The sequence below is a fragment of the Aplidium turbinatum genome, chromosome 5, assembly GCF_918807975.1.
Source record: "Aplidium turbinatum chromosome 5, kaAplTurb1.1, whole genome shotgun sequence".
NCBI lineage: Eukaryota > Metazoa > Chordata > Ascidiacea > Aplousobranchia > Polyclinidae > Aplidium > Aplidium turbinatum.
In genome coordinates this window covers 18,638,339-18,782,517 of record NC_137476.1, presented here as the reverse complement: position 1 = coordinate 18,782,517, position 144,179 = coordinate 18,638,339, and the positions used below count along the sequence as shown (strand labels likewise).

Below are 144,179 nucleotides of genomic sequence, written 5' to 3'. Positions count from 1 at the left end.
TACCCAGAACGAAAGACACACTCGGAACTCCGTTAACCAGTCTACGTAAGTAAACAACAGAAGAGAAAGCTTGATTCGAAGCATCACTAAACCCATGCAATTGATATGAAACAATATCATCCGGACTGCACACACCAGAGTTTGCAAAATACCATCTCGGTAACGAAAAATCCTTAAGCAGGTCCAAAGAGCGAAGCCACGACTCCCACTCTTTAACAAAGCTATCAGGGACCTCGGTGTCCCAATTAAACTTGTCTATCGCCAATTGCTGAAGTATAAGGCGTGCTTTTAGAAAAAATGGCGCTCCAAAGCCTAGCGGGTCAAAATTTTGTCCAAGCTGACTGAGCATACTTCGGCGCGTGTGTTTAGCTAAGGGCTTTAAGGAACATGCGATACGCATCTCGTCAGACTCGGTTTGCCACACACAACCCAATGTCTTCGCTGATGGCAAAGTCATATTTTCAGTCTGAAAGTCAAGGTCACGAATCAAAGGTGAAAGCATCTCATTATCCAAATTTGACAAGACAATCATAGCCTCCTTGTTAGCACTCCACTTAACAAGTTTAAACCCACGGCTATCAAACAAAGCAATTGATTCATGAGTGATTTGCTGAGCTTCCTCTAAGCTATCAGCCGAAAATATAAAATCATCCATGTACATATTATTTGCAATATTGCAGAGAGTCAATTCACCAGCACTGCTGGGATTCTGCTCGATCATTTTCTTTATGGCCAAGCAAGCGATATACGGGCTACTCTTTATTCCCCAAGGGTGTACACAAAAACGAAATGGTACCATCCTACCATTTTCAAGGTCATCATCTTCAAACCACAATATACGAAACAAATCCCTTTGCGACTCAGGTAACATTATTTGAAAGAAGCATTTACTCACATCAGCCATGAGACCAAATCTACCAAGCCGCAATCTAGCCAAGACATCTACCAGAGGGTTTAACAAGTCAGGACCCGAAAACATTACATCATTAACACAAGTTCCTCGAAATTCAGACTTGCCATCGTAAACAATGCGCTTTTTTAATTGTGACGTCACAAAGTATGGTGAATACCATTCAAATCCCTTGACATTTCCTGCTTCACCAGCACGCTCAATATAGCCATTAGATTTAAGATCTTTCATGGTGTCAGTAAGGAAATCACGAAGTTCAGGTTGTTTTAAAGCTTTTTTTCTTAAAGCAGCAGCTCTATCTGACGCCAACACAAAATTGTTAGGTAGATCAATATCTTCCTTCAACGGAACAGGTATCTCAAATCGACCATCTTTCAACTCAATATTCGGTTCGACAAGTTCTCTAGCCAAAATATCATTGCGAGACAATTCACAGGTTTCATTTTGCAAAGTCAAATCCTGAATGACTTTATTCAGGTCTGCTATTTCCATATCACGAGACTGAATTTTACGCTGAAAGCCAGAGATGACATCCGACTCTGAAGACGTTTGCACTCTGCACACTTTAGCAACGCTTTCAACTAAGGGTGACTTACCACCACAAGCCAACCAACCGAGAGGAGTGAGTAAAGCATGCGGTTCACTGCGATTTTCACCAACACGCTCTTCTTTAGCCCACATCAAATAAGCGTTGTCGTTGCCAATCAGTACATCTACAGTACTACAATCATTCAAATGAAACATATTCACGTCATGAAAATGACGGAAACCACTTAAATCTTGTTTATGGGGTAAGGTTTTAACATCGTCAGCCCAAGCTGGGTTAACCACCGAGGTTATATCACAAAACAGTTCATCAGTCTCTAACGACTGGATGTTGAGTTTAACAAGGTCAGCACAAGTAGGTTTCTGACCAGCCAGAGTATCCATTTTAAACGACGCTTTATCATACGGTTTAAGGCCAAGTTCGCACACCAAGTCACTCGAAACAAAGGTCAACTGCGAACCAGGATCATGCTGACAATACACCAACTTCGATTTGCCAGTCATTGGATTCAAAACACGAGCAGCAGTAATGCGGTTAAAGGCTGCTTTAACATTTCCAATCTTAACATTACGCACAGGAACTCTGGCACCAGCATCATCTTTACCGACCGAATCCAGAGAATCACGTGACGTCACATAAAAATCATGCAGAAGAAAATAGTGTTTCCTATCGTTGTTAGGCCCACACTGACGACAGTTGTTTGCATGATTACAGTCCTTAACCATATGCTGGCGCAAACAGTTCAAGCATTTTCCAGCTTTCACAATGACATCTCTCCGACCTTTAGGTGTCAAGCGCAAAAATTCTTTACAATTAGACAAAAAATGATATTCAACTTGACCACGTGACGAACAACAAATACATGCCGGCAGGTCTTTTCGTCTAGCCACACCACCGCGCGGTGCGCCAACAGCAGTCGAGTACTGCGAACTTCCTGAAATCACATTATCATGGGGTTTTACCGACGTCTGCCTAACCGGACATGAAGGCAATTTTCCTTTGCCAAACTCTTTAAAATGCTGCGACTCACCAGAATCGCCCATTAGCATAATGCTAAAATCAGTCGACTTGCGCGTTTCCTCCCGTACTACAAAATCAAACAAACTCTGAAAGGTAGGTTCCTCAGTGCTACCATACTGATCACCTAAAAAGTCAAGATAACGCTGCTTAGCGTCAAACGGGAGTCGCTTAGCCAAATCCAAAACAAAACGTCCTTCTAATTTATCACGCTGACCATAAGCTTTCGCGTAAAGCAAACACTGCGACAATTCATCTTTAAACTCTTTCAAATCACTGGAAGAGATAGAAGTCAATTTGCTACCATAGCGATACTTTCTAATTTCTGGTTCTGCGAAAAGACCTCCACGAACTCCAAAACGTTGGGACAAGCGAGCTAACGACATTTCTATCCTGTCTTCCTCTGACAAGCCAGGAGTGTCGGAAACCAAATTAGCAATCGTTTGTGCAGCTGTTCTAACACAAGCTGCTTGCAACAAAGTCAAACGAGTTCCCTTAAAGGGCGAAGCTGCCATCAAGGCCATAACACGATTTTTAAAGAAGACAAATGGCATATTATTACCATCGTAACCAATCAAGGCCGCCTTATCGAAGAACGTCCTACTATTTTGGTATTCAAAAAAGCAATCCTGCTGTTGAGAACTCGATTTAGCGGGAGAAGACAAGCTATATCCCTTAAGGGGGTGAGTGGGCTCAGTCACATGCACAGCCCGATCACGATCCTCAAACACGTTAAAATCAGGAGACACGATACGCCTCTCACAACCACCCAAATTACGTGTAGCTGGGCGATCAACAACTAGCGGCGCAGAAAACTTTGAAGGGGGCAAAGCATTACTGCTAATGGTGGCCCCTTGACCTGTACGCTCTGGGGGAGGAGTTCGGTTGTAATTTGCAGACCTTGGCTCTACAGACTTCGGAAGATCCTTAGCCGCGGCCCTGAGACCTCCTGAAACAGCTGGAAAACATGTGGATTGTACAGGTCCACTTACAGATTGAACAGGCGTCTGGAAAAGGTTATGTAAATTAAACTGCGATTGATGTTCACTTCTGGAATGCCTAGAAGAGCCCTTCCTAGAGCTACGCCGGGAGCCCAACTCAGAACGATATTCAGCTAAAACTACCTCTTTACGTTGTTCGGCCCTCAACTGAGCGTCTTTGAGTGCGTACTCAGCAGCTCTCGCTTCGGCTCTCGCGGCGGCCTCAGCAGCTCTCGCTTCGGCTTCAGCTCTCGCGGCAGCCTCTGCTCGTGCGGCCTCAGCAGCTCTCGCGTCGGCCTCAGCTCTCGCGGCAGCCTCTGCTCGTGCGGCCTCAGCTCTCGCGTCGGCCTCAGCTCTCGCGGCAGTCTCAGCTCGTATGGCCTCAGCTCGTATGGCCTCAGCTCTTGCGATGGCCTCAGCAGCTCTAGCTTCGGCCTCAGCTTGGATCTGGAGCTCCTCTCGTCTTAACTGTAGGTTAATTTGTGCAACTATCCGTGACGAGCTCTCAGACATCCTAGTGCTTACATTTGAGGCGCTATCCTCAGGATGTATGTCAGCATCCAACCTATCTGAGAACTTACTTTCTTTTTGTTCGAAGTTATTTTTTAGCGAGTTAAATTCGGGATCTACCCTATCACGAAGTTCTGCCAAGATTGCAGAGTTAAAAATTTTACTCAAGAGAGCATGGAAATGCCGTAATTCCTCTTCTAAAGTAGATAAGTTAGATCGAAAAATTAACAGTTCCTGCTTATCACTCAAAGAACCTAGGGCCACAGAAAGTTTCCCGATTTGAGTCAAAATATCCCGTCTAAGATGCCGGGCCTCTCGAACTGACTTAGCCTCATCGTTAATGGGTCCCTCCCCAGAATGGCCTGCCCGACCGCAAAGAACATCATCAGGCTTAAACTCAATCGAGTCGACGGCGGTCGAGTCCCTGTCACCACCGAGTGTAGACATATTAAATGTTGGGACTAAATTTTACAATTAAAAAATTAAGTTACACAAACACACAAAATTATTACAGTAGTTATAAAAAACTTAACTGCAAAGACCGTAAAAAATACAAAAATGAATTTAAATGCACGATACCGTAGCTGTACGAGTATGAAGTCCAAAAGTCCACAAAACTTGCTTGGATTCTTCCACTTGAATCTTCAAGCACAGATGGATTGCCTTTAATCTTCTTTCTTGCCAATGAATGTCAAAGTTATTTTTCTTCAGTACCAACCGAGAAGAAATGTCTCCAAGTTTCTTTGCTTCTGTAGACTACCAACTAACAAGATCTTCTTTTATTATTTCTTTGCTTTTGTAGCCTACCAACCAACAACTTCGTCTTTTTTTTTTTATGCTTCTAAGTGCTTCTTGGCCTACCAGTTAACAAAAACGTCTTTTATTTTTTTTGAGTGCTTCTAAGTGCTTCTGTGCCAAACACTAGACAGAGAATCGTCTTTTATTTTTTATGCTTCTAAGTGCTTCTGTGCCAAACACTAGACAGAGAATCGTCTTTTATTTTTTATGGTCACAGCGGTAAACCATAATCTCTTCTTGGGAAACTTTTAACATAAAGTTCCCGAATCCGTTCGTCTGTATATAATGACCGAAGAAACACACACTTGAACTTCTTTTCAAACAGTGTATTTCTGTAAAATTAGCCCGAGGCTATCGAAAACGAGGGGGGGTGCAACGCCGTACACCACTGAAAACTGTCACTACAGAACAGATTACTTGGATAAAAGACGGAACTTTTGTCCAGCTAGCAAGCACTAAGCCAACAGTTAAATGTGCGACTAACTCTCAAGCAACCATTTCACGAATGACCAGAATAGATATCAATATCTCAAATTCACGTAGAAAGTAACTGTGACGCAATAAATGAAGACATTGTCACGCAATTCAAAACAGGTGTCCAAAGCTAGTAATCCAATGTATTCATGTTTAAACAGGTTTCAAACCGAAACAGGCCCAAACAGGTCCAAACAGGTTTGACACAAGTCTTATTAACGATGGTGCAATTTTGGCACATTTTCTAGCAACTTCCATGACGTAATATTCAGTAGACTTGAACGGTTTTTATATGACGTTTGAATAGGTGAACCATTGTCTGGAACAGTATCCGCAAACAAACAAACTGAAAAGATCAAGAGAAAAAAATAGAACATTGCTGATCGCAGTTTCCTTTTTTTCCGCAGTTTCCGCAAACATTTTAAAATTTCCGGTAGTGCAAACATTTTAAAATTTCCGGTAATGATCCTAAGAGTTTGCCGAAGTCGCTGATTGCAGTTTCCGCAAACATTTTAAAAGGGTTAGGGTTGATCAAAATTTCCGCAAACATTTTAAAAGGGTTAAGGTTTAGGGGTAGGTTGTTTCTGCAAACAAACAAGCTGAAAAGATCAAGAGAAAAAAATAGAACAAAGCCGAAGTTGCTGATCGCAGTTTCCATTTTTTCCGCAGTTTCCAAAAACATTTTAAAATTTCTGGTAATGATCCCAAGAGTTTACCGAAGTCGCTGATTGCACTCACAGTTTCCGCAAACATTTAAAAGGGTTAGGGTTGATTGGAGTTTCCGCAAACATTTTAAAAGGGTTCGGGGTTAGCGTTGATCGGAGTTTCCACAAACATTTAAAAATTTCTTTAAATGATTTTTTTGTTTGTTTGCGGAAAAATTTTAAAATGTTTGCGGAAACTGTGATCAGCGACTTCGGCTTTTTTCAATTTTTTTTTCGAGTTTTCACAGTTTTCCAGAGGGAATGAGTTCGATACTACGCGGAAGCTTTTTTTTTTATTTTTTTTATTTTTAACTAAATTTTGACCCGAAGTGACTCAATCGTTAGGCTGCTGCATTTTTGTGGTCATTTTTAATTTGAGTAGCCTATGGCCCAATTTTTTATATTTTTTCAAATATGAGTAGGCTAATAAAGTTAGAGTTTGTTATATTTCTTGAATTTGAGAATTTCTCTGGATAATTTTCAGTTCGTCATAAGAGGATGTGACCGTGTTTGCTGAACGACGCAATTGACCGTGTTTGCCGAACGACGCAATGAGAATTGTCTAATGCGTTGGCAAACACGGTCACATCCTCTTATGACAAACTGAAAATTATCCAGAGAAATTCTCAAATTCAAGAAAAATAAAAAACTCTAACTTTATTACTCATATTTGAAAAGACATAAAAAATTGGGCTGTAGGCTACTCAAATTAAAAATTGACCACAAAAATGCAGCAGCCTAACGATTGAGTCACTTCGGGTCAAAATTTAGTTAAAAATTAAAAAAAAAGGAATGCTTCCGCGTAGTATCGAACTCATTCCTTCTGGAACATCAGCCGGTGACGTATCCTACGCGCCACCGAATCACTTGAACATACTCGTCCAATTTAGAACTTATATAAGCACTCTTCTCGTCTTTTGCTTTGAAAGAGAAAAAAGAAAAAAGTGCCGATATAGTGACATCATGACCGGTCAAATAGTGTTTCAGATTCAAAGACCGGCGCCGGTCAAATAGCCGCTGCCATTTTATTTATTTCGGTCATTTTTAGTCATTTTTGGTCTTATATATATTGACTATATATTTTTTCGGACATTTTGACCGAATTGACTACGGTATATTTTTTTCCGACATTTTGCTAAAAAATCGGTCAATGACCGATAAATGATCGAAAAAAAAACAGAATTCATGATGTGGGTACTGGGCAGTGCTCTCATAAATGAAAACCTGAAAGTCCCCAAAGCTACGTCTAAAAATTCCTAGATTACATCAAAATTCCCTAAATTATTATTACATTCAGTTTCACGTTCTGAAACAAAAAGCAAGAGTTAAGCGGTTTAAACAACAAAACATTCTACATGACTTTGTTGCATTAGTGGGCTAAGTCTCACAGCAAAAAGCAGTACGGTATGTTAAATTACAGTGATGCTTAACATTATAGGGATATAGTGAAGATTTACTAATGCTTATCACATGCTAAAAATGACATAAACTGTGCACGACTATCGACTTATTCATGAGAGTTAATTCGACTAGCAATTAGTTGATTAGTTCATGTGCTTCAGCATCTGTAGCTGAACTCTTCATGAGCCCTTGCCAACTTCAACAATTTAGCTCGATCCCTTAAACCCAGTTTGACAGCTGATAAGCCAGCTGACTTCATACCTTGGGTGTGTAGCTAACCAACTAAACTTTCTCACTTTAAACTGTTCCTGTAGTCAGTTTTAATGTTCTTCAAGCTACCCGTACTAAAAAGTCATTCCACTGGGGCATTTAAACATGGCAGGGACATTAGGCAAGTGACTACTTTGCTATAAACTCAAATACGGAAGAAAACTTGACAAATAAACTTCCATTCATTCTGTAAGCGAACAAGACAAAACTGCTAAAATCCCTAGATCATCAAATTCCCTAAACTTGTCCCTAAAAGTGGTCAAAAGTCCCGATTGAGGGACAAATTCCGGTAAAATGAGAGCACTGGATGTGGGCTACTTGCGTTTTCCTGCACTACGCTGCCGGCTATAAAGCTAATGCAAATGTCAGCAAATGCAAATGTCGTCCAACTCCATTTGGGTTTTTGCGCGTTTTTTACGATCCACGTCATAGACAATGTAGCTTCTAATTGACTCGAGGTTTTTAACAACTGGACTGCGCATGCGCATCGTCATCTCTCTTTAGCGATTTTTGAAGAAAGCACGTTCAGACGTCTGCCATTTTTATAGTGTACCAATTACTCGCGTTTGTCAATGCTTTAGATATGGCGTGCTGTGCATATGGATGTAGAAAACGAAGAAAATACAATTCAGATGATAAAAGGAGTAAATATTATTCCAAGATATTTGCTAATCTCTCGGATCACGTGTTTAAGGCACCGTTACCAATAATCATATTTTTACACTAGTCAAAACTGTGTCCAAATGTTATTTAAAAATTAGGTTTCACCGCATTGGTAAGAAAACCTGCAAGCAAATACAAACTAAATTGGTTCGTAAAACGCTTAACAAAAATTCTGTCTTAACAAACGTCTGTAACCGTTGAATCAGTGTAAAAATGACAGATTTTGTTGTATTGGTTGGCTGTAACAGCACAGCTTTCACGCAAATTTGAGACAGTAACAATGGCGAATGCCTTTTTTTAATTTCTTCAATCGAGATGCGAGAAGCGCTGTCTAGTTGTTATAAGATGTCTATGGTTAAAGTGCTTGCCTACGAACACATGGTACGGGAAACTGTGGTCCAATTATTCAGCTCAGTGTTGTCATATTTTTTTTCAAAAATAAAATGAAAACTTCGAAAACAAAAATGAACGGAGCACGTAAAAATTGCGAGATGAAACTACAGCCTTGATCAATTTTAAGAAGGCAGAGTATAGTTATATAAAGCCATAGTAGAACAGGGTGCAACCTAGTTCGTACCTTGAACCATTCGTACAATCAGTTCATACCCTGAAAAGATCGAGAGAAAAAATTAAAAAAAGCCGAAGTCGCTGATCGGAGTTTTCCCAAACAATTTGAAAGAAACTCGAGGGTTAGGGTTAGCGGAAACTGCGGAAAAATTTTAGCGGAAACTGCAATCAGCGAAGGTTAGAGTATAGATTACTCTATGGTTAGGGTAAAGGTTAGCGGAAACTACGGAAAAATTTTTGCGGAAACTGCGATCAGCGAGGGTTAGGGTTAGAGCATAGATTGCTCTATATGGTTAGAATTAGAGTAAGGGTTAACGGAAACTACGGAAAAAATTTTGCAAAAACTGCGATCAAGGAAGGTTAGAGCATAGATTACTCTATGGTTAGAGTTAGGGTTAGCGGAAACTACGGAAAAATGTTTGCGGAAACTGTGATCAGCGGACTTCGGTTTTGAGCTATTTTTTCTCTCGATCTTTTCAGAGAGAAAATTTTAAAATGATTGCGGAAACTGCGATCAGCAACTTCGGCTTTTTTTAATTTTTTCTCTCGATCTTTTCAAGGTACGAACTGACGGTCCGAACTGTTCATGGTACAAACTAGGTTGCATCCAGTAGAACACTAAAAAAACTAGCTGCTTCTAACAAACTTGAAAAACTGCAGCTAAATGTGGAAATTAGTGTTTTTTTTCTTCAGAATTAGTGCTCCTCATAGTGATGCATGATTTAGAAAAACATTTCAAATTTTTTTTTTACTTATAGCAATAACGTAAAACAATTGAGAGGTTACCGTAGTTCGCCCGCAAAAAATGATGTTGGCCCAACGTTCTGTACAACTGCACACCAACATTGGAAAGACCGACTTCCTAATTTTAAGTTTTTTTGCATTTTCATTGTCCCATTACAATTGTAAAGGGAATATCATGAAGCAAACTTAAACAATTCTTCAAAGGTATCTTCAATTAAAATATTTCAAAAGTTGGCAAAGTTGGCAAAACTACACTACCCTGAGCCAACCCGAACAACCGTCAGCCAACGTTGGGCCAAGGAAAAATGTTTACTGGGATAACGAAACTACATGGAGTAAAGGCCTCCAGATTTTCACGACACCAATAAGACATGGTAGGCACTTTAACATGCAGATATCCAATCCAGCACGAACCAATCAGAAGCTACGCTTTTCATGACGTCATCAAAATTGCGTTTGGGAAGAATAAAGGAAAAACGCAAATTCTAGCTAAATTAAATCATCGCTTTGCCATCGGTTGGCTTGGCGCATTGGGTTAGGGCGGTAGTGGTCATTACAATGACGTGGGTTTGATTCCCACCTCTGCTATAGCTCTTTGTTCTTCTGTAATTACCAAACAAAGTTCAAAGTAATTATTAATTCTCTGGCTGAATGCTGGAATGGTCACAATAGCAGATAACGTAGATAACGTACAGATAACGTAGCATCTCATTGGTTCGTGGTTGGATTGGACACGCGCGTGGATTATTAGAAATCTACTTGTTAAAGTGCCTACCATAAGACATAAGGGAAGACAATAATGCCGCAAAGAAAAAGCCAAAATCAATAAGTGCCTTTTCTTTTCTGTAGAAAAAATAAGCAAAAAAATTAAAAATGCAAAAAAGAGGATATTTGAGCATTTTAAAGTATCTTCAGAGGACAATTCGTTTTTCTTGAAAAAAGAGGACAAGTTCTCCTAACAGAGGACGAGGGGGGTTTAGGTGGTACTTTTGGATCCGGGCCCGAAATATTTAAGGGGTCCGGATTGAAAAGATTCCCGCGACTTCAAACATTATCAAGATCTTATAATATAATCAGATCTAAAGGAATTGCCATCAGAGGTTTAAACAGCTAACTTCAGCGTCATATGGTAAAGTACCGGGCCTTCTTCTGGGTAGCGGGCTCACTTCAGCTCTCTGGTGGTAAAATAGCCACTTTAGCCACCAAACAGTAAAATAAAAAATTAGTCTAGTAGCCTATAGTTATTTCCCTAACCACGTATATTTAGTGAAATAACCCGAAACACGAACGTCAAAATAAACAATCTGATACTTGTTTAAACTCAAAAACTGAAATGGCACGTAGGTAAGAAGATTGCTATCCCTATTTATGCACTAAAAATTAGACCTAAACCCTTTTTAGATTGCAGCAATCAGCAAATGTTTGACCTAGACCAAAAACCTCTCCCAAATCAAATCGAAAACTTTCTGACCGTCTGCACTAACTTTGCTGTGAATTCTCTTCTTGGTGAGCACAGAATGACCAGTGAAACATTAATGGAATCCGGAAGTAATACTTTAGTGCCATGTGACAAATAAAAGTTCAAAAAAGCAACCACTAGATAGAGATAGTAACTTTTGCGGTTCGGGAAATTTTAAGATTGAGCAAGATTTGTTAAACGACCATGCTTAAACTACATCAATAAAAAAATACATCAATAAAAGTTTGTACACAACCTTTATATTTATAACATTGTCGATGGAAGAGGCCCAAAAATAAATTGGTACCCGGCCCGAGAAATCCAGTCAACGGCCCTGGATAAAACACACACTAATCCAGAAAAGTTTAAAAAACGACTGAATTTAAAACAAAAAATTTTAGTACAAACTTTGAACCGATTTGATAATGGGCAGCAAACAAGATGTTACACAATAGAATGTAAAACAATTAATCCACATGGCTTACTAATCGTTGTTTGATAAATTGTCTACCGTAGCTTACTGTACTTCAATTGGTTCACTGGATAATAATTTACTTTCCTCATCCCAATTCTTTCAAAGCTGAGGCTGGCGAGTCAATTGCTTGTTTACCACATGTGGCAACCGCAGACTAGGATTCTTGATATGGGTTTCTTTGAATTGTTCTGTCTTTGCGAATTCTTTATCAATTTCGAAAATTTTTGGACTGAAATGACCACAATTCAATTCCTTTTTTACTTTGTCTAAAATTAGCTATTCTCCAGGCCTAATTTTTTGGATGCAACCGGGTCCCACGAATTACCCATAAGCCCCATAAGTACCCATAAGCACCATAAGTCGCGTCAAATTACCCAAAAGCCCCATAAGTCGCGTCGAATTACCCATAAGCACCATAAGTTGCGTCGAATTACCCATAAGCCCCATAAGTTGCGTCGAATTACCCATAAGCCCCATAAGTCGCGTCGAATTACCCATAAGCACCATAAGTCGCGTCGAATTAGCTACCCATAAGCCCCGTAAGTCGCGTCGAATTACCCATAAGCCCCATAAGTCGCGTCGAATTACCCATAGGCACCATAAGTAGCATTGAATTGTCTAGAAGTAACGTCGAATTACCCATAAGCCTGTATAGTGTAGAGCAGGGATGGCCAAATAATTTTGGCCATGATCCACTACCGGCAAATCTGAGAACTTAGTGATCCACAATGAGCTGAAGACGACACCCAGCGGCGGGGGGTCTGGGGGGCCCCCCCCAGAAAATTTTTAAAAATTACTTTGAATTCGGTGCATTCTGAGAGCATTTTCAACAAAAATGTGGGTATAAATATTCCTGTAACATAGTGCTGTCCGGTGGCATAGCAAAAGGATAAGATCATGTTTTCTTGGACATTTTTCGGTAATAAAGCTAAGTCTCTATGTTTTCTTGTTGCTAATTCCTGGCTGAGATATTCGAATGTTAGGTATTGGCAAAACTCGTTCTTTTAATGCAGTTTCGTTTAAAATTAGGCAAACTTTGTATTAGAGACATAGAAACTGAAAGCATCATTCTCAATATCGTGATTCGTGACGTCACACGCGTGCCAAAGGGGTGTTTGTAACCCCCAAAACTCCCCCTTGGCTACGCCACTGGCTGAAGATGTGCATTTTTCCTTTTGTATCATACAATAAACATGGAATTATTTGGGTACATCTAAAACAAGGCGTGAAGATACGATATATACATAATTTGATTAAAAATCAGTAAATGAGTGTGCTGTAATGAACAGGTCTGGTATTAGAGAGAAAAATGATGAGTGGGCTTTGATTTCACAATACTATCGAAACGTGGTTTCCTGTTACTCACAGCGATTTTTACGAGTTCATGAAGATGAATATTTAAAAAAAAGTAAAAAAAAATTAGCAATTTTTAAAATAAATACTTTGAAGTTTTTTTCAGAGCCAACTTGAAAGATCCACAAAAAAAGTTGAAAAGATCCGGAACCGGATCGCGATCCGCCATTTGGCCATGCCTGGTGTAGAGTGTAGTCTATAGCCGTCTAGAAGCCTAGTAGTCGGCTGCATAGCCGAGTGGTGAGGAGCACTGGCTGGGCGTTCCAAAATATAGTTCGACACCGCTCAAGAGCAGGACACTTGAAGGCATGCCTAAAGGTGGACACGAAGATTGGCTTCGTTGCCTTCCCGTCCGCTTATGTGTCTGCAGTTTGCTGCAGCAGATGGAGTGTTTTGTCCGATAAAACACTTTAACATTGGACAATTTTCCTCATGAACCAGGTGACTGCAGCATAACAATCGTTCTCGCACTCAGCTAGAGACCTAATTCTTGCTTTGAACTTGATAATTAAAGAAAAAAAGGATAATGGCAAGGGTGGGAATCAAACCCATGTCACCAAATTCAATAACCCTTTGGCTAAACCACTCCGCCACGCAAGCGCTCGTGAAATCTTCGCTTAATTTGGTTTAGATGGGTAATGTTTCGAGAACGCTCACAATATTATCAGTTTAGTTTGTTTTTATTTCTGACCATCACAACGAAGAAACAATATACGACAAACTTAGCAGAGGTCTATAAAAGGTAGAAGCGACAAAACGCGGACGTTATAACGTGCATGATACCAAAGCAGGACAATCAGTTTAAATGACACGATCGCAAGTCGCAACAGCGACTTGCAGATTAGGCCTACATATACGCTGACATGAAGGCGAATTACGGCTGACATGACGCTAGTCGAATTACCCATAAGCCTCATAAATTGCGTCGAATTACCCATAAGCCCCATAAGTCGCGTCGAATTACCCATAAGCCCCATAAGTCGCGTCGAATTACCCATAAGCCCCATAAGTCGCGTCGAATTACCCATAAGCTCCATAAGTCGCTTCGAATAACCCAAATGCCCCATAAGTCGCGTCGAATTACCCATAAGCAACGTGGAATTACTTACGCCTCATGTCAGCGTATATGTAATCTGCAGGTTGCTGTTGCGACTTGCGACCTTGTCATGTTAAACTGATTGTCCTGCTTTGGTATCATGCACGTTATAACGTCCGCGTTTTGTCGCTTCTACTTTTTATAGATCTGTGCTAAGTTTGTCGTATATTGTTTTTTCGTTGTGATGGTCAGAAATAAAAACAAACTAAACTGATAATATTGTGAGCGTTCTCGAAACATTACGCATATAAACCAAATTAAGCAAAGATTTCACCAGCGCTTGCGTGGCGGAGTGGTTTAGCCAAAGGCCTATTGAATTTGGTGACATGGGTTTGATTCCCACCCTTGCCATTATTATTTTTTTTCTTTAATTATCAAGTTCAAAGCAAGAATTAAGTCTCTAACTGAGTGCGAGAACGATTGCTATGCTGCAGTCACCTGGTTCATGAGGAAAATTGTCCAATGTTAAAGTGTTTTATCGGACAAAACACTCCATCTGCTGCAGCAAACTGCAGACACATAAGCGGACGGGAAGGCAACGAAGCCAATCTTCGTGTCCACCTTTAGGCATGCCTTCAAGTGTCCTGCTCTTGAGCGGTGTCGAACTATATTTTGGAACGCCCAGCCAGTGCTCCTCACCACTCGGCTATGCAGCCGACTACTAGGCTTCTAGACGGCTATAGACTACACTCTACAGGCTTATGGGTAATTCGACGTTACTTCTAGGTAATTCAATGCTACTTATGGTGCCTATGGGTAATTCGACGCGACTTATGGGGCTTATGTGTAATTCGACGAGCCTTACGGGGCTTATGGGTAGCTAATTCGACGCGACGTATGGGGCTTATGGGTAATTCGACGCGACTTATGGGGCTTATGGGTAATTCGACGCAACTTATGGGGCTTATGGGTAATTCGACGCGACTTATGGTGCTTGTGGGTACTTATGGTGCTTATGGGTACTTGTGGGTAATTCGTGGGACCGTAGCCAACCTAGTTCGTACCATGAACAGTTCGGATCGTCAGTTCGTACCTTGAAAAGATCGAGAAAAAAGATTAAAAAAGCCGAAGTTGCTGATCGCAGTTTCCGCAATCATTTTAAAATTTTCCCCCTGAAAAGATCGAGAAAAAAAATAGCTCAAAACCGAAGTCCGCTGATCGCAGTTTCCGCAAACATTTTTCCGCACTTTCCGCTAACTCTAACCATAGAGTAATCTATGCTCTAACCCTAACCCTCGCTGATCGCAGTTTTCGCAAAAAATTTTCCGCAGTTTCCGTTAAGCCTTACCCTAATTCTAACCATAGAGTAATCTATGCTCTAACTCTCACTGATCGCAGTTTCCTCAAACATTTTTCCGCAAACATTTTTCCGCAGTTTCCACTAACCTTTACCCTAACTATAGAGTAATCTATGCTCTAACACTCGTTGATCGCAGTTTCCGCAAACATTTTTCCGCAGTTTCTCCTACCCGCAGTTTCCGCTTACCCTAACTCTAACCATAGAGTAATCTATGCTCTAACCTTAACCCTCGCTGATCGCAGTTTCCGCAAACATTTTTCCGCAGTTTCCGCTAACCCTTACCCTCGAGTTTGTTTCAAATTGTTTGGGGAAACTCCGATCAGCGACTTTGGCTTTGTGCTATTAAACTGCGATCAGCGACTTCAGCTTTTTTTAAATTTTTTCTCTCGATCTTTTCGGGGTACGAACTGACTGTACGAATGGTTCAAGGTACGAACTAGGTTGCACCCCGGAGGGCCTACTATCTGACCAACTAAAGTTTGTTTTCTTATTTATTTTGTTCATAATAGGAGATAGTCTGGGAGTATGAAAATTGTGGTGGTAGAGCCTCCAAAGTTCTTTCCACCATCGCAGTATCTCGCTAACTGAGATTTTTGATCTTTGTTGTTGTCCACATGTAGGGATCTTCCGCCAAACATCTTATTCTGACCTCATCGTTGAACTCATCTTGGAGGACTTCCGGTGAGACAAGAAATCCATCACCCTGCTGCCAGCAATTTCGACAATTTTTTCGAGTTGACTTTTCTAGATCCGCCCAAATCAGCATAGCAGGCTCTCCTCGTGCAGGTTTTAGCTGGGACGGTCTTGCTACACAGACAGAGGCTGAAGTTCCTTTCAACATGTCCTTTCGCCTGGGTTGTGAGGATTAGTAACCGACGAGAGGCTGTGTATTGCGCATCAGTCAGTAAAAGGTTCTACCTCTCCATAGCCTTTGAGCCCAACAGAATTTTGAAGGCTAACAGCGCAGCTATTAAATAAAACTTTCTTCGTTTTCAAGTTGACGTTTGGATTGCTTGTGATGACGTCATATTCTCGTTCCGCATGGACTGCTTTATGGAGTTTCTGGCGATTGAAAACAAATTACGATAGGCACTTTAACATTACCCACTGGTCGAAAAGGTACGCAATCATGCGTGACATGTTCATTCGCGATTCAGCTGATTTCAGTCATGTGACTCGTGACGTGATATTCTGATCGAAAGATTTTGATACAAAGAAACTTAACTGAATGCTTCACCACAACCACCGTTGCCTAATGGTTAGGGCAGAGGAGTATAGTAATTTCGATTTCGTGGGTTCGATTCCCACCCTCTGCTAATACTATTTTTTCTTCTGCAACTGAACTGAGTGCAAGAAGGATCTTAATGGTAGCCACTTTAACAAGTCGAAATTGTGACTAAAACACAAATATTGATTGAACATGTCACGCATGATTGCGTACCTCTTTGACCAGTGGGTAATGTTAAAGTGCCTACCACAAATTACAGTCACAGACTAACTTTCACCATCATCATTCTGGCAGAATAGTTTTTCCGCTTTCCGCCTAAAAAAGTTATCCGTGAATAAGTGCGAGACATAAAATGCGACCTGACATACCTTCGAAAAACCTTAAATAAAACTGTAATCCGCAACACATGCCACATAAACTTTATATGCATCGGATTCAGTATTGAATTACTTTTCCAGGGATGTGCATCACTAGGTCGACATTTGGGAGGAACTCCCAGCAGAACGGTTCAAAGATGGAGAATTTATTTTCGACATTCAAGAAAATAATACGAGTTTTACATAAAAAACCTCTCCAAACATCTTCGAATAGAACTATAATCCGCAACACATGCCACTTAAATTTTATATGCATCGGATTCAATATTGAATTACCTTTCCAGGGATGTGCATCAATAGGTCGGCATTTGTAAGGAACTCCCAGCAGAACGGTTCAAAGATGGAGAATTTATTTTCGATAAATTTTATATGCATCGGATTCAGTATTGAATTACCTTTCCAAGGATGTGCATCAATAGGTCGGCATTTGGGAGGAACTCCCAGCAGAACGGTTCAAAGATGGAGAATTTATCTTCGATATTCAAGAAAATAATACGACTTTTGCATAAAACACCTCTCCAAACATCTTCGAATAGAACTGTAATCCGCAACACATGCCACATAAATTTTATATGCATCGGAGTCAGTATTGAATTACCTTTCCAGGGATGTGCATCAATAGGTCGGCATTTGGGAGGAAGTTTTAGCAGAACGGTTCAAAGATGGAGAATTTATTTTCGATATTCAAGAAAATAGTACCAATTTTGCATAAAAAACCCTCTCCAAACATCTTCAAATAGAACTGTAATCCGCAACACATACCACATAATTTTTATATGCATCGGATTCAGTATTGAATTATCTTTCCGGGGATGTGCATCAATACGTCGGCATTTGGAAGAAACATCCAGCAGAACGGTTCAAAGATGGAGAATTTATTTTCGATATTCAAGAAAGTAATACAATTTTTGCATAAAAAACCCTCTCCAAACATCTTCAACCAGAACTATAATCCGCAACACGTGCCACTTAAATTTTGTATGCATCGGATTCAGTATTGAATTACCTTTCCAAGGATGTGCATCAATAGGTCGGCATTTGGGAGGAACTCCCAGAAGAACGGTTCAAATACCGTATATAGTTTTACTCGAAGATGTTTGGAGAGGTGTTTTATGCAAAAATCGTATTATTTTCTTGAATTTCATAAAAGTATCCTCCATCTTTGAACCGTTCTGCTGGGAGTTCCTCTCAAATGCCGACCTATTGATGCACATCCCCCGACCTATTGATGCACATCCTTGGAAAGGTAATTCAATACTGAATCCGATGCATATAAAATTTATGTGGCATGTGTTGTGGATTACAATTCTATTCGAAGATGTTTGGAGAGGTGTTTTATGCAAAAATCGTATTATTTTCTTGAATGTCGAAAATAAATTCTCCATCTTTGAACCTTTCTGCTGAAAGTTCCTCCCAAATGTCGACCTATTGATGAACATCCTTCGAAAGGTAATTCAATACTGAATCCGATGCATATAAAATTTAAGTGGCACGTGTTGCGGATTATTATTCTATTTGAAGATGTTTGTAGAGGTGTTTCATGCAAAAATCGTATTATTGTCTTGAATATCGAAAATAAATTTTCCATATTTGAACCGTTCTGCTGGGAGTTCCTCCCAAATGCCGACCTATTGATGCACATCCCTGGAAAGGTAATTCAATACTAAATCTGATGCATGTAAAATTTAAGAGGCACTTGTTGCGGATTATAGTTCTATTCGAAGATGTATAGAGAGGTGTTTTGTGCAAAAATCGTGTTATTTTCTTGAATATCATAAAAATATCCTCTATCTTTGAACTGTTCTGCTGGGAGTTCCTCCCAAATGCTGATCTATTGATGCACATCCTTGGAAAGGTAATTCAATACTAAATTCGATGCATACAAAATTTATGTGGCATGTGTTGCGAATTATAGTTCTATTCGAAGATGTTTGGAGAGGTGTTTTATGCAAAAATCATATTATTTTCTTGAATATCGAAAATAAATTCTCCATCTTTGAACCGTTCTGCTGGGAGTTCCTCCCAAATGCCGACCTATTGATGCACGTCCCTGGAAAGTTAATGCAATACTGAATCCGATGCATATAAAATGTAAGTGGCACGTGTTGCGGATTATAGTTCTGTTCGAAGATGTTTGGAGAGGTGTTTTATGAAAAAATCGTATTATTTTCTTGAATATCATAAAAATATCCTCCATCTTTGAACCGTTCTGCTGGGAGTTCCTCCCAAATGCCGACCTATTGATGCACATCCCTGGAAAGGTAATTCAATACTAAATTCGATGCATATAAAATTTATGTGGCATGTGTTGCGGATTATAGTTCTATTTGAAGATGTTTGGAGAGGGTGTTTTATGCAAAAATCGTATTATTTTCTTGAATATCGAAAATAAATTCTCCATCTTTGAACCGTTATGCTGGGAGTGCTCCCAAATGCCGACCTATTGATGCACATCCCTGGAAAGGTAATTCAATACTGAATCCGATGCATATAAAATTCATGTGGCATGTGTTGCGGATTATAGTTCTATTCGAAGATGTTTGGAGAGGTGTTTTATGCAAAAATCGTATTATTTTCTTGAATATCGAAAATAAATTTTCCATCTTTGAACCGTTCTGCTGGGAGTGCTCCCAAATGCCGACCCATTGATGCATAGGTGTACGGGAAACATATTTTTTGGGGGTGCAAAAGAATTCTTGCCCAAATACAATCAACTGGCCTAAACAAAAGTACTACACATGTAAGAAAAAGCAATAATATAGCCTTAAAAAAAACAGCATGAGGCATCAACTGACAAGCCTTCTACAAAGCCACTGGTAGGCTATGATTAGGGGAAGGCGGGGCAAGTTGAGCAGGTCTTTTTCAAATCTATTTTTTTTTTTTTTTTACTATATTTTTCGAAGACTCAAGTACAGTAGGCTATTGCATTTCAAAAACATGCTAATAAGCCAAGTTTTTAGACAAAAACTGGTTGGTTTTATTTATTATTTTGCACTGTATTCAAGTTTAAGTAACGATTGAACAACTTGCCCGGGATCATTTTTCCGGGGCAAATTGTGCAGCACCATGGGGTAAGCTGTGCAGCACATGGGGTAAGTTGAGCAACAACAATCGTTCGTTTTGACTAGGGGCAAGTTGAGCAACATATTACGGCCAGCAAAAGTACAGACAATTTAACAAATCAGCTATTTTTACATTCATTCACTAGTCATTTTTTACATTCATTCACGTGGAAGACTTTGAAACTATGTAAAAATGGCTAATAGGCTAGAACATTTGTAAATTAACAAAGGCGGTTTACAGGAACAGTTGCACAACTTGCACAACACAACAAAAAATTTCAAGAAAACTAACAAATGTACGAAAAAATTTTACCTGCGAAAATACAATTACATCATATGTCTACTGAACCCTACTGCTAAAGTTTGACTAGTTCTACTGTGCATTCGAAAAATCAAAATTTCGTTTGCATCCAAATTTAGATCCTAAGACCTAAACACCTTATATCGTTGATCAAGCCTAACCTGCCCAAAAAACTGATAACTGTGATTCACGTGCTTCAAAGGCATTATAGGTAAAATATAATAATGGCGTTAAAGATTCATTAAGCTATTTATTTCCTTTCAAACGGGGACTTGCACAACTTGCCCCGGGCCCGTTGCACAACTTGCCCCGCCTTCCCCTACGGTATACCATTATGCAAATTTACAAAACAACAAATTCATCAAAAGACAATTGAAGGGAGTAGGCTAATTGACACTACACTAACGAACCAGTAGAATGCAGTACTACCGGTACATGGCTCTAAAACTGCAAAACTAAAACTGCAAACTGAACTAAAAAGTACTGATTAGTGGTAGTCTGGTGGTATAGGCTACACAAATTTAAAAGAAGCATTTGTTTTGCCCACTTCGTTGTCTAAATATATCTACAATGCGATTGACATCCACTTTAATTGTTGTTGGTCTTTCCAAGTGCAACAAAGCTAAGTTTGACAGTCGTGTTTGGCCCATTGTTGATCTCAGATATGTCTTCAATCGTCGTAATCCGGAAAAAGACCTCTCAGCTGAACATGAAGTTGCAGAAACTGTTGCTAGAATTTTTGCTGCTTTGGAAAAGTGGGGCATAGTTTTATCTAATCCATTTGAAATTAGGAATTTTGTACATTGTACAGCAGTTTTGATTTCTCTGTTGCGAGTGAGTTGGTGAAAAAGTTGATATTCCGATTCCAGGAAATCCTGTTCCAAGGTGTAGAATTCAGATATCAACTTCAAGCTTTGTTGGTTGGCATTATTTGTATCTTCGGAAAATTCTCCTTTTGAAGACTAAGGAGAGAATTTGGGCAATTTTTCATATTTGGGCAAGATTTCACATCTATCTATTCTCCTTTTAGGATAGATAGGTGTAAAATCTTTCCCAAATATAAAAAAATTGCCCAAATTCTCGACAGATTGGGGGTGCGATTGCACCCCCTGCACGTACACCTATGCATTGATGCACATCCCTGGAAAGGTAATTCAATACTGAATCCGATACATATAAAATTTATGTGGCATGTGTTGCGGATTACAGTTTTATTTAAGGTTTTTCGAAGGTTTGTCAGGTCGCATTTTATGTCTCGCACTTATTCACGGATAACTTTTTGGACGGAAAGCGGAAAACTTATTCTGCCAGAATGACGGTGGTTAACTTTGTGGCAGCTGCATCAAAATCAAGGCACAGCATCAAATTGTAGCATGGACTAGTAAACTACCGGTAGCGTACAGTTCGTTATAGTTAGGGCGTCAGGTTAAGGTTTCCAATAGGCTCGTCTAAGTTACAACCACTTGAGAAGTGTACTTTTTTGCAGTAGCTTGGTTGCTGTATTCCTGTATTCCTATGCCAAATTGCTGTATTCCTATGCCAAATTGCTCTGTTTCGGGTTATTTTACCAAAAATTCATGGTTAGGGGAATCACCATATACCTTATTTCAGATAGATAGATTCTACATAGAAAAGCAACCGTATATCTCATCCTAAAGTCGTTCCGGCCGCTCCTCTATCCCAGGTTTGTAAACTGCTTACACAACAAGCTTTAATGATAGTTCCAACGATCATGAAACAGAAGTTGCATAGCTTACGTGAAGAAAAATTATTGTCTTGATTTTTCATAGTAGGCTATTCTGTGAAAACTTGAAATACACGCCAAACAAAATATTCCAAAAGAGCTCAAAAGCCGCCACTAGCCTCGCCAAGCCCAAACCGTACAATAATAGCTTACCATAGATACGCTAGCCAAGCTGGCAACCTTGATTGTTGATTGTGTCCATAAAGTCAGTCGAGCGTGACGATAATTCCACGATTGCTGAGTTGCATATCTATAATGTAAGATATCTATCCTTTTAGTGCAATTTCTTTAATACTTTTAACAGGAAACCTGATGATGCATTGCATAAAACAGAAAAAGTTTTTCATTCCATCTGTTATTTTGCTGCAGGCTTTAATTTGGAACCAGGTGGAAAAGTAGGCTATATCTTGATGCAAAATTGGGCAAGTGTATCCAAATCTTTGGATGGTTTGGGAAGTGATGTGTATTATCTTAGTATACGGTAGGACATCCAAGGGTCAACCACCTTGCATGCGCAATTGATCCTATTTCCAAAAATTGTAAGTCTGCATCAGGGGCGGATCTACCGGGTGGGCCTGATTGGTACAGGCTCACCCAGATTGACAGTGGGCACACCCAAAATCAGATTCATGAAAAAAATAACATATTAATGTTTAACACCAGAACAACCAAGTGGCACTGAATTGTCTGTGGCATCACTATTTTACAGCATTTGTAAGAGATAATCGATAACACTAAATTTTTGTATGCTGGCCCGCCGTGGCATTACTATCCTATATCCTAGGCCCACCCATAAATTACGGTACGTTCTGAATCCGCCACTGGTCTGCATCCACTTTACCTAGAATTACTGCCAAACAGATATTATAAGCATAATATTGGTCAGTGCTTAGGTCATCAATGATCTCTTGAGTCAGTTCAGGAAAGCTGGTGCTTGGAATATTACGGAAATCTGCCACAGTCCAATCAGACACTGTCCATCCAGCATTTTACCAATTGGCCCAGAGAATGTATCTGGGCTTTGAGTCGAACCATCTAACTCTAAATAATCATGACGTACCGTAGTGGTAATTTCCACGCGTGCAACCATCCATTGCAATGGCCTGTTCAATAGCTCTTCTAAAGTTTGTGTACAGCCATTGTGTTGGCCTGTCATTGACACTGTACCCACGTCCCACAATTACAAGGTCATCTTCGAGTTCCTTGCCTTGAAATGATTTATAAAGCTCATTTGCAATTGTACGGCCCCTGCCGTCAGTCGGAGAAAGGTGAGTGTCGGGTAGTACTCCCCTAGAAAAGCAGACATTATCTTTGCATGGTAAACAAACCACTCTACAATGGCAGAATATTCCTTAATATCATAGGCTACGGTATTGTTTCGCATAATGGGACATTTTCGGTTTTTGTTCAATAACTTCATTATTTGTGAAAATACAACAAAAAATTCTTAGAAGTTGGATAGGAACATGGCAATTCCGCTTCTTTTAAATCCCAAACCATCTTCCTAGCATGTACACTTATATTATACAGTTTAAAATTTATGAAAATTTTCATGTTTAAGGGGTTAGCTGAGATACCTTTGGCTGGTTGCCTACAGGGAAATGGTGGCAAAAAATTCATTTTTTCTGCTGTTTTTGGCATATTTGTCAGGACTTGAAAACTACTGGTTTTAAATTATAAAAAAAAAATTCACTCCACCTTATTATACAATACCGGTACATTGTTTTGACAATTACATTTACTCTGCTTGTTGGTTAATATATGGCGCTGTTGAAACTACATAAATTGACTTAACTCTTGAAACTTTCTAGAAACCTAAGTTATGTTTAGAGAATGTTGTGAAAAATAAGCTTTTCATGAGCACCACAGCAAGTAATGGCAATGCCAAGGCAATCACGAGTGTATCATGATGTAAATACTCAACGACCACGCGAATATTGGGATTATGAGTCTCATGTCGTCAATTGGGGGCAAGTATTTGTAACTTGATGATTTCAATTATCAAGTTAACAATTTTTAGAATAAAATTTCATTTGTAAATGTATCATTTCAAGGGTGCAACCTAGTTCGTACCTTGAACCATTCGTACAGTCAGTTTGTACCCTGAAAAGATCAAAAGAAAAAAATTAAAAAAGCCGAAGTCGATGATTGTAGTTTAATAGCACAAAGCCGAAGTCGCTGATCAGAGTTTCCCCAAACAATTTGAAACAAACTCGAGGGTTAGGGTTAGCGGAAACTGCGGTTAGCGGAAACTGCGGAAAAATGTTTGCAAAAACTGCGATCAGCGAGGGTTAGGGTTAGAGCATAAATTACTCTATGGTTAGAGTTAGGGTAAGCGGAAACTGCGCTTAGCAAAAACTGCGAAAAAATTTTTGCGGAAACTGCGATCAGCGAGGGTTAGAGCATAGATTACTATAGTTAGGGTAAAGGTTAGTGGCAACTGCGGAAAAATGTTTGTGGAAACTGCGATCAGCGAGGGTTAGGGTTAGAGCATAGATTACTCTATGGTTAGAGTTAGCGGAAACTGCGGAAAAATGTTTGCGGAAACTGCGATCAGCGGACTTCGGTTTTGAGCTATTTTTTTTCTCGATCTTTTCAGGGGGAAAATTTTAAAATGATTGCGGAAACTGCGATCAGCGACTTTGGTTTTTTAATTTTTTCTCTCGATCTTTTCAAGGTACAAACTGACGGTCCGAACTGTTCATGGTACGAACTAGGTTGCATCCTCATTTCAATAGGTCTACCTTTTCAAAGAGCTGCATTACGCATGATTTTCATTCTTCAGGCTATTTTTCTTGTGATGTACTGATTCACAAACATTTTTATGCCTCCCTTTCATAAATCACTGTTCATTTCAACGGATGCAACCTAGCTCGTACCCTGAACAGTTCGTACCCTCAGTTTGTACCCTGAAAAGATCGAGAGAAAAAAATTAAAAAAAGCCGAAGTTGCTGATCGCAGTATCCGCAAACAAACAAAAACTCTTAGGATCATTTCCGGAAACTGTGGAAAATGGTTCTATTTTTTTCTCTTGATCTTTTCAGTTTGTTTGCGGAAACTCTGATTAGTGACTTCGGCTTTTTTTAATTTTTTTCTCTCGATTGTTTCCTAACCCTAACCCCTTTTAAAATGTTTGCGGAAACTGCAATCAGCGACTTCGGCAAACTCTTAAGATCATTACTCTTAGTTTTGCATTACCAGAAATTTTAAAATGTTTGCGGAAAAACGGAAACTGCGATCAGCGACTTCGGCTTTGTTCTATTTTTTTCTGTCAATCTTTTCAGTTTGTTTGTTTGCGGAAACTCTGATCAGCAACTTCGGCCATTTTTAATTTTTTCTTCTCGATCTTTTCCTAACCCTAACTCTTTTAAAATGTTTGCTAAAACTGCAATCAGCGACTTCGGCAAACTCTTAGGATCATTACCGGAAATTTTAAAATGTTTGCGGAAAAACGGAAACTCCAATCAGCGACTTCGGCTTTGTTCTATTTATTCTCTCGATCTTTTCAGTTTGTTTGTTTGCCGAAACTGCGTTTTTCTCTCAATCTTTTCAGGAGAAAATTTTAAAATGTTTCCGGAAACTGCTATCAGCAACTTCGGCTTTTTTTAATTTTTTCTCTCGATCTTTTCAAGGTACGAACTGAGGGTACGAACTGTTCAGGGTACGAACTAGGTTGCACCCCATTTCAACTCTTACATGTGTTTTGAACTTTCTTACAATATATACCAATCAAATGAACTGGACAAATGCAATTATAACATCATAATGGTAAACAGGGCTGAAAGTGGGTAATTTGCTAATTAAAACATAATATAGTAATTCCCCTAAACACAAAGTTTTGGTAAAATAACCCGAAACACAAATTTCAAATAAAACAGGCTAATAATAGAACAAAGGTCATTTCAACTAATCAAGCTGATAGAACCAGCCCACTAAAAACAATCAAATTACATATTTTTTCAACATCTTGCGATGTAGAAATAATGCAAAATTGTACATTTTGGTGCCTGGGTACTGGGTAGTCTTATCAAGCCTGGCAAAAGCTTCAAACAACAAGCTTCCTTATGTCGAACACTGCTTGTCAAATAGATTTTGTAGGATTACAAAAACCTTAATTATCATGTTTGTTTCTTCTCTTTATACCCCAGTCCCTTCTCCCCAATCATTAGCTTATGACCTTTAATAACTAAACACTACTATTTTAACACTACAATGCAGTTAAGATTGGATTGATTGAATCTTTAAAAAGGAATAATGCATCTTTACAAATAAATTATGCCGATTCAAAGCTTTTTTAAATAGTTTTATGCAGGGCCGCTGCGTAGATAATTTGGATGCAACCTAATTCGTACCATGAACAATTCGTACCATTGTAGTTATACCTATTTTACGCGTGAGAATGTTAAGCGATGGTTTAAAATGTTAATTTATTAGGTAACTGGCTGTCTAATGAAACTCTGTTTGTCTCAAGGATATTCACACTCATTTGTCTAATTTATATATCTGACTTCATTATCTAATTTCCACACAATTGTTATTCGAATTATAATTTTAAGTTATCAGAAGGTGTTCGTATAATGTTGTAGGTCTATAACACAATTTGAATTTAAACAGTGCAGAATAATGAAATTACAGGATAGTGAAACATTATCACGAGTTATTACATTTTAATTAAACAATCAATTTAATGTTTTTCTGAGAGCTGAACTGGTCTAACTGAGCTCTCGCCAAATGCGAACAAGTCATTTTATAATCATCAGTTCCCTTTTTCTTATTGACTTCGGGAGCAGATTAAATGGAAAATTACAATTCTTTAGTAAAAGGCAGGAAAACTTATATGTTGAAATAATGGATCGCTACAGAGGCCCCCCCAAATTTGGGCTAAATCCGAACCAAGGGTACCAAGTTTAGTTCAAATTTAAGGAGTTAAAAACGTTAACACAATTGTAACAGACATAGTATGAATTAAGTATGTTTAGTGTTTATGATAATAATGTGGTGTTGTGTTTGTGATATCGTGTCGCGAAGTGATTCTGCGTGATTCCACCGCCTTCCGCAAAGGAATGTCTGAGTTTGTGCCGTATAAGAAGAGTCCACCGCATAAAACAATTGGTTGTTTTGTTTGTGAGCGTCGTTGCAAACAGTAGCAGGCATTCATTGTTTGTCTGACTTTTTCTGTTGAAAAGCAGACCAGGGTTCGATCTTAGCGCTGGTCCTCTGGCCAATGTCTAGTGCGAGTTCCCCGCGGACCAGTACGAATCGTTTCGCACTGGTCCGACTGTCCAGTGCAAAAATATCATTGTGTTATGACTGTCGTTTGATCGTTTAGAGTGCGTGGTTTTCGTTTGCGCTTCTATTCAAACAGGAAAACACGTGATCCATGCCTGTTAAACCGTAAGAAAAAGGCAGCAACATCACGTGTTAAATCATAAAAAAAAGCAATCGCAACATCACGTGACGATGTTAAATCGGAAGAAAAAGGGGAATCGCAACAAAGCGTGAGCTCTGGTAGCCTAGTACAGTACTCTCAAGAGATTTGATGCATAAAAATGTTAAGATTGTGCTAGAGTTTAGAGAGCATTTGTTTGATGAGGCCATAGACGCCATGCAAACCGCAACAGCTTGGCGATAAATAATCACTAGAAGGAGTAGCGATGCTACAATCCCACCCCAGACAAAAAAAATCTGTCATTTTTACATCGATTTAACGTCTGCAGACGTTGAATCAATGTAAAAATGACTGATTTTGCTGCCTGAGAAATAGCAAAAATCTGCCCTTTTGCGTCGATTCAATGTCGTCAGATGTTGAATGCACCCAAAAACAACATAATTTGCTACGTTGACGCAGCGTGCGTTTAGCTTAATGTGCTTGCAAACAGACTCGATGTCGCTTTCGAAAGTCGAAACCTCTGCAGAGAGTTGTCGCGGCAGTGAATCCCTTGCTGTGAAAATGAACTTGACGTCTCGGCCCGAGGTAACCACTAACCAACGTAACAAGGGCTGGTGCAAACTGCATGGCGCACACACGGCATAATCAACACAACAACGGACTCGCGCAAACTGCATAGCGCACACACGACCGTTGCCATAGAAACCCGATCAAAGGCGGGGAATGTGCGCATCTTTTGTTTCATCTGCAACACGAAAACGGGCTTCACAGCGAATTGAAACTTGAAAGCTGGTCAGCGATAAGTTGCGATATTGTAGAGAAAAGGGAGCAATGTCAAGTCAAAAACTTAATCAAACGTCTCTCTGTAACTATTTTTCAAGGGCTGTTTACGGATGTCAGCAACTTTTAAATTTATTCAAGGTGACGTGATGTTGAATTGATGTAAACATGAATGATTTTGCTTTCAACAGGTATATTTTCAAGAATATGATCAAGTTAGTATTTTCATTCCATTTACAGTATACCTTTTCGTCTCTTGTTTCATGCTAATAAATCTAGATCGTTGCTAAACTTTATGTTGTGCTTAGCTTAAAAAGTCGCAGTCCATCAACCGCTAGCCAACGCAGACGCATGGCATGTGTTTTGGTCGAGTTTTTATAATAATTAACGGTAGGTCGAACGTAGTGATAACTCCGAGTGTGGCAATAAAAGCAATCCTAGTGTGACGACATAATCACGTCATCCATCTGCGTGACATTTCGCTGAATTTACGTTGCTGCTGATGAAACACACTTTCGCCCCCACGGCCAAAAAAATAGTTAGGCGCCTATGAGGCATCAAATTAACTTAATAAATAGGTTAAATTAATAATGATTGTTGACTGTTATTATTGAATTGGGTACTATTGAATAAGAATACCGTACTTAAGGTTTATGCAAGATTGCTTAAAGAATTCACGTTCTGTTCAATAAAGTTCTCTTTATTACAAAATTTATCAGTAAACGGACGGACCAGTGCGATCTCGTGCGGACCAGTGCAAATGGTGAGCCACTGGTCCGGTTGGCCAGTGCGAAAAAAAGTTAAGGTCGACCCCTGCAGACCATGCCGATTGACTTGATACAAATGAAGCCTTGTCTTGCTTTTTGCTTGCTAGAGATCATTGAGGTCGTCGTAGCATTTAATTGTTAGCATTTGGCTTTTTGTATTCTTTGAGAGGCGCTAGAGAGAGAGTCGAGTGCAGGTGGCTCTGGAGCAATTTTTTTGTTTCAGGCGGCAGTACGCATAATCACGTCCTTCTGTTGTTCATGAATATGATGCAAGATTTCTGAAAAAGGCAAAGCAAATTGATTACAAGTTCAACTTTGAAATATTTAGCGACTTGGATTATAAGTCGACCTGTACAAAATGTAAAGATACGATTTGAAAGGCAAACAAAACTAATTAAAACAAAAGAACATAGGCATCGACAGGTCTAAATACCATTCACAAAATCGTAAATGTTCATAAGTCTGAACAGTCGTTCAGCAACTGCAAACAAAACACAGAAATAAAAAAAGATACAGTACATGAGTCAAAACCATGCGGTAGTTTCATGCAGTATGAAGACTTGAAGAGTAATGTTTCGTGGGCATATGCAATATGCATGCTTGCCCAAATATAGGTTAAATAGGTTAGTAACATGCCGTGCCAACCATTAGATATGTGCATTTGCATGCCACACGCTCAGTTGCAGACTTGCAGTCATATTCAACCATAGCCTACACAATTAAACAAAAACGCTGAGCAGACAACCTATAAAGAGAGAAAGGTTGAAATTGAAAACCACTGGTTCTGCATTGGAAAGGATGCAGGCAGTGGAGAAAAAGACAACGAATTCGCATTAATGCGATATTTACATTTTTCCTGCGATGATTTTAAAAAACAGATGGGCCAGCTTGCAGCCTACAAGCAACTTGAAAAAGAATTGCCAATTGGCTGAGATGCATCTCGTTCCGAAGTAGGCCTACTTGAGATGGCTATACTGGAAGACGCTGTACTGTCCTGCAAAGAACTACATAGGATGATTAAACAGTCAAATGTATTTAGAACAAACAAAAATAACCTAAATTGCTGCGAGTCTGCAGACTTCAAAATAAACAAATGGACGAATGCTGGAGTGGACAATCCTTAAGACCATTCGTCTCAGCACAACAGCTTGGCGCTGTTAAAAATACACAAACACTACAGTAAAAAGTTACGTAATTACAATATTAAAATACAACGTAAACGCAAGGTTTTGCAGCTTTTAATCACATGAGCTGCCTGTCGACTGTTCGGCGGATGACGTCACTGATTGATTGTGTTGTTGTTTAGCAACATTTCCGGGGTTCGAAGGTCCATCATGTTGTTCACAGCATGTGACATCATTTGTGGGGATAATAGCACTGTTAAGAAAAAACGTTATACAGTAACACAATAAATCGAAAACTGTTCACCCAACGTGAACACTAAGATTTGCCACGTCAACCGTATGGGTTGTCTTGAAGATTTTCAGCGATATGCTACAAAACGGTTATCCAACGTTGATCAGCCATATTGCGATACAAAATTACAAATGGAAGAAATTATATAGTGTCAGTTAAGTCGATGCGAGTGATGTCATCAATGGATGGTTTTGCTGAGTAAAAGTTAAGTGTGATGGATAGTGCTGTTTTGTCGATCTCAGCACCAGCACACGTGACAGCGATTCTGCCTTCTCAAGAGACAAAAAGATATTGCTAAATGCCAAGCAAGCTTACACAAAAAGTTCCATTGTCAGGGTAAAAAAAAAACTGTGCATACACAGTAGTGCAATGCAAACAAAAAACAGAAACAACGTTTCTTAAATCATGTTAGCTCCTAGTAATATTAAAAAAGATTGGGGCACACGAAAACTACAACCTCTTTGGGTGGCTTCGCATAATTTCCCCTGTCTTTGCGCCACAGAGTTATACAAACTGATGCTTCAGCTGAGAACATAAGGGTGGCAAAGTTGTGAAGCAAAGTCTTCACAATGATTTCTCCTATTTGGAGATCTCCTTGTCGGAGTAAAAAGACGCACAAACTCACGGATGGTTGCTTGGAAGCGACACCATAACGCTTTGCAGAGCTGTGCCTGCACGGAATGGCCCGATTCGGTGAGTCCGATTCGGTGAGTTCCCTATTCGGTGAGTTCCCTATTCGGTGAGAGCCTTTTTCGGTGAGAGCCCTATTCGGTGAGTTTTTTTTTTAAATTACTGCGCGCCGTAGCCTAATTATCATTGCCGTTATAGGGGTTATGGATTAGGGATTAGGGGTTTGGGGGTTTTTGGGGTTTTGGGTTTTTGGGGGTTTGGGTTTTTGGGGGTTTTGGGTTTTTGGGGTTTTGGGTGGTTTGGGTTTTTTGGGGGGGTTTGGGTTTTTTGGGAGTTTTGGGGGTTTGGGTTTGGGGTTGGGGGTTTTAATTAGGCTACGGTACCCGATAATTTTCAAAAAAAAATTCAAAAAAATCACCGAATAGGGCTCTCACCGAATCGGACTCACCGAATAGTAGCAGACCCGTGCCTGCACGTGTACGTCTGTATAAAAAGTGAGATTGAGGCACGAACCTGGCAATCTCCCATGCTAGTTGCATGTTTAGGTTAAGGCAAAAATAAAAAAAATATATTAAAATGAGCTAAGGATTTAAGTAACATTTGACACTGCGATAAATCTACAAAAAATTACATAATTATGTTTCCCTGCAACGGCAACTTGTTGGCAATTAGTAGGCTTTATCTAAGCAACGTTTAAAAACATTACATTTGGCGAGTGGCGCTTCGGCATAAAATTAAATTGTCGACATCGGCTGCTGAAATGAGTAGTCTGCCGTTGAACGATTCGCTTTATTGAGCGAACAACAACAAAAATCAGTTACGTTTAACAAGCAATAAATTGCTGGCATGGTGCTTAATAAGTAGGCTACAATACGCTACAGAAAAATTGTTGGCAAACCAACGCGTGAAATGATAAAAGGTGACATGTTTTTAAAAGATAATTATGAGCTCGTGTTGTTTTTATTTTTGACATACAGTAGAAATAAAAAATTTGTATAATAATGCACTTACCAGATTCTTCATAGTTTGGTGATCTTGTTAAACTTACTTTTTGTTTTTAAAAACCTACTTACGTGCGGGGTAACCAATGTGGTAATATATTATTTAGGTTATTTAAATATGAGAATGGTTTGTTTATAAGTTGAGTTGAATTTTACGGCTGTCTGACTACCTGATGGAAGTTCTGTTTATCTAATTTACCTAGTTTGGCTATCTGACTCCATGAAATAATTTCCACACAATTGTTATTCGAATTATAATTTTAAGTTATCAGAAGGTGTTTGTATAATGTTGTAGGTCTATAACACAATTTGAATTTAAACAGTACAGAATAATGAAATTACAGGATAGTGAAACATTATCACGAGTTATTACATTTTAATGAAACAATCAATTTAATGTTTTTCTGAGAGCTGAACTGGTCTAACTGAGCTCTCGCCAAATGCGAACAAGTCATTTTATAATCATCAGTTCCCTTTTTCTTATTGACTTCGGGAGCAGATTAAATGGAAAATTACAATTCTTTAGTAAAAGTAGAGCTGGGCGATATTGGTAAAATAATTTCGATACGATATTACCAAAAATAAAACAATATTATCTAAGTTTCGATATTTTACGGCGAATCGCAAAGCACGGCTTTCTATAACTGCATGAAAAACATATTAAGCTCTGGTACTGAAATGAACAACATTTATTGCAAACAATGCTGCGATTTAACTGTGGCGAACTAAAGATTTTTGGACAAAAATGTCAGCATGTTGACATTGCAAGGTTTTAGGCACGATCACTTCTTGGAAACAATTGAGCCACTAAGTGAAAACACCCTTTTCCTACTAACACTGGTGGCTTGAATGCACAAACGTTTTTTAATGCAAAATAGAGATGCAGCTGTGAGTAGCAAAACAAAATAAAGAATCAATAAGCAGGATTGCGTAATCACAAAGACTGCTCGCAATGCGTAAATAATTAAATGCACACACACTGGGTTGTCTGCGCATGCGATGTCTGTGTCACTGCGCATGCGAAAATGTTGCTATAATTTCAGTACATTTATAAACGATAAAATCGGAGCTTTGTGAATAAATATCGCTGCCGAAAAAATATCGTATCCAGGCCTCGAAATTTGTACTTTTTTCCAGCGGTCAAGCATGTCCTACCGGACTGGCCCTTTCAGCGGACATTTAATATCTCAACCGGACATATTTTTTGCATGTAGATTTTGCACAAAATCACGCTACAGTATTGTGTAGTCGTGTTTGTAGAAAATTTTCAGCAACAGAATAACTCTGCAATGGTTCATGGCTTAATTAACCGACCCTGAAGTATACTGGAGCAGATTGCTTGCAAATAAATCAGTGCGTTAATGACAGTTGTGTAATGACGCAATAAACACAATTGAAAACAACAATCCAAATTTCCTTATTGCAAAAGCAACTACGATCACTTATTCCGTGGTTTTCGCGTTATAGAATCGTTGTGCCAAGCGATTATGGCCGGCGCGGGGTCGTAAATCTCCAGCTCAGGACCGTCCAGACAAATGCGCATTAGTAACTCAATAGTGTTAGCCCTCAATAGTGTTAGTGTTAACTAACTAACACAATAGTGTTAGTCTAACACCCTCCCTTCTGTGTAGAAATTCTATTTCTATCAGTATCAGCGTGAATAAGGTCGCCACATTCGCCTAAGCACGTGCGGAACCCAGCTGAGACTTGCTTCTCTGTGACGTTTCTTTTTAACAAACGATCAATGCAACGCAATAATCCTCATTGTTAAAATTAGAATACATATCCTGCCGAAAAGTTCAGACAACTTTATTTCAAGGCAACATTGCAAGGCGTTGAAATGATGTAAAAATGGCTACTTTTGCCATCAGCTCGATAACCACGCCACTCTAATGTGATCTTGATCTTTAAAGCAATTGCCTGCACTACTGTATTATTGCTTCAGCTCCGTATTTGTTCGCGTTAAACAAACAATTGTAACAATTCAAATTTAAAATATATTTTGCTGCATTAGCTCTATTTTTGTCAAGAATTTTGCGGCGGTCATTTATGACCGACCAATGAGTCGGCTTCGGCAGACATTCGAGGTCATTCCGGAGGTCATGTCTGCCATGACCGCCGGAATTTCGAGGCCTGGTATCGTATCGAAATATCGTAATATCGCCCAGCTCTAAGTAAAAGGCAGGAAAACTTATATGTTGAAATAATGGATCGCTACACCATCAATTCATACCTTGAAAGGATCAAGAGAAAAAATTAAAAAAGTTGCTGATCGCAGTTTCCGCAAACAAACAAAAACTCTTAGGATCATTACCAGAAATTTTAAAATGTTTACCGAAACTCCGATCGACCCTAACCCTTTTAAAATATTTGCGGAAACTCCGATCAACCCTAATGGAACAACCCTAACTAACATGTTTGCGAACACTGTGATCAGCAACTTTGGCAAACTCTTAGGATCATTAAAATGAAATTTTAAAATGTTTGCGAAAACTGCTGAAAAACGGAAACTGGGATCAGCAATGGGGGAATTCCACATCAAATCACCTAAAAAAAAATGAAATTTTTAACACCACCACTTCCGATTATCTTCAAATTTGGTTTGTGTGCGAGTTCTGGGTAAAAAAGGATAAATTTCAAATTTTATCAAAATCCGGCCAGTAGTTTTGGAGTTATGGGCCTGTGAAATTTCGTATTTTGGGGGAAAATGGGGGTACCTGGCTTATTTCAAAATGCCATTTTTTCGCAACCACTGGGTGTATTTTAATGAAATTGGTCAAGGATTTCATTTCTGTTAATTTTCAAAAATAAGCATGTTTGGGGGTAATGACCTTTTGATCTTTGCTTTGGCCTGGACTTTGACCCTGTGGATCACGTGATACAAAAAACTTGTCTACCTGAAAAATATTCTTTGACACTATCTTTATAACATATGAAAAAATGGGAGAGGTAATATTTCTATTTTAGACATAGTTTTCACTCAAAGTTTGCATGTCTCATGATTTTTCAACAAATTTTCTTAAAATCACTTTCAAAATAGTACTATGGTATGCATAGGCGCCGACTTTTATTTTTGCATGGGGTGGCAGATAGCACAATATGGCAACCTAAAAACTTTCAAACTGCATGTTTTTGTTTGATTTTTACTAAGCGTGTTTCGTAGATGCAATTGTTATTTCACACCTGATTTGTAGCTCGATAATTTACAAAGCAACTTTAAAACAAAGCACAGGAGGTATGTCGTGAATTTTATTGTTACATTGCTGCTCTGACACTTAACATTTGGCAAAAGTATTTTTGCGAACAGCAGCTCTGACAATCTAACTGTTAATCAACTGGTCAAGTTGTAACCGTGAAGCTTCAGCTTGATAAACATTTACAATTAGGACGTGGTTCAATCGCTGTTGCGTCATGGTAGATCGCAAGTAGGTTTTTAGGCTCCTGAGTGCACTAAACGATCGCCTCGCAGGTGGTGGAAGGCAACGATAAGTATATTTTCACAATGCAGACCACGTTTGGAAGCATTAATGAAATTGTTTCATTGCTTGCAAATAGATCAAGCAGTTGCAAATCGGACATCAAATAGTTGCAAATCGGACAGAATGCTCTATCTTTGCATCTATCGTATTCTAGCCACGGGAAGTCGCTCTCCCACGATTTTTGATAGCTCCTCCCTTCAACAGCGATTATCCTGCTCGTGCTCGGTTCTTTCACCTCCCTGATAATGCTAACGCCTTTTGGCAGTGGCACACTTTCGTTTCGTTCAGGCGTTTGGTCACTTTCATGCTGGCTGAAATCCTGACTAGACGGTAGACGCAACAAAAAATGACTCAATGGAGGGCTGCAATTTTGAACGCTTTTTCAGTGGCATCTTTAAGTTGAATAAAACTGGAATGTCGGCGAAAACTTTTACTGGTCGACTTTTCGTAATTTTTTCTATGATGTATGAAAGGGATAAAAACAATTGCTGCGCGGAAACAATCGGCCACCCCCACTAGTGGGAAACAAACCGACGATGGATTATGATGATGATGATGTAACAAGCAACTCCTGTGTCAGACCAATAAATTCCCGCCTCACAGTTTGTCACGCATTGACACAGTGACGCAATATTACTGCATGAAGTAGATAACAAAGTAGAAATTAAAGCATGAAGTAGATGACAGTACACTCCAATTGAAATCGGAAAATAATTCAAAATGCAAAATGTTGAGTAATTGAAAAAGGTTGCTTTTATTATTGGGAATTGGCAGGGGGTGTAGCTTTCCTCGAATAGAATCATGTAAACGTGTAAATTTACAGAACGTTAAAACTGCTACTTTACATACTATACTTTTTAAATAAAACTCAAAAAGTTTCAAAAATTGCATTTTTTTAATGAAATTTGAAAATTGATATTCATTTAGGGGGTGGAGCTATCAATCATCGAGATAATTTTATTTCCAAGTATTTTATAGCTGGCATAATTTATAGCGATATTATGAGCAGTTTAAAAATTTTCAAAAAAGATTTTTGAGGGAGGCAAGGGAAAGATCGTATTTTATTAATTAATAAATCCCATTGTAAACCTAACAAGTGTAACAATGACTTATGACAAGTAACAAATAAAACGATCGCAACAACAACAAGGAAAAAACTCGTAGCCACGTGTTGCATAATCTTCACGTAGCCTGCTTGATGTTACGTGAGTATTATGCTTGTGACAAAAACAATCATTTTCTTCGCAATACTGTATTGGTTCACCTCTTGCTTTACGTTGACTTGAAGCGAAAACCAATGATCAAAAAAAGATTTAAACGTCCGTTCAAATTACATTTATTTGCAGTAAGTAATGTAACCTAAATGGGGTGGCTGCCACCCCGCCACAGCGGTTACGGGGTGGCGTGGCCACCCCGTAAGTCGGCGCCAGTGATGGTATGTACAAATGGAACGATATGCACATTGCATCATCAGAAAGAATGGGTCCAAAATGATGATGAGGGGTGTTTGTTTTTTTTGTAAAATAAGCTTATAACATTTAGTCTGGGAGCCTACGACAGAAGATTTCACCCCATAAGGTACAAAAGGTTTGACCCCTTGAAGTTACTGGGGTCAACCATGTCACTCACAAAAAGTATGGAAGATTGACCGCGCCGGGTGGATCTGGTCCCTAGAGCCCCCTAAAAAGCCCAAAAAGGGGGTTAATTTCACCCCATAAGGTACATGGACCAAACTTGGTGAAAACGAAGTTCTATGTCGGGACATCACAAAAATATCAAATCTAACAATATTTTCGAGTGGAAAGGTGATGTAAGACCCCCCCGAAAGTGACCCCCCGGGGGGTTAATTTCACCCCATAAGGTACATGGACCAAACTTGGTCAAAACGAAGTCTTATGTCAGGACATCACAAAAATATCAAATCTAACAATATTTTTGGGTGGAAAGGTGATGTAAGATGCCTTCAAAGTGACTTCCCTTAATGTGACCCCCTCGGAACGTTTATTTCACCCCATAAGGTACATGGACCAAACTTGGTCAAAATGAAGTCTTATGTCAGGACATCACAAAAATATCAAATCTAACAATATTTTCGGGTGGAAAGGTGATGTAAGATGACTTCAAAGTGACTTCCCATAATGTGACCCCCTCGGAAGGTGTATTTCACCCCATAAAGTACATGGACCAAACTTGGTCAAAATGAAGTCTTATGTCAGGACATCACAAAAATATCAAATCTAACAATATTTTCGAGTGGAAAGGTGATGTAAGATGACTTCAAAGTGACTTCCCATAATGTGACCCCCTCGGAAGGTTTATTTCACCCCATAAAGTACATGGACCAAACTTGGTCAAAACAAAGTCTTGTCAGGACATCACAAAAATATGAAATCTAACAATAGTTTTGGGAGGAAAGATGATGTAAGACTCACCTAAAGTGACCCCCCAGGGGATTAATTGCACCCCATAAGGTAGGCTACATGGACTAAAGTAGGTTAAATCGAAGTCTTATTTCACGGCATAACAAAAATATCAAATCTAACAATATTTTCGGGTGAAAAGGTGATGTAAGATGTCATCAAAGTAACCCTAAGAGGGTTTATTTCATCATAGAGTACATGGACCAAACGTGGTCAAAACGAAGTCTTATAGGACACCACAAAATATCAAATCTAACAATACTCTCAGTTGGGAAGATGATAAAAGACCTACCCAAAAGTGAATCTCCTCCTATAATTTAATTTACTTCATCCCTTACTCGAACCAACCTTGGTGTAACGGAAGTGCTATGCCAGGACAGTACCAATGGATTAAATCTAAAAATATTTTTATTTAGGTTTTGGTGAAATACATTCACAAGCTGTCCCATGATGCATGAAGTGGAACTATAGCCTACTTTACAAAAAGTTTTTGTATAAATCATGTTCAGTCAATCGAAAAAAGGCAATAGGACATGACAATACATGGCTTTGTAACACCAAAAACAGAAAGTACATGAGAAGCATATAGGCTACAGTAGCCAGAAAATTGATCGAAGATCTTGATACGACCACTAAATGTTGAATTAATCGAACAACTGACTATCCAAATCAAAACGTTTCGAAGTGAATCATTTGGAACGTTAATTCAGGCAGTAATGAACATTTTCCAGCTGCTACAATAAATAACCCAATAAACCCAATGTAGTAAATTTTTGTTTAATGCCATTTGCTTCATGTCTCTAATCAGTTATTGTAACTGTTCATTCATAAACAGAGATTGTTTGTGTAAATGTAAACGGTCGTTTCTTTATTCTTCATTGTCACTGCTGTCGCTTTCACTTTTTTCGTCTTATTCTTCGTCTTATTTGGATAGTCAGTTGTTCTATTAAGTCAACATTTAGTGGTCGTATCAAGATCTTGGATCAATTTTCTGGCTACAGTATAGCCACGGCGCCGATCCCTATAGGACAGTGGGGACATGTCCCCACCATCTTTTTACATGTCCCCACCATCTTTTTACATGTCCCCATCATCTTTTTACATTATTTTTGTAACGTAAAAGGGAAAATATTACCCGAATGTCACAATTTTACCAGTTAAACGTTTAAAATATGTTGAAAGGAGGGGACAACATTTTTGTTTTATGCGAGGCAGCCCCAACCGTAGTAGAAATGTTTTATTAGGCAGAGAAACCCTAGTGTAACTCGCAAATTGTATTTAATTTGGTTACGCCAGGGCCACACAGTGCAGAGTTTTAGAATTACTTTGAAAGAGTCGTACCAGCGTGTAGTGCAGTAAGTGTAGCTTGTGTTACTTTTGTATAAGAAAAAAGCTATTTTTTCAGTTATTATTACATTGAGGTTAAGAGCTGCTGAAATATCTTTACCGGTTTGGCAAAAAATTGTATATAGGAAAATCAGCAGTTGGAAGGCTGACAGGCAGCTTTTTTTCAATTGAAAAAACTCTTACCCTACTCAATTTTTAAAAGACTTGTGACGTTCCAAATCGTCTTCAGTGTGGACATGGCCATGGTCAACCTCCTAAACTTCAAGATCGATCGGTCAGAGTATTTTGCAGTCATTGACAGCTCGCAGCAAAATCTTACTGACTATTTCAAGTCGACCGATCTTGAGCACTACAAAATTCTACAAGAATCACTCTTTAGTGGAAAGCTACAATCACATTTGGTAGACGATTATCATCAGTTCTTTGACACAGAGTCCCTTGCACAAGATTTTCGAATGATATTCAAGAAGATACAATCCGCTGTTCGGCAAATGTTTCCGCAAGTGGAACTTTTGCTCATATCACCAGCCCGCTCGTGTTCAGCTGAACGCTCATTTTCAACTTTGCGACGTATCAAAACTTTGTTACGATCTACCATGACACAGAAACGGCCAAATCATGCAATGGTCTGCTATGTGCACAATAAAGTTTTGAATTCGATCAACCTTCATTACAAGCCAAGGATCAACCAAGGACTTCGTTTTTAGTTCGCCGGAGACTCGTTGCCGAGTTGCAGTGTTTGGACTTCTGCTGTCCAATGCTGACACAGACAATTAAAATACATCGCATTAGACTTGTAGCCTATCTACTGTAGGCCTATTTGTTTGTTTGTTGAACAGACCCCAATCTTTCAGCTCGCTTCGCTCGTCTGCCCTTTCTTTCCTAGTAAATGTCCCCACCAATCTTAGAGAGCGATCGGCGCCCATGACTGTAGCCTATATGCTTCTTATGTACTTTCTGTTTTTGGTGTTACAAAGCCATGTATTGTTACGTCCTGTTGCCTTTTTTAGATTGACTGAATATGATTTATACAAAAACTGTTTGTAAAGTAGGCTATAATTCCATTTCATGCATCATGGGACAGCTTGTGAATGTATTTCACCAAAACCTATATAAAAATATTTTTCGATTTAATCCATTGGTACTGTCCTGGCATAGCACTTCCGTTACACCAAGGTTGGTTCGAGTAAGGAATGAAGTAAATTAAACTATAGGAGGAGATTCACTTTTGGGTAGGTCTTTTATCATCTTCCCAACTGAGAGTATTGTTAGATTTGATATTTTGTGGTGTCCTATAAGACTTCGTTTTGACCACGTTTGGTCCATGTACTCTATGATGAAATAAACCCTCTGGGGGTTACTTTGATGACATCTTACATCACCTTTCCACCCGAAAATATTGTTAGATTTGATATTTTTGTTATGCCGTGAAATAAGACTTCGATTTAACCTACTTTAGTCCATGTAGCCTACCTTATGGGGTGCAATTAACCCCCTGGGGGGTCACTTTGGGGGAGTCTTACATCATCTTTCCTCCCAAAACTATTGTTAGATTTGATATTTTTGTGATGTCCTGACATAAGACTTCGTTTTGACCAAGTTTGGTCCATGTACTTTATGGGGTGAAATAAACCTTCCGAGGGGGTCACATTATGGGAAGTCACTTTGAAGTCATCTTACATCACCTTTCCACTCGAAAATATTGTTAGATTTGATATTTTTGTGATGTCCAAACATAAGACTTCATTTTGACCAAGTTTGGTCCATGTACTTTATGGGGTGAAATAAACCTTCCGAGGGGGTCACATTATGGGAAGTCACTTTGAAGGCATCTTACATCACCTTTCCACCCAAAAATATTGTTAGATTTGATATTTTTGTGATGTCCTGACATAAGACTTCGTTTTGACCAAGTTTGGTCCATGTACCTTATGGGGTGAAATTAACCCCCCGGGGGGTCACTTTCGGGGGGGTCTTACATCACCTTTCCACTCGAAAATATTGTTAGATTTGATATTTTTGTGATGTCCTGACATAGAACTTCGTTTTCACCAAGTTTGGTCCATGTACCTTATGGGGTGAAATTAACCCCCTTTTTGGGCTTTTTAGGGGGCTCTAGGGACCAGATCCACTCGGCGCGGTCAATCTTCCATACTTTTTGTGAGTGACATGGTTGACCCTAGTAACTTCAAGGGGTCAAACCTTTTGTACCTTATGGGGTGAAATCTTCTGTCGTAGGCTCTCGGTCTAATTTGAAAATGATGGCAAATGGGGGAGGGGGTAAAATATCTCAAATTCTGATGATATAATACATAAACGCTCCCAATTAATACTGCATAAAAATGAGTTAAATGACACAGTTTAGTCAAGACACAACAGACAAAATGTTAGGTTCTGAAAGTTTTCCATAGATACTTAGATAGCAATCACTGAGCTGACCAGTTTTTACACAACCTGTAAAGTTTAATTGTATCGTTTTTGGAAATAGTGTAACGACATCTGCCAGATGCAATCATGGAAGGAGTTTCAATGATACAAACAATGTTATTAATATTGATCCAGCATTTATCAGCAGAGGAAGGCCAGTAGAAGATTCTGTAGAAAACCTATCCACGGTTCATAATCATATATACAGCTAGAGGTGGGCACCTGCTACTTTTAAAGTAGCGCGCTACCGCTATTTGGGCCAAAGCAGCGCGCTACCCGCTACCAATTTACAAAAGTAGCGCGCTACCCGCTACCCCTACTCGGACCAAAGTAACCCGCGCTACCGCTACTTCCACTACTTTTGTCTAAATGACACTAGGAAACACTCAAGTCCCTAGTGACGCAAAAATGACCTTGAAAACGAATGTAATTATTCGTTTACGCTGTCATTTTAACGTCGTTATAGAAAACACATTCTAAGGGAAATTTATTGTTAAGCATCTTTCAAAAACACGAGCATTTCAAAATGAGGGTCACTAAGTCCTGCTTGACCTGCCCGCTTTCGCTTAAGCACATCTTTTCCAACAGGGAAAAGTCTCTCCACCACAGCACTGGAAGGAATGGGGGTGTTGTATTTAATGAACAGATATGTTTTAACTTGGTATTCGAAAAGCTCAAGGACTTGCTCTTGCCTGAAAAAAAGGCGTCCACAATTGCTAATTCCTTCTGCAACGACGTTTTGTGGGATGGCGCAAACACTCCAAAAAATACATCCTCGGAGTCATGACTGGTGTTGGTGTCACTCTTCTCGGTATCAACCTGGCTTGATGTCTCCCGCAACAGTCGAATAACGTTTGTCTTGACTTTTTCTCGCAGTGCGTCAGCATCATCCGTGGAAACGTGGTGCAGAAATTGTAGCCACGACGTCTTGAAGGAGGGATGAAGATATTATGCCATAACGCACTTCATGTTGTTGAAGCACTTGTTGAATCGTTTCTTCACCCCTTCAAGGACTTTCACTCTCAACTCCTCACAAGTCACAAGATCACTGATCTCGGTCAACTTCTTCTCGCAAATTGTGATGGTTGGAAGCAAGACTCCATAAGCCTTGGACTCGCCCTGAAGAATGTCTAAAGCCTGGCAGATAGGCTTCATCACACGGAGATATTCGTCGAAGAAGTTGACATCAGCTAGAAAAGATCGAAACTTTGCAACCAAGCCGATTATATAGCTGCTTGACCACGCCAGTATTGCAAAAAAAAACAAGCATTTTTTTCAATTTAAATTAAAAAGTAGCGGGTAGCGGAAGTGCGACTGAAAAAAAGTAGCGCCTCTCCTGCTGCCGCTACTTTGGAAAAAAATAGCGCCGCTACAAAAGTAGCGCGCTACTGCTCAACTCTGTATACAGCGCACATATGTCTGTGTTGCGATGTTGATAGGTTCACTCAATTCTTCAAGTGCAAGGTCTTTATCTCTCCCTCCTGTCACTGACACTATTTCAGGCAGATTTTTTTGAGCACTGAGTTTGTATGCGAATAACTTTGTTTCAGAAATCGGAACAAATTTATGGAATTTTAGTGTTCCTTTTATTGTCTTTGCCAACGAGAATCTTTTTTTCAATTTTTCTTTGCAAGCTTCATACCAGTCAGGCTTGACATTGAAAAATTGAATTCCTTGTATGTTAGCTTTGCAAAATGTCATAATTGACTCGGTAGTAAGGATAGCGTCACTGTAAGGCCTTTGCAAACTTGCCTTGGTTAAGAGGCGCTTCACTGTCCCCCCTATACCATCACGTGCACTCTTTCCATGCGAAGCAGCAAAAAAGTGCCATTCTGCCCTGATGCCAAAATCTTTGACATGATTACATAAATTGATGAAATTTGACTTATTCTTGTATTGGCCAGCACAGTCGTCTGTAAAATAATAAATTTTTTCAAGTTTAGGAAATTCAGCTTTCAAATAATCAATAAATACTTGTAAAAAAGCATAAACTGTGTAGGTGTTGTGTTCCATGAAATCGCTTATGATGCATACATTTCTGTGTTCAAGTGGTTCATCTGCCAGTCGACGATATGCAATAAACGGATGTAAAGTGGCCCACCTATTATCCCAGTGGAAGCTTTGCACTTCATCTTGTACTACATATGAGTATTGAGTAATTGTCTGCAAAGTCACCTTGAACAATGATTTCAGTTTTCGGTTTTATGGTTGTCTTCAAATTGTTCATACTGTATATAATACTTATTAGGGTGGTCCAAAAAAAACTTTTTTTGTAAATGTTAATGTCTCACCCTAAAATATTGTTACCATTGATGAGAAAATGATATATGTGAATTTTCATAAAGATTGGTTGATATTTAGGGGTTGCTACCGGGGTTCAAAGTTTTGTCGTTTGCCCCCATTTTAACGTTTTAAGAGGATGTGATACAGATATGATATGATACGGTAGAGTAAAAAATATGGTACAGTGCCATGGCATATTGCAAGAAAAATACAGTTTAATAATTACTCTATATAGTCTGTTTATAAACTCATGTACGTCTGTATTACGAATTATACTAACTGGTCTACATATATATACAAAATGTGCGACTTTGTATACTTGTGTTTAAAGTTCAGAGACTAAATTTGACAATCAATAACAGCTTTAGAAGACAGTAAATAAACTACATGTACAAATGTACATGATGTAAACTAATATACATAGTACATACATAGTTATTACCCTCTAAACCAGGGGTTCTCAACCGTGGCCTTCGGCCCCCCAAGGGGACCACAGAGCGTTCTCAGGGGAGCCACGATAAAAATCTTCATTAATAAATTATAACATGTATTGATGAATTATAACAGAATTGTGACACAAAAAACACTCATGTAGGTTAGGGTGAGGCTGATGCCCCTATGACTCCCAATTTTTCTGGTCCTTTCAACAAATGTTCTATATCATACAAATAGTAAAAATCCAAAGTTTCAGAAAAATTGGTTGACCCCTTGGGGTGCCAGTTTCATGTTCAAATTCCTGCAGTGGTGTGCTGTGCAAGTGTGCATACCCTCCAGCTTCGTATAGCAAAATCTAAAGAAATTGCCATTTTTAGCAATTTTAAGTCAATTTTGGATCTACTCGACAGGCCATGAATATGATCAATTGATCAAGGTGAGGTAATGGTCATACCGCTTGTAAATACATGTGAATTGGAGGCATTGCTTTGAGGGAGGCTATCTGCCATCAGCATGGCAGAACAAGGCAGCAACATACGCTATATATAAGGCTTATGTACTAATGTGGTCAACGATTTGCTGTAGGTTCTCAATTCATTTCAGTTCAGCCTACAGGAACATGGAACTATGTAGCCTACTATGGTGATACTATGAACTATGTACAGAAGTGCATGCAGTGCAGTGGTGTATTGCTTTCACTGATGAAATACAAGCATTGCATCCAGGTGGAACATGAAATAAAAGAGAAGCTGCCAAAAAAGTTGCTAATCAAATGGTTAGATCATATTCACTTGCAAACATAAACGCAATTACCCAAAAGAAGATTGATGGAAAAATTGTTAATTTTTACGACAAAGATTTGAAAAAGTTGCAAAAGATAAATGCCACTGATCGTGATCACAATACAGCAATAATAAATTTTCAGAATGTTTTAAGCAAAACTTTGCCAATTTGGCTTAAAAACATATTCAAGTTGCTTAAGGAGGAAGAAGATGTCAAATTTTTAGAAAGTATGATGACAAACAGGATTGCCACATTTGCAGGTCGAGACATGGTAACAATAGAAAAAACAAAAATGGAACCGAGCAGCACTCTGTAGAATTAGCTAAAAAGGAAGAAAACTAGAAAAAGTTAGACAATTCATAGACCCAACACTTGATGAAACAGCAGACTTTTCATCTGATAATGACTCGGAAACTGAAGCTATTTTTCCAACATCTTACAAAAGGTGTCATCGTCAAAGATGGCACAACGATTCGGGTGCCTTATGATATCCTCAAATACCCTTCGATAGTTGGGTGTTGTTTGAGGAACAAAATTAGCCCTGTGGCCTCTTCTATAATGATAAGGGAATTTATCACTGCGTGTGGTGGAGATATGTCAAAGGTGAACCTTAATTATACACACTACATAGGCAGTGAGGTATCGCACCAAAACAGCTAAAGAAACTGCCAGTGCCATTAAAGAAAAGTGGCAACCTCCGTTACCTGGGACTAGATCCCTACATTGGGATAGAAAGCTGATGTCCAGCCTCAATTTAAAGGTCATTGATGAAAGGCTGCTACCTGTCCTTGTTTCTGGTCCGAGTGGCGTTAAACTACTAGGAATGCCTAAGTCGCCTGCTAGCTCATCAGAACCTATGGGAGAATTGATCAGTACTGCAACAGAAAAGCTACTTGATGATTGGAACTGCAAAGCATCGGTGGGAGCTATGGTGTTTGATACCACCAGCTCCAATACTGGCCACATCACAGCTAGCTGTATTGCCATCCAAAGTAAGTTAAATAAATCGTTATTTTGGCATGAATGCAGACATAACGCAGGTGAATAAATTGTCGGCCGGGTGTTTAATAACCTGCGAATAGAATCATCAAAATCTCCTGATGTTATGATATTTTAAAGATTCAAAGAAAACTTCAACAACTAGTCGTATAGTGGTTTAGACAAAATTTCATTTTCCTATATCGATGATGCTCAGTGCTCACCCTGAACTTGAAATATACATTAAAATAAGAGCTGATGATAGTAATGAAAGCTATCTCACATTCCAAGAAAACACCAAGAGATGATTACAAAGAGTTTATTGAGCTCACAGCCTTCTACCTACAAGCAGACATCTCCGATGTACACAAAAAGTCCCGGTTCTTGAGCTGTGGGGCAATGCATAAAGCCAGATGGATGGCAAAATTGATTTATGCTATTAAAATGCCACTTTTATCCGAAGAAATTCTTGCCTTTCCATAGAGTCCCACTATTTGTACCCCAAAACAACTGTAGAAAATTCAACGTTTTGTAAAATTTGTTGTGTTTTTTCATGTTAAAGAAATTGCAGAGTCAGCTTTATTTGCTTTCAAAACACATCTTTAGTATCTGACAGCAGAATCTTTCCTGTGATCTTGTTCAGTGATAAAGCAAATGAAAGTGACAAGCAAAGCTACACAACTGCTGTCTTTTGAAAAAGCATCAAAACCCTTAAAAAGATACAGCACTGGGTTTGGAAAACCACAGTTTCCTGATATTTGCACTTTCACCTACTCAATTACATGGGTCTGCTACTATTCGGTGAGTCCGATTCTGTGAGTCTGATTCGGTGAGTTCCTAACCTCTAACCCTAACTCCTAACCCCAAACCCTAAAACGGCAATGATAATTAGGCTACGGTACCCGATAATTTAAAAAAAAAATTGAAAAAATTCCCCGTTAAAGGATCGGACTCACCGAATCGGACTCACCGAATCAGACTCACCGAATCGGACTCACCGAAACGGGCCATTCCGCAATTACATACAAGGATTGGTTCGAACGAGACTCTTGGTCTTTCTTTGAATTGCTGAACATTAACACAGAGTTTTTGTATAAGCCTGTCTGCTCGTGGAAAACGGTCTTAAAACGGATATCAATTTTTTTTAATGCCAAATATGTTATCAAATCTCTGCTGGTTACCAACGATTGTTCAAAAAGAGGTGTTAAGCTCACAAGTGATTTTATCAGTGGATATAGGCTGGAAGAAAACTTTCAAAATGTGCTGCAAGTTGTGGAACATGAGCAGAACCAAATCTCTTTCTCTAACCAAAGAAAACGACTAAAATTGACTTCATAAATCATTCCTATTTTATCCTTGGGTCTTTTCAACAACATCAAACTGTGAAAAATGGTACTGACAATGAAGTTCCTTTTGGCAAAACAAATTTTTGATTGTATTAGAAACGCACTTTATGTGGGTTTTTTTAACAAAAATGACATTTTTTTCAAATTTTTAGATCAAAACTGGCACCCTTAAATGCTAATTTTTTACATCTTTTTTTTTAAATAGTGATTGTAGAGAGGCTGTAGAACATATATACAAAGGGCCGAATGACTAGCTCAAGTTTTTAATTTCTAAGGGGCACCAGCCTCACCCTAATGTAGGTGTTAGTATCGTAAAGCTAGCTAAAAGCATGTTTTTTCATCATATGTTCTATCTCACTGCATGTTGCATCATCTTTTGTGATTGTAACGTAACAATTAAGGATACCGTACGCTTGATTTACTAGCGTAGTCTATTACGAAAAAGAAAGCATTAAATCATTTAATCATTCGTTAACTGTTTTTATTGATTTTGTTTCATTGTTCTTTAAACAAATACATTTTTATTTTGCTCAAGGGGGCCATGGTCTTTTAGAGCCACAGTCTGGGGGGCCATGACTCAGAAAAGGTTGAGAACCACTGTCTAAACCCTTGACAGCCTGTTTCACCCTAAAAGGGTAATCATCAGAAAGTCCTCCTTTTAGGTTAAAACAGGCTGTCAAGGGTTTAGAGCAGTGGTTCCCAACCTTTTTGACCTTGCGGCACCCTATCGAAGAGATAAATAGTTTGCGGCATCCTGGCAAAACTGGGTCAATTTTATGAGATTTCTGTATTTCAAGTAACTGTATGAAATAGCACAGAATGAGTTGTACAGTATAGCGCGCATAAATAAATGTATTTATTCAAAATTTAGTGTGAAATTTGGGCTTGACTTCTTGCACAAGTCCCTTAATATCTCGAGGCACATTCGACAAAGCCACCCACATTTCTTCCTCGACTATAAGCAGTCGTTCTCGTTTTTTTAGTTTTAATGTTCGTTTGTACGAAAAATCCACTAATTTGGAGACCCAATTGTAATCGCAAAGCAATTCACAAAATATATTCATATAAGTATAAAGCAGTGCTCCGCAACCGGTGTGCCGCGGGATAACTATCATCAGAACATACTTTTTGAAAAGAAAGGAGTTTTTATGTTTTAAAAATTCTCGCTTTACCACTGCAAGACAACTCAAACTCTAGCTAGACTTCCCACAGTGCATTTATGATTTTTTTGCCTCACATTGAAGTTTTCACAATGGGAAGGCTGCCCTAGTTTTAAAAAAGGCTGGTTAACGTGGTAGTGCGTTTTTAGAAGTCAGGCTAGGTCATTTTGAATTGTCAGTTAGCAGTGTTTAATGAAAAATTTCGTAATATTGAAAGCACAGCTATTAAGTGTAGTAGCCAACGTTTTGTCAATGGCGAGTCCATAACAAACGAGTAGCCTAATTATTTTGCAAAGAACTTCCAGCCAGGAACGAACGACTGGCCAGGAAATTTTTAGAGTGACCAACGAGTTTTTCATAACCCATGGTATCCATTGGAATAACTGCATCAACGTTTGCACAGATGGTGCTTCAGCAATGGTGGGCGAAGGAAGAAGTTTAGCTGCATGGGTAAAACGTCAAAATCCAGCCATTCAACTTATGTATTGCTGCTTACACAGGGAAGCCTTGATGATCAAACATTTTACAAGGGAGCTGACAGAAACAATGAATGACTGTATCCAAATTGTTAACTTTATTAAAGCAAGAAACAAGCGCAAATATCTCATTTAAAAGATGATAGTTATTTTTTACATTTTGAAAATGTGTCGGCCGAATTGTGCGCAAAATTTTAAAGAGTTTTTAAGTGTGCCGTGAGTAAATAAAGGTTGCGGAGCACTGGTATAAAGAATAAATCAATTATAACTTAGCCTTTTCTCGATTAGCTATGTAGGCTATCGTGTTTGTATGCGCAGGTATGGTATCCCCCATGCAAAAGTTTCTATTTTATAGTGGTTCGCAAACAATCGTGCAATTTTATAATCGTGCTGGGTCACACAATCCGATAATCTATCACTGCAATTTGACTTTGTGCGCCGTGAAACGCAAAATAAAATCATGAAACCTGGCAATAATGATGCGTTTCAAACGTTTTTATGGAAAAAACAGCAACGATTCAAAATCTCTTTCACGCTGTTATTCCTGGGCGAGAAAACAAAGGCTTATTGTGGATTAGAGTTAAAATAAATAAATAAATTCCACACTTAACGGGTTAAAGTTAAAATATCTCGCGGCACCCTTGAGCATTGCAATTGGCACCCCGGTTGGGACATTGCCGAGCGTGGAGTGGCGTTGATCACGGAATACAACACATTACACACATGTGACGAAGAACAAAAACAGTATCTTTTGCGTGTCGTCTAGGCTGTACCAAATTTTGGTAACTTTGTCGGATTACTTAGCAAGTTTCCCAAAAGTTGTGGCTTAGGTACCTAATCAAAATGCCATATTTATTTTTTGAAAAAAAATTGGTCTTACGCCTCCTCAATGCTTGTTTCCATGACGACGGGCCCAAAATTGACGAAACAGCTATAACTCCGGAACCACTAAAGGTAGAACCAAAATTTTTTTTTCAAAAGATGCAGAATACCCAAGTTCCTATCTGTTGTCAATACATTTTGTAGGCCTATGTGCACCACTTTTCCCAAAATTTACAAAAAACGTGTTTTAGCCATGGCGATCTATACTACTGGCCATCCCAACGTGGCAACAGCCAAATAATGTGGGGGCCTATACGAAAATTCAATTTACCAACTGAGATAAGTGTTACAACATATAATCAGCAATTTTTATTGGTCAAGTAATGTTTTTGAGCCTAAAAATTGTAAATACAGTGCCAAAAGGTAATTAAGATGTAGAAATATTATTAAATAAGTGGCAAGAAAGCAGGACAATAGCTACATGTTAAGAATACAATGAGAATCAAGATATCAACAGAATCAAGGTACATGAAATCAAGAGTGACCAACTTTCAAAACACTCAGTATGTTAAAAACTTCATTTTCTAATCCAGAAGTATTTGTTTGTTAGTAATAAATCATGCAAAGACGCCTTTTTTACGCCTAATATCTGTTAGTTGCCAAAACTTAATAGGCCCCCACATTATTTGGCTGTTGCCACGTTGGGATGGCCAGTAGTATAGATCGCCATGGTTTTAGCCTATTTATCAGCAACAACTGCAAACACAAAGCAATGAAAATGAATAAGTATAATAGCTAAAATCCTATTTAAGCAAATCAACAAAGGTTAAATAGTTTCACACATCAGTTAGCAAATAACACTTCTCTAAACTTGCACATTTCAGCATGTCTACCTTGAATAAAACATAAAACATATACTGTACAAACAGTCAGCAATAACTAAACAACAATCGATTGGCAAAATTAAGCTGAAATCTCACATTGCAACCAAAAAAGTTTAGCTACAATTGATATTGACATTCCCAGGTAAAGAACATTACACAGTGCAATAATACCAAAATAGAATTGCTGAATATGTTTCAACAACAAACTAAAACAATTCATAGCAATAACTAGTTTATGCCAGAAAGCACAATGCAACACAACAGGCTGTGGTCCACAGTCAATTGATTGTTTAATCCATCACAAAACTCATTCTTGCAACTTCAACAATAGTTTAGGTGCTGGAGTGCTGGTGTTCATGGTCTTGAAAAGGCTTTTTTAGTCACTCTTTTACTAGATGTTGCTGCTCCAAGTTGAACATGTCGTAACTGAGAGACCATTTTTAACAATATTTGCTGTTGTTGCAATGAGGTGCTGCTGTTCGGACAGGATTTTCCTAAAAGAGGTCAAATTTCTGACCCAGTCAGAAAAGACCACAAAGAATTTCTGTGCTTAAGCTTGATCTATTTAGGAGGAGTCTTACCTGAAGACACAATTTTTTCAATAAATGCTCCTGGTGCCATTTCCCATGCCCGTTGAATGGCCAAAGTAATTTATACATTGAAAATTGCTTTGTTTTCGTCTTCCCTGCAGCGCAATGACTTACTGGATAAACAGTTACTGGAACAGATAAGATATTCGGCTTTGTTTCTTGTGATTTATGACTTGAAGCCTCAAGTGGTTAACTTTTACCAACCCAACTTTAGCGCCAGCTGCAGATTTGAAACTGCATCAAACCCTGAACACCGACTTAACATCCATGGAAAGAACCTCTTCAACCCATCAAGCTGCAAGGATGATGCCAATGCTTTCACCATACCTCAAAAAGCTGGACTGCCATTTACGCTATTTGTCAGAAAGACTAGTCGTTTTGGTCGTTTTTAGTAATGTCGTACCCATTGGTGACAACAAAGCTATGGTGAAATCTCGTTTAAAATGCAAGAAGAATAGCAAAACCAAACTTTCATTACAACAAATGCCGGTTCTTTATGACACTACAACATTGGCGGACTTGATTGGTCCTGATTCTTGGACACTGATTGATATTTTGAATGTTGACTGGTCTTTTCTAAAGACTGATCCAGGTTGTTGGAATGTTAATACATCATACAAACATGCTCAAGCCTTAGTGCAGTCACTCAATGTTGTGAATGATGCAGCAGAACGGGCATTGGGTCTGTTGACTGCCTTCTACACTGGTAAAGTAACTAAAAATCCAAAACAACAGCAAATATTGCTAAAAATGGTGTCTCAACACATGTTCAACTTGGAGCAGCAATATCTAGTGAAAGAGTGACTAAAAAAGTCTTTTCAAGACCATGAACACCAGCACTCCAGCACCTAAACTATTGTTGAAGTTGCAAGAATGAGTTTTGTGATGGATTAAACAATCAATTGACTGTGGACCACAGCCTGTTGTGCTGCATTGTGCTTTCTGGCATAAACTAGTTATTGCTATGAATTTTTTTAGTTTGTTGTTGAAACGTATTCTGCAATTCTATTCTATATTATAATGGTATTATTGCACTGTGTAATGTTCTTTACCTGGGAATGTCAATATCAATTGTACAAAGCTAAACTTTTTTGGTTGCAATGTGAGATTTCAGCTTAATTTTGCCAATCGATTGTTGTTTAGTTATTGCTGACTGTTTGTACAGTATATATTTTATGTTTTATTCAAGGTAGACATGCTGAAATGTGCAAATTTAAAGAAGTGTTATTTGCTAACTGATGTGTGAAACTATTTAACCTTTGTTGATTTGCTTAAATAGGATTTTAGCTATTATACTAATTCATTTTCATTGCTTTGTGTTTGCAGTTGTTGCTGATAAATAGGCTAAAACACGTTTTTTGTAAATTTTGGGAAAAGTGGTGCACATAGGCCTACAAAATGTATTGACAACAGATAGGAACTTGGGTATTCTGCATCTTTTGAAAAAAAAATTTTGGTTCTACCTCTAGTGGTTCCGGAGTTATAGCTGTTTCGTCAGTTTTGGGCCCGTCGTCATGGAAACAAGCATTGAGGAGGCGTAAGACCAATTTTTTTTCAAAAAATAAATATGGCATTTTGATTAGGTACGGTACCTAAGCCACAACTTTTGGGAAACTTGCTAAGTAATCCGACAAAGTTACCAAAATTTGGTACAGCCTAGTGTCGTCGCCGATCACCGTCAGCGATATCCAGACTGCAGTAGAAAGACCCTCGCGCAATAATTCCTGTATGTAGTTTATTTGTTGTATTCTAAAGCTGTTAATGAATGTCCAATTTAGTCTCTGAATTTTAAACACAAGTATACAAAGTCGCAGCGGTGACGCGCTCGCTTTCCAATTATGCAATCCTGGTTTGACTCCCGGCTTATACTGGTTGTTGACAAACACCGCCCACGCCCACCTCTACCCAGGGTATAATATATTGGGTGGGCGTAGTTGCTGAAGTAAAGGCGGCCGAGAGAAAGGAACTGGCCACCCTACTCTCGTTAGTGCCGAAGGCTTAGTATAATGAGAACCTCATCCCTCGATACTTGTATTCAAGTATGGGACTCACCTTTACCTTATACAAAGTCGCACATTTCGTACATGTACACCAGTTAGTATAATTCGTAATACAGACACATGAGTTTATAAACAGACCATAGAGTAATTATTAAACTGTATTTTTATTGCAATATACAATGGCACTGTACCGTATTTTTTACTGTACCGTATCATATCATATCCTCTCGAAACGTTAAAATGGGGGCAAACGACAAAACTTTGAACCCCGGTAGCAACCCCTAAATATCAACCAATCTTTATGAAAATTCACATATATCATTTTCTCATCAATGGTAACAATATTTTAGGGTGAGACATTAACATTTACAAAAAAATTTTTTTTTGGACCACCCTAATACTTATGTTGTGCCTTAGCAGTGTAACTATGTCTTGTCAATTTCATAATGTGATATGAAAGCTTTTCTGTGAATTCAGTTTTTGATTCAACTAATGTGATCAATTCAGCCCGATCTGTACTAATCCATTGCTGGTATGTTACATCTTCTGGTATTTCATCGCAGCTAAGAAGATGCTGCATAAGCACATTTTGTCCAGGACACTCTTTGCAACTTCCCATCATACATGCTTCATTCTCTGTTGAACACACACAAACTGCCATCAGGTCATCTAATGAACACATTTCAAACAAGATTCAACCATTAATTTAGGATTTTGGTGATACACACATACACATACTGAATGTGTACCAGTTGCACCGACAAGTACACACCATTGTGGTCTCAGTTTGGCAAAGGTAGAGAATCCAATTTTTTCTTCTGGATGCAACTCTTTCCATGAAGCATAGAGTTTCTTCAAATTTGATAGTACTAAACGCTTTTGGTGATTTTCCTTTAGACCATCTTTATTTCGGGTAGTTATTGTGTCTTTTATACCAGGGCACATACGACTATTATCATCATTTTGGTAGAACTCTGTAACATTCTGCATAACTTCTGCTTTCAAAGTTTTGCTCAAGTTTTTGCCACATGAACCAAGTATACCTTTTTTTTGTTTCACTGCTCGACTTTTCTTAACCATATAGTTTGTAGCTCCAAATTCTTTCATTGACCTTTCTATTGTATATGGGGACAACGTAAGAATTTGGATGCGTTCCTGATATGAATTAGATTGCTTGTACTTTGCTGTCAGTTCATTCATCATACCTTTATATAATTTCAAATCACTTTCACCATTATCTTCATTATTAGAGTCCAATGTCTCAAGTGAAACTTTGTATGATGACTCTAATTTTCTCTTCAATGCTTTTGTGGCATGTTTGAATTTTCTTTTTCCTTTCCACTTTTTACTGGAAGGTGGCAGTCCCCCTGTTTTTACTGGTGTTTTTCCCAGTGTTAACAAAGTAGCATTAATATCTAATAAAGAATGTTCTCTTTCTTCTTCAATATCAACGTCCTTAATCTTATTTCTGTCATCATTGGCAATCTGGCATCCTTCATTGCTATATCATGACCTGTTTAACTTACCACTATCATCAGCACTATTCAAAACTTTTTTAAATTGTTTATGCATGTCCATCCAACATTCACAGCACAGTTTTTACCAGGAGCTATCAAATTTACCTTATACTTTATCAGACTGACCATGCTATAACAGTATGGCGAAATCGATTTCTGATTATTAAAAATGAAGCTGGTACACTGTTATTGCAAGAGCAGCAAGGCTTATTCTACAATATATATAAGGTTTAAGCTAACCGGATTTTATGAAAATTTCACAGATATTGTCCTCTTTGAATGAAAATTATGGCTAAACTAATAATGTTACCTCTCCCATTTTTTCATATGTTATAAAGATGGTATCAAGGAATATTTTTTATGTAGACAAGTTTTTTGTATCACGTGATCCACAGGGTCAAGGTCAAAGCAAAGGTCAAAAGGTCATTACCCCCAAACATGCTTATTTTTGAAAATTAACCACAGAAATGAAATCCTTGACCAATTTTCTGCAAAATGAAACCAATTTCATTAAAATACACCATGTGATGAGGAGGATGGTAGTGCGCTCACCCACATGCTTTGAGGCCAAATTTATTGCTAAGACGGCGTTTTATGGTAGATGTACTTACATTTGTACCTTTACACAACAAAGCCGATCTAAATTTTTTACTGGAACACGTGGGTGAGCGCACTACCATCCTCCTCATCACATGATCATCTCTTGGACTGGTAACCCTGGGTCTACCACCCTTTTTCAAGTCCACTAAACTTCCCAATTGTTTAAGTTAAACTATTGCCTGATGGACTGCTGTCTTGCTGAACTTTAGTCTTTCGAATATTTTTCTTTCTGAGTACCCTTCTTCCCTTAATATAACAATTTTTGACCTCTCCACAGTTGAAAAGCTCCTTTTTTTGCTCATTTTTTTAGCAACAAATCTTGAAAAAGAGTTTAAATTTTTATTTCTGAAAGAAATAGCTCATTCATAAAGGCTCAAACAGAAGACTCTGTTACATAACACTGCAGTAACGGCATAAAACCAAATATGACATAACGTTTAAAATGATTTCCATAGATTTTTGTAAGAATCCAAAATTTTGACAGGTGGTCTTAAACTTTTGAGCGCGACTGTATAGTTCAGATTTAACTTGCTTGTCATAGCACTTGTATTTGTGTGGCAGAACAAAGGTATTCGACAGCAAGACAAGAGTCATTATGAGGGTCATTACATGCGAAATGAGCAAATGGGTTACACCACATGTCATAGATTTTATTGAAATTTGGCATACCGTACTTGTAGATGTCAAAGAAGTATAAAGATGCAAAAAAAAATTTTTGAAAATTTTAAATATTAGTTGAGTTATGGTCATTAGAAAAATCACCATTTTTGCCTGTTCCGCTTCAGTGATTTTGTCCAATTTCTTATTATATTTATAATTTCTTAAGCTATCATCAAACAAAATGGCTGAAAATTGCTAGACAGACATTTTAAGACCCAAGGAATCCAAAAATGTAAATTAAAAAGTGGACAGAGAACTTCTTAATATGATTATAAAGGTTTCAATTTGCTACATGCATTTTTCGGATGCCAAACTTTGGGGGCCTATAAAAAAAAATGGGTACAAAATTTAAGAACTGAAATTCACATGTTTTATACTTATACCTATACTCTTTCATGTCAAAATAATACTCTTTCATGTCAAATAAAAAATATGAATTAATTTTGATAACTACTATGATAAAAGCTAGATTTTCTGACTTGCAAATTTTGTACTTTTTTACACTCATTGTTCAAGATTTTTGTCTATGACATCACAATTTACATTATTGCTTGTTGATGACGTCACAATGTACATATTGTTTGTCATGATCTTATAACAAAGTTAATGTGCGTGATAATTTGATTATGGCAAATCGTAAAAGAACGTAGTTTGTCCAAAAATCCAAATGTTTAATTTTTGTCTGAAAAAGTCACTAATTTCTAAAATGCTAAAACAGGCCTTGAATTCAAACGATTTTTTAATTCTAAACTCAAGCTTTCTATGTTTTTGTGACTGTGCAGTCAGAACTCAGAATGTGCTGTACCGTAATGTAAATATGCAACAAGGCATATATTTTTTCTCTTTATTGACCTTGTGCACAACTCTGCTTGACCTGATCCAATTGGGTCAGTTTAAATTGAACAAAGCAAACAGAAGATTGTTGCCACAAAAAGCCTTTGCACTCAGTTGCCTACAGTACAGCTTCCAAAATGTCTGGATGTTTCATTTGTAAAAATCGACACATCAGATGGCCATTACCAAGGTTTGACTTTGAATGTTCGAGACCGAGACACTAAACTCAGTGTCTCCAGACGAGACACGTGTCGACACTGTATCACACTTTACCATATTGTAAAAACATGCTTGTCATCCAATCTGTATACTTTGATTTACAAATTTTTTTTTTTAGTAGGCTGTTTATGAAAATAATCTCAACTAGGCCTATTCCGATTGACGTTTGTAAATCCAACATTAGCTTATGATTAGTGACCTTGTTAATTGTCAATTGATCTATTATAAGTCGCTTTTTATTAAGAATGTTGTAATTTTCAGAAATCAAGATGATTATCAACTTGTGAGGAAATTGGGAAGGGGAAAATATAGTGAAGTTTTTGAAGCATTCAACGTCACTGAAAATAAAAAAGTTGTAATTAAAATTTTAAAGGTAGGCCTACTGGTAGTGGTGCCTTGGTTTTGTTATTATATTTGATGCATGTACATTGGCGTAATTTTTTTTAAAAATTTGACGAAATTAGGGGTGCTCTAAGTTATCTTATGAAAATTGTCAATATAGGCTAATCAATTGAAAACCTGACCGATGGAAAATGTTAAAGCAAATGACTCAATCTAATAGTAAATTCAACCATGTTTAGCCTACGTCATGAAACGTCGAATCAACATAAAAGAAGATAATTTTGTCGTATGTGTAATCGAATAGACTGCAGCGGTATGTCAAACGATCAGATAGAAATGAAAACAAGTATTACATGCGAGGCGAAAGTGATCTTACATTGAATATTGAAATATATTCGACTTTAATTTGTGCACGTCTGCCTTATAATGCGGCTTGCTATAAATGAATCACATCCAAATTTGTTTCTGCGGGTCGTTGTCTTGGAAACAAACTCCGTGACAAGTTCTTCCATGTTTAATTTCTCCGCCAATTCGCGATGACTACCTGTAACGGCCAAATTGTTCAGTCGTTGTTGCGTTTGAGTGCTGCAAAGGTAGGTCTTCAAGCGTCGTAATAACGAAAAGGAACGTTCGGCTTCACAGGAAGAAGTCGGCATAACAATGTAAGTTACCAAAGCTGCATATATATTTGGCATTATATCGACCATTGACGGCTGTGCAATGAATTTCTGACGTAGCGTATTCACTGTCACAACATCACCGTCACGTTTGCATCACAACAACAACCACTGTTTGCGTTCACGCAGCAAATCCTTGCGTTCCCAGTCACCATCATAAAATTTGCTTACTTTCGTAACATCGGCTTCTTTCATTGTGGGATTCTCTAGCAGCTCTAGTAGCAAGTCTGCCATTCGGTATGATGAAGAAGGGAAACGGCTAACGATTGCATCTGACGCCGTTTGCAGAATGTTTTTGTAGACGTTTGAGTAGAAAACAGCACTTCTTGACGCAGTGCGCGTGTTTGTGCTTAATTGTTACGCAATAGTACAATCATGTCTGCCTTTGATATGTGTGGCGCTGCGTACCACCCACAAATGTAAAACACTGAAAATATTGCGCTTTGGTGAAACGACTTTCAAGAAAGAAAAAAAAACGTTATTTAGCAATGCAAATTTCCATTTGAATCGGTGTATTTTGTATGCAAACCAGGGCCCAGGGGTGCTCTCGCATTTATGTTGTTACCTCAGATTTTCATTTTGGGGTGCTCAAGCACCCTTCGCACCCCTGAAATGACGCCTATGTGCATGTATAATATAGTATATAATTAAGGTGGCTCTTATTTGTCAAAAAATGAAAATTATTTGAATTTTGCTGAGAACACCCTTTTAAATGGTAAGGTTGTCAGAAAAAATAACTCCTACAAAAATGTTTTGAATTTGAAATTGATTTAGGGGTTGCCCTCTCCCCCTAAAGTTCTGCATCCCCCTCCAAAATACCAAACCTGCATAATGCATCTCAAAAACTGCTTGAGCTAGAGATACGGTTTTTGTGTCAAAAGATGCAGAAAGCATGATTTCCTATCTGCTTTCTGAACAGTGATTGTGCCTAATGCCTATCTTGAGTAGAAAAGCAGTCATTTAGAAAAAAAACTTTTTTAGGTATTCTAGCACAAAACAGCGCTGAACAAGTATTGTGGCCTAAGCTATTCAATAAACAAAGTTCATACACTAATCTGTAAAACTGGTAAAGCAATAAACGAAATAAGTGTTCCTAAATTTTTTTGCATTCATACATAGCTAAAATGCCCCTGTTTTTTGTCATATTTCTTGCAGAAATTTCTGAGCGTGCAATCCACTATCAAGCTCCAGGTGCCATGTATCGCGCTCATTGGATGGCGAAGGCGATTTATACCATCAATATTTGGATGTTTTGTCATCAATTCAATATGTTAAAGAAAGAAGCACAAGGTATTCGAGAATTAGACACCTGTTCTGTTGCGTTTCATCTGAAAGCATGGATAACATCACCCAATGTTATAGAAGAACCACTAAAGGATTTTGGACTTATGGATCAACTTCTTAATTATCCGCATACAAGTGTTTCTGCTGCAAATAGCAAAAAGCTTGGTCTGCATTAATGGCTGTTCGAAGAAATGGTTGGACTAGCCTGGTTTGACTCTGGATTGTCTGTGGAAAGTAAAAGGCTAATGATGGCAACCATGTTACTGTAGATCAGGGTTGACGAACCTTTTTGCGGCTGCGGGCCACTTTGTCAATTACACATGAGCTATCGGGCCACACAACTTTTTGATAGTAACCTATTATGAAATCTTTTAGAAGCGACTCAAGATATTATTCATGAAAAGTAACAAATGGCAGATGAAAGTAATAAAACCCACACAGTTGAAATTATCTTACGCAGAATCGTAGCACACAACAGTAGAAAACTAAAACAAATCAACTTGAGCAAAAAGGATAGAGCAACAGTACTTGCACTGATAATGACGACAGTTTAATTTTCAAATCGTTTGCTTTCATATGAGTATGATTTCTCCTTTTTGCTCAAGTTGACTAAATGTTTCGACCATTATGCTCCGAAACAACAAATCAGTTAATGAAATTTCTTTTTCAAACAACAAACAAAAGCCCATGCGAATCATACAGCTGAAGCTATCTAATGCAGCATTGAAGCATTAAATATTATAAAATAACATTGAAGCATTGAATTTTTTTGCTTAGTGGGATGTTTGGAAAGTTTTTTGCTCGACTAAGTCTTCAATATTAAGTCGAACAGACGATGTGGCAACTCTCATCTGCATACTAAGATTTTCATCTGTCAGCCTTGACCTGTAACAACTTTTTGTAAAGTTTATTTTAGAAAAGAACTGTTTGCATAGGTACGTAATGTCGAAAACAGATGACTATTTGAGAGCGTGAGCTTTCAAGTTTGGAAGTTCTTCCTTTGATAGACATACACGATAAAATTTAAGCAACGGCTTGTTCACATACATCGCTTTTAGCGTGTCATCACTCTGTAGTTTCATGAGTTCAAGTTGGAGCTCATAGGATGCAGAAGCATGTGTAACATTGAAGGAGATAGAAAATACATCAAGCTCCAGTTACTTGCTTTTGATATCCTGAAATCTAACATTACAACTTTCCAAAAAACTTAAACATTCCACAAAGAATTTTGTGCGGCCCGCAAAATGTGGCCGCACAAAATTCTCTGACGGGCTGCAGGTTTGTCACCTCTGCTGTAGATGAAACAGCAGAACGTCCACCAAGGAGACCAAGCGTCAAAGTAGATGCCTTTTTTGGCAATAAGGGTCTACAACAGTTTTGCACCTCTAATTCAAATCGGCTTCTTCAGCTGTAGGGTTATGATGAAGCAATGCTTATACTTTCAAAGGATCCTGCTCGTTGGACTGAAGACGGTGCATTTATTCAAGCTTTACACATTGAGAAGGGACTTTCAGCAGTCAATGACAGAGCAGTGAGAGGAGTTGATCTAATCTAGTATTTTACTAAACACAGGAAACTGTTTTGAAATTGCAACAAGAACAATATTGCCGATTCTTCTTCTTCGTTTGAACCTTCTTCGCCACTCCAGCTGTCGAGCAGCCCATGAATTGATTCGTCATCCAGTTCACGCACACCATTTGGCGCATGGTAGGTGGCACAGTAACAGATGGTGTGGTCTGCGGTTTGTTCCTCCTTGCCACGCTCACAGATTGCGGATGGAGCCATCCCCCCATTTTTGCATGTTGGAGCGGAATAGTCCGACGCCAGCGGATTGAGCCGCACCCAGGCCTGCCATGGCAATTGCATTCCGGTTGGGTGGGGACTGGTGTCGGAGATGAAACTTTGGAGTCTTGAGGAGTTCTTTTTCCACTCCGAGCTCCATTGGTGGTCCGCCCAAGCAGGGCTGCGATTTTTTCTTTCTTGTCGAACGGCCAAAAATTCTGCGTTTGTTTGTCGAATAGTAATATGACGTCACAGGAGTCAGATTATAAGCGTTTGGCCGCGAGTTACCGCACAAGTTGTGTGGTATCAGAGTCACTTACTTAAGCTTTTGATCGCACGCTAAGTTATGCACCTAAGCGCTAAGTTATGTACCTACCGGACATGTATACAGCCCTCGAAATTAGCCGCGCGACGGCAAAAACATTGCCGTCGCCAAATCAACAAACCTTGGATTACGGCGGCAATGGACCTTTTGCACATTCAAAATCACCAGAGCGTGACGTTTGAGTTACGCGGAGTGTGAGGGTTAAGAATCGCTTGTTTTCTACGGTTTATGAAGGCGTTTCTTATTATTGCAAGCAAGCGTGAGGTCGCTGGCAGGTGAAAGTAAATTTTTTGTGTTTATGAATTGTTGTAGGTTATCGGTACACTTCAGTTCTTGTTCGTTTTAATCATAATGTTGGCTAACAGACTAGGAAAGGCAATTTAGGACGGCCATTGTGGAGCGTGTGCATTTTGACCGGGAATTATGGATCACGTTAGTGGTAGCCTATTTTGTCTTGCAACATTTTCTTTTCATTCTGCATAACATATGCAACAAACCAACCACACTTCATTGGTGATGCCAAGCATAGTCACTGGGATTTTCCTGTCGAAGATGTGAAATTGACAAATTTTTTTTATGGCCCACTCTCTGCAATACATGAATGCGATGGCGTGCAATACTTCGTGTATTCAACACATCGTCTTCACTCATTTGAGGCCTACCTAGGAAAGGAGAGATATTCAAATGTAGACCAATACCATGTAGGCTAAATCTTTTTCTATAAGAAACCTTTTTTCGGCCATAACAGCATCATTGAAGTGCAGTGCATTAGCAGCTATTTTCTGCTTCAAAAGGTGAAACATCCACTCCTCTGACATATTTCTTTGTCACTCACATTACCAGTGTAGCCTACAACTGAGATGCAAACATAATAGCCCCATTTCTTGGATCAACTCCCACTAATCTAATGCCTTTGCAGTGTTCGTATTTTTATAGTTCGAGTACGTTTGCGACTGACGGTGAAGTAAGGATGGTGTTTCGAAACGTACTTCAGTGCAGTCGATGGTGATCATGGTGCTTGAGTAGGCTAGTCCTTTTTGAAGTCTAGCTTCATGGCTGCTATGATGACATCACGATGACGGAATATGTTCAAACTAATCAACCTTGAATTACATGAGATGAGACTGAGATGCATTCATGAATAAAAAATACGGTGTACAGTACGAATGCAGAAGTAATACCAAATCTTGTGCCTAAGTCTGTATAAAACAAACCCATGCGAAGCTTCACCAACACCAAGAAAAATTCATCTTCCACCGCTAGTCTATGTAGCCTAGATGCAGTGCTCCTCTCCTGTATCATTTTGAGGTATTTCGAAAGTAGCATCGTCATCAAGTTCTGCATCAACATTTTGATTTGCATGCTTAGCTTTTGAAGCTGTGTAATACAGGAAATTCTTCCTATCTTTGCCGGGCAAGATCGCTTCCAATGCAGTAAAGAACGGGTCGAAGGTTAACACTTCTGTAGCCTAAGTTTACAACTTAAAAGAGTTTTATTTTCTGGAAAATTATACTGAAACACTAATACACGCCTGTAAAGACCACAAAACAACAGCTTAAGCAAACGTTAAGCAATTTATTCGCCTGCAAACTACGCCACTCACTCTATTGCACAGCATTGCAAACAGCGGCTAGTCGTTCACGACTCCAACGTCATGCTCTGTTGGTTTGTTATGCAAAAGGTCTATTGCCGTATGCTTTAGTGTTTAATCAAACGAAATTTTATGCGTTTCTTCATCGCGTGTCACACGGCGGTAGCCCAGAGCATCACGCAAGCTATTTTATGCGCTGACAATGCTCTTGTGAACTGTAAAAAGTTTGCAACCTTATAAATACCGGCTTATTGTTACGCAAAAGTTATTTTTTCATCGAATGCTTATTGTTAACCGATGTCATTGCGAATATAAATTATAGTGAAAGAAGATACAGTTAAAAAGTAGAATTTACCTGCTATAGATTATCAAACAGAAGGAAAAGTTAGTGAGGTATTTTGCAAAATTTGTAAAGAATTTTATGACGGAAACAAATTGGAATTAGAAAAGCTAAGGGGTCAAGTTAAAAAAGTAGTACGAAATTCGATAAATGGTTCTTGGGCAGTAAAGCTCTGATAGATTGGTCTTCAGCGGTTTTCATCAGGAGTTGTGCGGCACGTACAAATGGGTGTCTCGATTTCAGTCACCAATGACGCTGTCGCTCGCTCACAGACTCCTAGAGACTTGAGTTGAGCAAGTGGTTGGGGTCCGTAGTGCGGTGAGAAAGAGATAGGATGGCTTCTTCCCTTCGCAAGATAGATGCATTCAATGTTCAGAAAGCAGATAGAAAACCATGTTTTCTGCACAAAAACCGTATCTTTAGCTCAAGTGATTTTCGAGATACGCAGGTTTGGTATTTCGAGGGAGGGCACCTGTTTTTTTTTTGGTTATTTGTTGGTCATTGACCGATTTTTTAGCAAAGTGTCCGAAAAAAAAATATATATGATATAGTTAATTCGGTAAAAATGTCAATTCGGTCAAAAAGGAACTGCTTTCATCAGAAAAAATGACCAAAATAAATAAAAAATGACTGAATTTTTTCAAGTCATTTTGGACAAATGAACGAAAAGTCTCAGCGAAAAAAAAAACCAGGAGGGCACAGAACTTTAGGGGAGGAGGGCCACCTCTGTATCAACTTCAAATTAGTTATTTTTTTTGACAACCTCACCATTTGAAAGGGTGTCCCAAGCAAAATTCAAAAACTCAATTTTAAGAGCCACTCTAATATAATATATTACTTAATAGAATATATATTTATACAATGTAGTATCAAGAACTTTTCATTAATTTAACTAGTCCAGCAAAGCACAAATATTGTGCTGTAGAATTCTGAACAGTGAATATTATAATGATTGAATATATTGGCTCACAAGAAAATTGTGAGAAAAAGGAATAAACTGCATTTACAATTAGTCATCATGTTCTTCGTGTGCATTTGCTTCGTTTAATCAACTAATGAGTATTCTTGAAGTTTTCCATTGTATGGTAATTTGGTATTTACCCACTATTAGGGGGGTATGTTAAAAGACGAATTTTGAGTACAAACTCTGAGTACCCCCCAAAATTATGCCACTGGTAGTAAAAAAACATATTATGAAAACAATTTGGGATTGCCCCTCCGGGAACTCCCCGCTACCGGGGGTTTTTATGAGCGATTGTCAAAATACATGTGATTTGATACCTAAAATTTGAACCGGTTGTCATGGAAGGCTGGCACCAGTCTCAAAAGTTTCGTTTTGAAAAGTTAAGATAGGAATGTAACTGTTTCAGAAGTGTCAGGTGTATGGACAGGCCCATTTTGGCCCAAAACGGCCTATTTGGCCTATCGCGATTGTATGAAATTCAAAATTTTACCTTACTAAGTTTGAAACCGGGCTAATTTTTTGTTTAAAACAATATGATTCAAATTAGTACTTTCAAATGAATCATATGCATGTCTAGTTGTAAAAAATTGATTGATTACCTATGACATCATTACGTTTAAAATCAGGGACGTTTTGGGTAATGTCGTAAAAATTGTAATATAGGCATACAGCCAGTCATTATAAAGCATTTTCAATTTTCTTGCCCATGTTTGCTCTTTTGGAATATAAATATATATAATATGTACGTGTCAGTTACCAATGTGACATATTATATATATTCAGTATTACTTGTGTCTATCTATATATTCAGTGTCTATCTGATAAAATAATAAGAACAGGATGCTATTAAATCATAGTTTGTTTGTGCATTTGTATTATTTCGTTGTGTATTATTTCGTTGTTTTGGATATGGACAGCTTTGTCTGACGCAAATAAATAATAATAATAGTTATGTTTCAAAGGTCCAATGTTATGGAAGTAATTGTGTAGTTCCAGATATCAAATTAGTGTTTTTTATCTTTTCATTAAGAGCTTCATTCAATAGTTGAACTGTTTCATTTGAAACACAGCATTTGATTCGGGCAGATCTGACATATGACACTAACAAGAAGTTCAGGATTTTCAGGAAAATCCATATTTCTTCATCTCTGCTGTTGCCAACCTTCTTGAAGTAAGTAAGTAGTAAGGCATCATCATTAAGGATAGACCCAAGATAAATATTAAGGATAGACCCATAAAAGGATAGACCCTCAGCCCCAGAAGCTCAGACGACGACGACGATTCACAACTTTAACAATGTTAGCAAAGTACCAGTGTTATTAGCTTCCTTCAATCCAGATGGCAGCTATGAACTCACCAACTTGATAGGCTGGTGCTGCAAAATCAGATTCCTGGTCGTTTGATGTGGAGCTTGAATCTGCCTCTGTAAGCAAATGCATAGCAGAAAGCACACTTTGGAGGTCTGACGTTGTTGTACATGAACGTGAATTATCTAACTAGCTGATAAGGTTGTTGGCATAGTCTTCAAATCTGGAATTTTTATAGTCTCGTTTCAGTCGGAATATTGAAGCACTTGATTTTAGGGAGAGGCATGTCTTCTTTGCATAGCGAACTTCAGTGCAAAGTCTTTTGTTCTTTATGTGATCTGTTACAGCATCACTTTGAAGGTAAGCACTCACTTCCTCAGAAGTGGTGAAAGGCCCTGGTGGATTTTGCGCTTTCAGGAAATCTAAATCAGCAAGTTTACTTTGCTCTGCTCTGATATTAAGAGCTTATTTTTTAGAGTAACCTTTTTCTTCATAAGCTTTTATCTTTTCATTCCATTGCAGTCTAATTTCTTTGCTGTCTTATTTCTGTACTGGTTTTTCCCATTTCTTTTCGTCAATCTTCTGAATATTTTCAAGTAAATCTGTGCTTTTATTGAGAACTACGCTTCTGGACACTGTATCAAGATTTCTTTTACCATAAACATATATCTTGTAGTTCGCTAATCCAACACTACGTTCTTCACCCAGGTTGTGGACTGGCAGATTATCCAGTTTCTGTAGGACATCATCACTTGCCCATCCAATTTTCAACAACGATCCTGTGTCCTCATTTGCAGCAGGACCAAAACCAAGTAGAGACCCTTTTTGAGTTGCCAAGCCTTTTGCAAAAGATTGAAGGAATAGAGCAAGCAAGCTCTTAACTTAGTTACAGTGTTCTTGCAAGCAAACATCGATCGAGCTGAGAATTGTTGGCTTTGGCAATGTCGATTTGAACATATCAATTGACGAAAAAGAAGTAACACACTCTGATGTTTGCAGGAAATGATGTGCCTGAAGCATATAGGCGAGTAAGAAGTGACATTGGACCCGGACATTTTTGATAACAACCATTTTTTAGTTACAGGAGGCTTGTCTGGTAGTCAAACCGACGATTCTAAAATTCGGCAAAAATCGGACCTAAGGAACTGCCCCAAACCGCATTTTAAATTTGCATAGCGCGCCATCTAGCGGTTGTAAATATCTGCTCTAAATAAAATGCAACAATGACGCATACATTCACGTAATTAACAATCACAAAAAGATAAGTGTATTAAAACTATTTAAAAAGGTTGTGATCATAGGTGTCGCAGTAAAGGAGCACTAAACCCTCACCCGGATTATGATTTTACAAGTAATTTGCTTGCAAGAGTGCAATTTTCCAAAATCGGATTCGCCTTCCAGGCAAATACTTTCCCATCAGGTTTTCAAGCAACCCTATTTTATTTTTTTGATTTCTCTAAAACAATTTCCGCCGTAGGCTCAACAACCACTTACACCAGACGTTAACAGTAGTTTTTTTCACAATTCTCGCACCTCAACACTCAAATGTTACTTTAAATTGAGAACTTTTCTTACCTATGTTGCAGCTTACAAGACGAATTTGGCTTTAAAAATTGTGTCTTTGCAACCCTCGCCTCTCCCCCACCCCTGCATTTTTTTATGACGACACCCATGTTTGTGACGTATTTGGTCATTTATTACAGTTTAATGATTTTCACGCAATTATAATCACCTACTTTAAATTGTAATTCAATGTAGGCTATATGACACTTCAACAACATTAGCAACTGAAACAAATGATGATACAACGTTGGCAGATGTAGAATCAACGTATAATAGGCTAATAAAACGATGAACATCAGCAATTTGAGCGATTAATGCTTCAAGAGAAAAGGCAATATTTAATATAATGCGTTCACTTTCATTAACAAATCATTCATTGCAAAAAATATTTTACTTGCAAAAACTACCACAGTAACAATTTGAGTTCCCGTTCTAGAGATACAACTATTTTTATTAAAGTAAATATACTTCTACACTTACAGCTCTTGGGTATCTAACACTCTAAAAGTGATGACTTTTCACACTGAGCTTCACAAGCACAGTAAATACTGCACTTAAAGCCTTTCTTGGAGCAACCACAAGATGTGCATAAACGTTTAGCGCTCCTGCGATTGCACCTAATTTCTTTCAGAAAGGTTTTGGGTGCACATTCATTATCTGTCATTATTGGGACCAGACCAGAAGTTGTTTCCTTGTAGCCATAGAAAGTAGGATTCAGCACAGTTTTTAAATGACGCCATGTTGACACTTGATGATACACACGAAGGCTGTGAAAGTAGCATGCTCTACTTGTTGGAGGCATTCTTTCAACTGATATATATTTGGGGAAAAAGCGTAATTGTAGCGCAATAAACTCAAAGTATCCATGGAAAACCCTTGCTTGTACAGAATTTTTGGCAAATTCTTTTTCAATTCTGGAAATGTCTTCTTTTAAAGCTTCCTTGTTTCCGAAGGCGGCACATTTACGTTGCACTTTGTTCAGACCTTTTAAGATTTTAAAAACTTTTACTTTTTCTATTCTGTAAAAGCAGGATGTTGTATCGCAGCCAGAGAACGCGTGGCAAATAACAACGTTCGGCACATATTTTCTCGGAGAGCAAGCTGCTGCAAGCAAGCTGCTCCGAGAAAAAACATCAGTTGATGAAAACCACCAAGTCGTAAGCAAACATTTTTGAAAATGCGAAAATTGTCCTGTTTAATTTTGAGTGCTCTGAAGTAGAGGGGTTGGTCAAACGTTAGTGGTGCACAACATATAGCCTACTCATTTTCCTCGCTTGGTCTTAAAGGAATATCATTGTACTGTGAACAGCTTCATCTGTTGCGGGATTAAGCGGTATCATAGGATTAAATGATACTGACGAAACTTGAAACTCACCTTTAACTACATTGGCCATGAACCCTTGCCATTTTACTGGCTTAGAATTGAATATATGTGAACACAGCCACAGAGTGTCAAGCAATTCATAGTGTGTAAATAACACAGCAGAGGCATTCAGCTGCTTGATTCGTACGCTTTCCAAGTAAGCTACCCATCTTTGCAGCAGTATACGGTTTGACTAAATTGCCAAAATTACCTAACTCCAGTAGTTCAGTTGCACTGACGTGTCGTTTTTCAATAACTAGTGGCCGAGTTGCCGTTTTTGGTGTTTGACAGTTTATAATGCTCATCACATGCGTTGTATCATGATTCATGACCTGTCAGAGTATCTTTGTTAAAATCGAAGTTATCTGCTACCCACTGACAGAAAGAACCGGGATGACTTGTAGAGTCTATTGTCTCATCCGTATTATCATTATTCGTTTGGCTTGCAGTAGCCTAGCTGATCGTTGAAACGCTATTACTTGACCATAACTTACACAAAAACCAAGGGATGATAGTACATCCAAGAGAATACGCGATCTTGTGACCTGATGTATAAAATGCCAATTGACAATAAAAGAGGGGAAATGTAAAATAGCCTGCTTGTTGACTGCAGAAATACATGGGACACCGATTTGTAGAAGCTTCTTCTGATTCCTTCCGCGATCGAGGCATTCAAGACTTTAAGCGACTTCGGTATTTCGGAAGCAAGATACTCCAGATTAATGTCTTCAGGAACAGGATAAGATGTTTGAGCTTTATCAATTTTTTTAATTTCTTTCTTTATAACACTTCCAGCTTGCTGTTCAGTGATGCTCAGTTGCTCATCAAAGTGCTCCAGCAAACGCCATTTTAGATGTTTGCTACTGTAAGTTTGAACATCGCTAGATGAAAATGTCGACATATGATCGCGTAGCTCTTGCAATGTACATTGCCTACCTACTCGATTAATATCATTCATCCACAAACAGAGCTTTTTGAATGCTTCTTCCTTCAACAAATCTGAGTTGCGAAAGTTGAGCATGCTTCCACCAATCGCGAAGCTGTAGATTGCGGTTTGTGTGCATCTGCTTGGTTTCGAACGAAAGTTTTCGATTCGTATAATTTCTGTAGCAAATATTGTGGACTGCAATTTCCCGTTGGTCGCCAATATTCTCATTTATTTGATCACGATACTTAACAGACCACTGGGTTAGTGTTGATACTGCTTTTGAACCCAGCGTTCTGCCAGTTTTTCCACAAACAACCACTTTCTGACAAATTTCGCAGATTTTACTTACATTGCTTTCCATATTGGCTCAAAAACTCAACGTTTTAAACTACTTGCTTGCACGCGTATTAGAAGTTAGAACTGAAGAATTGGTCATGTAACTTACTGTCCCATAGCTCCGGCCACGTGTCAATATGAAATCAAGTTGACAACCTGCTGAGAAAATTGCTCCATTTTACCTAAACTTCACGTTTGGTGACGTTGCATCGAAGTAAGAATGGCCACCTATGTAACGACCTATTTCTTCAGATAACCACTTTTGTGTTGCTTTGGCAATGGTGTTATTGATTTAATGACTTGGCTGGTCTGATGTCTAGTTCTGATGTCTAGTCTTGGCTGGTCTAGTTGTTATCCAACTCCTTAATTATGCAAGAACATTTGTTCGGAGCATTTTCTGAAATCTTTTCTTTGTAAAAGTTCAAGGTATAAATCATTACCAAATTTTATGTGCTCGTAGTTTTCATGTTCTTCAAATACGTTTTAACAAACGAAATTACGTTTTCCGAAATCAATCTTAGTTAATTAGTATTTTGCATAATTTTACAACCACTGCACTATCATTGCAGCCTAGTTTCTGTTACATGAGGCACTCAGTAAACAAAATATGTTATTTTACGTCGATTCAACGTCGCCAGACGTTGAATCAACGTAAAATAGCTAATTCTGCTGAAGGGTAATTCTAGACACTATGTTAATCATCTTTGTTTCACTTGAAATTTGCGAATTAGCACGACGGAAAATACTTATGTTTTTCTTCCGCTAGACGGCGCGCCGTTCAATAATTGCTTCCCTCAAAAAGGCCTTTCCTTATGTCCGAATTTTGCCGAATTTTAGATTTGGAGTCTCAAACAGGTAACCTATCTTTTTATGAAAAAAAATGGTTTGTTATCAAAAATGTCCGGGTCCGGCTATTTTTATGTCAATTCTTACTCGCCTAATAGTCAAGTCGGGCAAATATATGACTCAAAAATGTTACAACCCTATCATAGCTTATTAATCAAAAATTTAGGCCCATTGCCATCTCATTAAGGCCAATTATTGCCAAATTTTCGATTTTGTACCATCGCGGTAGGCTAAATGGGTCATTTTGGGCCAAATTTGGTTTGTACGGGCCAAACTATACACCTGACACTTCTGAAACTGTTACATTCTTATCTTAACTTTTCAAGATGAAACTTTTGAGACTAGTCTGAGCTTTCTATGACCACCGGTTTAAAAGTTAGGTGTCAAATCCCATGCATTTTGGAAATCGATCGTTAGACCCCCCGGTAGCGGGGAGTTCCCGGAGGAGCAACCCAAAAATTTTTTCATAACATATTTTTTTACACCCAGTGGCACAATTTTGGGGGGTACTGAGATTTTTTTAATTTTAACATACCCCCCTACCACTATGCAGTTGCTTTACGGTACTGAACTTTGTATTTGTAAGGTACTTTGCTGATTGCAATGTTCATGATGACCAACTTTATTTCTAAAAACTTTCCACAAGAACAATTGCCAACGTGGTCATTTGTAGCCTTCACACCCACTTTGCTAACAAAGCTTTTGATTGGAAGAACCATGTAGGCTAGGACTGTAGGTGTATGCACACTGCACAGATGGTGCTGCATCAATGCTTGATATTAATTGTAGAGTCGTTAAAAAAAAATCCAGCAGAGAGGAGAACAGAACAAGCCAAGTGGAATTACTCTCACTGCTTCTTAGGGAACCTCGCTGCAAGCCAGATATCACCAGACTGCACGAGTTTGTAGCTGTAGAGACTGAAGTATTTCAAGTGGAATGCACTGCTCAAGATGTTTTGCTGCTTCGTGCAACATCTTGATTAAGATCACTTGCCATTCTAGTATCACAGTGATGAAGAAAAGTATTGAGGGTGAAAGCCATAATCGCTAGTACTTTGTTGCATAACAGCTCAAAAATTTTTGAAAAATGCTGATTTATGTTATGACAATTTTTTAAATCTTTGATGATACCCGGTATACCATTACCAAAAACTATCATATTGGATTTCTGACTTACAATTAAACATGAAATCTTAATTTGTTTTTCTGCACGTTTATTATTTAACTAACAATCAATAAAATGGTTTGGTTTTGAATCTTTATCCTCGGACTGACAAAGTCTTGATAGGTTATTCCTGGTAGCATCGCATACTTGTAGACAGTGGTGCCACGGCTTGTGTTTTAGCACAAGATCTTGTGTTTTTAATTTTGATCTTGTGTTCTTGTGCTTTCCGATCGATTTTTGGCTAAATCTTGTGTTTTTTAATCAAAGTCAAATTATCCGTTGCTACCATGGTTTGAGTTTGGTAGAGAATTAAGGACTGGCACTAAAAGGTTTTGGTAACTAGGTTTCTGGTACCGTACTTAGGCATATTGACCAATTTTACACATTGAGTTATCAAGCCTGACAAGATTAGCTAAAAATTTGATCTGAAGAGAGTATGATATGATGTGTGCTCGTCGTCAGACTCAGATGTTGTGTTGCTAGATAACAAGAGCAGCGAAAAGAGTACATCACCAATCACCATTCTGCATCAAATAATGACAATCATTCACCAAGTCCCAAAACAAAAAAAGTGATATAAACAGCATTTTAATCGTCAATGGTTGAATGATCCTGATTTTAAAAGTTCGATACAAGAAGACAAAACTGATCGATATGTCGCCTTTTGTAAGATTTGTGATATTAAATTAAAGACCACGAATTAAAAGAGAACAGTGATTTAGTAAGCATGTATCTTCTCTAACTAAACTGTTGATTTCAGAGTCATATTATTCTTCAAATTGGCACAAAATGGGTCGCAAAGGACAAAGGTTCAATTTTGCAATCTTGCGCTTTTGTATCCAAACCTTGTGCTTTTTTTTCTTAAATCTTGTGCTTTTTCCAAATTTGCTGTGGCAGCATTGGTTGTAGAGGCTCTTTACACAGAGTCGGTTACCGAGATTGGCAGAGTGAAGTTTGTGATTGTTGAAATTTTGTTGCCGGGACTTATTACATCCATTAGGCGCCACTGAATGGAGATCAGTCCTTAAAATGCGTTGCTCAAGCACACACTCCGAGAGTCGAACCAGCTACTTGGAGCGAACAAATAAGCTTATCATTGCAATCTGCAGTATCATCCGTTTACCTCTAATATTGTGTTCAACCTATATTGGTGAGAAAACCTTTAACTTAAAAACTTTGGTTTCTTTTTAGCCAGTAAAGACAAAGAAAATAAAAAGAGAAATTAAGATCTTGCAAAACCTAAGAGGTGGCGGTCCAAACGTAATTACTCTCCTTGATATTGTAAAAGACCCTGTGGTAAGATACAATTAACCCATGTAAATTGCTGACATAGTGTACCTAGAGTTGTTATTTTAAAGTCATTGGATTATTTAAAGGTTTATGGTTAAGGTTTCAAGGCTTTTCATATGAATTGTCATTCTCTGTATTCTATTGTGCAGTGCAGTGAGTTCACCATATGCATTATCCATCTTTAGAAGCATGTATCTTTTAAAAAAACAGATTTATATACTATTTTGGCCATAGAATATTTACGTTATAGATTGACGGTACATGACTTAATACCGTGGTCCAAATGGCGCAAATACGAATTACGCGATCCCTAGGCTGCAAGGCACGAATGACGCAAGACAGGAATGATGCATGACCTGAATGATGCAATGCATGAATGACGCAAGGTCCGAATGCCGCAATGCATGAATAACGCGAGATGTGATTGTTTCGTACTAAAATTAATTGTTCTTTTAAATAGCCTATGGTACTATTTTCATTTGTCACGGTAGCAATTTCAATTTTTATACAAATAAAAATAGTGAAATTGATTTTTGCAGTTAACAAAATAAAGATGAGAATTGGTTAAATTTCTCCCTAAGAAACGAATAAAATTTTTGGATTCAGTATCGAAAAGTATATATATACACCTGGAACCGTCAACAGTTTAGAAACCTTGAAATTGATGCAGCACAATCTTATGTTTGTTCACATCGACGTCAAAGAAGACCTAAATTTTGTACTAATAATCAAAAATTATAATCAAGAAGTTTTCTGTGACGATTAAAAAACTGAAAAATATGTGTGATTGATATTGATGTGCATTGAATGCACACTGCACAGTATTTCACTTTTGTGACAATACTGCAGGAAATGCAGCCTACTTTCAATAATTAGTTTTCAAAACCTGTTTGCCAAATTTTAAAAAAATCAAGAGTCCTGGTCCCACTGAAGGCTAATCTGACAAAAGAATGAACCAAAATACCTCAAAGAGTTATTCGTGACTCTTGCAGGTCCTTTTCGAAGCGTCTCTGGCTTGTTATCGAGGAAAATGGCGGACACATTGAGTGAAACTTGGTTTTCCTAAATATTTATTTATCTGAGAATAATATTATATGTTTATTACTCAAAAGTTGTCTACCATTTGTTAAATACAGTTGTTTGAAGTTGTAACATTAATTATATTGATGGCCCTGTATATTGACGGTACACGTCATCCGGGTCTTGCCCAACAGAGGTAAGAGTGTAATGTAAAAAAAATGCCGCTCACACTGTTTGTTTGAAATCGCACAGTTTTTTTTTCAAGTCTTTTGCGCTATCTCGAAAGTGATTTTGCAATGATAAGTTTCTCATCTGTTTGCACTTCCAGTCACTTGTAGATTGTCATCTAGGTAAACAAACTCGGCATACGCTTCTTGTGTCAAAGCTAGGGGCACTTTGTCTGGTAAAAATCCCAAAAAAGGTTCATCCGAAACAACGGGAGTTAATCTGCAAAAAAAAACAATTTTGGATTGTACAGTAGGGAGGGCCGTCGGAAACAGATTGCTTAGCAAATCGAGTTTCTTAGGAGGTTTGTCGAGTAAATAGCAAAATCGAAAACAATTTTTTAATTGAATGCCAGGAAGACGGCGCACAACCAGGGGCTAGTTTAGCTGATAGAGGCTCGGGACACCCTTAGACCGGGGGGTCTGTGCAAAAAAATTTTGCGCCTAAGGCGCGAAAAACTTTACAAAATAACTTGAAAGTCACCCACACGGTTGCTAATGCCTTTACGCCAAGCTCAGTCGCCACCTTGTGACTAAAATTAACCTTGAAAAAGGAGGCATTTTGCAGAAACTTCAAAGGCTGAGAGAAAATAATGATAATAACACAAAATCACATTTTCCACGCCGAGAGGCCCTTCAAAAGGTTGTCTCAGGACAAATGCACCCTCTGCCCCCCTTAAATCCGGGCTTGTGTAGAACACGGTCCAAATAATCAGTAAATCACCCCATTTCATGGATATTACCCCCCACCAGTGGTGACGTTCTCTACAAAAGCGCCCTAGTGAAAAAAATAAAATCATGAAGAATAAGGACACCGGAGATTAAAAGAAGGAAATGGAGCTGCACGAATTGGCGGAAGCAGTGTCGACTAAAAAAGTATCTACGATTTCGCCATGTGCAGTGGCGATTATTACGTATGAGGGAGTGATCAAGAAGATCTTGAAGGAATGGGCCATGGTTAAGATGAAGAAAAAAATCCCCACGGCGAGAAAGAAGGCTGAATGGAAAACTTCATTGAATACCAGTCTTTGCTTCCACACGCTTTTCGAAGTCGTTGACGACAAATTGCTGTACTCACCCGACGTTGATTTCGTTATCGACCAACGTGGAGCACGCATTGGTTTCATTAGAAACGTCGATTGGGAGGCGCAAATCTGAAATGAAGAGGGACGAGGGAAGGAGCAACTGCTTTCGCTAGAAAACGAGTGAAAGAACGCGAAGAATGTACTCACGACTCGGATGACTACAATACAGAAGAAACTTCTAGAAAGCGCTTCCCTTTTAGAGTGCTCGATCGGCAGAGAAGAACTCGAAGAAGAGCAAGAGTGATGTACTTTCGATCTTCGTACAGTTGCGCGTGAGGTGGAAAGGTATGGAATGCTAAGTCGAGCAGCAGCTGCCCTCGCAACCGTAACATTACTGGACACAAAAGATGATTTCAATCCGACGATGATAGTCGACAAAAACAAGCTCGTTCGTGCACGAAAACTGCTCCGTTTAGAGACGAGTCACTTCGCTTCCAGTTCGCTCGACACAATAGTTGAAAGCCTTTACTTTGACGACAGAAAGGATAAAACCCTTAAATTGAATGGCATAACTAGCTATCGTCGAAAATAAATCGAAGCCCACTAGGCAACGAAATGCTGAAATATCCATGATCTGAATATATCGACCACGTTTCCACTGAAGGGTGTTCAACTGGGAAGACCATTGCCAAAACGATGTTGGCTGCTCTTGAAGTCAAGGGACTAACGTGAAAGGCATTCTGGTCGTTGGATGCGACGGAACTGCCCTCAATGCAGGTATGCACACAGGAGCCATCACCACCATTGAGCAACATATTGGAAGTACGGTGCAATGATCGATTTGCCAGTTTCACCTCAATGAACTCCTGCTTCGGCATCTCTTCGGTGAGCTGGAAGGGAAATCATCAGGACCGCAAACCTTCAAATGATTTATCGACCGTGTCGTCGTTAATGATAAGTGCAAAATAGGAGAATTTGCAGTCGTCGAGTTCGAGAAGATAAAATCCAATCTGACAGAAGTCGATGAGGTGATGGAATTAGTGGCGATCAAAAGTATCTGCTCGATGTGTTGGTCATCGAGGGAAGTCTGTCTCCAGGAAGCATTTGATTCCGTGATCCAGGAAAACAGGGTCATGCACGATGGCTTAATCTCGCTTCAAGGATATGCCGACTTTATATCTCGGAGCCAGAACCAACAGAGGCGCTGATAGAAATGACGACGTACATCGTTAAAGTTTACGCTCCCATCTGGTTTACTACCAAGCAAAACAAGAAGGTCACTTTGCTGCTCGGTCCTTCCTTCGGTTGGTTAAGCTCGTCGTCAGCGTATGCTCAAATTCTATGAATGGAGACAAAGGACCAGATGAACTTCAATTCGCTTTTAATTCCAATTCATACACAACATGAATTTGTTGTATATCCGGATTTCGAGCATTTAGCTCTCTTCAGTACAACTTTTGAATTGCGAATGAATAACACTACAAATGAACTGGTATTTATAGCGAAAAAGGTTCTACGTTGACAGCGATGGCATTGCAAAACCAACGTCAATCACTGCCAACGTGGAGCAAACAATTTGGACAGTGGCGAAACGGTTGAACGAACAATGGATAAAGGCCTACGAATAAAATTAACACGTGGAGAAACTTGCGTTAACAATATCGACGTGGAATTTCATTGCGCTAGTTAATTTCATTGCGCTTGGTTAAGCTGACTCGCTATCTGACAGGCCAATTAAAAAAGTCGTCGACAGTGGCCTACAACCAAATGCTTTCGCTGCGCATTCGAGAATGTAGTGTTGGCCCTTCTGCATGACGATTCTAAACCAATGCGTAGACTAAATCGGATCCAGAAAGCAAGGAACGAGTACACAGATTTGACAACAAACTCGTTGCTCCGGTGGAACGAGCGGAAACTCACTGAGCCACTAATTCTACACAATATCAGCATGGAACAGCTCACAGAGCTTTTTGTCGAGACCGATGCTCCTACATCGATTGACAGTTTTTCGTCCGGCACACAAGCAGTTGAGCGCGAAATCAAACTCGTCACCGAAGTAAGCGATGAAGCCATCGGCCATGACAACAGACATGAACTTGCTGACGCGAACTGCTGCTCGCTCACATTGTTCACGTTTTGAGTCAAAAAAAGATTACGTTCTGTGATTGTTTACGTCGTTTTGCATATTTTCTATTTTTAATTTTGTTTTGGAAAAAAAATGTTTTTTTTACTTTTATGGGTTAATATTGACTTTTTTGTGCGGCGTCTTCCCGCGCCCCAATCTAAAAATATTTACAGATTATTTGTTTGTGACCTAAGCCTCCTATCTGAGCCGAGTTGCTAAGTGATTTGACAAAAAAGTGCATTGACGGCCCTCCCTAATGTACAGTATGCTTTTATTTCATGTCAAGATTGTGCGTCTACGTCGTTCATATGAGATGTTATTACGGCGTAAATACAAAAGATTTTTGTGAAAAATGTTTGGTTATGTAGTTTAAACGTCTCAACCTCGGTGGTTACGAAAAAGTTAAGAGGCAGCATGGATGCAACAGATGTTACGTCACATGCTGGGAAAATGGAGATGTCCGGATTTAAATCATCCGGGACATTTTGCATATTTCAAACATGTACTATGTTCCTGTTACTGACAAATAAACCATTGATTGATTGACATTTGTAAATTTGCCTCCGGCTCTGAACACCCCCCCACTAGCCTGTATGATATACATGTTTAAATAAGTTTTTACATTCTCTAATGCATAATATCTGAATTGTATCTGCATCCTAGGCAAAGGCTACTCTTCATTACACTTCCTTACCTTTTTCATGACCCGATCAAAACGGATATAATAAAAGCATGGCCGCTCTTGCGCAATGATAAAATTGTTTGAAACGCGAAATTTACTATCGCCATCTAGCAGTTGCTGTTTTGAACTTTTATTTGCCACATGGCGCTAGAGTATTATATTCCGATTTTATTGATGTTTCAATGGCAATTCTAGGTTCACCAGGAAGAGATTTAACAGCAAAGTTAGTGCAGACGGTCAGAAAGTTTTCAATTTTATTAGGGACAGGGTTTTGGGCCTAGGTGAAATATTTGCTGAAATCTGAAAAGCGGTTTTGGTCTAATTGTTAGTGCAGAAATAGTGATAACAATCTTCTTACCTGTGCCATTTCAGTTTTTCAGTTTAAACAAACATTAGCTTGTTTTATTTGAAATTTGTGTTTCGGGTTATTTTACCAAAAATTTGTGTTTAGGGGTATCACTATATGCCTGCGGAGGTCTGCTACTATTCGGCTAGTCTAATTGGGCTAGTCCGATTCGGCTAGTCCTATTCGGCTATTACCCTATTCGGCTACAGCCCGATTCGACTAGTCCGATTGGGCTAGTTCCCTATTTGGCTACAGTCTTTATCAGTTAGTTCCCTATTCGGCAATTTTTTGAAAATCCTACGATAATCCTTCTGTAATCCAACAAAATCCTTCTGTAAATCCAACGACGCCTTCTGTTTATTTAGAGAATTTTGTATTTTATTCCACAATAGGCTATCGTTTCTTTTGCATTCTTGTATTTTATCCAGTGTTTACCTTTGAGTGCCTTCCCAGACGGCAAAATCAGTCATTTTTACATTGATTCAACGTCTGCAGAAGTTAAATCAATGTAAAAATGGCGGATTTTACTGTCTGAGTGAGCCGTGTGATAAATTAAAGCCTTCGGTTGTGTCATAATGAATTGCGTGTAATTACCATCGCTTGACGGAGGAGCAAGACTACGCGCGCCAGTATTTAAAAGAAAATAGCTGAGAAAAAAGTGGGAAGCGAGGTAAAGTTGTTTACCATAGAAATGCTTGTCACAAAGCAATAACGAAATTCTGGAAAACCTTCTCGAATGCGTTGATTAATGATTTTAATTGGGAAAGAAAGCCAGAAGTAGACATTTTTTTATTCAGGTTAAAGTGAAACCACTCTACGTTGGACTAAAGTTCAAAGTACAGTTATCTCCCGGTTAAGTACGCAACTTGATCCTGAGTAGTGTGTGCGAACTTATGTGGTAGGTGCGTACTTAGCAGTTATGCAGTCACCTAGTGAAGGTATGCGTGCAGCCATGCACCCTGCATGCGTGGCCAACGCGTGTGTGAATATGTGTACCCAATACACAAATGTCGCATTTATTATGTCATTGACGATGCGTTGCCCATGTTCAATTGTTCATTCATTCATAAAAAGTTTTCTGTTATGTTTTCTTGTTGTGTTTTCTGTGGTTTTGTATGCCATTCTTTTCAATACAATTTTCTCGTTTGCATGATGTCAGGTAAAGGTAAGCGCTTAAGTGAATCCCAAAGATTGGAAGTCATTGCCAACTTGTATGTACCGTCCGCTCCGAGTAAAAAAAGTCTCGCAAGAGAGTATGGCGTGAGTGAAGCTGATATCCGAAAGATTTAAAAAAACTGAGAAGTTATTCGAAAGCGTTCTGCTTTGATGTCTGAGGAGACAAAGACAAAAACGTTTCGAGCATCCGTTGGTCGGTTTTCTGAGCTTGAAGATATTCTATATCTTTGGATTGATAGCATGCGCCGTGCAAGTCTTCCCGTTCCCCCCTCACTGGTCATTGCAAAAGCAAAACAAATCGCTCAACAATTATCGATATCAGAAGATGAATTTAAAGCGTCGCGGCAGTGGCTTAGCCGGTTCAGAGCATGTCAAGGATTGCAGAAAGTTCTTCTTCATGGTGAAGGAGCTGATGTGGACAAGGAAGACCCAAAGCTTTTGGCTGCATTGAATGATTTACATGCTATAATTGCACGGTATGATCCTAAAAATGTGTATAACATGAATGAAACAGGGTTGTTTTTTCGTCTGCTACCTAGATATACCTTGCTTATACCTATACCTAAGCTAAAGACCGTGTGTCTCTGGTGACATAGGTATCATCGCCATGATTCCCATGTCACTTGGTAAACAGCCATGTGACATGGGAGTCATCGCGGTACTGAAGAAGAGGTACAAATATTCAAATCTCAGGGAGGTTCTGGATTTTTACGAGCTTAACGAGAACTTGAAGGCCCACAAAAAAGAGCAAGCTAAAAGATTACCCAGAGGGGCAGCAGGTGTTGCTTATGGGAACCCTTCTCATTTGCTGGATGCTGCTCACTATGTAAAGCAAGCATGAGATTTAATATCGGATGCGTCGGTAAGAAACTCGTTTAACAAGGCTCAACTACTAACTCCGTTGGATGGTGGCGTTGATGAGGAACCTAACTTCATGTCTGACATGTCTAAAATTTTGCGCTGTTTTAAGTCTATGGATATTTCGGTTGACAAAGACGAGCTAGACAGATTTATGCATGTTGATGACGAAGAATAATGAAGAGTATTCACAGGCGATTTTGGGTAACGTGAATGAGGTGTTGGAAACGATGCAGACTGAAAATGATGACACTGACGATGAGGCTGGCCCAAGCAACGATTGTGCACCTGTCGAAAACATCATCGTTTTTCATGGCTTTGAACAACTTTACAACAAAGTGCTTGAAGTTGAGCTTACGATAATCTCAAAAGCACTTTTGAATGCTTTCAGCGAAAACTGAGACAGGTGACGTTGGAAGCCAAGCAAAAAAGAATGCAAAATATGCATCAGATGACTTTGCACGACATGTTTAAGCAATGAACTATTGTTAAGTTGACGTTTAACTTTTCCTGACATTCAGTTAATGTGCTTGCTGTTTAAAATAAATAAATTGTTGAAAAAGTTGAACCCAGAATTTGTGAAGAATTTTTGCGTACTTATCTGGGATGCGAATTTAAACGGGTGCGTACTTAACCGGGAGATGACTGTAACTATCAAGTTGCCTTGCAAAGCGGCAGATCAAAGTTTGCAAAACCGGTCGTAAAGTTGATTTTGCCCAAAAATTAGGTCGTTGAAATCAATGCTTAATTACTCGTAACTTTCACGTGATATAGGCCTAATTTTTTTTTGTAGTCAGAGTGTAAAGATGGAGGTTTGATATTATCGAATTGAATCGCCGGTTAATACTTACCGTCGGTTAAATCTCTAAATTGATGGACCGTGCATTATCGTAAAAACTGTCCGTCCGCGCATTTGCCACTTTGACTATATATGATAATATATGACTTTGTTTTAGAGCATCAAATTTATGCTATCTCCGTAATTAATAACTCGTATCATGCAAGTTTTTACGTGTATTTTGAATATAGGCGCCTAAGCCATGGGGGCAACTTTTTATGCTGTATTGATACATAAAACAATAGATGAACTAGCGATCGGCAGCTGGAAAGCATTTTTTGAATGCAAACCGCAACAGCTTCGCAATAAATAACCACTAGAACGAGTAGCGATGCTACAATCCCACACCAGACAACAAAATCTGTCATTTTTACATTGATTTTGCTGCCTGGGACATAGCAAAAATCTACCATTTTGTGTCGATTCAATGTCATCAGATGTTGAATGCACCCAAAAAAAAACATAATTTGCTACGTAGACGGAGCGTGCGTTTAGCTTGATGAGCTTGCAAACAGACTTGATGTCGCTTTCGAAAGTCGAAACCTCTGCACTGCAGTGAATCGCTCGCTGTGAAAATGAACTTGAACTCTTGGCCCGCGTTAACCACTAACCAACGCAACAAAGGGCTAGTACAAACCGCATTACGCACACGCCGCATAATAATTGCAGTAACGGACTCACGCAAACTGAATGGCGCACACACGACCGTTGCCATAGAAACCCGATCAAAGGCGGAATATGCGCAATTGCGCATCTTTTGTTTCATCTGCAACGCGAAAACGGGCGTTTTACAGCGGTCAGTCATAAGTTGCGATATTGTAGTTAAAAGGGAGCAATGTTAAGTCGAAAACTTAATTAAACGTCTCTCCGTAACTATTTTTCAAGTGCTGCTTACGGATGTCAGCAACTTTTAAATTTATTCAAGGTGACGCGTTGCTGAATTGATGTAAACATGAATGATTTTACTTTCCACAGGTATATTTTCAAGCGTATGATCAAGTTAGTATTTGCATTCCATTTTCAAAACATAGTCATTCCATTTACAGTGTACCTTTTAATAAACCTTTTCGTCTCTTGTTTCGTGTTAATAAATCTAATTTGTTAAACTTGCTAAACTTAATGTTGTGCTTAGCTTAAAGAGTCGCAGTCCATCAACCGCTAGCTAACGCAGACACATGTCATGTGTTTGCTTAACCGATGTGGTCTAGTTTTGTTTATAATAATTAACGGGAGGTCGAACGTAGCGATAACTCTGAGTGTGGCAATAAAAGCAATCTTAGTGTGACAGCATAATTACGTCATCCATCTGTATGACATTTGCTGAATTTACATTGCTGCTGATGAAACACTCTTTCGCCCTCACTGCCAAAAAAATAGTAAGGCGCCTATGATTTTGAACAATAACACACTCGAACAACTAACAAAACACTTCTGTTTATCTCATTAACCTGTATTGTTAATCATGAAAAATGTTGTTTTGATGTAAAACACATATTTTGAACGAACCCAGACAACAAAAATGACGGATTTTGCCGTCTGGGAAGGCACTCAAAGGTAAACACTGGATAAAATGCAAGAATGCAAAAGAAACGCTAGCCTATTGTGAAGTAAAATACAAAATTCTCTAAATAAACAGAAGGCATCGTTGGATTTACAGAAGGATTTTGTTTAAATTGCCGAATAGGGAACTAACTGATAAAGACTGTAGCCAAATACGGAACTAGCCCAATCGGACTAGCCGAATCGGGCTGTAGCCGAATAGGGTAACAGCCGAATCGGACTAGCCCAATCGGACTAGCCCAATCGGACTAGCCGAAACAGGCCATTCCGTGCCTGCGGAATGCCTGGGCTATCTATCCGTTAAGCTTTTAAGCCTTGTTGTATTTTACTCCACAACCTTTGCCATTGAACTTTTTATCTTTACAACCATGGGCTATTTTTAGACTGTGTTACATAAATTTAGTCTAATTTGAGATGAATATATATTTAAATGTAATGAAGTATCGTAATCAATTCTGTTTCATGTGAAAACTATTAGGCTAATCACAGTTAGAGTTGCCAATCTTAAGCAGTCTCGGTTTTGATAAAGTATATAGCGAGGAGAACGTTTGTCATTGCTCGCTGCAATCGTTTTCGCCTGACACCTTAGGAGCTTGTCAGAATAATGTTGACCTAAGTCTGGTGAGGTATTTGTAGATAGAAGGAAAAAGTATGTTAATAATTTCTAGTTTGGAAAAATTGACCACCTAAAGATAAAATGAACTTGTACACGACATTTGAACACAAGTAGGAGGGAGTCCTAGATTTAAGCTGAAAATAATAGCCAACTTTGAACGTTTTATACCCCATAACAATATCCACGCTGAACTTCATTTTGATTAAACTTGACATATTAATTACAAATCTGGATTAATTAAGTGCCTGCTCAAGCGAGCACAAGATATTTGCTCTAATTTTGATAATTTTAATATTGAAGTCAATCGTTTACGGTCTTATTTTATTGCGAACAACTACCCCACATGGTTTTTCAATTAGGTGCTGAGGGGGTTTTTGGATTCACGTTCTACGCACTCTCCAGCGGACGAGCGTGAATGGAAAAACTGTCTTACAGTTTCCTTTGTGGGTAAAGCATCGAGACGCTTTGTCAGTAATATGTCAAGTTTAATCAAAATGAAGTTCAGCGTGGATATTGTTTCTGTGTATAAAACGGTCAAAGTTGGCTATTATTTTCAGCTTAAATCTAGGACTCCCTCCTACTTGTGTTCAAATGTCGTGTACAAGTTCACTTGTTCGCATGACGCGAATTGTACATACATCGGTATGTCTACGCGGCATTTGGCCACGAGAGTGAGGGAGCACTTAGATTTAACTAATTTGAACAAGCAAAGTGCCATTAAAGATCACATATTCGATTGTCAAACATGTTCTAATAACAAACCATCCTTGGAGTCGTTTAGAATTATGCGTAAATGTTCCACCGAATTCGACACTAAAATCCCGAGGCTTTGCTAATAAAATCATACAATCCTCGCCTCAATACACAGTTGTTTGCTTCAGGTGCTTCTTATTTACTCAACGTCTTTTCTTGATACGTCATATGATGCGTCTTTGCCTCACGTAATTTAAACGCCATGTGATGTGCCTTTCTCCTATGCTCTGCCGTTTCATTGTGCATTTCGTTTTTCCATTCAGTGTTTAGATCAGTTATTCATTTTCATTGTAGATGTGATAAGCAGTTATTTTTCTTACTTGATAAGGGCTAACGTGTGTATGGCCGAAAACGTTTGTAGCTAATAATTTATGTTTAATTTTAATGTCTGTGGTTGAAGAAAGTAACCTCTTTACCAAAATTGTATTATAAAGATAAAATAGTGTAAAAATACCTTTGTCAGCAAATACCCCACTGCTTGTGGCAACTTATCAACACCAAGCACACTGTGACGATGTCGCAGCTCGCACCTGTCCAGCAGGTGCATGCTCTACGCAGTTGACAATAGTAGCAAAAACCCCTTGTGTAATTGAATAGTGCAATTGTTTAGAGCTGCATAATAGACTTTTTGCATTTAGGCTGCATTGTGAGCTGAATAAACTAGGATAGTTAACATGATCCCTCTTGGTTTATCAGAATTTTTAAACATTCTTTTGGAAGAAATGCAAAAAGGAACTATTGTGATAGTTGTTTTTATTTTGTTGTTGTTCTTCAAATAAATATTACAATAATGCTGTTTTTTTTCTAGTCTCGTACTCCAGCTCTTGTCTTTGAACATGTGAATAACATTGATTTTAAGGTGAGGAGATTGCATAAGGAATTTAGAAGCATTAAAAGATTGAGTAGCACTTGGGTGCGATGATTTTGCAATGAAGCCTTGCCAAATCACCATTCCGTGTATTTGGACCTGACTTCCAGATCGCACAACGGATCATACATTGCTACTCCATCTTCCGAACTCGAGATAGAAATACTATTTGCAGTCTTTGTGCTTGGTAGTAATACACTCCAATGGTTGCAATGTCTGGAGGGAATGGAATGACTGCTACCGTCATAATACGATACGCCATAAGAGTTTATCCAGCTAATTTTGATATGATTCTAGTGCTCACTGTTCTCCACTTAAGTTTGAGTTTGAAATATCATGTACGGTAAACATAGGATGCTTTGGCCTCTTCTAAGCGACAAATTTATTGTGGCAGACAGGACACTACTTCGGTGTAATATCTGAGTGACTTTAAATACCGTTTGTCTGGTCCTTTATTTTTTCAATACCGGTATCTTAATTTATAGAAATATTAGCAATCTTTAAAAAACTAGTGATGTAATTACATGCTTGATTAGTAGTATGATACATATTGTGCAAAGTAAAGCTAATTTGAGAGTTCTCAGGTTTCTAGCTCCAGTTACAACGTTCATCTGATGAAAATAAAACCAACAACAATGTTGCTGCTTTCACTTTGATCAGATGAACCTTGCAACTAGTGCTAGAAACGATAATTGTCTTGATGAACACCCAAACTTTTCAGTATTCAGTTCTCTGGTTATCTTGTCACATTTTTAATGCCGGAATAATATTTTTTGTTACAGCAACTATACCAGACCTTGACAGACTATGATATCAGATATTACATGTTTGAAATTTTAAAAGTAAGTTCACTCGTACTGATTGAAAATATTATTTTCTTGGTAATTCAAAACTATAGAAATAGTCCTGTAGAATTTTTGGTCAACCTAGAAAAAATTCTTATAAAGACGTATTATATATCGTGCTACAATCTACAATCACCAGACAACAACATCTGTCATTTTTACATTGATTTAATGTCTGCAGACGTTGAATCAATGTAAAAATGACTGATTTTGCTGCCTGGGACATAGCAAAAATCTACCATTTTGCGTCGATTCAGTGTCATCAGATGTTGAATGCACCCAAAAACAACATAATTTGCTACGTAGACGAAGCGTGCATTTAGCTTTATGCGCTTGCAAACATACTCGATGTCGCTTTCGAGTCGAAACCGCTGCACTCTGCAGCGAAATGTCACGGCAGTGAAAATGAACTTGGAGTGTTTGGGATCCCAGCGACCTCAGCTCCAGCGGAGCAATCGTTTTCAAAAGCTGGCCTAACCGTCACGAAGCTGAGATCCCGACTGACGGGTGACCATGTCGATCAGCTTTTCATCAACTCCAACATGGGCCTGGAGCTGTAGACGTTATTTTGTGTTCTATTTTTCGCAAATTTTTATGATTTTTTTTTTGCGTTTTCTAGGGAATTTTCATGTCGTTTCTTTCAATAAAATCACATTTTGCAGTGTGGTGAATAGTTGTGATATTCGAAATCGAAATTCGGAAATCGAAAATAAATTGAATTTCGAATATTCAAATAATCGAAATTGAACACCCCTATCTTCTGGTGCAGCAGCTACGTCCGTCATGACTGGAGAAAATATGTCATCTTTTCTTCTTCATCTATTGCCCAACATTTGGCTACAAACTGTGTGATAATAATATTTCAGGCACAAGTGCGCTTATTTAAGATAAATTTTTACGTGTTTTGAAATTCCCAAGTTATAATAAAAAGGGGAACAAATCGAAAACAATATTTTCGATGAAATCATGGAATGTTGTTTCGGTATGTAATAAATTAAATCCCAAGGAGCGATAGTTTCAGTAAATTGTTATGTCATAAAAGCTTGGAACCGCCATGTTTTGCAAGGGCGTATGAAATCACCAAAATATTTACAAATAGCCTATAAAGTGTTTTTTCTATATTGTTTCAAACCAAGAAACTTTCCAGTTAACCAATTACATGTTGATGAATTGTCAGGAGAAACCTGCTATGCCGCCAAAAAGGGCATTTATCAACATATTGCCATTCGTAAACACGTGAACTTCAAAGAACTTAGGCAGTGTAGAGAAAATATCTTATATCTACAGTGTATCACACTACTTTACTAAGCATTATTTGAAAAACCAAGCAAGGGAAATAAAACTGACCGTAGTAAGTAAACAATAATATAATGAAGTTATAATAAACAACGACAGCTCTACTGATGCCCCCCCCCGTCTTGCTCACTCTTACCCCCTGAAACAGATATATAGTTCTATTTTCATTTATACCTTTTGCATCTACTTGTATATCCTGCTTTTCTGTTGATAATTCATTAGTTTCTAGCCTTTTATTCACCCATTATTAGAAAGATAAGAATATAAATGTTCTCATGTTAAATTTTTTTCCCTAATTTCAATTTTTAACCCCTGGCACGTTTTTGGTCGTAACTTTTTTTCCCCAAGGTAAAAAAAATGACAATATCCATCATTGAAAAGCTGATAAAATTATCTTTCCAACGATATATCATACGTCTTTATAACAATTTTTTCTAGGTTGATCCATTTTTCGACGAAATTCTACAGGACTAAAAGGAAAATAGCTATTCTGTAGTTTATATGATACTCATTAGTCTTATAGGTCTAGACTAGACTCTAGGCCTAGTTATTATTCTGCTATCTCAAATCAGTAACAGTAGTATTACTAAGCAAATACACTTAAATGTTAACTTGTGAAGTGTATGCCATAAATATTTGGACTGCTTGTAAGTATATCTAGCATAACTACCAAAATTTTGTGTCAATAATTGTTTGTATATAAAAGGGGTCTCAAAAGTTTCGTTTTTTTAAAGATGCACTTTTTTTATAGGTACGGTATCTCAGAAACTGTCAACGAACATGCTTAATATTTAATTGAAAGAAGTTTTTACATTTAATTAGAACGAGAACTGTAGCTTTGGATGTGTTTTACTAACATTACTACCAAGACTGTGGGAGCACCATCTCGGGCTTTCCTTAGAATCCACTAGTGGGCCCCTATGTTCAGTGATCACTCTTTAAAATACGACCAGAAAGCATTTAGGGTCGCAAAATCTTTCAATGTGGGTGAAAAATTTACATTCATTATTTTAGCAAAGAGTAGCCTAAACGACTAAGATTTTCTATAAAAAAATAGTTAATAGCCTGTTAATATAATAGGCTGTGCCAACAATGCAGTAGCGGATCTAGAAAAAAGTTGGGGAAGGACCAAAGTTTTAACATTTAAGCAAAACTTGTAACATATTTATAAATAAACAATGCAAAACTTAATGTCTGAAAAAGTCAATAATTTTCTCACTAGGGTGCGGCTGATGCCCCGACCTGAAGCAAAACACCCTAACTTTTTTTTATAGGTGACACTTGGTACAAAAAGTATGCTCCACAGATTTTGCCTAAACTAAAAAAGTTTGCCATAATTCTGCAAAATTTTTATAAATTCCGTTGCACAAAGTATGCAAAATTACCCCTAAATTGACCCACTGGTTCTAAGTGAAACCTAAGTTTCTGTTCACAGCATAAAAACTATAATTTGCAATAAATTAGCTGGTATCACATAAACATACAAAAATCACTCAGTTTTTTTTTAAATAAATCACTCAAGTTAATATCAAAATTGAAATTTGGGAAAATCGATAATCCTATAAAAGTTTGATTGCAATCTTGACCCCCTAGAGCAGTGGTTCCTAACCTTTTTGTCTTGGTGACCTTCTTTAAAAAAAATTGTAGATATCGCGACCCTCACATATTCTTTCCTAAATACAAGTATACTATTAACAAATAATACAACAAAATGCAGCACTAAAAATGTTTTTCTTGCATTTATTGACAAATTAATGCAATGGCTGACCTTGTAGGTCTGCAACTAACCGCGAAATTTGAGGTTGCGTGCTAGACAGAGCCAGTCTCATGTCGTCTTCCACATCCATTCTATTTCTTTCCTTTTTCATATGCAGAAGAGCTGACAAACCACTCTCATTTAGATACGTCGTGCCGAAGGGCAGTAATACTTGAAAAGCCAGCTTAGAAATCTGTGGGTATGAATCATACATCTCACACCAAAATTGAGAGAGTGACTTTGTATTGCTGGTTTGCAATTGCTAATTGCTCACTTAAATTAAACAACCTGCATTCCAGTCCCAGTTGAAAATATCTATCTTCATGATTTCAAAAACACAAAGCTATTGCACTGATGTACGGTAATGTTCAAGTTTTCTCTTCCTCCTACACTACAAATAAATACTTAAACAGACCACAAACTACTAGCACTAATCTCATTGCTAGGATTTCATTGCGGTGTGTTTACATCACCCGCAACTGCTTTATTTCGGTTTCATTTCTGTTGAAACTACCGACATGAAATCCAGACCGCCACAAATCTCATTTTGGTCATCGCATGCAAACAGACTACGAGTCTGGCAGACTAACCGAAACGGAAAATTTTCATTTTGGGCGCAATGAAACGTCGTGTAAACGTAGACTGGCACATACTACTAGTAGACCGGTACCTCGTCCTACTTACATTCACTTTTGTTGTTGCATGAGCAACAGCTTCGCGACCCCCTATAAAATGCTCTGCGACCCCCAGGTTGGGAACCACTGCCCTAGAGCCTAGACCTTATTCAATTTTGCTGAAACTTCATATTTAAGCTTGGTACACCACGTCTCACTTCCAAAAAAAGTTAGGGTTGCTACGATCAAGTTTTAAATTTTACAATAAAGATAAACTGAGATTCTTCTAAATCTAATGGCAGCTTGTTGCAAATTATACACAAGCTCCAGATCAATTAGGTCTTGTGATGGAAACAAAAACAAAGTATAAGAGAAACTTTAGAAAGGAAGCTACTGCTGACTAAAAATATGAGACATATGTGAGGTAGTTGTATAGTAATCAGGGCAGTGTTAACTGGCCACAGCTGAATAGGGGCCGACTCATTTTAGTCTGTTTGATGCATACTTGACAGTTTACAAAATAAAACATGAGCTACAGAAGCTCGATATTCAACAGTTTATATAATGCAAGGCCATATTTTATTCCTTTCTAAACCAACAACTGGGGGCCTACCTCTGCCTAAGGGGCCACGCATATGTAGTTTGTGCAGTGTTTTTTGGCTTGTAATTTCACATGTACTTTGTACTGTAACATTTAATATATATTTTTTCCATTATAAATAGTAAAACTTTCTTGTCCCGTTGCCCGCTCAACCACATTTTATTCATCACGGCGAAACTGGCATGCATGGATGGGGTTAAGGGAGTGAAAAGTTTTTTCTGTCCCAAAAAACTAACAAAATGATGCAATATTCTGAAGTAAACACTGCTCACTCAAATAGCCTAAATAATTAACAATTAAACAGATAACTTTCAATGTTAATCGAGTTGTGAAGCAAAAATGCTATCGGTGAAGGTGGGGACCCCTCAGATAATTTTTGAAGTTCTAGCCTGCTGAATGACTACACCAGATAGCTTACTAAGGCTATACATATACAAGCGTTAAAGAAATAAATTATTGAAATCCTTCTGTGGTCGTGAATGAAGAAACTGTCTTTAGACTTCCAAAAAATGAAGAAAGAGATCTGTGGATCAAGAGCATTCCACGAGAAAACATACCATGTTTACAACACCACACTTCAATAAGTGGAAGGCATTGGCCGAAAAACTACAAAACTGTTGTTATTAATGGGCAAAAACGACCAAAATAAACTCCAATAGTTTTTCATTGTATTCCTTAAAGCCAAGTTCCAACAGCCCCAAACAAACTTCGAACAACGACAGTCAATGCCAAGTAGTAGAATTACTATTGATGATGAAATGGAGACGTTTTTGCAAAAAGACAGTATTTTATCATTTGAAGATCTTGTCAATAAACTTGGAAAAAAATGAGGTTGATTTTGGTTTGAGTTCATCTTTTTCTTTCGTTTGAGACTAGATCAAATTTCAGGGCAGGTAGTGGAGAGCCAGGTGAGTGTAGCTTCGTCCAGCGTTGCTATGCCATGCGTTCCATTTGGTGCCTTGTAATGTAGGTGGGACATTCGAGAACAACATGGTCAGCAGTTTGTTCCTCCGCACCGCATTCGCAGGCTGATGAGGGAGCCAGACCCCACTTGTGCATGTTGGAATGGAAGCGACCAACTCCGATTCGGATTCTGTTGAGCTCGACCCAAGTCGGCCGAGGCAGGTCCATACCAGGGGGGCGTGCCACTGCGGAATGGTCCGTTTCGGTGAGTCCGATTTGGTGAGTTCGATTCGATGAGTCCGATCCCTATTCAGTGATTTCTTCAAATTTTTTTTTGAATTTTCGGGTACCGTAGCCTAATTATCATTGCCGTTTTAGAGTTAGGGGTAGGGGTTAGGGTTAGAAACTCACCGAATTGGACTCACCGAATCGGACTCACCTAATTGGACTTACCGAATAGTAGCAGACCCGTGCCACCGGGTGGGGTATAAAACCATGTAGTTTGGTGGCGGTGGCGCACCACGCTGCATTCCAAGTATCTTCCATGAAGTGTGCTGCGCTGATGGCATGATCGCTGAATGGATGTAGTAATTCAACAGCAGCTGGCACAAAGAGGTGTCTTGACTAGTTGCGGGGGGATTCCTGAGTTCCTTGAGTTCATCCATTGTAAATTATACAATCTCTGACCAGTTATGCGTGCAAAGTTCAGAGTTTAGATTACGTGTTGCACATTTTCTACTTAAAATCTCAAAAGATATGTCCTTTGAAGGGTACCATAATGATATCAGGCACACCATAAAAAGTTTGTCTGTCAATCGTGTTTGTGTCCTGGATAAAGTGTCAAATCTTATTGAAGCAATAAATTTTTTTAACAACATCACCACAAGCAACAAATTTTACTGCAACAAATGTCCAGCATGTCTTGCACTCCCATTGTGGATAAAAATATACACCTGAAATGATAGCAAGAGCTTTTGAATATTTCTCAATGTGTCGTTTACTCTACAGTCGTCTACGAGAGATTTCCAATTCCCATGTGTTCATTGCTTACAAGATTGTCTAGCAGAGAAAATCAATTAGAAAGCTGTAACCTTTTAAAGCGGTATTTTGACAACTGCACAGATGTTCGTCACGAGAATGTAGTTTTATTGATTGATGAAGTTTATGTGAAGCCTGCCTTGACATGTCAAGGTGAAAGTGTTTTTGGAAAAGCTGTTAATAACCCAGAACATTGTGCAACTACAGCTTTAGGTTTCATGTTACGTAGCCTGTTTGGCGAAAAAAATTCCCTCTCAAAATGTTGCCTGTTTATTGCTTAGACACGGATTTTCAATTCCAAGAAGCTTGTGCAATTTTGGACAATAGTCGATGTTCTGGTGGCTTCCCTATTGAAGTAATTTGTGCTAATAATCGAGCCAATTAAAACTTTTTCAAAAACACTGACCTTATCCCAGGAAAGTCTTGGTGTACTATAGACAACGTGCACTTACTTTTTGATTAACTGCAGACAGTGCACACCGTTTTGGCCTTCCGGCCTTCTCAGTGCAGTAGGTACACTGATTCACTGTAATCTCATCGCGGTAATTTCATCGTGGTAATTTCATCGCAGTAATTTCATCACATGGTAATTACATCGCATACATTGTCATCGCATTGTAATTACATCGCAAGACACTACATCGTCAGTAGTTTAATCGTCTTCGTCAACGTCCACCCATTTTTTTAAAGTGAAAAGGCGGATGATAAAGTAAATGAAACCCATTAAAATTCAAAGTTCAAATTTGTTGTAATAAGCAAATTAAAATGAAGTATCCATATTAGCAATATTTGAGACAGTTGCTTTTTAATCAAAACGACAAGTTATGTGCAAGTCCTCTTAAAGGGCGGGAAACCCAAATTCACTTTTTGCCAGTTTTTTGTTTCAGCATGATGTCATTGTGTACAACATGCGTTTTAGCAAAAAAAATCCAAATTTTGTTTCCCTCGTCTCGCTAAGGCCGCTTTTGTTTGATACCCGTTTGCGAGGTCTCGCGCGCATCAAGCTGTGATTCTGTTCGCTGTGACGTCACAAAGTACATATAGTTGTGGCCAAAACTTCAAGACCAGACTTGATTTATGACGATTTTTGCATTACTTCAAAATACTGCATCATATATTGTTTCAGTTGCATCATCTTTATGCATCATCTCAATATTTGAAGTGTTTCTTTGCCCAAAGCAACATTGAACCCTCAAGAATATCATTTCGGTAGTTTTCTTGGTTCAATTTCACTCCTTGGTCCACAAAAATCAATGGACTCCTTCTTGATTTGTTGATTGCGGCCCACACCATCACTAATGCCCCCCTTGTCTCCGAGTGACTACCCAGAGTTCCACGTCACCATAAAACACGATCATTCTGACTGTTAAAATGATGCTGGTCGATAGTCATCAAATATCTTCTCATCACTGAACAAAAGGTTTGGCAGCGTGCCTCCTTTTTCAATGCGTGAGAGCAGAATTCTGGCTATGGAGAGACGTTTCTCAATGGTATTGGAATTTAGCAACTGTTTCTTCATGTGTTTGAATGAGCTCATCTTCAAATCTTTTTTGAGAACTGTGAACATGGTTCCATAGGCCACCTTCGTCTCCTTTGCCAGTTTTTGATTTGGATCTCTTGTAACGTTAATTATTGATGACCCTGTTTGTGTCTGGCAGTTCTTAGGATAAAACGTTGTTGTCTGTGAGGTAATCTAAGAAACTAGCTGATTTTTTTTACATTTGCGGAGGCATCTTACAATGGGACGGCAGGTCTTGTCATTGATATCATTGATCATTTAATCCCATTGATGGAGAGGATGTTGTGCATGAATTCTTTGTTTTAAACCACTTTTTAACTTCATTACAGTCAACTAAGTTTATAACTTAGCCAACATCACGTTTTATTAATGATAAAATATAAATCAACTCGATTCATTCGTAAAAAGGGGAACACAGATCCTTTAACTATGAAAACTGCCATTGAAAAAGCAATACAAACCGGAAAAATTAAACCTGTAGCAAGAGAGTTTGTTGTATCAAGACAAACATTGAAAAACTGGGTTAACACCAACAAAAGAGGCCAAGCAAATAATGATCAACGCAATTTACGTTTTCAATCTCATTATGATGTCAAAAAGATTTTTACTGATATAGATGAGAAAAATTTAGAAAAGTAATTGTGCTAAGCAGCAAAAATGCACTATGGCTTGACATCTAAAGATTTACGACAGTTGGCATCGAATTGGCTCTGATAAACAACAAAACAGTTCCTCCAACTTGGAACATCTGCACTCTGCAGACGTTAATTCTATGTAAAAAATAATGGATTTGAAGTTTCTGTCATTTTTCCATTTGATGAGAATGTTTTCAACCATGATGAGTTTTGCATTCATACTCAACTGACCGACCTAGCGCTTCAGAAGTTTCCAAAACTCCACACCAATCTCAGACAGGAGACATGGGAGGAGATGTAACCATACCTACATTTGAAATCTCGGTAGATTCATTGAAACAGCTGCAGCCTTGTTCTTCTGATGCAGCAGGTTCGAGCAATCGCTTAGATGATTACATTCCAGCTGCAAAGCCAGCGCAATCCTATCAAGGGCAAGGTGATAGTGGGAAAAGACTGTGACACCAGAGCAAATCAGACCCTTCACAAAAGCTCATGCCAGAGCCAAAGTAACAAAGAGAAAACGAGTGGTGTCATCAGTGTTGACGAGCACTCCTCTAAAACAAAGATTGCTAGTTGAGTTAGAATCACATCGATGAGCAAAAGACAAGCCACCAAAAGGAAAAAAATGTCTGCAGCCAGCATCATAACCTTAGATAATAAAAAGAAAAAAAAAATCTCCAGAAAACTTAAAATAAATGTCAGATCTTCAGAAGTCCTTTTAGAATCTTCAATGTCGAACCATGCATTTAGTCTTCATGACACATCCGATGAGATCGAAATAGAGGAATATGTTTGTTGCATCTGCAGCAAAGAGTGGTCAAACAGTGCTTCCGGTGAAAAGTGGGTATAGTGTTGTGGATGCTCTAAATGTTGTCGGTTCAATCCAAGAGTTGCTCTGAAGAAAAAGAGTGGAGGAATAGGACTGTGTCAAGTGTGGGCTCGTGTTCAGTGTTTAGACGACAGTTCATGTTTTGTATGTCACGATTCCTTCCCAAAGACGATTTAAACGCAACATGAAACTATTGAAACAATTTTTAATTTGACAAACTGCCTTTTAACAGAACAGTAGATTTTGTTGCAAAGTAAATGCCAAGTTGCTAACTCGATTTGGTGGCTTTTCGCTTAAAATGTTGGCTCAACTGTCTTAGAATCTGAAAATCTTGAATGTTTTTTTGTTGTGTCCTCAGAATTCAATATTGCACTGTGTAGTAGACCTTCTGTTTAGGCAAGTTGTCGAGATGCAGAGACAAACAGACCCTGATCAGAACCTTTTTTTGGTTCTATCTTGCAGCATATTTGTTAACCTAACAAACAAATTTTATACAAGAGAATAACTATGGTGATTAAGCAGTCGTGTTTAGAATGTCTTCTTTAGCTCCTTTTTAAAAATAAAAAAAACTTTAATAATGCAGTAATTATGATTGTGTCCCACTGAAGAATTCGTGTCTCATTGTTTGAAATTGCCTGTCCCAATGGTAGGGCCAGATTCAACAATGGGATGTCTTGAGTAACTTTAAAAAACTGTGCGTTATTTATAAACCACTTGAGATAATGAAATCAAACCAAGTGTATTTGAAAAGAAATGCATTGGCATAAGTGTTGTAAAAAAAGCACTGCATTTCTTTACAAAATTGTAAAAAATTAGCAAAATGCAAAATTTGTCCCATTGATGGAGGTTCTCCCCTACTTAAATCTGCATTATATAATACATAAAATGAAATTGTAAAGTAAATTTGACTTTGCACTATTACTGTAACGACACTCCGGAGTGAAAAGCACAAACTGAACAAGTGATGCAAGAATGATTACGAATAAATTATACGGCGGGAAACAGATCACAGGAGGTGTAAACTACAGTCATGTGACAAACTATTAGAACACACACAAAAGGAACGATGAGCCACAGGCGAGTAACTGCCGATTGAGAGACGAATCATTACGTTTGATTCTTCAGGCTGTCTTTGAATCAAACGTAATAATTCGTCTCTCAGCTGGCAGTTATTACGTTATATTTTTTGTGTGTAATACATTATGTTAAACCCGCTAAGGTTACTTTGTTTTGTTTGTGTATGGTTCAATAAAGCAAACTCTACCAAAGTTTCATATAAATAGAGCTTCCAAACTTTCTCAACTGTTTGATGGTTGGAAACTTAGCATACTTGTAGCAGAGGCAAGGAGGTGTTAATGCAAGTGCAGTCATTGAGATTGATAGTATAAACTTTCTACTTATTCTCTGGAGAGTTGTCCTTGAAGCGTGTTGCTCACTTAGCTGCGTATGACAAGTTGAATCTTCATTTCTTTTTGGTCTATGGAGCGGTCTCTGATGATGTTGAAGTACTTCGGACCTTTTATAATAGATTGTTTTGCCTCACTTAAACAATCCTCTTGTCAGAATTTTTGCATTTACATTTTACATAACTGCAGACAGTGCACACTGCACGACGTTTCGGTCTCCTCAGTGCAGTAGGTACACTGGAATGGCCATGGAGATATATACCTCCATGTGACATTTTCCCGTTTGTGATACCTAAACACCAAAAATGGTACTACTGCCAACCTTGCCAAAGTGCTCAAACTGCAAGCAGTGAGCTTTGCGCAATGCATAGTAAGGTGCCTCCAGTAAAGTGCTCAATCGGCATCAGCCAAGAGCAACGTGAACTTGTAAAATTTTGTAACAACACCCCACCACAACGTTGATCAATTGCATTTCAAGTATATTTGAATACAGACGAAATCGGTTAATAGTATACTGCTTAAAGGTATCAATCGTTTATTTGAATCAAAACCTGAAATCCCAAACCAAATCCAATCTAATGTTAAGTAAAAACATCGGTTAAGCGTATACCGCTTAAAAGAATAAGTCGGATAAAAGCATCAGGATTTGCTTCTAGTTTGCCTACTTCATTCATTTAATCGTATAATTGTACCCGTTAGCGAAAAGACAATGTCTCTTTTTTGCTTCGCATAATTGTCTGCAATGTTCAAACGCGAAATGAAGCAAAGGTGAGACAGACGCAAGCGATCAAAACAAAGACAAGTGTCTGTAATCCCAGGCCATAATCTTATGTGCTAGACATCGCACTACAAAGAACCAATTTTCGCACAGCTGGGCTTCATTAAAACAAAAGAGCACACAAAAGGAATAATCACACTTCCCAATAAAGAAGTTTAAATGCTTCTGATGTCATCAGTCGGCGACTGGCCTTGCAAGGAAAGGACACGGACAAATTATTTCGGCTTGAGAGGGAAGTGTTGAAAAGAATGTCTAAAAGTTTAAACCAGAAAACAGTGGAGAATTTTTTTTTAAATTGCTGAAAAAAAGTAGCCTATTGTTGTGAAATGCAGTGCGTATAATTTCATTTGTGCAGTATTGTTCAGTTGAAGAACATCGCAAATTAATTATTTTACCAGACAGCGCAAAACACTTGAAAAAAAAACCTTTGCGATTTCAAAACAAACAATGAGTGTGAGCTGTGTTTTTCCACCATACCACTATTTTCGTAAGCCCTTTTCCATACTCAAAACTACACAGCTGGTACAGAGCTAAAAATAGCCCGCTTGAATTAAAATCTTCAACGTCAAAGTTCGCGTTGTGACGTCACAGAGATTGGTGATATGAAAGATTGCCGATTTGCAGTCCGATTGCTGCAGTTTGCAGAAAAATGCTTTGATGGTTCTCCCAGTCAGCAAAGCTGGTCTTTTTTACATTGTTTCAACGTCTGCAGACAATAAATCAATGTAAAAAAGACCAGTTTTGCTGGCTGGGACATACAGCGTAGTGGTATGTTAACACAGAACTAGGAAATTCTTTAAAGTTTAACCAGAATTGTAAACAGTTGTAGGAAGTATCAATGGTAATGTGCGTTGCAGCCTAGTCAGCACAGACATCTTCTCAACATTACGCCCATTCACAATAAACCTTTTTTTAGTAAATTGGTTAAACGAATCAATCGTATAATCGTATCAAAATGTCTGGCAAATAGGTGATTCGATTAACCGATTTCGTCTGTATAAAAAAAAATTATGCCTGAAAAGAAAAAGCATTAAATTGTCGTCTTCATACATTGTGTAAACATAGTGACTTGTTTAACGACCTTTGCTTTACTTTTTATATTCCAATACTTGAATGTCAAAATTCTATAAAACTTTATTTTATCTGCAAATTAACTTTACAGGTTTGATGTTGTCATAATATGGTAACGTTTTTCATAAATTTAAGAATTTTCAATTTACTTCGTTTTCAGGCTTTGGATTTCTGCCACAGCATGGGTATTATGCACAGAGACGTTAAACCACATAACGTGATGATTGATCACGAAAACAGAAAGGTATGCATATCAATGCACATCATTTGTCACGTTGCAAACTTAAACTCAATTCAGGAACAATCTTGTGGTTTTTCGATTTTCTTTTTTTTATGTTCTTATTAGTTACACTTTCAAATATGTCATTGGGGCTACTTCGTACGTGTTTCATTTTTTTGAGTCTTGAATTCTACGCTTATCTGTTATATTTGTCCATCATACTGAAACCCCAATGTTTATCCTTCTGAGTAATGTCATATTGCCACATCTTTTTTATGGCCCAGTCACTGTTTTTTTGTTTACTTTTGAGATGTATATACAGGGCTGCGATTTTTTCTTCCTTGTCGAACGATCAAAAATTCTGTGTTTGTTTGTCGAATAGTAATATGATGTCACAAGAGTCAGATAAGCGTTTGGCCGCGAATTACCGCACAAGTTGTGTGGTATCAGAGTCACTTAAGTTTTTAATCGCACGCTGGTTGAGTGATTGCAAAGGAGTATCAAGCGCTGAGTTATGTACCTACCGGACATGTATATTATTTGTTTTGCTCCAGGAAGAGAACTGTTGTAAACGTGAAACTGAGGATCGCAAAAGAAAAAATCCCTTAGGCTATACCGCTAGCGTAACCTACTGCGAGATTTTTTCCTTTGGCATCTCTTTAGTCTCGCTTACTACGTAAATGGTTATGCACGTACCCGCACGCAAGCACAGTTAGGAGCGAAATATGCATGTTCGTTGAGAGGTCGTTTCAACTTCCTGATGAGCTTGAACATCTATTGAAGCTGTGCTATCGCCAGGGCCTGACCTTATATTGGCAGACGGAAGCTCACCGACCGAACTTGAAGGTTGTGCTTGGGCAAACTCAGAAACGTTATCACTGTCTCGTCGAGAAAAGAATGTATTGATGCGCTATTCCTTATGCGCTTGAACGGGCTTTGTTGAAAAGTGAAAACGCAGTAGGCGCCTTTTTATCAAGCATGCTTTTGCTTACCACTATTAAATTAAACATGTTCAAAATTGAGAATGCTTTGCGACGTTAGGCTACGAAACGCTATAGCCGGAAGTTTACCTGAATGATAAGTTCCAAAGTAACGTGGCAATGCTTCTCTCGATAGCTCCTTCGAACAGATCCCGCACTTCACTCGCTGTTTGCTGAACCTTAACCGCTTCTCGGTAAGACCGACCGAAGCTTTTGCCATCCGTGTTGTCGGAGGATTCTGTCGTTTTTGTAGTCATTATAGGATACTGTCTAACTGAAGACTATCCTATCTGTAGTTGGGCAAAGCTATGCTGTTCTTACAACTTGCCTATTACCTTGCCTTGTCCACTCCCAGTGACTACCTACTATTCTTCTAGAAGCAAACTCTTATATATTATAGCGACCTTTCTTATCTGTGTTTCTGATTCTGAACATCTGGTCAGAAACTAGGCTATTTTCATGATGTAAAAAAACTTGCGTAATAAGTAGGTTTTATTGTGTGCTTCTGCGATTATTTTCTCCTGTACCAATCACCTGCTTTAAGTTGTATAACGGAAAAGAAATCTTAAATTTGTTTTCGTCATCATGCACTGGCTACATAAATCCATCATTGCTAAATCTTTCAAAGGATGGCATCTCGCCTGGTGCGAGACAAATTTCCTGCAAATGTCCAGACTTCCCAGCCAGCAAACTTGTTTATACATGTCATGCATTGTGTATACATCGTCTGCAGACGTTGAATCAATGTAAAAACGATGGGTTTTGCTAGCTGGGTTGTGTGCTTTTGTGAATGTGCAATATCGCCCATGACGTAATCACAGGGCAAAATCGCCCATGATGAAACTCTTTTAGTGGAAGGAAGTCGAGTTGCAACCGTGTTTATCTGTCTACTATTCTTTATTCACATTGCAAAACATTTCTGCAATCTTGGAACAATGAGTGCTTAAGTCAGACATAAATACAAACTTGCAAACACGTTGACAACTAAAAGTAGCCTACTTCGGTTATTTTATCTATGAAAGAAACTCGTTGTGTCGAATAGCACGAAACGTGTGTGGCGAAATGTTTGATGGCAGGCGTTAGAACTTCAATCAAAGCATTTTCCCGCAGTGTTCAAAATGTTCTGAAAGAGAACTTCTTTCCATAAAAATAGCGGCTTTTTTCATCTGTATTTCTGAACATCTGGTCGGAAACTAGGCTGTTTTCTACATGTGAAAAACTTTCATAACAAGTATCCAACAGTCATTTTACCAGAGCAATATTGTTAATTGGCTCAAACGGCGAAATACAAACTGGCATAGACGTTGACAACTCAACGTAGCCTAGGTTATTTCATCTATAAAAGAAACCGGTTGTGTCGAATAGCACGAAACGTGTGTTGCGAAATGTTTGATGCCAGGCGTTGGAATTTCGATCAAAGCATTCTCCAGCAGTGTTCAAAATGGCGGCGCTGACGCTTGGGAGTTCTCTTGTGAAGCGTCGCTTTTAGACCTTGCTTTGATGTACCTGGCGCAAGAAGGTTTACGTAAGTTAGCACTTTTATGATTGCATCACGTGATGCCCCCCCCCCCCCGATTGTTCTTCGACCAGACGACGTTTAGTCCTCTCTCAGTTTTTATTTTCCTTTTTTTTTCGTTTTTTTTTTCCCCAAGGCACGGCGTTTGTCGAATAGTGATGGCGGCGCGTGTCGAGTGACCTTGTCACCGAAAAAGACAAAAATTGCAGCCCTGTGTATATATACTTCACATGAATAAAAGCATGAACAATTGTTTTGCAAACATTTAAACTCTATTGTGTGATATATATTGGTACAGCATGTTTTCAATGGTGTCTATGTAATGTATTTAGTTTTATGACAAGTAAAAAGTTTTTTTTCTATTTTCCTTTACGGTCATTCCATGTCAATTTAACCAAAAAAATGTAAACATCACCTTCTTCAATTTCGCTGAAACTTGGCAGAAATGATGCTTGTAGGTAAAAACTACCCAATTTAAAACTATCTTAATCAAACAGATATAAAGTCAACATAATATGAGGTATCCTTGTGATGGGAATTTTCCAAAGAATCTTTTTCTGTAGTCATTTTTAATATTTGAATCTCCTTTGATGCAAACTCCTTTTGACCTTGAAATTAATTAAAATGTGGAACAGGTTACCATGAAATCTTGAATGATACAAATAAAGGTTTAGGACATGATGGTCCAGAACAGCGAGTATGAAGGGCCAGTGCATGAAAGTGTGAGGAAAACTTTACAGGCCAAAAAAAATGAATTTCAGCTTGTTTGTGACATAAAAAAGTGATTTTCAGCTTGTAAAGAAGATACAATGTATATTGTATAGGCTATGGTAATACACCAACACCATAGTAAACCAAAACAATTTACGGTTTCATGCTTTTGGTAATTCTCTGCTTTAAATTCGGTGGTTGACCGACGTAAGCGGAGCATCCAAGGTTTTATCAGCCATTCTATTCAGTGTGGCGCCTTTCCATCGCTTCACAATTGAGAAAGTGCTTTTCGCAAATGTATGTGCTACCAAATATGGAACACATCTTCAGTGCATAGTCATTTAAATTAAACTCGTTCGGAACAGATATCTTGCAAGCTCACCAGATACAGCTATTTAGCTGTTTATGATTGAACTGACTTGTGTGAAAATACAGTCGTTTGTATTGCAAGACATTTATCTGAGTCGATCATATCAAGCATTGTTGTGGGTTTGATACCTGTCAGAAGATATTTCATTTTCTTGATCAGATACTGACTACTGAGGTTTACTATTATTTTTGGCAAAAAAACACTTTCATTCCAAGTAGAATTAAACTCTCTGTTTTCCTCTGACACTTTTCTTTTGACACTAAATTTGTTAATAAAATACGTAACTTGACTAAGTAGACAAGTTAGCAGCTAACCTGCAACTAAATTCCAGAATTTGTGCTGGCAACAAAGAGCAAAGTGTGTGTTGCCACAAACCGTAAAAATAAATAGTTACATCTTTGATCATGTGCGACTTGATTGATTGAATCTTTATCCTCGGACTGGGAAAGCTTCTTTGAGAGCTTAATCCTGGCAGTCTCACATACTTGTAGAGGCTTTGAACTACTGACACAGGCCCGAGATTGACAGAGTGAAGTTTCCTATTGTTGAAGTCTTGTTGCCGGGAATTATTCCATCCATTAGATGCCGCTACATGGAGAGCAGTCCTTAACGTGCGTATTTCAAGTGCACACCCCGAGAATCGAACCAGCGTCGCTTGATCATGAAGCTTCTTTGTTCCAGAAATCACACGTTAACCGGCTGAGCTATCGGGGCGGACTTATTTGTGATTGTGGTTTATTTAGGTTCATAGTTAATTTAGGTTAATGCATTTATGTAAAACGTAGGTAAGTGGAGTTTGCATTGGAAAATCCGGCATGCAGGAAGTGTTTGCGTCCGCAAAAAAGTTGCACGGGGGACGCTCGTTTGGACCACCCTAAATTATTAGTTTTCACAGAATATGTAATCTCTAGAGAAGTAATTTTTTTGGTTTCCAAGTGTATTTTCAAAACTGTCTTGTTCCAAAAGAAATTTTATAGCTGCACATTTAAGAAGTCCCAGATTTGAAATATTTTTATTAAAAATTATATACATTTAATTTAAACAATGATGAATTTTGTGCAATGCATCACAACGCTGATTTATAGGATACACTTTTGGCATTATTAGTAGATTGCTTTTACTTAATTGTAATGACTTATTCAAGAAGACATCTGTGAAGGAGTGTGAATTATATGGTAGAAAATACATATTTTTAGAGTCTAGCATTGATGTACTGACCAATGACCATCCCTATCCATGGAAGTCCATCATCATGCAAAACACATTATTCTGCCCTTCAATTGTATGTGAAACAGCATTTGTATGTGCAGTGTTTGGCTCAACTACATGGGTCTGCTACTATTCGGTGAGTCCGATTCGGTGAGTTCCTAACCTCTAACCCCTAACCCTAAAACTGCAATGATAATTAGGCTACGGTACCCGATAATTTAAAAAAAAAATGAAAAAATCACCGAATAAAGATCGGACTCACCGAAACATGCCATTCCGCAACTACATCAACCAGCTTAGGAGGAGTGGATTTGAAGTGCGTGTCACAACACAAGAAGGAAGGCGTCGAAATGGACAGGCCTGTCTGAAGGCTCCACCGTCATCAGTGACAGGTTTTGCATGAAATGGCTTTAACAAATGAAGTGTTAGTTTTTTTTCAGTTCCTGCTTTTAAAAATGACTACAGACAGATTCTTTGGAAAGTTTCCATCACAATGACGCCTCATATGTTGACCTTGGTCAAGCACTTGCTTAGATTGCATTTCAAATTCAACAATTTGCGAAATCTGTCAAACAAGGTCAAAACTTAATACAGTAACTGCCATTTCGTAGACCAGTGGTTTCCAACCTTTTTGACCTTGCGGCACCCTATCAAAGAAATAAATAGTTTGCGGCACCCTGGTAAAACTGGATCAATTTTATGAGGTTTCTGTATTTCAAATAACTGTATGAAATAACACAGAACAGTGCACGTAAATAAATGTATTTATTCAAAAGTCAGTGTGAAATTTGGGCTTGAATTCTTGCACAAAGTCCTTTAATATCTGGGGGCACATTCGATAAAGCCACCTGATCTTCTTCCTCGACTACAAGCACTAAGCAGTCGTTCTCGTTTTTCAGTTTTTATGTTTGTTAATACGGAAAATCCATTCTCACATAGGTATGACTTGGAAAACTGCAGCAAAAGCACAATTAGCTTTCTTTCTAACGCAAAGACACATTTCCTACTTCCGCTTCTTCTGCATCATAATCGACATTGCTCCACTTTCATTTCTGTGTAATAAATTTCTCCATCATAAGTATAAAGAACAAATTAATTATAACTTAGCCTTTTCTCGATTAACTATATGTACCGTGCTTGTATGTGCAGGTATCCTCGTGCAAAAGTTTCCAACAATGTTATTGTGATGAAACAAGCGAAACGCCTTCTAGTGTTAAATGAAAAAAATGAGTGCTTAACTTTTATTATTAGTGTTGACAGTCGCGGCAGTTTGCAGCGCAGTTTATCACATGTCTGGTAATTACGGAGTTAATCCCCCCCCCAGTGTGAATAGATTTTACAATGGTTCTCAAACTATCGTGCTGGGTCACACAATCCGATAATTCACCACTGCAATTTGACTTTGTGCGCTTTGAAACGCAAAATAAAATCATGAAACCTGGCAATAATGATGCGTTTCAAACATTTTTATGGAAAGAACAGCAACGAGTCAAAATCTCTTTCACGCTGTTTTTCCTGGGCGAGGAAACAAAGGCTTACCGTAGATTAGAGTTAAAATAAATAAATAAATTCCGCACTTAACGGATTAAAATAAAGAATGGGCCGCAGTATTTCAATATCTCGTGGCACCCTTGAGCATTGCAATTGGCACCCCGGTTGGGAGTAGACTGTTGTCCTGTTTGAGAAAACGATTAGATTTGGATAGTTTTACCTAAGATCATCATTTGCTCTAAGTTTCAGCCAAATTGGCAAGAATGGTATCCAATTGGTTGAATTGACATAGTATGCCTCTTTAGAGCATTTATCGTTACTATAACCATAGCCATCTGGAGTTGCGGCCTGATTTGTCACATTTTGCAGAATTTGATTACAGCTACTGCTAGTGTTTGACTGACATTTTCTGAGATATTTTTACTTTTTACTGTCTCCTAAAAATATAAAAGCTTATTGTTGCCTTGTGGAAGCAGTAGCAAATGAGAAAAGGTAAGTTGAAAAACGTTGAATCAGACTGTTATTGAAAAATTAACAGACTGACTGAAATCTTTGAAATTAAACTTTTTTTGTTTTTCAACATCTGAGGATGTTAAAACCTGCTGTGTCATCTGGGGAAAACACTAATGATAAAGTAAAAATATATTTTTTAGAAAAATTTATTTAAACATTCCCCAAAAGTTAGCAAAACCTGGAAATTTCTGCAAAATGTGACAAATCAGGCAGTATCTTTAGGTACCAGTAGCCATGCTATAACCTACGGCTACGTAAATGTAAAAAAATGCTCAATTAAGAATACTCAGGTAGTAACGACGGTCATAGAAACTTAAGGATATTTGGGGCAAAGAAGCCACCCTTGCTTCTTGCATCACATGGAATATTTTTCTATGTTCATTCAATGCTAAAATGTAAGAAGTCCTTCTGCTCAAATAGAATATTTTTCACTGTACTTATATATTTTTACAATTGATTGATTTTATTCACCGACCCGAAATATGGCACTAAAAAACTTTTTGTGACACAATTAGCATAAATTCTGGAAGCTGGATAAAGTAAAATATCAAACTCAAAACACAGTGTGAACTGTAAAGCACAAAAAATAACCAATTATGCATTTCGATAATTTTCTCTTAAATTAGCAAGTAATTGCAGTTGAAAGTGAAACACGGCATTTTACATCATATGCAAGCATTATAAGACTGTTTCTGAAAGGCAATTCAGCCTCCTTTGAAATATAGTTATTTTAACATAGTCTTTTATATTTAACTTTGTATTGTCATCAAAGCTTACAAGTTAATGTTAGGCGCAATAACATGTTTTGAGGTAGTAGTTTGAGGGGATTGGGCTCGGAATCTTTATCCTCGATCTGACAAAGCCTTGATAAGTTATTCCTGATAGTTTCGCATACTTGTAGAGGCTTTTGACGCAGGGCCGGTTACCGAGAGTGACAGAGTGAAGTTTTCCGATTGTTAAAGTGTTGTTGCCGAAGAACTATTCCATCCATTAGGTGCCGCTGAATGGTGAACGGTCCTAAAAATGCTTTACTTAAGCGCACACCCAGAGAGTTCAACCAGCGCCGCTTTATCTTGAAGCTTCTTCATTCACGAAATCACGCGCTAACCAACTGGGCTGTAACATCAGATCTGTCACATTGGTTAAGAAATATTTCGGAATCTGAACAGTGAACACTCCTCTGCTATACTCACATAAATGGAAGCTATGTGAGCATAGCAAGATGTTACTTTGAAACAACGCGAGACACAAGGCTACGATATTCATAAATAACATGGAAGATGTACTAAAGTGATAGCAACATGTTTGTCTTGAAATTCTGCATGTTGGTTCTGTTATTAATCTGAAGATCAATGAACAATATATTAGGGTAGTTAAAAAAAAATCAATTTTTGAAAATTATATGGGCTACCCTGCCAAAAGTTTCCATTTTCAAAAAAAATAACTTGTGTAAAATATTTTTGAAAAAGATTAATGTTTAGGGGTGCCTCAAGTCCCCGAAAATTTTGACGATTTCGTCATAAAAGCCTAAACTTAAAATGGCTGTGTTTCGAAAACGGTTCATGCTAACATACAAGTGTTTGGGTTCATTTTAATCAGCAAAGTGAGCTCTATGATTTGGAAAAGAATAATAGACTAATAGTATCATAAGGTGAATTTTTAAATTTCCGATTTTCATGTTTATTTTTGTTATGTGTTCTAAAGTTGTATTATTGCTGTACAATAGTAAGCCTATAAGTCCATTGGTTATTACCAAAGTCCACACAAGGTCTTAGGTCATATTGGGTCCTCCCACTATGACGAAATAGGTATTAGCTGTTTAAAACAGGGGGTTTCATGGCAACCAACCACTCACTGTTGCCCAATTAATGTGTTCTTTGATGCTTGAGGAAAGCGTTTGCGATGCTGAGACACAAGCTGCAAAAGGAACTGCAACTGGTCTTCACCTTTGGTCAAATGTCCAGAAAATGTTTTTACAAGGGCAACATTTCTTTCAGCATGGTCATCAGTGACAATCAGTGATCTAAAGAAATGTTTGGCCATCTGATAATCACTGTTTCCATCCCATTCTGCAACTGGAAGGTGGAAAAAGGCATATATATGGGATTTTCAGTTGCTTGAACAGCAGCTGTGTGTTGGCTGTAGCGAATGTTGCCAAGGTTTTGGTGTGCATGTCATCCAACAACACAGTAGTTATTTTTGCTGGAGTCCTCGGTTTCCTGAGCGACCATTATTGCTTTTGCTATTTGATTTTTGATGATTGGCTGGACATCATCATCAAAAAAAAACAGACCCACCAACTCTTCAGAAAGGTACCTCAAATGGCGAGTCATTTTTTCTGTTGCGACTTTGAGGATTGACTCATTGATAGTTGCATACTTCTTCAAGCTTTTCAATAAACACAGATCACTAATTGGGAGCCTTCACAGCCAATGGAGCAGCTACAGTAATCCATGCTTTAACAGAAATACAGAAAAATAAAACACACAGTTCACGAAGTCCTCTCTGTTCACGCAAAGTCAAATGAAATTGACTGCAAAACATCCACACTTTGAATGTGTAGATGACTTTAGCCATCCATCTTGCATGATGATTAGCACAAGGATATCAAAGTCTAGTTACATAAGGCAGAGTTCGATCTTAACGCTAGTCCGCTAGCCAATGGCTAGTGAAAATTTGCGCGTACTAGTAGAAATGTTGCAGTACTAGTCCGATTGGCTAGTGAAAATATTCGCCGGTGAAAAGTTTTGGTTTACAAAATGGCGATTGGCGATTTACAAAACGTACTACAGATGCGCACAATGTAATATTAAAACATAAATAAATATTAAGCAGTTAAGCACACACCGCATGCCACGTTTATTTTGTACCGTATGTTTTAAAATTGCATTGTTTGCGTCTGTAGTACGAGAAGGTGTTTTTCTGCGTATTGTTGCTCTTTTGTGCATACTGAAATCTGAAAGCCTTTACTTTAGTTAGTTCTAGTCTAAGCCAAAACACTTATCTTAATACGTCACAGGCCTCGAAATTCCGGCGGTCATGGCGGACATGACCTCCGGAATGACTTCGAATGTCTGCCGAAGCCGACTCATTGGTCGGTCATAAATGACCGCCGCAAAATTCTTGACAAAAATAGAGCTAATGCAGCAAAAATATATTTTAAATTTGAATTGTTACAATTGTTTGTTTAACGCGAACAAATACGGAGCTGAAACAATTAATAGTACAGGCAAATGCTTTAAAGATCACATTAGAGTGGCGTGGTTAACGAGCTAATGGCAAAAGTAGCCATTTTTACATCATTTCAACGCCTTGCAATGTTGCCTTGAAATAAAGTTGTCTGAACTTTTCGGCAGGATATGTATTCCAATTTTAACAATGAGGATTATTGCGTTACATTGATCGTTTGTTAAAAAGAAACGTCACAGAGAAGCAAGTCTCAGCTGGGTTCCGCACGTGCTCAGGCGAATGTGGCGACCTTATTCACGCTGATACTGATAGAAATAGAATTTCTGCACAGAAGGGAGGGTGTTAGACTAACACTATTGTGTTAATTAGTTAACACTAACACTATTGAGGGCTAACACTATTGAGTCACTAATGCGCATTTGTCTGGACGGTCCTGAGCTGGAGATTTACGACCCCGCGCCAGCAGTAATCGCTTGGCACAACGATTCTATAACGCAACAACCACAGAATAAGTGATCGTAGTTGCTTTTGTAATGAGGAAATTTGGATTGTTGTTTTCAATTGTGTTTATTGCGTCATTACACGACTGTCATTAACGCACTGATTTATTTTCAAGCAATCTGTTCCAGTATAGCCTACTTCAGGGTCGGTTAATTAAGCCATCAACCATTGCAGAGTTATTCTGTTGTAGAAAATCTTCTACAAACACGACTACACAATACTGTAGTGTAATTTTGTGCAAAATCTACGTATGCAAAAAATATGTCCGGTTGAGATATTAAATGTCCGCTGAAAGGGCCAGTCCAGTAGGACATGCTTGACCGCCGGAAAAAAGTACAAATTTCGAGGCCTGCGTCATCAGACAAGTGAAAAGTCAGTAAACTGGTCGGACTAGTGAAAAATCCTGCGGGCTGGTGAAAACGGGGAGCAACTAGTCCGCTGAGCTAGCGAAAAAAAAGTTAAGATTGACCCCTGTAATAGGGTGGTCCAAAAAAAACTTTTTTTGTAAATGTTAATGTCTCACCCTAAAATATTGTTACCATTAATGAGAAAATGATATATGTGAATTTTCATAAAGATTGGTTGATATTTAGGGGTTGCTACCGGGGTTCAAAGTTTTGTCGTTTGCCCCCATTTTAACGTTTCGAGAGGATATGATATGATACGGTACAGTAAAAAATACGGTACAGTGCCATTGTATATTGCAATAAAAATACAGTTTAATAATTACTCTATGGTCTGTTTATAAACTCATGTGTCTGTATTACGAATTATACTAACTGGTGTACATGTACGAAATGTGCGACTTTGTATAAGGTAAAGGTGAGTCCCATACTTGAATACAAGCATCGAGGGATGAGGTTCTCATTATACTAAGCCTTCGGCACTAACGAGAGTAGGGTGGCCAGTCCCTTTCTCTCGGCCGCCTTTACTTCAGCAACTACGCCCACCCAATATATTATACCCCGGGTAGAGGTGGGCGTGGGCGGTGTTTGTCAACAACCAGTATAAGCCGGGAGTCAAACCAGGATTGCATAATTGGAAAGCGAGCGCGTCACCGCTGCGACTTTCTATACTTGTGTTTAAAATTCAGAGACTAAATTGGACATTCATTAACAGCTTTAGAATACAACAAATAAACTACATACAGGAATTATTGCACGAGGGTCTTTCTACTGCAGTCTGGATATCGCTGACGGTGATCGGCGACGACACGCAAAAGATACTGTTTTTGTTCTTCGTCACATGTGTGTAATGTGTTGTATTCCGTGATCAACGCCACTCCACGCTCGGCAATGTCCCAACCGGGGTGCCAATTGCAATGCTCAAGGGTGCCGCGAGATATTTTAACTTTAACCCGTTAAGTGTGGAATTTATTTATTTATTTTAACTCTAATCCACAATAAGCCTTTGTTTTCTCGCCCAGGAATAACAGCGTGAAAGAGATTTTGAATCGTTGCTGTTTTTTCCATAAAAACGTTTGAAACGCATCATTATTGCCAGGTTTCATGATTTTATTTTGCGTTTCACGGCGCACAAAGTCAAATTGCAGTGATGGATTATCGGATTGTGTGACCCAGCACGATTATAAAATTGCACGATTGTTTGCGAACCACTATAAAATAGAAACTTTTGCATGGGGGATACCATACCTGCGCATACAAACACGATAGCCTACATAGCTAATCGAGAAAAGGCTAAGTTATAATTGATTTATTCTTTATACCAGTGCTCCGCAACCTTTATTTACTCACGGCACACTTAAAAACTCTTTAAAGTTTTGCGGCACAATTCGGCCGACACATTTTCAAAATGTAAAAAATAACTATCATCTTTTTAATGAGATATTTGCGCTTGTTTCTTGCTTTAATAAAGTTAACAATTTGGATACAGTCATTCATTGTTTCTGTCAGCTCCCTTGTAAAATGTTTGATCATCAAGGCTTCCCTGTGTAAGCAGCAATACATAAGTTGAATGGCTGGATTTTGACGTTTTACCCATGCAGCTAAACTTCTTCCTTCGCCCACCATTGCTGAAGCACCATCTGTGCAAACGTTGATGCAGTTATTCCAATGGATACCATGGGTTATGAAAAACTCGTTGGTCACTCTAAAAATTTCCTGGCCAGTCGTTCGTTCCTGGCTGGAAGTTCTTTGCAAAATAATTAGGCTACTCGTTTGTTATGGACTCGCCATTGACAAAACGTTGGCTACTACACTTAATAGCTGTGCTTTCAATATTACGAAATTTTTCATTAAACACTGCTAACTGACAATTCAAAATGACCTAGCCTGACTTCTAAAAACGCACTACCACGTTAACCAGCCTTTTTTAAAACTAGGGCAGCCTTCCCATTGCGAAAACTTCAATGTGAGGCAAAAAAATCATAAATGCACTGTGGGAAGTCTAGCTAGAGTTTGAGTTGTCTTGCAGTGGTAAAGCGAGAATTTTTAAAACATAAAAACTCCTTTCTTTTCAAAAAGTATGTTCTGATGATAGTTATCCCGCGGCACACCGGTTGCGGAGCACTGCTTTATACTTATATGAATATATTTTGTGAATTGCTTTGCGATTACAATTGGGTCTCCAAATTAGTGGATTTTCCGTACAAACGAACATTAAAACTAAAAAAACGAGAACGACTGCTTATAGTCGAGGAAGAAATGTGGGTGGCTTTGTCGAATGTGCCTCGAGATATTAAGGGACTTGTGCAAGAAGTCAAGCCCAAATTTCACACTAAATTTTGAATAAATACATTTATTTATGCGCGCTATACTGTACAACTCATTCTGTGCTATTTCATACAGTTACTTGAAATACAGAAATCTCATAAAATTGACCCAGTTTTGCCAGGATGCCGCAAACTATTTATCTCTTCGATAGGGTGCCGCAAGGTCAAAAAGGTTGGGAACCACTGCTCTACACCCTTGACAGCCTGTTTTAACCTAAAAGGAGGACTTTCTGATGATTACCCTTTTAGGGTGAAACAGGCTGTCAAAGGTTTAGACAGTGGTTCTCAACCTTTTCTGAGTCATGGCCCCCCAGACTGTGGCTCTAAAAGACCATGGCCCCCTTGAGCAAAATAAAAATGTATTTGTTTAAAGAACAATGAAACGAAATCAATAAAAACAGTTAACAAATGATTAAATGATTTAATGCTTTCTTTTTCGTAATAGACTACGCTAGTAAATCAAGCGTATCCTTAATTGTTACGTTACAATCACAAAAGATGATGCAACATGCAGTGAGATAGAACATATGATGAAAAAACATGCTTTTAGCTAGCTTTACGATACTAACACCTACATGAGTGTTTTTTGTGTCACAATTCTGTTATAATTCATCAATACATGTTATAATTTATTAATGAAGCTTTTTATCGTGGCTCCCCTGAGAACGCTCTGTGGTCCCCTTGGGCGGCCGAAGGCCACGGTTGAGAACCCCTGGTTTAGAGGGTAATAACTATGTATGTACTATGTATATTAGTTTACATCATGTACATTTGTACATGTAGTTTATTTACTGTCTTCTAAAGCTGTTATTGATTGTCAAATTTAGTCTCTGAACTTTAAACACAAGTATACAAAGTCGCACATTTTGTATATATATGTAGACCAGTTAGTATAATTCGTAATACAGACGTACATGAGTTTATAAACAGACTATATAGAGTAATTATTAAACTGTATTTTTCTTGCAATATGCCATGGCACTGTACCATATTTTTTACTGTACCGTATCATATCATCTGTATCACATCCTCTTAAAACGTTAAAATGGGGGCAAACGACAAAACTTTGAACCCCGGTAGCAACCCCTAAATATCAACCAATCTTTATGAAAATTCACATATATCATTTTCTCATCAATGGTAACAATATTTTAGGGTGAGACATTAACATTTACAAAAAAGTTTTTTTTGGACCACCCTACCCTGTAAAGTAATGGGGCAACAAGAAACGACAACGTTAATTCCATGACCTCTCGATAATCATCTCAAGGTTGTCTTTCAGTGGTCAATTTCACAGTGATAAACTCGATCATCTCTTCTCTGATACCCTTATATTGTCTGCTGCAACATTATCCGTCAATGCATCCTTGAAATGATTTTGATCTATAAACTCCCAGGAATCTTTAAACCTTTTGAAAAGCAGGATGTCCGAGGCAGAAGATGATGGCACAATTTTATTAAAGACTGCGCCTGCAATCAGTTCTAAAACATGATGGCGACACGCCAAATATAGCAGGTCTCTTCCAAGTAGCTGTTCAAGAATGACAAAAGCTTTATTAATGCAATCAGTGTTTGAGCTAGTGGTATCAAAACACACATGACTTCAACGTTTTCTTCAATATGCCAATCTTTAAAGGCATCAAATACTGCATGAGCTTGAGCCTCACCTGTGCCAAATGGAAGCTTTGGTACTGACAACAGCTGTGTATCCCCTTGAAAGGTCGCAAGGATGGTAAGGCGATCGACGTGATTGTGTCCAGTTAAATCTGGGGGAAGTTTTCCATCCCAGTGAACCGTTAAAGGAGCTTTTGGAGACAAGTTTTTCATGATTTCTGTTGCAAACTGTTTTTGATGCTGACTGCTGCTGCGCCTGATGCTTGAAGTACTCAAGGTTAGGTCTTTAATGTTATGTCCCAGACTTTTGGCAGCTTCACTAACGATGTACATTGCTGCTTGGTTGGAGACATTAGCTCTGTCTAGGCTTACAGATAAAGTAGGAGATAAAATATTTTCTCTACCCTTCTGGGATAAAATGGAAACAGCAGATTACCCACCTATTCTTCACTCTCTGAGACAAATTCTTCAGTTGCTGAACTGCTGTTATCTTCCAGAATAGCCATTGCGGCTGATGTATCAGCTTCCTCTTCTGCCAATCGGCGTTGCTTGTGTTGTTTTTCTACAGCACTTCAATGCCTTTTTTTTTCTTTTGTAATAAACTCCTATCGAGCTCGCCTAAACATCCTCTGCGACATCCTCAGCCAATCATCAAAGATCGAATGGCAAAAGCAATAATGGTCGCTCAGGAAACCGAGGACTCCAGCAATAATAACTGCTGTGTTGTTGGATGACATGCACACCAAACCCCTGGCAACATTCGCTACAGCCAACACACAGCTGCTGTTCAAGAAACTGAAAATCCCATATATATGCCGTTTTCCACCTTCCAGTTGCAGAATGGGGTGGAAACAGTGATTATCAGATGGCCAAACATTTCTTTAGATCACTGATTGTCACTAATGACCATGCTGAAAGAAATGTTGCCCTTTTAAAAACATTTTCTGGACATTTGACCAAAGGTGAAGACCAGTTGCAGTTCCTTTTGCAGCTTGTGTCTCGCATCGCAAACGCTTTTCTCAAGCATCAAAGAACACCTTTATTGGGCAACAGTGAGTGGTTGGTTGCCACAAAACCCCCTGTTTTAAACAGCTAATACCTTACGTCATAGTGGGAGGACTCAGTATGACCTAAGACCTTGTGTGGACTTTGGTAATAACCAATAGACTTGTAGGCTTACTATTGTAAAGCAATAATACAACTTTAGAACACATAACAAAATTAAACATGAAAATCGGAAATTTAAAAATTGCCCTTATGGTACTATTACTCTTTTCCAAATCATAGAGCTCACTTTGCTGATTAAAATGAACCCAAACACTTGTATCTTAGCATGAACCGTTTTCGAAACACAGCCATTTTAAGTTTAAGCTTTTATGACGAAATTGTCAAAACTTTAGGGGGCTTGGGGCACCCCTAAACATTAATATTTTTCAAAAATATTTTACACAAGTTATTTTTTTCTGGAAATGGAAACTTTTGGCAGGGTAGCCCATATAACTTTCAAAAATTGATTTTTTTTTAACCACCCTACAATATGTGTTACGTAACTACAACAAGAGCAGCGTTATCCAAAAAAATTGTATCTATAGATAATGTTGTTTAGAATTTACATTAAATTCAATGTGCGTATTTATTCAGCTGAGATTAATCGACTGGGGTTTGGCAGAATTTTATCACCCAGGACAAGAGTATAACGTTCGTGTTGCTTCAAGATACTTCAAAGGCCCAGAACTTTTAGTTGATTATCAAGTAAGACCCCATTTGACTATTGCTGTTTCCATCTGGATTCCATAGAAATTACGTATCAAAAATTGCTATCAAGCTAATTAACTTAAACAATAATTGTTGCTATTTAAACGTGAGACTCACATTGAGTTAGATATCTCAAGTCAAATGCTTTTGGAGAAAACCCAGTTATTTTTGACGAAACGTTGCTAGATCTTACACCGTGTTGACTTTAGTTTTATGACTACTCATTGGACATGTGGAGTCTTGGGTGCATGCTTGCGTCGATGATCTTCAGAAAAGAACCTTTCTTTCACGGGCATGACAACTATGACCAGGTAAAATGCACGGTCGGAAATATGACCTTTTTTATCACCATGTTGATTGCTTGTTGAAGTGCAAGCTCAACAATCATTCTTTTAATTCTGCGCAAAGTTAGGACCTTTGTTAATATTTCTATTGGGGTAACATGAAAGTCAATGACCTACCAAACATATTTTCAAACACGAAATGATTTTGGATCTTTTTATGTCACTTAGTATTAATTTTGAAAACCCCCTAATTTTTGTTTTTATATTTTACAAAATATTTTACCTTGCAGTTGGTACGAATTGCCAAAGTTTTGGGTACTGAGGACTTGTACGAATATTTAGACAAGTACAATATTGAATTGGATCCAAGGTTTAATGATATTCTTGGAAGGTAAGTATTTTGCCGTAACATTTAGTTTGTTGGCGTGAACATGAATTTATACAGCATTGGTTTCGTTCTGAACAACGTTTCCCAAATGTTGGTCCTGCGTATCACTGCTGTGTAAAGTTAAATATGTAGTAAGTACTTCCCAATCATCATTCAATAATCAATATCATAAAATTACTCCACTAGTACGTATATGATAATTACCCCTCTTGTTTAAAGCTGGACACCCCACAGAAATGAAAACAATTCATTCATTATAATTAATATTTACCGCTTACATTTGAATATCATTCCGTTTTCTGATCACTATGCTCCCATGTTGCTGAAAACAATTTTATTTAAGAAAAACTAAAGCTCTGACAAGAGAGTACGTACCTATGTTTAATGTTTATAGAGTTAGTGGTTATTTATTATCTGGAATGTGTACTCCCCAGTAAGTTTATAATACTAAAAATGTACGGGTGGAGTAATCATGTAAAGTCAAACAAGGCCTAGGCCGAATTATTTTGGGGAATCTAAATCTAAGATTGACACCAGTCCGCAATAAAAAGTCGTTTATATTTGTTGCACGTTTTCAGTGCAGTAAAATTTCGATGTGTCAAGCAACAAAAACGAAAAGATCATCTTTGTTTTTAAGTATAATGAAACTCCATTGTATGCAAAATTCATTTCAAACAATCTGACCTTAGGCTACATTTTTATGTAACTGGTCCATAAGTCAATTCTTGGGGTTTTAACGGTTTTCAAATTCAAAAACTTGATAACCACCTTTTTAGGGGTCCACGTCTTTTAGGCGCTGACAGTTAGACGCTGGTCTAATAGGCGCGCACTCTGTGGCGTCTGGATATTTAGGTGCGGAGCACTGTGGCGTCCGGTCATTTAAGTGCTATTTCTAGTGAAGTCTGTAGATTGTATCAGCTTGGCAGGGAGGGGCGTAGGACAATGCTTTTCACACAAAATATTATATTGAACAGGAAAATATATTGTTTTGTTAATGCGTGTGCGTTGTTGGTCATGGCTTCAGTGAGTGAAGTTGCTTAAACCGGCAATGCTTTTTCACACAAAATGTTATTTTTTTGAATGCTTTTTCCGAAACCAGCAATGCTTTTTCACACAAAATGTTATATTGAACAAAAAAGGACAGGCAAAGACTATGGATCTGCCATCATTTACATTTTTTTTGCTTGAAATAGGCTACCTTTTAACCTTGGACGTAGGGATACTTCCTTGGTCATCATGGCAAAAATCCCAAGGCGTGTGTATACGTCCGTGGTCGCGAAAGAGTTAACTAAAAATGAACTCAATAATGTTCGGAAGCTTGAATAATTTATTGATGAAGCTTTCACCAACGCAAACTTGGACCAACAACAAATAAAACAATAATAAATCAATAAAACAACAACATATTTTTCTGTTTAATATAACATTTTGTGTGAAAAGCATTGCCAGTTTAAGCAGCTTCACTCACGAAAGCCATGATATAATTTTCTGGCAAGCTGCCAAGCTGATACAATCTACAGACTTTACTAGGAATGGCACTTAAATGACCGGGCGCCACAGGGCTCCGCACCTAAATATCCAGACGCCACAGTGTGCGCGCCTATTAGACCAGCGCCTAAAAGACTTGCCCCCCTTTTTAGAGGGTCCACGTCTTTTAGGTGCAGACAGTTAGGCGCCGGTGAAATAGACGCGCACACTGTGGCGTCAGGATATTTAGGTGCGGAGCACTGTGACGTCCGGTCATTTAAGTGCTATTCCTAGTAAAGTTTGCAGATTATATCAGCGTGACAGGTAGGGCAACGCTTTTCACACAAAATGTTGTATTGAAGAGAAAAATATGCCATGCCTTCCGTGAGTGAAGCTGCTTAAACCGGCAATGCTTTTCACACAAAATGTTATTTGACTTAACTAAAAGTGAACTCAGTATTATAATGTTCGGAAACTTGAATAATTTATTAATAAAGCTTTTGTCGATGCAAACCTGGACTAACAAGTTAACAACAAATAAATGTCGAACACGTGTATTAAAAAGCAATATATTTTTCTGTTCTATATAACATTTTGTGTGAAAAGCAGTGCTGGTTTAAGCAGCTTCACTCACGGAAGGCATGACATATTTTTCTGATAATGTGCAGACTTTACTAGGAATAGCACCTAAATGACCGGTCACCACAGTGCTCCACACCTAAATATCCCGACGCCACAGTGTGCGCGCCTATTTGACCGGCGCCTAACTTTCTGCACCTAAAAGATGTGCTCCCTTTTAAGAAGCTCCGAGATTCGCTTTTCTTGTCTGTCACTCCAGAAAATTCGTACGGTGCGTTGTGCACCTAATTCTGCACGAAACTCTACATTTAATAAAATCTGACACTGATTTGTATCTTGATATGCATTAACAACTCAATTTAGTTATCGATTGTGGTTTTAAAAGATACATACTGTAAACTTGTAAAGGATGAATAGAAAGTCTTTGGACCAACTTATAAACAATTTATTAATAGAAAAGTAATACAATTTCATCAAAAAGGTATCATAATGAGAGCTTACAATATTAGGAATAAATTTCTTTAATTTCAATGTGGTCGCCCTTCACTTAGATCACTCTCTTAATCGGAAGTTTTCTACTGTATTGTTGTATTGAAGTATTGTTGTTGTTATTGATGTATTGTTGTATTGAAGTACCCCTGGCAACATTTGCTACAGCCAACACACAGCTGCTGTTCAAGAAACTGAAAATCCCATATATATGCCGTTTTCCACCTTCCAGTTGCAGAATGGGGTGGAAACAGTGATTATCAGATGACCAAACATTTCTTTAGATCACTGATTGTCACTAATGACCATGCTGAAAGAAATGCTGCCCTTTTAAAAACATTTTCTGGACATTTGACCAAAGGTGAAGACCAGTTGCAGTTCCTTTTGCAGCTTGTGTCTCGCATCGCAAACGCTTTTCTCAAGCATCAAAGAACACCTTTATTGGTACTTTATAGGTACGACGGTACGTAGCTTATCCTGGGGTATTTTGGCCCGTTCCCGCAGGAGTAACTGCTTTAGAGCAGGGGTGTGCAACCTTTATTACAGGAGGGCCATATATAAATATCTGGGTGAAACCGCGGGCCGCACGTTTATTTAACATATGCTTTCTTAGTTGCAGGTACAAAAATGTATTTCTTTTTTGTTATTCATGTTATTCTTATGGCATTATTAGAGGTTATCTCCTTGCAGAAATAATAAGTTAAGACGCATAAATTTCTGAAGAAAACTGCTATTCAAATTTATTGTCACACCGACTACGAGTTCAGTGAGAAGTTTGCAGCTGGTTTCTTTTCCCGACGACTTTTTCCAAATTTACTTTAATGGAAGTGCTCTCAATTCGAAGTCCATTTTCCAGGTGTTTGCCTGTCAGAACCGATTGATAGAGAGATTTTATGACGCAAATTTTATAAAAAAATTGTTTGTACAAATACGTTCAGCCAAAAAGAGCCATTTTTGAAGTAGAGCTGGGCGATATTGGTAAAATAATTTCGATACGATATTACCAAAAATAAAACGATATTATCTAAGTTTCGATATTTTACGGCGAATCGCATAGCACGGCTTTCTATAACTGCATGAAAAACATACTGAGCACTGGTACTGAAATGAACAACATTTATAGCAAACAATGCTGCGATTTAACTGTCGCAAACTAAAGATTTTTGGACAAAAATGTCAGCATGTTGACATTGCAGGATTTTAGGCACGATCTCTTCTTGGAAACAATTGAGCCACTAAGTGAAAACACCCTTTCACTACTAACACTGGTGGCTTGAATGCACAGAAGTTTTCTTGCAACTTTTGCAAGTGTAGGAAAAGTCAGTGCATTAGCTCGCCACCATGTACAGATGCAGCGATCATTGTTGATAGTTTTTGATGCAAAATAGAGATGCAGCTGTGAGTAGCAAAACAAAATAAAGTAACTACCTAGCTGTAGCTACCGTAGGCTACGGCCGCTACACTATGCTACGGTACGTAAATTCAGTCAGCTTGCAAGTTTCCTATTGTATTTACCGGACTTCATCCTTCGCAACAACGCAACACGTGGGAATCAGTAAGCAGGATTGCGTAATCACAAAGACTGCTTGTAATGCATAAACAATGCACACACGCTTGAGGGTTGTCTGCGCATGCGAAAATGTTGCTATAATTTCAGTTCATTTACAAGCGATAAAATCGGAGCTTTGTGAATAAATATCGCTGCCGAAAAAATATCGTATCGTAATATCGCCCAGCTCTATTTTGAAGTCATAAATTTTTTCAAATATGGAAAGTCATCTTGGTTGAGATGTTTTCGAAACAATCAAAAAATTCACGACTTCTTTCCGCAGTTCGTAAAATCGTTGCAACATGCAGCCCTTGCTTAACCAACGCACCTCGGAAAAATAAAGATCTTTATGTGTCATGTTGAGGTCATCCAGAAACTTTTGAAACTGACGATGATTGAGCCCTCATGCTCGAATAAAATTGCTGCCTTAATAACCGGACTCAAGACGTGTTTGAACTTCAAAGAATTTTGCGCAGAGGTTTTGCTGGTGAATGATACAATGAAAATTTGCTATGTCATCATCGATTTTTCTCTTCCTCAAGGCAGACTTTAAGGGACCTGTGAATCCAATGCCAGTTCCGGACATGGATCGAGCACCATCAGCTGCGATTCCGCATAAGCTAGACAAGTCCAGTTCGAACTTGTCAAAAGCATCAATTACTTCAGTAAAAATGTCAGCACCAGTTGTCGTGCCCTTCATTGACTGCAGTGACAGAAGCTCTTTCGTTTCGTTTAAACCTTTGTCCACTCCTTTTAAAAATATGGCCAACTGTGTCCTTCTGGTCCGTACTTTCATCGATCGCAAAACTCCATGAAACAAAGTTTTTCACCTTATCCCTGAGAGTGTCACTAATATCACGAGCAAGATCATCGATAGTCTACGCCTCGCTACCGTCCACCGTGACAGGCTTATTTTCTCAAACTGATTCTTCATTTTAGGGCACATTTCTTCTGCAACATAGATAAGACACTGCTTCACAAAATTACCGTTAGAATACGGTTTCATAGTTCAGCTATTCTCTGTGCAATTCTGTGCCTCTGATCTACTGACTTTCCAAATAATTAAATACAATGGGATGAGCGGTGGCCGGTGGGAGATTTCTAAAATGGTTAACAGAAGGTGAGAAATGTACAATAATCCACTCTATAATGAATTGTTCGCACGTACCACACTAAACTAAATTATAAACACGTTTCGCGGGCCGCACACAATTCAAAATTGGCACATCTTCACGGGCCGCACAATTTTTCTTTGCGGCCGCATTTGGCCGCGAGCCGCACGTTGCACCCCCTTGCTTTAGAGCATCAACACTTAGGTGATCAATGGAACAGACCTTTGCTTTCAATAACGACCACACAAAAAAGTCCATGGGATTCAAATCAGGCGATGAATGAAGCCACATTTCCTTGCTCCAGAATCTTGGAAGTTGACGTTAGCAGCACCAGTCATGAGTCTTTGAAATGTAGGACGCTGGTTGCTGCACCATCTTGTTGGAATGTGAAGGGCTGGTCTTTGTTCTGTTTCTTCATCTCTTCAAGGGCTGGAACCAAAGTATCGTTGATGTAGTTATTTGAATTGATAACCCCTTGTTCCATGAACATCAAAGGAGACTTCCAAATTTTGGAGATGGCAGCCCACACCACAATGGACGTTTTTTGATGGCGGTAAACTGTTCTCACAGAATTTTTAATATCTGCTGAAGACTATAAATTCTATCATTCTGATTATTGAACTGAGCTTCAATTGTGAAGAGTTTTTCGTCTCAAAAATGATTTCTTGCCCTGCCATGCCTGCCTTCGGTTCTCTGACAAGAATCTGTGCTCTTTCAAGACTCTTGTGATTTTGGAGAGGTGTAAGGAACTGCCGTTTTCTCATCTTGTAAAGAGACAACTGAATATCTTTTTCCACGATGGTTCTCATTGAAGTGTTGCTTTGTTTCATGTCTTTGGCCATATGACGGAGGGGTCTGTTTAGGTTTCTCCTCGCCCTTTCTTGGACAGTCTTACCCAACATTCTTTGTTCAAGCAGTGCGAGGTCTTCTACTCCTAGGACGATCTTCAGATGTACTAAGTTTCTTAAATCTATTTACAACATTGTATAAAACGGTGGATTTGGCAACTTTTAAGAACTTAATGATATCAGAGTTGGTTTTCCCGATATCAGAGTTGGTTTTCCCGGGCGATAGAGCTGAATGATGGTTTTTCTTTGGCTCATTTTAAAGTCCAAGGACTGTTCAGTGTTCCCCCTGTACATGATTAATTCACAGAGCTTGTAAAAATATATACATTAAGTTTTTCACTTAATAAATGCTGATGTAGTTTTGTCATTTTATGTGTTTTTAATATTGACCAGTGCAAGAGTTCGTTTTTAACCTGGATTGTTTTTACTTGCTAGACACTCACGGAAGCGATGGGAACGTTTTGTTCACAGCGAAAACCAACATTTGGTCAGCCCGGAAGCAATTGACTTCCTTGATAAACTAATTAAATACGATCATCAAGGCCGTCTAACTGCTCGCGAAGCCATGGACCATCCTTATTTCTGTAAGGAGTTTTCGATATTCTTTCTTCAAACATTGCAACCGTGGCCTACAAAAATAGTTGGCCTGAACACCGTGCACAAGATTTCAGAACTGAAGGCTGAAGTGGCTTGCAGATAAAAGTGTAGGCCTACTTGGGTTCTACATTTACCTAAAATGTTTCTTCAAGTGTTTTCAGTGTTCAGTGCTTCTTTTTTCATTTTGCAATCTAAATTTTAGCATAGAAAACCGCGATGAAAACTATTGAATCTACATGTAGAGAATTCCATCCATTATTTGAATTGAAGAATTGTGTCTACACATTGTTTGATAAAATTAAAAAAAGAATTTTAAAGTTGAAGCTTTTCATGATAAAAAAAAAACATTTCTTAAATACTGAAACAATTGAACATAAACGCTTGCAAAAGCATTATATATAGGCATATATAGGACCCAATTAACACGTTTTTCTGCAATCGACTTAAACCTTCATCTTTGAAGTCTCGCCATTCATTTTCGTAGGCCATGATTGCAAGCAATCGTGTCTTGAAAAAATCATTAAATTAGTTTTATCGAATGTTTTATTTAATGTCAATTGTTTTTTTTTAGAATTGCTTTCGGAGAAATTTCCATTGTTTAACTGAAAAGAAGAGATAGATACTAGTCTTTATTCCGTAAATCCAACGATAAATGCCTTTCGATTTTTTTCTTTGGGATGAGATCACTGGTTATTCTGCTTAAAAGATCAATGTTTCGGATTATTTGACATGGGATCATGTTTTACTTTTTTTCAAATTTTGTGAAAGTATATTTTGTAATATACCAGTTTTACTAACTTATGCCTTGTGTGTGAGGTAGGCCATCAGCAGATCAATTTAAATCGCACTTCTGGCCGGCTCCAGAAGTTGAGGTTCGATATTGTTGAAACTTTTAAAATATCTTGTTTTTTTGAAAGAAATGCAAATACCCCTCTGTTTGGTATTGTTTACTTTAGGGCCATTGGTATCACCAAAGATAACATGTTTAATTGTTTATCTGGTGTAATGTAGGCTATGGTACCTGAAACTATAACTTGTTAATGAGATTGTCAGACATTTTTTTAGGTCACAATCTGGGTCGTCATGGTCACAACTTACAATGTGACGTTTTCTTCCCGTTCCCCAGCACAGAACTATATCCTAGCAACCTCTTCTGTTGATGTTTGGAGAAATTTCTTTCTGTGATGATATCCCTGCTGTCTTATTGGTTAATCCTGTTAGCTCGTCAGGAATGAAAGCCTCCTTCATCGAAAAATAGATTTCAATATTTGGTTTCTGCTCTGCATAACTTTTGATCAAACTGTTTCTTGTGTCAGTTAGTGGATCATGTGTTATCATGGTCCTTGCTTTGTCTACCCCACATCTAAGCCATGGGTGGGAAATTCTAATTGACATGCAGCTTAATGACACGGTGAAAGAACTATTCGATTCCGTTTCATCAATAGAATTCTGCAAATATTTCGTCTGACAAATGTCTTTGCTTGAAGAATTTCTGTATGAAATGTCTGTTTTTGGATTCACATGCTTTTGTGAGCAGATTTTTTTATGAAAATAATCAAAGTAAAAAAATGTTTTCTCTTTCTGACAAAACATTGGGCTGAGCTAATATCATCAAACTTTAAAAAGCTTGTAAAAAATATGAGGTTACATTTGTGTCATTAAATTCCTTGCGTTGGTTAAAGTGTTTTTTTTTTCATTTGTTTTACGATGAAAGTATCAGGTACGGCCTTTCGTCAAACGCGGCCTTCTTAAAGTTGACCTGAGGTAAATTAATTGCCCCTTGGTGTAGGTCACCAAAATATTCAAAGCATTATTTGTTAAGTTGGGTGGAATTTGTACAAGTTTAGCCATGTCTCATAGCTTGATGACATCTGGTAGTTATATCCAGACTTGGACAACTAGAATTTTTGTAGTCTTTCGAAATTAGATTAGAATTATAAGCTTAATTAGAGTAGTTTAAGCGTGTACCAATTAGATTAGGATTAGAATTAGAGCTACCCAAGTTTTCACAAATTAAAGTAGAATTTAAACTAGATTAGAATTAGTTGAACGCAGTTGTCACATAATTTTTTTAGTTCGAGAAAAACGCCAATGTGGCAACTCGGGATCAAAGTGTCATTCCACCATTACAGCGCCAAAACCACTTACGTCATAATTATACATTGTAACGTCAGTGAATTGATGAATTAATCGAATTTTCCTGACCTTGCTGCTCAAGGGATGGAATGACACTTTGATCTTGATCGTTTTATTGCATTATCTTTGTATAACGTTGATGAGAGCAGTATCCTTCCATTTGCCAAAAAATATTGTTGGACAAACCAAATTTTTTAGCAAAACTGAAGATTGGATAAAAACTACAATTACAGCAAACAAGTTTTTACCGAATTGGATTAGAATTACCGACATTTCGTTCTAATTTATCGAATTAGACAACTAAAATTATCTAGTTGTCCAAGTCTGGATCCCATTAGGTGTAATTTTTCCCTTTGTTTTAATACTTTATTTTTTCTCAGTTCCAGTGATAAAAGAACAGGCTGGGTTATCTAAAACTTCTTCTTTACCTTCCTCCAGAACACAACTTAGTCAAGTTCAGCTCAATTCAGGTTTGCACATTGTTTATTTTTTTTTTATTAGATTCAATATAATAACTTCTGAAGTTCACATCATAAGATTTTTCTTAGGATAAATTGCTTCAAGCACATTGAAAAGAAAAGTAAATTTGTTACGACTATAATTAGAGAAGTTTACGATTTTTTTAACCTTTCATTTTAATTTTTATGGCACTGACGGCTAAAATGGCCTTTTATCTTGCTTATGTAATGCATTACCGTATCTTATGTTCTACACAGGCATGCGACTCTAACATTACAAACCTACTTGACCTCTGCTAGGTAGGAAACAGCAGCTGAGTTTGCAAAAGTTTTGCTATTTTTGCTGATTCAAAAATATGCAACTAATCCATGGCTCGGTTTGCTTTGTCTATGGCTTATCAAAATGTGCCGAGTCATCGTAATTGTAAAGAAATTGGTGCTTGTAATTTTGCTTGTGTATGATTTGGGAGCGAGATTAGGGTGTACACTGTACACGTGTTAATATGCTAATCTTGTGACATCTAATTTTGTACGATGTAATAATTTGTCAATTGTCATATTTAATTTTTAACTGCTTCAATTTCATGCAAGTGTATGAGTTTGGGTTTTTTAACTCATTCACCAAACGAAAGCTACATAATTTGTGACATGTTAAATCTTCGTGCAAAGATTCCAACAAGTAGATTTATCCAACACTTGTTGTAGTGGAAGTAAAAAACAATAATTTGACAATTACACCCGATGACTTGGTCAGAACAATACTGTTTTATCAATTTTTGTCATAGTTTTTAACTGTACCTGACTATTTGCCTAATTTTGTATTATCCAATCACGTCTAGTTTTGAAGACACTTTTTCGTTTGATTAAACTCTTTTTAAGCTGATACTTACTGATAACACACTCAGTTGCTTGGTATGACTTTATTTGACGCTTGCAAACCACACAATCGCACGATTGTAATGCAGCAAAATAAGAAAACTAAGAACTTATCCCTCGCTGCATGGGTCCAAATCCGAGGAGAAGGTTATTGGAGTAGTTGAACAGTCCACATGAAGCAGTTTTTGGTGTATGATAGAATTTAACTAATTTAAGTTCATTTAAAATTCAACTGCTACACGATTACATCTGTATTTCACAAGGGCTGCTATAGTCTGCTTGGTGGATCAATAATATTCGAAGCTTTTTTTAAACTTCCTTGAATAACAAGCTAATTAGACATGTGTAATGTGGTTGTCACTTCTATCAACTTGCAACGGTTATAGGTGAATTGTTCGTAAACAGTTGTTCGTAAAGCAATTGTTCGTAAACAATTGTTTGTAAAATCAATTCTTCGTAAAGCAATTCTTCGTATGCATCAATTCTTTGTATAGGTGAATTATTCATAAACAATTGATAGATGAATTGTTCGTGAACAATTTTTCGCAACAGCAAGGTTTGTCTTGCAATTTCCGATGAAGGTGCGTAATGCAAATTTGTAGCCTACTTCTTGTACTCCTTGTACTTCTTTTTTGGAGGGGGTTCTGCCTGGCCACTGACATACTGCTCAATGCGAACCTCATTTAGGTTTTGCTCTCGCTTGATTGCAGATATGAACTTCCAAATATCTGGATGATTTGCAGATACCTGGAACATGAACCCTCTGTGCCATCCTTCAATGCTATTATTAGTTTTGGGAAGGCCACTGAGGACGCCATCATAGCAGTTCCACATTTGAATTGCAAACATTGGAGGACGGCGCCCTTGACGGCGATCTGGGCGCCCAACCCAAGTGTCTTCAAAGTAGTCAATTACTGGCTGAGCAACATCTGGTAATACATTCCCATCAATGAGAATGTCAAAGGCCCGGCTGACTTTATCAATAGGCACAAAGGCCAGAGACGACAACATGCGCAAATTGCGCAGCCTCAGAGCAAACTCTGCACTTGTCTCGTACTGCTCCTTCAGGCCACTTGATTGCGTCTTTCTTCAAATGCACTGGCACAAATGGAAGAAACAGCCACGGTGAGTTGAAAGTGGGTACTCTCTGCTTACTGCATTAACCATGGCCATCTCAAAGTCAGTCATGATTGTCTCTGCAACAGCAGGTAACAACTCCTTGATTTTTGCAGCAGATGAATGTATGTCCCTCTCCTTTTGTCCCCCAGCAGGGCATACACCAGAGGCACTGAAGTGTTTTCCTTCAGTCCGTGTATTGTGTAAAGCTGTTCAAACAGTGAAGGCACTGTCTTGAAGGTGCCGTCAGCATACCAGTGCTTTGAACGGGCAAGGAGCTGCAGATTTCTTTCAGTGGCAAAGAGGACCAACAATCCAACCCATTGTTGAAATTTACTATTTTGGATGTTGAAGTTCGGTAACTATAATGCTGTATAAGCAAAAATATCACAAAAACTATATTTTTGCTGTTTAGTCAAATTCTACTAGAAATAGAAGAAAAAGTTCTCTTAGAACAGATAGAAATATAGGTCTTCTGAATCTTTTAAGCCATTAAACAGATTTCTAGCGCCAGTAGAAGTGGAGATAGAGCAATTTTGAAAAAAATTGACTTCTCGCGACCTTTGACCTCAGGTAGGAGGGTCAATTTAGGGGTAAGAGGACCAAAATTATGTTCAGGGTTATTTTTTAGGCCTAAAGACAACATTACAACACCTTAAATAAAAATCTAAAACAAAAAGTGAAATTCACTCCACCCTACGTGCAGATTTCTTTCAGTGGCAAAGAGGACCATACGGTTATCTCCAGGCCCAGAATCATCGGACAAGAATGTTACACCAGCAAACCTTTGCTTGTACTCTACTGGAAGCACAATGTCACGGAGAGGATGTGGGATTGCTGGGCCTGCATTTTCCTTCAATCGCACTTGGGTGACTGCCCTTTTCATGCTCTGCACACTTGGCAGTTTTGCTGCCGTGGCTTGACTGAGTCCAATAGTTTTTGCTGAGACGAGTTAACTTGGGGCATCACGACTGTCTTTTGCTGCACAACGAATATTTTCCATAACCTTTGCTGCTTCGACATGACCAGCATCTCCAGCATGATTGTGCTCACCTCTGGATTGTACAATGGCGGCCATAGCAGTTGTTACTCATGCAGGACATTTCTTATTAAATGCTCACATTTCTAATAAGTAGTTTCTTGCCCTTGTGCGTTAATTGCACTATAATCTTTGTAATAAAGCTGGCCACTATACAAAAGTTTTGGCTTTCCTTTTTCGCTGCTCACAAACTGTAATGCCATTCTGAATCAGGGACTCTACACTCTACAGGTACAGCACGTCTTTAAGCACAATTAGCACATCTCTAGCATATAGGCTACCCTAATTGATTGTTCGTAAACAATTGTAACTGTTTTTTTTTTAAAGCTGTAGCCTAACTTTTATGAACATTTGTTTACGAACAATTAGTATTATGGTCAATTGCATGCCCGAAGAATTGCTTTACGAAGAATTGATTTTACGAACGATTGCTTACGAACAATTGTTTTACGAAAAACTGTTTACGAAAAAAACGTCGGACACCACTTGCAACTTACGAACTACTACAACAAACAAACTGCAAAAAGGCAGATGCATATCAAGCGCATGTGGCATCGTGAAAACTGATACAACTCCAGGCGATGATTCAACAAACATGATGACGCTTCAATGCAAGATGCTGTATATTATGCAATGCATTGAATTGATTCCAGTGCTCTTTAACTTTTTGTGAACAATCTGAAAAATTAAATTTTGAAAGTTTTTTTTACTTTTGCAGTTTTGAAATAAACAAAAATCTATAAACTATAAATCTATAAAATCTACCTAAACATCGATGTTTCCGAAACTAAGTTGATACGAATCTATCTTAGAACAAAATGATCAGAAACTATGTCTTTAAAGTTCTGCTTTCATTTTCACACTATTGTTGCTTGACTAATATGGGAAATAACTACAAAAAAAATAAAAAAGACCAATACAAAACAAGGACTAAGCATAAAAACGTTTTTAACACTGTTGACTGTGACTTTTCCACATTGTATTACATCGTTTTGTAGCTATCAAACTGTTAAATCTGGCTTATACGCGAGTATGCATTGAAGATTTGGTTATTAAAACGTTGCTAAATGATTCACAGTTTACGGATTTTCGTTAGATTATTACACCCAGCAATTACAACCTCTGATTAGTTTGTTATTTGTGTTGATAACACCGAAATTCAAAAGAGATTGAAAATTTGCCTTATGCTCGAACATAAACGTATTTGGTTGATAGATGATTTGCCCCACTCCTTAAATTGATCGGACTTATAATCATCTCAGGTTTATCAATTAGCATACGTTGATAGAATTTTATATATAAGTATATATAATGCAAATATCGCACAAATTTAGCTAAATTCACGCAACTGCAATATCAGCAAAGTAAATTTGTTAAATTTCTAATTGCACTTGGCTTTTGACAGGGATGAGTCTTTGTAACATTCCCACCACCCCCAGCATTTTGCAAGAACCTTCTATGGCCAGCCCTATCCCTCAGTCATCGCTCAACTAAAGCACCTCCAACCACAATCTGTTTTGTTTTCACATAATGCTGCGTATGTTGTTGCAGCTAACCATATTGTTTTAGTCATTGCTCTAAAAGCTTGACTTTCAAATTTAACAATGTTTTTCACGTCAATATGGGCGTTGCAGCGTTAAACCAGCAGTAATCATGCTGGTGATTGGCTGAGTTTCACTTGTACTCTAGCAGAAATTGATTTCTGCAATGCACGTTATTGCGATCGTTTGAACAGATTTTTTTCCACAAAATCTAGTTTGTTAATGTTGATTCAGCGTGGTTTGCATTGATTAAACGTGGCCAAAGGCAGCTAGTTTCATTGTTTTTAGTCACTTTAACATTATCAGATATAATTGTTGGTTATTATTTTAAAAACATTCTTACTTTTGACTACGCTGCTTAAAGTTTGTGATTATTTTGTCATTGCTTTTACATTTTTGTGATCTTGTTTTCTGACTTTGAATTAACTTGAGTTGAGTCGTTTTATCCTTGCTGACATTTTGAATTTCATTGCCAAAGGCCTACTGGCATGTAGCAGGCTAATTATCTGACCCTTCCTGTATAATTTGATAACAATCCTTCTGTAAGTGAACAGTGTCTTTCGACCGTGTGCGGGAAAGTGATTATGACTCAAAATAAACCTGAAAAGTGTAAAATGCCTTTCGATGGAATGCTCAAACTTTGTAAACGTTTCTTCAGAGCAATAAAAACCATAGGATAACATATGACAATAATTCACTTGAAACCAGACATGATTTATACAAAAAATGAAACAAGTTACCTTTTGAAGATATGTCGTTTAAAAAATAGCTATCCAATGATTTCTGGGCAAACTCGTTTGATGTAACTCGTCGCTTATCACGTGACATGCTTCTTTTTCACTGTAAAAAAAAATACGATGTTTTAAAACAATATTGTGGGCTAGTCAACGTATCTCCTTAGTCGGCGTTCTTTTCGAGTAAAACTGATTCAGTAATTTGACGTGTTGAGCACCATGTCGTTAGGTGATGCACAATTGCACATCCACTGGGAAGCTGTTGTGCTGTTGATTTCGTTTCTTCAACTTTTTATGGTTTTATAATCGAAACGTAGGTTCCATTCAAGATTTTTAAAAATATTGCTCTGTTAATATCTTCCTATTGAAATCATTCTTTCAAATAATATCCTGAAACAACTTGCCCACAAACGCATCTGCTACCGCGCGGGCTTTTTAATAGGTCTAGGTTGTAAAAGAAACTTTGTCGCCAAGGCCAGTGATTCTCAAACTTGTTTATTCGCATACTATTCGAAAGTTTCGCACAGTGTTTGCATAACCTGCCACCTATATCTAGAAAAACTCAATAAAAGGAGTATTTCTCCGGTGATAAATAGCAGTGCAGTCGGCCTAATGCTACTTCATGAATCGCTGATAGATTCTGCGAGCTATGGTCACTTTCAATGTTCTCAGCGAGTTGACGTACAGAACGCTAAACTGCTTCTAGAAAGACATTAAATTTTTTAGCCAATGATCTCAGTTGTGCTCAGCAAGCGCGTCACTCGAGTCAAGGTGTAGCGCTCATTTTTAGGAAATGTGATTGGGAATTTCATGTAATATAGTTTCGGGAGAGAGTTTGCTTTTTTATACCAAAGACAGGCAAGACACAACAATAACACAGGGTTGAGCATTACAACAGTATATTACATATTTACAAATAGTTCAACATTCAAACTTAGTCATGCAGTTGCCTTTTCTTAGTCATGCAGTTGCCTTTTCTTAATGTAATTTTTCGTCTGTCTGTATGTTTTCCACTCCAGTGCTTTTAATCGTGCGTGTTTCTCGATGCTTTTAGTTAGTTAGTTAGTTACGGTAGTCACTGTCAAGAAGTGAAATTTATTGTAGTTTATAATTATTTACAGATTCCTGATGAGGACTTAAGTTAAGTCGAAAACGTTTGAATGTTGAACTATTTGTAAATATGTAATATACTGTTGTAATGCTCAACCCTGTGTTATTGTTGTGTCTTGCCTGTCTTTGGTATAAAAAATTTCATGTAAAGCTAGGTAAAAGAGCAATTTAGAGAAATTTCTTGCCTTGTTTCACTTGCTAGACTGATTAGATATAGCGTAGTAATGCACATAATTTTGCACATGTTTTTGAACTGGTGCATCACCACAGCCACATCAATTATTACCAATAAATAGGGACTGCCATGCAGTGAACTCTGGACCATAGCCTAGTGAATTAACACGAGGCTAGAGACAAGACTGAAGAATTACTAATTGCCCTGAGCGACTTATGTGTAATAGGCCTATGATCAAGCATTTCTGACTTTTAAACCAATATTGCTGCTACCGGTAGTTTACGCCAAGTTCTTTGCAGATTTAGGGAATTTTCAACGAAGAGTAATGAGAATTTTGGCTTTGTGAAACACTGCTAACACTTCTGGTTGCAACAAACATTCCCGTTTAATTAGAAAAGAGCATGGAAACAACGTAGGCCTACTCAGAAAACGTTGCAACGAGTGCTACAAACGATTGCCTTCAATCTACGTAAAAGTCGTGCAAAATAAAGTCAACAAAATATGTAAACTACGTAAACGTAGCCTACAGTAGTTCTCCACACTATTCTCTTCGTTCCACCAGTAGGCTGCAAAACGAAACAAGCAATCGTTAGGGGAGGAAAGTCGGGGCTCCGAGAGGGGGGGAAAGTCGGGCAACTTTCCCCCCTAGCATAACATTGCAAAGGAAAAGAAGTAGTTTTTCGTTTTTTCCCGTTTGAGGGGAGCCCATTTTTGCCACTAAAATAAATTTTCGAAAGAAATAGGCAGTTCTAAGTATTTTTTGATCATGGTTGATGCTACTTCAGATGTTTCTCATCAAGAACTAATCATTCTCGCATCAAGGTAGGCTATGTTAAACTGCTTCAAGACGTAAGATTTGATGCTGTTAAACCTACTGATTTGTGCTTGTGCATCATAAAAGGGTTGCTATTGTTTTAACTTGAAAACTGGTGCTGCTGCTGTGTTTTGCTCAAACCTGAACACACCACCCCATGATCTTTACTCAAAGAAATCATTAAATGCAACTTTTGTTGTATTTCTGTTTGATTAACTTAGATACACCGCACTCCAATAGATTACACACAGACAACTTTATTGTACTTTCTCTCAGCTAATCTATCTCATGTCTCTAGTCTCGTAACAGTTGCACGTCGTACAAAACAAAAGGATACTAAAATATAACAATGGTTTCTATGACGAAACACTACATCCCTCCCTTTTTTTAAACTTTAAAATACGTTACAGATCACATAGTTATTAATGCAGCTTTAACAATGAAAAACAAGAACATTAATGAGCTTTTATGAACTGCTACAGCTGCACTTTAGTGGCGATTCAATTACGAAACAATTGGTGACACAAACGGTATGTAGCCTACATAAAACATCAGACCAGGCTATTACTATTTCGACGATATGCCTTAATATGCAATTATGAAGTAAGACATAAACAAAATCAGAAAATTGTTAGTATGTGGTAGGTTTCTCCAATACACGTAAAAACAGAGCTACACAATATTACCACATACAGTAAACAATTAAACATGTTTATGTGAGAACATAGTCATTAAACCTTGTTGGTTTAGTTATAGAGCAAGAATATCTACGTTCTGGCATTTGTAAACATGGGGATGATAGGTTCATTGAATCTGGTTTATCGACCGTGACTAGCAGTGAGTCGTAAGTTTTACTTTCACAATGACTATTGTCTAGCCTGATATAATGATATATTTCTTAAAGAAAGATGAATTACGTTTCAGTCATGGCGATCTATACTACTGGCCATCCCAACGTGGCAACAGCCAAATAATGTGGGGGCCTATTAAGTTTTGGCAACTAACAGATATTAGGCGTAAAAAAGGCGTCTTTGCATGATTTATTACTAACAAACAAATACTTCTGGATTAGAAAATGAAGTTTTTAACATACTGAGTGTTTTGAAAGTTGGTCACTCTTGATTTCATGTACCTTGATTCTGTTGATATCTTGATTCTCATTGTATTCTTAACATGTAGCTATTGTCCTGCTTTCTTGCCACTTATTTAATAATATTTCTACATCTTAATTACCTTTTGGCACTGTATTTACAATTTTTAGGCTCAAAAACATTACTTGACCAATAAAAATTGCTGATTATATGTTGTAACACTTATCTCAGTTGGTAAATTGAATTTTCGTATAGGCCCCCACATTATTTGGCTGTTGCCACGTTGGGATGGCCAGTAGTATAGATCGCCATGGTTTCAGTTCAATACCATCCTTATCCATAATGGTAACCTCACTCTTTTCTTTTGAGACAACTGTTTCAGGGACAGGTTTAAATGTAGGAGACAATTTAGAACCTTTAGGATTTCTAATTAAGACTTCATCACCCATTTTTATTTCCGACTCTACTTTCTACGGGGGTCTGCTACTATTCGGCTAGTCCGATTCGGCTAGTCCGATTCGGCTATTACCCTTTTCGGCTACAGCCCGATTCGGCTAGTCCGATTTGGCCGATCCGATTCGGCTAGTTCCCTATTGGGCTACAGTCTTTAGCGGTTAGTTCCCTATTCGGCAATTTTTTGAAAATCCAACGATAATCCTTCTGTAATCCAACATCGTTTCTTTTGCATTCCGACAAAGAAAAACAAATTGAAATGAAATTTAGCGAAAAATGTTTGAACTATTAAATTTAACTGTTTGCTCACATAAAATGGACAATGACGTCTTCTGTTTATTTAGAGAATGTTGTAATATCGCTTCTTTTATAGTTGAAATCATCGAAGCTTTAGATGAGTGGGGTTTAGACCTAACCATTGAGATCTTAAAACTAAAAAACGAATTAAATTTATTTTTGAACTGTCAATGTTTGCTCAGATAAAATTGACGTGTATCATGCATCGCCGTCTGCATGCAAACTTAGAATATATTAGAATCCTCAACTATTACAAAATTCTAAATCCAACGACGCCTTCTGTTTATTTGCAATAGAGAATTTTGTGTTTTATTCCACAATAGTTGATCTCGAAGCTTTAGATGAGTGGAGTCAAGACCTAACCACTGAGATCATAAATCATATTTATGACACCGGTTACATCCCTAGTGATATGGTACGTTCCATATTCATAACTTTACCAAAAAAAACCGGAGCAACAGAATGGTCACTCCACAGAACAATTAGCCTTGTGAATTACGTAACAAACAGCTTACTCCGAATCATGTTGATGAGATTGAGACCAAAACTACAATCGGAAATTTCAACAGCACAGTTTTTATTTGTTTCAGACAAAGGGACCACAAAAGGAATTTTTACATTAAAATTGATAACAGAGAAATGTATGTCCGGTTCTTCTGTTTATTTAGAGGATTTTGTATTTTAATTCGACAATATGGTATCTTTTGCATTCTTGCATTTTATCCAGTGTTTACCTTTGAGTGCTTTCCCAGACGGCAAAATCCGTCATTTTTACATTCATTCAACGTCTGCAGACGTTGAATCAATGTAAAAATGACGAGTTTTGATGTCTGGGTTCGTTCAAAATATGTGTTTTACATGAAAATAACAGTTTTCATGATTACCAATATGGGTTAATGAGATGAAGTCAGCCAAAACGTGTCAACGAAAAAAAGGCAGTTGCCAAATAGCGTTTGCCATAAAAGATGAAGTTAAAACCTAAGTGGCAGTTTAGAGTAAACCTGGGTTTCGGCGTTACATGACCTGAAATTCCTTTGGTTAGTTCCTTCGTTAGACTCTCAGTTGATGTTACTTGATCATGGCAGAGGAATCGATTAGTACGCAGCGCAAAGGTGAGGTTTTTCTACATGATGGCTACATGTTTCAACTAGCTCAATATAGTCCAGACGGGCTTAAGAAATACTGGCGTTGTTCCCGACGTGATGAGAAATGCAAGGCTCGCATCCACACTTGTGTGGCAACAAATCAGGTAATAATGTGTGTTATGATGACTATAGTTTGATCATTTGAGAAAATGTGCCAAGAAATGTCAAGTACTTGAATTGTAATAATCGCAACCATTGTTCACCTGCATTGACGTTGGACCTGGGAATGCACCACGGACTGGCCTACCCTAATAATTACAACTGCTTTGATAGTGACGTTGTGCTATTACTTATTACTAGGGCCATTTTTTTTACCTAAAAAATTGAAAAATATGACTTTATTTTTTGAAATATATGATAATATATGACTTTGTTAAAGCATCAAATTTATGCTAATCTCTAATTAATAACTCGTATGTAAGTTTTTACATGTATTTTGAACAATAACACACTCGAACAACTAACAAAACACTTCTGTTTCGCTTGAAAATCATTACAAAAATGCAAATGTCTAATGCATCCACTGGCGCCGACTTACGGGGTGGCCAGCCACGCCACCCCATAACCTCTATGGCATGATGGCAGCCACCCCGTTTAGGTTACATTACTGCAAATAAATGTAATTTGAACGGACGTTTAAATCTTTTTTGATCATTGGTTTTCGCTTCAAGTTAACGTAAAGCAAGAGGTGAACCAATACAGTATTGCAAAGAAAATGATTGTTTTTGTCACAAGCATGATACTAGCGAAACATCAAGCAAGCTACGTGAAGATTACGCAACACGTGGCTGCAAGTTTTTTCCTTGTTGTTGTTGTGATCGTTTTATTTGTTACTTGTCATAAGTCATTGTTACAATTGTTAGGTTTACAATGGGATTTATTAATCAATAAAATACGATCTTTCCATTGCCTCCCTCAAAAATCTTTTTTGAAAATTTTTAAACTGCTCATAATATCGCTATAAATCATGACAGCTATAAAATACTTGGAAATAAACTTATCTGGATGATTGATAGCTCCACTCCCTAAATCAGTGGTTCTCAACCTTTTTGACCCACGGACTATTCTCAAGCTCGCCTATATATCCGCGGACTCAAGCTATATATTAACGAAAAATAAGTTTCCTCTTTAAGAGTAGCCACTCTCTCAAGCACCTTTCCTCGTGACAACCAACGAACAGTTGAATGGAACAAAAGCCCACTGAGTTCCGCTCCCACTTCGTCACACAAAGCACGAAATAAGCGAGTGTTCAAAGGACGAGATTTAATATAATTCACCACAGATACAACCTCTTTCAAAATTATGGCAAGATTTTCTTGTATTTCTTTTGTTGCCAAATTTTCTCTGTGGAGAAGACAACTGAACAACCGAAATGTTATTGTTTTTCTTTTTCACAAAACTCATGAAGCCTTTCTTACTTCCCATCATGGCTGGAGCACCATCAGCACAAACAGACACGCAATTAGACCACTCAAGCTGATGTTCTTCAAAGAAGTAATCCACTTTCTTGAATATTTCTTCTCCTGTGGTATTTTTAGCAAGTGGACGGCAAAACAGAAACTGCTCAACGAAATCATTTGTGTCAAAATATCGCACAAACACCATGAGCTGTGCATCACTTCCGATATCGGTTGTCTCATCCAGTTGCAAACTAAATCTTTCACAGCATCTTATGGCAGCGATTGTTCGTTGCAGAACATTTCTTGAGAGTTCTTCGATACGCCGCTTCATGGTGTCGTTTGACAAAGGAACCATTTCCAGTTTGTTAGCAACAGCATCACCACACATTATCCTGGCCATTTCAACAGATGCTGGTTTAATTAAATTTTCTCCAGCTGTGTGAGGTGCTTTTGCACAAGCGATTTTCCATGCAACCGCAAAAGAAGCACGCACTGCATGACTGTGAGAATATACTATTCCTCCTCGAGCAGTTGGGCGATCAATGCGACTTCGCTTCACCTGATGCTCTTTTTCTTTAAATACTTCAAGAGATTTGTTAACAAAATGTCCATGGTTTGATTCTAGGTGCCGACGAAGTTTCGTGTCCTTTAAAGAGCTGTGAGCTAAGACTGTCAAGCACAACACACACTGCGGCCTCACTTCGCCATTCACCTCAATCGAAGTAAATCCAAGCTTCAAGTATTCATCATTATATGCAAAAACTTGTTTTCTTTTAGCCATTTTAAGTAATTCTGTCTGAGACTGTTCACCAGGCATCTAATATAAAACTGACTGTGTTCCCACCGGTAGAACACAGTCAGTTTTAGAACTTTAGCCAATTTATTATGACATTACAAAGATAAAGTTGGTGAAATAGGAGCATTTTACGTTTTATTTGTAATACAATATGAACTGATTACTAGCAAAAGCAACTGTGCTCGCGGACTCATCCAGGCCCTTCCGCGGACTCATTTGAGTCCGCGGACTCGGGGTTGAGAAACACTGCCCTAAATGAATATCTATTTTCAAATTTCATTAAAAAAATGCAATTTTCGAAACTTTTTTAGTTTTATTTAAATAGTGCACTTAGTAAAGTAGTAGTTTTAACGTTCTGCAAATTTACACGTTTATATGATTCTATTCGAGGAAAGCTACACCCCCTGCCAATTCCCAATAATGAAAGCAACCTTTTTCAATTAGTCAAGATTTTGAATTATTTTCCGATTTCAATTGAAGTGTACTGTCATCTACTTCTTGCTTTAATTTCTACTTTGTTATCTACTTCATGCAGTAATAATGTAATATTGCGTGTCAATGCGTGACAAATTGTGAGGCGGGAATTTATTGGTCTTACATAGGAGTTGCTTGTTACATCATAGAAAAAATTACGAAAAGTTGTCCTGTAAAAGTTTGAGGAGGGAATTTATTGGTCTGACATAAGTTAGGAGTTGCTTGTTACATCATAGAAAAAATTACAAAAAGTCGTCCAGTAAAAGTTTTCCCCGACATTCCAGTTTTATTCAACTTAAAGATGCCACCGAAAAAGCGTTCAACTGTCGCAACTGTTTGATCTATTTGCAAGCAATGAAACAAGATCATTAATGCTTCCAAACGTGGTCTGCATTGTGAAAATATACTTATCGTTGCCTTCCACTACCTGCGAGGCGGAGCGATCGTTTAGTAGTGCACTCAGGCGCATAAAAACCTACTTGTGATCTACCATGACGCAACAGCGATAGAACCACATCCTAATTTTAAATGTTTATCAAGCTGAAGCTTCAGGGTTACAACTTGACCAGTTGATTAACAGTTGGGTTGACAGAGCTGCCGTTCGCAAAAATACTTTTGCCAAATGTTAAATGTCGGAGCGGCAACGTAACAATAAAATTCACGACATACTTCCTGTGGTTTGTTGTAAAGTTGTTTTGTAAATAATCGAGCTACAAATCAGGTGTGAAAAGACAATTGCATCTACGAAACACGCTTAGTAAAAAACAAAAACATGCAGTTTGAAAGTTTTTAGGTTGCCATATTGTGCTATCCGCCACCCCGTGCAAAATTAAAAGTCGGCGCCTATGCCGGTGTCATAAATATGATTTATGATCTCAGTGGTTAGGTCTAAACCCCACTCATCTAAAGCTTCGAGATCAAAATACAAAATTCTCTACTGTAAATAAACAGAAGGCGTCGTTGGATTTAGAATTTTGTAGTAGTTGAGGATTCTAATATATTCTAAGTTTGCATGCAGACGGCGACGCATGATACATGTCAATTTCATCTGAGCAAACATTAATAGTTCAAAAATAAATTTAATTCGTTTTTTAGTTTTAAGATCTCAAGGGTTAGGTCAAAACCCCACTCATCTAAAGCTTCGATAATTTCAACTATAAAAGAAATTTAATAATTCAAACATTTTTCGCTAAATTTGTCGGAATGCAAAAGAAACGATGTTGGATTTTGTTGGATTACAGAAGGATTATCGTTGGATTTTCAAAAAAATGCCGAATAGGGAACTAACCGCTAAAGGCTGTAGCCCAATAGGGAACTAGCCGAATCGGATCAGCCAAATCGGACTAGCCGAATCGGGCTGTAGCCGAAAAGGGTAATAGCCGAATCGGACTAGCCGAATCGGATCAGCCCAATCGGACTAGCCGAAACGGGCCATTCCGTTCTACGGCCCCCCTTTTTTCGTCAGCATAACTTTTACTTTTCAATTTGTTATCTCAAGCACGATCTCTGACTTCTTCGTCGAACTGTTGTGGCTCACGGCACAATTCTGGAAGTTTCGTTTTCATTTCTTGTCCAAACATCAAATAGTTTGGAGATGCACCAGTGGATGAGTGGTGTCGATCGAATAAGCCGTCAGGAATTTACTGATCTCCTCTTTCCATTCTTTTCCGTCCACATGTGCAATTCTGATTGTTTTTATCAACGTTCTGTTTTGTCGCTCTACCTCTCCATTTGCTTGTGGCCACAATGGCGTCTACTTTTGGTGCACGGTCGATTGGTCGACAGACATTTGGTCGACAAGACAGTTGGTCGACAGGACGTTAGGTCGACAGGTTAGGGTTAAGTGCGTAGGGTTAGGGTTAGAGTTAGAGTTAGGTTAGAGTTAAGGTTAGTTAACTAACCCTAACCCTAAAATGAATCGTTCTGTCGACCTAACGTCCTGTCGACCAACTGTCTTGTCGACCAATTGTCTGTCGACCAATTGTCTGTCGACCAATTGTCCTGTCGACCAACTGACCGGGTACCCTACTTTTGATGCTTTTTGTCGAACTCGGTTAAGAAATTTTCAAACTCTGAAGAAACAAATTGTGGCCCATTATAGTCCAGGAGTTGTACGAGTTTAATTACATTTTCATTAGGAAATTTAAGGAAGAACTTTTTAGATGTATTTTTGGGCGTAGAATCCAAAAATCGAGTGCTTACACGCCGAAAACTGGACATTTTTGAGATATTAGTAATTTTTAATGTTTGTGGGCTACTTCCGTTTTTTATTTTTTTATTTTACCAATTTGTCATAGAATTAAGACAGCTTCTCAGTTCAAAAAGTGAAATTGGTCGAATTCTGCCAAGACAAAAGGTTATCTGTCATGGTTTTTGAGTAACTGTAACAGTTTTTGTGTTTTTCAAATATAAAACTGTAAAAAAATACAATCTGCATTACAAGATTTAGTTAGATAATGTTAAAATCACCATTCTGACTTTCACTGTCATCTGAATCGTCAGATTTCAGATAAATTCGAATCCTCGTAGTCACTGTTATTGTTATATTGGTCTTCTTCCAGAGAATCTGGCAGCTGAGAGCCTTCAAACCAATTTGGCACTATCTTGCCGCTATTATCCTCTTTCCACCCATGATCTAAGGGTGACTCTGTCACAGGCTTGAATTCATTTGCAAGTTTCCACATCCTTGCAATAAAATTTGCTCGCTTAATGTGCTGGATAAACGCTGCCCTGCAAGGAAGCATTGCTGTAGGTTCCAAACCTTTTACTTTTTGCAGAGGCCGCTCACTATGTATTGGCGTAAACTTCGTTTCAAATATGTAACTCTGCGGGCTTCATTGACGTCACGAAGTTGCCTTTTCCCGTATGTTGCACATACAAACTCTTCGAGAGCAGCTTCTGTGGCAGAACTAACACTGATGGAACTGCCTGAATCTGCTAGTGCTTGAAGAAATTGAGGGTACTTTAATGCAATTAAGAGTGGTCTAGTTTTCCCTTTGCCAAAGAAACAGGAATTGTAATCACACCCTGTGATGGCATGGTATCCTGGCAAAGCTGTACAGAATAAGCCATTAATTTCACTGAGCTCCTCCATCATGCTTCTGATGTTAACAATACGCCGAGTATTGTTATAAGCATGACCCGTTTCTAATAAAACTTCTGTTCGCAGGTCCACATCGCTGCAATAATGCAAGAGAATGATCATTACATCTGTGTCATTACAATGCACATTCACTCGCAGAGGATTGTTACTACTTTTGTAGAGCTGAAATATGTGATGTACCATCCTTGTGTCCGCTTCGTTGTGTTCGCAGTCATATAAACAGCAGTCCTGTCTTATTACAAGATTGTTACTTTGCACACTAACTTCATAGCACTTTTTTCCCTTTGCCACAATTACTTTCTTGTTCCCGATTACTTCAGCATAGGCATTTGACTACCACTCATAAAACAGGAAAGCAAGGAAAGAATCTTTGAACTGTGATGAGGATAGGCACTTTGAAAAGTCTTTAGGTCTTTTTTGGCTAGGACCAGTAATGCTGATGACAGTGTCGGTGTCCCCCCGAATTTCATGAGCCGAATCTTTGATTGTGTTCTGAGTATAAACGTCACATACAAAGTGCACTTCTTCGCTAGTAGCTTTACAAATCATAGTTAAGAGAGCTTTGGCAATTCCACCATAAGTAGAAGGAAGGTTCGTAATCATTCTGATCAAAAACATGCCATCAAAAATACTCCCATTGCTTCCCGTATTCAATGGTTCATTAGCTGCCGTCGCAAGTGATTCAAGATGATTAGCCAATTAGGACTTGTTGGTTGTGGTCATACTTCCATCTACATTGCATAGACTAAGGGGAACTACTGACAGTGGGTGAGACAGGACTTTTCTTAAGTCAAGCTTTTTTTGGCAGGACAAGTAAAGAAGTCTGCCAAACATGTCTCTGCAACATTTCAGCTCTACCACTTTCTTATTTTTTGTGGTGATGAAAACCTTTGCTGCATTGCTAGCGAAATTTCTAACTTTCCTTCTCTTGATGGGCTTTTCAATTCGAGCTGGATCTTCTTTTATTTCATCAAGGAACTCCTTTTGCCATTCAAAACCTTTGCTAATTGTGTTCAAGGGATCATTTCTGATCTCATCTGGAGCTGGTTTTCCAGACGATAGCTTAATCAAGTGATTGCTTTGTTCAACATGTTGAAATGGATTCATGGTCGAATCGATAGTTTCACCAATCTTCATGAAATCAGCATGGTCTCTTTTTATTCTGTAGGGTTTTGATTCCTGGTAAACAGTTTCATAATGTTTCATACCAGCCTTCTCCATCGCATAATTTATCACTTGAGTCCTTACATACCTCGTGACATTCCATCTTTGTTGGGCAGGAAAACTTTGGGTGAACACACTTATGCCAGTCATCCTGGATGCAGCATCCACATTTACAGTCATCTCCACTGCTTGATCAACAGGTAATCTAGAGAAGGAATGTCCAGACAACTTCACAAAGAAAGTTCCTTTCTCCAGCTGATCACGTATACCATGGTGTGTGTAGTACATGTTCATTGTTCAACAGTTTCAGGAAGTACAGTAGCATGTGTCTGGAATGGTTGGGCTTGTTGCATGCAAAAAACACAGGAATTATTGTTTTCAGAGCATAAGTGAAGAACTCGATATCATTCGTCTTTACAGCTCTGTTCATAAGTAAAAATCGCTGTACAAGATTGATGTAAAGAAACCAGAACTGGGCTGTACCACCATGGTTCCCGTTCCGTGTGTCGTCACAGAACTTCTCATAATCATTCATAAGACCTTTAAAGGCATCTGATTTCTCTACATCTTCAATATGTATACTGTTTCGAAGCATTGCTGTGATGATAGCATGTCTATTCACATCGTCCTTCATCTGCTCTAAGAACGACTCTACATGTTATTTTCTGAACGCAGTGGCAAGTAAAACATGCAATCGCTTACACCTGTTGTAATGCTTTCCTGATAAGAAGCCGCTAATTGCCCCAGGAGCTAGTACTTCCGATTGAGTAAGGAAGTATGGACCTCCAGAATCCTCTATCAGGTAGCCCAAGCAACCAAAGTACCTGAACATGATGTGGAACGGTCCATAGTGGATGAATAACCTATCAAATCTGGGAGCGAGAGTATTCTGGATTTGGGCAGCAGGCTTTGCAATACCAAGGACATACGTAACATTGATGTAATGTTCCTTGCATTCATCCGCTACTTTCAAGCTTGTTTTCATAGCATCAAGAACTACATCATGTCTTGTTGGTGGTTTCCCTATATTTGGCATGTATGCAACTGTCTGGCGTGGCAGGGGCTCTTTTGTAAGTTGAGCATTCCATTCTGACCACATAGGCGTGTCTTTAAAGCCAGCAAAGCCGATTGGCCAAATCACATCCCTTTTTGTCACATTTTGTAGATTTTCAGGATTAGGATAGGGATATCAGGATTTTCTAGCAACTTTGGTTTTGAGCCATGTATTCAAATGCAGCCGCTATCCAACGACCGCGAATTTCTCTTGAGCTCCCAAGCAATGATGTCATTCTCTTGCTAGCCCAAAAAATGCAAATATCTCACAAATGTCCAGTTTTCGGCTTGTAAGCACTCGATTTTTGGATTCTACGTCCAAAAATACATCTAAAAAAGTCATCTTTGAAATTCCTAATGAAAATGTAATTAAAGCCATGTACG

At 38.2% G+C, this 144,179-nt stretch overlaps 2 protein-coding genes across 2 annotated transcripts; one reads left to right on the top strand and one right to left on the bottom strand.

Moving 5' to 3' along the window:
• The first annotated feature begins 23,795 nt into the window (after positions 1-23,795).
• LOC145770071 (casein kinase II subunit alpha-like) lies at positions 23,796-130,605 on the top strand. The gene is made up of 12 exons (XM_082581659.1): positions 23,796-23,950; positions 57,485-57,596; positions 73,227-73,331; positions 85,357-85,407; positions 86,199-86,258; positions 98,868-98,951; positions 115,394-115,504; positions 115,717-115,818; positions 116,082-116,182; positions 122,659-122,807; positions 125,337-125,426; positions 129,851-130,605. Exons 1-12 carry the CDS (start codon positions 23,856-23,858, stop codon positions 129,937-129,939), a joined length of 1,149 nt encoding a protein of 382 aa, XP_082437785.1. The 5' UTR covers positions 23,796-23,855; the 3' UTR covers positions 129,940-130,605.
• Positions 53,788-55,237, bottom strand: LOC145770114 (uncharacterized). Its single transcript, XM_082581699.1, has 3 exons — positions 55,221-55,237; positions 54,143-54,894; positions 53,788-54,029 (listed from the first exon to the last, which is right to left on the bottom strand). Exons 1-3 carry the CDS (start codon positions 55,235-55,237, stop codon positions 53,788-53,790), a joined length of 1,011 nt encoding a protein of 336 aa, XP_082437825.1.
• Positions 130,606-144,179: the final 13,574 nt, after the last annotated feature.

What these genes read in the sequence shown, in the direction of transcription:
- LOC145770071 (XM_082581659.1), top strand. Translation starts at nt 23,856, where the DNA reads ATGGCAATGCCAAGGCAATCACGAGTGTATCATGATGTAAATACTCAA. An exon ending in ATATTGTAAAAGACCCTGTG is followed by an intron (nt 73,332 to 85,356) that starts GTAAGATACAAT and finishes TTTTTTTTCTAG; the next exon opens with TCTCGTACTCCAGCTCTTGT. An exon ending in CATGGACCATCCTTATTTCT is followed by an intron (nt 122,808 to 125,336) that starts GTAAGGAGTTTT and finishes ATTTTTTCTCAG; the next exon opens with TTCCAGTGATAAAAGAACAG.
- LOC145770114 (XM_082581699.1), bottom strand. An exon ending in TGTACTTGTCGGTGCAACTG is followed by an intron (nt 54,030 to 54,142) that starts GTACACATTCAG and finishes TGTGTTCAACAG; the next exon opens with AGAATGAAGCATGTATGATG.